Raw genomic sequence first — 120,366 nt, forward strand, 5'->3', positions numbered from 1 at the left:
CCCTAAAGTGTAGATATAGTGTATCGACAGAGGCAAGTAAATTTAAGTCAAGGCCTTGTTGACCTCTGATGTCCTCTTCTTTCATGCTCTTTTGAAACAGAGTCTAGAAAGTCTATTGACACCAGTACCACCTACAACTCAAAGTTAAGATGCTAACTTGCAACAACATGACTTGTTGGTAGGGCATATATCAGATAACTGCCTTTTAATGAGGAGAGGTCATTTGGAAGAACTGGACATAATTTTCTAAGAAACAAAATTCAATTAATTTATTTTGCCTCAGTGGAGTTGGGGAAGAAGCAGGTTGCAGATATAAGAGACTGAAAGACAAAATGATAGGGAAGGTAGTCAAGAAGCATGGATGTAAAGAATAGACTAAACATCCAGTAAAGCAGGCGGATTGGTGATTACAGGTCTTCCTTACTGAACTTAGGCATATGCTTCATCTCTTGTGCTACAGAATTTGCCAACAGATTTCCTTCAGGAGTATTTAAGTCAGCATCATTTAAGTCAGCATCATAAAGTCTGCAAAGAGGTTTAGTGATATAAACAATAATTCCATTTAAATATATAAAGTCTTAGAGGCAGGTAATACATACTTGATCTGCATAAAACATCATTTCTTTGATGATGGCTGTTTGCAAAACTGTCCTTATCGCTACGCTTTAACTGACCAATAAAGCAGCTGTAAATAATGTATTCACACCACTGAGGTCAGTTATGATTTACACATTTAAGATGCATTTTGGGAAAGGAATTTGAATTCATGTTACAATGAAAAGAAAAGAAAAATTACCCTTAAAACATAATTTTTGCAGAACTCGCACGCTTGTGCTAAGTCTATATGCACATTTAACGTGGCAAGGCCAGAAAAAAATCTGCTGTTTCAGAAAGATTTGGATTTGAAGGAGGTACAAGCTGTATAACAGAAGTGTTCTAGTTATGCATATATAATCACACATAAATGATATCAGTAGTCAGGTTCTTCAAGGGCCTGTTTGCAGAAAACACCCATGATGGCCAAACTGTTAAATGAGAACACAGGACAGTTTGGAAAATCTCTGTATTTTTGTTCAACAAAGTGTTTCGTCCAATACCAGCTATATAGTCGAGGGTTTTTATCTAGTGCAGTTCAGTAAATTTACACTATGAGCAAAACAGGTACATGTACAGTCCTGCATGCACTCAAAGCAATGACTCATAAGAAAAGTGTTCAAAGCAAATCCAAAAGCACATAAAAAAGCCTCTGCTCAGAACGAAAGACATGTCGGTCAAAGAGTCATTACTTCGAGAGCTGGGGTGACTCATTTCTAAGTGATTCATCAGACTTTTGCGGTCACCCAAATACGACCGCCAGCCAAAAAGAACTTCCATGAATTTGCTGGATAAGGAGTGGGGCAAGTCCAGACAGAGGCACAATCACGTAAATGCAGTGCTGTTGTCAGCCAGCAAGCATGCCTTGAAGCCAAATGCCTTTGATTACATCAATAGCTGCAAGTCTGAGAGGGACCCAAAGACCCAGCTAACCACCATTCATAACAGGGGCTTCCACAGACCGACCCGTCAGGCTCGTGTTACCTTCAGGCCTGAACGGTATTCTTGTGTTTTAGGATTACGGATCAGGCCTGAGGGTTCCAAAGGTTCCACTAGCATCCCCTCACTACACATCACTGCATGGACCTTCTTTTTTCTGTCATGAAAAAACGGCATGCTGTTTTTATTAGGTCTAACACTTAGACTTCCTAGATTATTCCTGTGTAGGCTCTGTGTGGTAAGGCTAGTACATTGTAAACATTTCCACTACCACTCCTGCGTTAATCTGCCACGGTTTCCTCCAATTTCCCCACTCAGCCCATTTCAGTCATCTGCCTGTCCTGAACAGATCGGGTCATTGGGTGCAGGAATGGCAATGTGTGTGTGTGTGTGTGTGTGTGTGTGTGTGTGTGTGTGTGTGTGTGTGTGTGTGTGTGTGTGTGTGTGTGTGTGTGTGTGTGTGTGTACTCTATAATTAATACTCTATAATTAAATTCTCTGTATGCATTGGGAGAATGAGCATATGGATGACTGTCAAAAATGCACACTGAGACACAAAGACGTGACGCTCATCTCCCAACACCCTTTAGACACAGGGCTGCTCCCACCTCCTGAAGGCCCCCGGCCCGGCTTTGAAGGCCCACGGCTTTGCATATAGGAGCTAAAAATCCTCATATGTCCTAAAGGTTTTTGCAAAGATTCATATGAATATGAATATCTTTACTAATCTGGGGGATTAGCTGCTGCATTGTCAAACAATGTCTTTAGACTCCCAAAATCACCCTTTGACAGACTTCTTTGCTTTTCAGTTGTCATTTAGCTCCTTATTTATGGGTGCCCTCATTTTCCTCTTCCACATTTGACGTTTAAATTATGAGTAATGCATGCTAAAACGTGATTTTCCTCCAAACCTAACAAGGTAGATGGAGTGGCTTTTAGTATGTGGGGTTTTTGTTTATTTGATTATTTATTTGACATTTTATGTTAATTTTATGATTTTTTTCTTTATTTAGTTCGAAAGCCCGCAAAAATATGTATTTCTTATCTAGGCATTGCAGCTTTGATCATCAGAAGGATGATTTCTTGACATATCCTTTAATTAAGACAGTCCATGTTTCATCTCTGACTGTTTCATTATTCTCTACATGTTAATTGCATGTTCAGTGTTCATGATCAGGGCTTACTTATTTACAAATTCTTGTTTATGAGTTATACTAGAAGAAAATTTATAAAATGAACTCACAGTCATGAATTATTATCACCACCTCCCTATTCATACTGTACAAAAGTATAATATCTCCCTGCCTTTTATCTGAACACCTTAAAAACTGCTGGCTTTTTTATTTTGATGTCAGGAACAGTACAATTTCAGATTGTTGGTTCAATGCTATTCTCTGAATGCCACTCAGTGGAATATCCAGTATCCAATATCCAAGTAAATTGGATATTGGATACATACAGCCCCACAAAGAAGGGGCTGTATGTTTTACAATGATAATTCATAATTATATGCAAACTCCCCAGGGGACATTTCTCCCGTTAGAAATTAAAACATCTCCAGTGAGTGTTTACTTGTCCAAAAAGGGTGCGAGTGCCTTCCAGGTATTTAAACTGAGCAGAGTTCTTCAGCTTACTCCCCTTTCACAACTTCGCTCAGCTCATAAAGCACCATTCATTTGCATTTCCGTTCGCGAGAAAAAACGAAGTGGTTTTTGCACTAATTACAGTCTCCAGGTTTGAGTGTGCACATTACAATATTAGAATATATTCCTTAAAGAGAAATATGAGCACTCATATTCACCACCATCAAGGCAAACTGGCAACAGCCCCACAGCCTGACGCTTTTTGGTTCCTAAGACCTCCTCTGTGTCAGATGTGAGGAGTTGATCGAATTTTTGTAATAAGTTGTGGCCCAACTGACAGTTGACTGCAGTTCAACAAAAGAGCAACTTGAATACATCTGAATTGTTTTTAAAGAACATATGAAATAATACTGTCAGCTGTTTGAGGAGAAAATAGAGATATTCTTTTGTCTTCTGTCCGTCCTATTGTACAATCTTTTTTTTAATGCCAATGTGTTACCAGGAAACTAACTATATTTAAAATATGAGACACGCAATGAAGTTTCAGAGCCACATGTTCGAAACAAACAGTAGCACTGAGAGTAAACTCAACTATAAAATAATTAACTGGAATTAAGATGTCTTTTTACCACTATGTTTGATCAATTCTAAAAGCAACAATTTTCTGCAGCATTAATCTTTTGTCTTATTTGTAACATCACTGCTTTTTACTGTTGTATGTTCTTTAGAGATTTCCAATCACCATTTTCTCATCGCTATCTGATAATGTCTCTGATTTGAGAAGGCTGCACTGATAAGGGTCATTTTGTGTGAAGAAGAATAAATGGCTCCTCCAAGGTGCTCAGGAACTTTTACTCGTGCACCATAGAGAGCATCCTGACGGGAAACATCTTAACCTGGTTCAGGAACAGCACCATGCAGGACAGACGAGCTCTACAGAGGGTTGTGCGGTCAGCTGAGCGCACCATCCGCTCCGAGCTCCCTGACCTGCACTCAATCTACAGCAGGCGGTGCTGGACCAAAGCCAGGAAGATCGTGAAGGACCTCAGCCATCCCAACAACAGACTGTTCTCTCTGTTGAGGTCAGGAAAGCGATTCCGCTCCCTGAAGACCAACACAGAGAGACTGAGGAGGAGCTTCTTCCCGCAGGCGATACGGTCTCTCAATCACACCACCACACAGTACTGACCCACACATATGGTTCTGGTCACTATATTCTTCATTTCCAGTTAATACTTGTACAGCTGCTGTTATTGTGTGTGTGTGTGTGTATATATATATATATATATATATTTCTTCATACATTCTTATATAGTTCTATACTGTGTATTGTGTTTTTTGTTGTACAGTTATTTCATTTTTAACCTTAATTTTTTATATTTTATTCCTTCCTAGTTAAATTTACCCTTTTTAATTTTTCATATTTATTTCCTATCTTATTCATAGCCTTTCCCTTTTTTTTCTTTAGGTCACGAGCAATTGTCTAAACATTTCACTGCATATCGTACTGTGTATGACTGTGTACGTGACAAATAAAATTTGAATTTGAAAATGGTTAATAGACTGGTCCGCATATACTGCTTTTCTACTCTAGCATTCAAAGTGCTTTTCATTCACCCAATTTTTTCTATGTCAAAGTGTTTTCTCTCGCAGATTCAAACTCCAGGAGCATCAGGAGCAACTCGGGGTTCATTATCTTGCCTAAGGACACTTTGGGTTAGTCAGGGATCAAACCAATAACTTTACAACTACTAGATGCCCTGCTTCACATGCTGAGCCAAACCTCCTTTGAGTAGGATGGAAAGTTAATAACTTTCTCTTAATTGCTGTGATACCTGTTATCTCCAACTGGAGTTTTAGGTTTTTTCAAGCCAGCTAATGCAAAGAAAGCTTGGCATAGTTGAACTTCATTTGCACAATATCCCTTAGATGCTTACATCTATTTGTTTATTTATTTATTTAGTAGCTAAGTTATTTAGTAGAGACCCACTTTACACTGCACACAAAACATGTGCGTTATAAACATTAATTAAAATGATCACAGAATAAAAACACTGAATTTCTTAGGTGACAAATTTTTCATTAGTTTTTCATGATTTCATTTTTGTTTTTTAAGAACTTACACTAGCCAGAGTGCTACAGTACTGTCAAACTGTTGTCATGACAGGACATGGAATATAACTTTTAATAAAGTTTAAACACTTTATTGAAGTAAAGTTTTAGTGTAGTGCTATTTTACTGTATTTCTGTGATATGATAACATTGCACAGTTGTTGCAAATTTGTTGGCGACACTTTTAAGATGTGAATGTCCTGTTCCATTACATCCCAAATGTCTGTTTGTTCTGACTGTGGTCATAAATGGATGGCTATAGTCGGAAAGAACACTCGGATATGCTGTGGCAACTAAACAATGCTTACTGGGTACTAAAGGCAATGGAAATAGCCAAAAAATATCAACCATGCCATGCCAAAAGACCATCACCAGCACTGAATATTGCAGTACAATTTAAGACTCGTCATGGCAGGCAGCATTTTTTTCCAATCTTCTGTTAACCAATTTTAGCGAGTCCTTATGAACTGTTGCCTCACTTTTTGTTCTCAGCTGGCATGTGTGGCACCTGGTGTATTCTTCTGCTGCCGTAGCCCATCTGCTTCAAGGTTTACTGTTGTGTGTGTTCAGAGATACTCTTCTGCATAACAAGTGGTTATTTGAGTTGTCTGACAATTCTCCTCTGATGTCTGACATTAAAAGTGGCATTTTTGCTCAAAGAACTGCTTTCTCATTGAATATCTGCTATTTCTTCACACTGTTCAATAGTTGCGCAGGAAATTCACAGCAGATCAGCACTTTCTGAAATACTAAGAGTAGGCTCCTTCAACCATATCAGCTTTAGCGTCACTTAAATCACCATTCCGGTCCATTCTAATGGTCAATTTTAACCTCAACAGGTCATCTTGATCATATCTACACATCTAAATGCATTCAGTGGCTGCCATGTAATTGGCTGATTAGATATTTACTTTAACAAACAGTAGAACAAGTATCTAATGAAGTGGCCAGTGAGCTTTGTGTTACACAACATTTATTTTCTAAGATTATTCTTACTTATTATTATCCACATTTAAAAATATCAGTCTTCTTAATATAAGTTATAAGAGATAAATGTCTTTGCCAACTGTTGTTGTTGTTGGGCACTGTACAGATAAATTCTAAATGAATTAAAAGTTATCCCATGTACAAGTAATTTAATAACATTATAGCTATAAGTAAATAAATAAATAAATAATTTATAAATAAATAATATGTGATTCTGAAAAGGCTGAATCTGCCTAATGATTATTTTTACTTTGGGTACTTTTAAGTATATTTTCTGATACACTGGCGTTTGTGTTGTTAATTACGTGGAAGTTGGGAGCTGAAACTATTAATTATTCTTTTTGCAAATGTGTGTCAGGTAATGAGTTCAGTAAAACACATTAATAAATAGAAATGGTAGAGGAGCGTGTGAATAATAAAAACATTAAAGAAAATAGTTCCCACACTTGAAAAGAAAATAGATAGGTTTCAGTGTTCCCTTATCAGGCTTTTAATGCGATCGGAAAATAAGTCAGCTAAACATCCCCTTTAATTGTTCTCACATGCGAAAAAAATGCCTTGTGTCATCATTAATCGTAATTTTCCCGCTGCATTCACGAGAGGGGGGAGGGAGGACCAGGAGAAAGCATGGTGTGCAAGGGAGGGAGGGAGGGAGTCCAGAAAGCCGAGGGGGAGGGATTTGAGCTAGAAAGTCAGAATTGTGCGATTCTCCAAGCTCCGTTGCGCACTTTCGAAGGACTACGCACCCGCTTCCCGCCGGCTTCAACGCAACGCCGCGTCGCACTAACGATGTTGTGAATGAGAGGATGAGTGACGTCAGCGGGCGAATGTCAACAATGTAGCGACTGAGAGTAGGCGTTCCAGTCGAGTGTAACAAACAGCAGAGAAGGAGCGGCACGCCGTGCAGGATCAACACGCACACACGCGCGCGCGCACACGTACACAACAAATCGTAAAATCACAGACACTGTAGCGTGTGTGTCTGTCTGTGTGTGTGTTTTAAATAAACATTCTTGTAAGTGACAAAGAACCGAGTTGCGGCAGCGAGAGAAGTCATCCATCTGCAATCAGGAGGGTTTGAGGAAACGGCAAACCGAGTCATCATGTGAAAGAACTTGTGGGAAACGGACAAAAGGGCTGGAGTACGAGCAGAATAGGACGGAAAAGGTGAGCTGGCGTGCACGTCTTTTTCCTCTCTGACCACTCTCTCTCTCTCTCTCTCTCCCGCTCGCTCTCTCTCTATCCTTTTCTCGCTCTCTAGCTGTTCTTTTTGTTAGCTTTCAATCTCGGTCTATTGTTGATGCTCTCATAACCGAGACGCAAACTTGCATAAGTGACGCAGTGGTAGTGGGCTACTACCAACAGAGCCCCCTGCTGAGATGCATAAAAAAATCGACTTTATAGGGGAAAAAAGCAGAACCGCACGCATGAATCTTGAAAGCCTGGCGCGTGGTACGAATATTGAAGCCTGTAATGTGATGGGGTGTGAACGCGGGTTCAGGAGTGAAACACAACTCTGTACCGCATCCTGTTATGCTTTGAGTCACCGCTCTCTGTGTGCTCCTCTGTACTGTTGTTTTTTTGTTTTTGTTTTTTTATCCAATATGGTAAAGTAGTCGGTGGTGATCCGTCAGGATGAGCTGCCACATGCAGAGTCATTAAACACCTTCCTCGTTCAATACGTGTGCATCTAGTTCATGTGGAGCTCATTAGAACTGTTACTACCGCTATTCCAGTTTATTTCACTCTGTGTGAAATCATTGTATTACTGTAGGGTCTTTACCTTAAAATATAAAGCCCATTGGGCGTTGTGATTTGGCGCTATATAAATAAAATAAACTGAACTGAAATAAGCACACCTTATCATTAATCCACATTATAACAGTCAATCCCTCGTTTGACGTTAAACCCATATTTCATTATTACACATATATATTTCTTAGTCTGCCATCATATTCGAGAATATAAAATAGGCATTTTTAAATCAAACTGCACCCTTGTGCGCGGAGCTGCATTGTCATGTGAGGAGATGCTGCAATCGCGTCTTATTCAATCTTGAGTCAGTAATGTGCTGAGATGCACCTCAGTCGATAAAAAGGGGCATTTTTAAGGTGACTCTTAAAAAAAATTGTGATCGTGGATAATATATATATAAACAGTGTAGTCTCACGTGCTGCCATGCATTACGACCTTTAAAAGATTTATGAGAATGTGCTTCGTTTGTGTTTACAGTAAGATTAGTTGGCTTCATATCGGTGGCTGCAGGCACTCGCGTTTGCATTGTTTCCCTCTGTCGTTAAAGAGACGCGTGTGTGCAGGCAGGCAGGGCTTTTTCTTAATAGTGTTTGTTTCGTCATGACTATTGTTTGATGGCCATGTGTTTGCCTCGGCAGCGGAGGAGCCTGGAATCATAAGGGAGCGGAGTGATGCTGCTATAAATGCGGTGATGCAGCATTTCGAGGAAGCATACCATCCTCTTTGTCTGATAGTGCTGATGCAAAGCAAACGGCGGAACGATCGCAGCATCATGGATGGATCCTCCATCATCATGATCAAGAACCTTTGTCATGATGCGTCGCGCATTCTTTTGAAACGCCCGAAACGCCTTGACTCCACGCAGCCGCCACAGGGATGGGTTTAAGCTGTGCCGAGAGCAGGTGCATAGGTAATAGGAGCTAATAGGATCTCACTGGTGGTGTAAAGGCAGCTGACGTGAACTCACATTTTCACAGACAACGCGCTGCTTTGGCGACGCGTGCACGGCAGTGGCACTCATGCGCAGTTTTACGCACGGAACCCTTTGTTCTCTACAGTAGCCCCCTGCCTTTCTTTTCCCAGGCATGGCAGTCCTCTGTGTACTGTGAGGAGGAGAGGGGGTGGAGTCCATACTGTAAACCTCATAGTGACTTTGTCAGCTTACGTCAAGCTTTGGTTTCTTTGCTCATTAGTATAAACAAGACACGCGAATCGCATAAAAATAATACTTTCATAATTGCGTGTCACATTTTATTGTAAGCACGATCAGTTTAATAGATCACCACTGAGAAATCTCTTTATTACATCACTCAACAATCATTAACAGCAAGAAGATTTTCAGTTCCAGCTGGTCTGTTCTCTGACCAGCGTTTAGTCTCGTGTTCTTACCATGTGGAATGATATGTGTAAACCAGTGACTGTGCATTCAGAAAAAACTACAGACTTTATAAGAACCAAAGAATTCAAGATCCTTGAATGAAATCTAGAGGAAAATTTCACAACAGCAGAGATGGTGAAATAGCTTTTTAAAACCTTATGATGGGGCAGTGTTTGCAAAGTTTTAAAGCCATTATTATTATTATTATTATTATTATTATTATTATTATTATTATTATTATTATTATTATTATATTCAGCTTGTGATTCTATATTTGTAGTTTTTATGTCCCAAAAACAACTTACATTTAAGTAATGATTCATAGTAACTGCCCAGACGAGTTTTACCACAGCTAATAAGTTGCACTGCATAAGCATCAATTTATTTGTAATATATACAAATATACTTACACTAGGTGTCCGTAACAGATCAGAGCAGTAGTACAGTCACAATAGACCTGGAAGATTACAATAATGCTTATCAATTATCTGCAGCCTTACAAAACCCAGCAATAATGACTGCGATGAAAAACTACCATATCTTGTTTGTTTCTTTATTAAACTCTCTTCTAATTTTGGCAGCATCACTACACAAAATTAGAATTGTCTTGTCACACTGTAATTCCCACAGACAACAGTAAAACAGGAATATTGAATTGTTGCACAGTTATTGCATCACGTTTTGAATTTCTCTCTCCCTTCTGCCTCCTTAATTACCCCAAAAACCTGCAGCTTGAAAGTCAAACCAGTGCACAGGCTGTAGCTTGTAACCGCAAGCCTTGTTTCTACCTATTTTAATGTGCAAGTAATATATAAAATCCACCCATCTTCTTCTGTTTATTCAGGGTTGCTATTATATGATATAATACATCTGTAATAGGAACAAAAAGTACAAACTAGTCATATGTTCAGTAATATGTTTTCTGTAATGCGATGAGATGTAATTTATGATCAATTGTTACTTGTTTTATTGTAATCCTTGTTTCCATCAAATTTTGTATTCAATCCAAAAGGACTGAAAAGAGTCTGTAGAATAAATAGTGGTTAGATGGGGCTAATGTCATCACAATGCAGTACTTCTTAATTGTTCAGAGTGTGATTAAGAGCTGAAAGAACATTGTGAGGACAATGACATCACTGATGATACCTAAACCTAAACCTAATTCTGTGTTTGAGCCCAAAAAAGGAGACACACTTGTGTACAGCCTCTTTAAAAAGTCAACAGCATGCAGCCTCATGTTGATAATGCTACATGACATGTAGGTAGATTTCTGACTGACTGAAAAGTTGTGTTTCAGGTATTTCCCACTACTGACAGTGCACAACTACAGCACAGTGTATAGATGTGGGTTAGTAAAAGCTCTGCATATTACCTATGGACAGTCAGCTCACTACAATGGCAGGTGCTTTGGGGTTAGGATTAGGAATATTCAGATGTCAAAGGGTAAATAGTTTATTTTTATATTAAGATCCCTTCCTTTCCATGGCACTAAATAGGAAATAGGAAATAAATAATAACAAAAACAAAGCAAACAGAAGGACATTGGTATCATGATGTTAAACCATTGTAAATGTTTAATTGAATAGTTGAATTAGTTTGCCATAACCCCCAAATGGCTAGATTTTTGAATTTTTGTGCTTTGCTTAAAGCTTCCAGATTTATTTTGGACTTTTAAATACTTTCTATTTTTTTTTTTATCTCTATGTGCATCCAAATGAAAAATGAAGAAGGCCCTTCTGAAATCTGTTTAAAAATACATAGGACCATCTCACTGGTATTATATCAGAACATCTCATTGTGAACAGTGCTGTTCTGGGGATCTGCTCGAGTCCCTCAGGATTGTCTTCGACAGCTAAAATTCCGAATAACAACAAGTTCCTGTCATGTGACCATGAAGGGATCCTGAAGACTAAAACAGTCTAAAACATCCAGGGCTAGCTCCTCATTGTTTCTGCTGAGCCACATGTAATCATCCTGCTATTCAGCTAATTAAAAAATGACTGGAAATAAATGACTGGAGAAGGTGCTTGTGTTCCAAATGAACCAAGTACTGGTGGGTTATTGATTCATGAAATTTCAGCTGGAGTAGGACAACATGAAGTGATCAAATTCACAATATCAGCAGCCTTTTAAGGTCTATTATTTCTGATTTATGTGAAGAAAAAAGCAGATAGTGTATGCAGCAGGTCCCATCTCTCCTCTCTTTGCATCTTTAAAGTCTTCTTTGCATCACTAAGGGTATCTGAGTACCCCTGACCGGCTCAGTTGAATATCCCAAGTCACTGCCTTGGCTAGGGAAAAAAAAAGATGTTGCTATTGCACTCTCAAAGGCAGGTGATTGGGCATCTGCCAGTGATGGCATAGCTGGAGAAGCACTGCTTGGAGAAATCTCAGATTCTGTACATTACAGCAAAAGCTATTGTTTCCTTCTCCTTTTCTCCCTGTTGTGATCCCTTCTTTCCCCGTGTCATGTCATGGCTGCTCATTCTTCTTCTCTTTTCCCACTTTTCTCAGTAGTGATGTGCACTGGTGTTCTCATCACTTGTGTGAAATCAGATTGCATTATACACCCAGCCCCAGCTGCCATCAGTCTGCGGCTGCAGAGTCAGGGCCTGTCTGTGTGTGTTTGACTCTTGCCAAGAAGCTAGCAAAACTAAACCACCACAGTCAATTTTCTGATTGTTTTGGTTTGTGTTTGTGCCTTTGTGTGCCTGTTAGAAACGATGGAGTAAATGACCCACCTATTTGATGACCTCTTCCCTGAGTGGAGGACTTCACCTTCTGAGCTGTGAATGAAAACTCAATTCAGTGAAGGGAAAGGAGGGAGGTTTGGTGTTTAGAAGAATGTAAAGTAGCATTCAGTAAACAAAAAGAAATCATTTAGCGTAACCTGTTTATATTAGATTATTGCAGCACTGTTACTGTTGGCACAGTTGACTCATCAGAACGAGGCTGAAAGCTGCTTTAGAGAAAACCTTGAAGTGCTCTGAACAAGGGAGGAAACTTAGCCTCAGTGTAGTAAAATGGTTGTAATATAGTAAAGTTTTCTGATTTCTGTTAAAAGACATTTCCCAACAGAGAAGTCCAAGTATATTTATAATTCATCCGTTAAACAGTACCAGTCAGAAGTTTGGACACAGTCATGCACTCATATCAATGAATGAGTCTTCAGACATTTAACTAGTACTGTATGTGTTATCTGCATTTGTAAGAACTGATTAAAGTGGCATGAGTTCAAATTATAATCATATTTAAAGTTTAATTTTCACGTTAACCTAATTCTGGAAATCTTAAATCTCAGAAACCAATCTGAGAAAATAAATAAATAAAAAACCTAGATTTAAACCCATTAACCTTTCCTTAAAAGTCTGATTTCACCATTGATCAGTTAAAGAGTTTTGTAAAACTGTAAATTGGAAATTGTTCAATCTTATTTTCTTGTCACAATTTGACTTTTTCAGCTCTCTCACGTACATGTGTTCCATTATCTGTCACAAGTTTAAACATAAATTGAGAATATGAGACAAAATTTACAGTTACGCCCCAGACGCCCATTTACATTACGACTCAGCTCAGAAGCAACAAGAAACTGACATTAGAGTTTTAAGAAGTGTAGTTTTATTCTAAATGACATCATAACTTAGCTAAAACAACTGGTACCCCAAAAAGACAAAACTGGTGTGTGTCTCTGTAGAGTGACCCTCAGTCTTGCCTTTATCCACACCTTACCAAATATGGTTAATTAGCAGTGAAGCCCAGGCAACCTTAAGAGAATACGGGTTGCAGAGGGACGTAACACTTACATAAACTTAGCTTCATTCACATCTTGATTCCTAAAATAACTTAGCAGTTGTTTCAAATATCAAATAGTTTCATAAAACCATTCAAAACCACAAGGATGTGTAGCAAATTCTGGGGGGAGGGAAACAGACATTTTAGTTGCAGGTTTCTTTCAGCTTTTTCCTTTTATATTTAATGGCAATTCTCAAATTTTCTTTGTAGATTTTATTAAATAATATTCCTTTTTTCCTTTTCTTGTGGAAAAGAAGTCTCATTTTGTTGCTCTCATGTAGAGACTTCACTTACGAGTGCGCCTATAGTTTGATAAAAATAGCTATGTGTTACAGTTGACGCATTCTCATTTATGCACATGTGAAACACACGCCTCCACATTTAAACAAGCTCTTTGATGAAGCGTTTGCACGCTGTTTTTCAATTCCACTGACTTGTGTGTGGTCTTTGTTTTATTTTTTCCAAGCATCACTAAATGTGAATGACATGTGCGCTACAGTGTTTCTTCCCCTGGGCCAACTGGCAAAATGGCGGCTAGAGAGCCTCATCCAGTGCTTTTGCAGCGTCTGGATATTCACCACGGTGACGATAACAGAGCCTATATGGATGCGTCCAGCTTAAACAGCTCCTCCATATAAGAATGCTGGATTTTCTCAGCATTGCTTGGGTTATTCTTAGTAAGGACTGTTGTCTGTGTGGTCCCCAGAGCCCATCCCCCTGCTGCCACCATAGAAATGCTATGCATACCATATCACATTAGAGCACTTTGTGGTGAAAATGAGGCAACGTAGACAGAGAATTTCTCTGGGGTTAGGCCCCCTCGTAGTCCTCCCGGGGAACACTGAAGCACAGAAGTAGTCTTCTGGTTGCTCTCTGGAGCTGCTGAGTCACATGTGAAGTGTATATATTCAGTATATATATACGTTGTCTTTGCTGTTTTCTTTTGACTCATCAGGATGTTCTTCATGGCAGATCTGATGATTACACTTTCGCTGTCCCAGCCTATATTTCTGGTTGACAAAACTATTTTACCTAATTTCTGTTTTGTTCCCCTGATGTTTATTAGCATACGGATTTTGTTTTTTGATTTGGCAATAAGCTTTAAAATTACCTTTTTAAACCACAAAAGGTCCATAATTTATTTACAATGTGGAGTAAAGATCCAGAATGGCTCTATAAGTACAGAATCAACCAAATAAACTTTTCTTAACATTTCTTACTAATTATTATATCTTGTAAATTCATAAAAATATACTTTTTCAACAGATATTAATGATTCACACAATGAAAACACGTCAAATGGGAGCTTCGTTATAAATATATCAGGGAAAGGAAAGCTTTAAATCTTACAAAGGCTCACTTAATTAAGCCTGAAACTATGAAATTTATCATCAGTAAATATTCCACCAAATTAAGATATTGAGCTGAACTGCTAAATAGTTAACATAGCGGCTAACAGAAAAAAACTAGTTAATTATAATTAATTATACTTATTTTATCAATCCAGTAAAATGACCTTGCTTTGCTTTTATGTATAGTAGAAAAGAATCAGTCTGCACAATGAGAGTTAACTCATTCTTTTTCCAGCTATAAAGGTTCTTCTACACTCCTGAATTTGATATTGGCTGTTGACCACAAACATTTGTGGTTAGAAATATAAGGATGTCTCAATGAGACGTGTTGGTTTTGGCTGGTTATTCGTGCTCCCGCGTTAGAAGAAGAACGCTGCTGTGTGCTTTTTTCTCTGAAGCCTGAGGTCATTTAGTTCTGTGTAGCACCCTTTTATTCCACATGCTGACATCACAGGTTACACATTGAAAAGCTCGCCAGTGCTGCTGCAACACTGCCTTCCTCCTTCTGCCCAGTTATTGGTGTAACATTAAACTAGTTCCTGATAAATACTCAGGACTGCAACATTAATATGTTATTAAAACATATCTAACAGCCATTTGTTAGATGATAAACCAACCAATAGGACCTTAGGCTATATTCAAGCATGTAAATGATTCCCGTGTTGGCAATATAGTTCAATTCAGTTCAATAATTAATATATATCTTCACGAATAATATTAATTTGGCACAAAGCACAATATAAAATAACTGTCATTTCACCTAAATGCAACGATGTAACAACACAGAAAATATCGTTGAAGATTTCTGCCAATATAATGGATATATGGTTAAATGATTATGTATAGTTTAAGGATTCTGTGTGTATTAGTCTAATACTTTATTATAGTGGTCTTGACCTTACAATATAAAGCGACTCAACGCAACTGTTTTTGTGATTTGGTCCTGTATGAATAAAAGTGAACTGAATTATATCAAAATGTAAATTTAAGAGGTGGCAGCACGGTGGTTAGCACTGTTGCCGCACAGCAAGAGGGTCCTGAGTTCAATTCCACCATCAGGCCGGGGTCTTTCTGTGTGGAGTTTGCATGTTCTCCCCGTGTTTGCGTGGGTTCCCTCCGGGTACTCTGGCTTCCTCCCACCGTCCAAAGACATGCAGCTTGTGGGGATAGGTTAATTGGATAATCTATATTGCCAAAATTATTTTATTCAGCTACTCACAGAATAGAATACTGACATATCAAAAGAAATATAGCAAAAAATATCTTTCCCGAAATTATGATCCCAATATGATGGGTAATCCCCGTACACTGAATTTCTTTTGTACAAAAAATATTGTTGATGAACATGGGTATCTTTGAAGCAGACGTCTGTATAGAAAATTCTAGAAGAAGATGAGTTTGGGAGGAGCCCAATCTTTTAACGAGTGCTCGCTTGCACTTGGAGACAGTTTACAGTAAACCAAATCTTCACTGATGTTGTTGAAGCAGTGGAGTGTAAAACAACAGAGCACATTCAGTATGTGGTTTGGCAAAGACGTGCAGCTGTAAAGGAGTTTGTGTTGCGGAGGAAAGAAGGCTTTAGGGGTGAGGGGGGTTCATCCTGTGAGACCAGCACAGGTGGTTAGGAGGGGGGTTGGTGTAATGGAGGGAGGGAATAGGGCTGCTGTGGGCGTGGAAGTGCAGTAATGTGCCCACTTCCTGCATCAAACCCCTGCGCAGCACTGTAAAAACCATGAGGTTACAACAAGATCAGCACAATTTGCTGCTCTTGGCCTTTTTTTTTCCAGTTAACAGCAGGCAGTCATGGCTGACTTTTTTTCTAATCATAAAAGGGAGGCGAAAAAAGAGAAAGATGAAATTATACAGCGAGAGAAACCTGAGAATTGACACGATGAAACTGAAAACGTGATGTTCACCCTATGGACGCTGCTTCCACTAATAATAAAGTAATTGAGTTCTTTTACTCCAGTTTATTTATTTATATTTATAGCACCAGAGACGCACCAACAATCAGATGACCCCCTACGAGCAAGTGCTTGGCGAGAGTGAGAAGGAAGAATTCCCATTTAACAGGAAATTCCCTCAGAACAGAACCAGGTTCAGGAAAGGGTAGCCATCTGCCGCAGCCGTTTGGGGTCAAGGGAAGGAAGACAGGACAAAAGACACACCATGGAAGAGAGCTAGAAATTACAGTAATAACAACAACAAGTAGAAGATGTAGGTAGTTTTTCATTTTTATGTATTATGCAGACTAATATTTCTCTCACTTTTTTTTTACAATATAGTATTTGTCTGACAGCTTTGAGTTACTCGTAGCTTTACAAGTCGAAATGTGTTGATTTTTACCTTTTTCCGATAACCAGAAAGATTAAATGTTTTTGTTATGGGTTCATTTTAGAGATGTGCTCATTTCACAGGGCAGCCAGGCTACAACACATACAAACTTATGATGTTAGTAAGGTTAGGTTTGATTTAGGTTAAACTGGATAGTTTTTCTTCTTGTTCCTTTCCTAGTGTATTGTCATATACATTCTGTTATAATACTGATTGTTCATCTTAAAAGGGCCAACGTTTAAAAATATGGTAAATAAGTCAAAAACTCAGTTTTCAATATTCTTTACCAAGTTTTTAACACGTGTGATGTCATAGAGCACCGACATCCCAAAAATGAATCATCTCAGGCACAGCAGCCCCACCCACCTGCTGTTCTGACTTTCTCTTTATGAGTCTCTACAAGCTAGTCTGAAGAACGTTTCAACCCAAATTTCTTTGGCTTGAAAGGTTAATTACATTAATATCAGAGGTGGTAAAATAATTTGTTTTAGACTGGGGATGAACTGCAGGGCTGCACCAAAGCCCAGTGTAAGATAAAGGATGATTTACAACTATGAATCATGCAAAGCAAACCTGGTGGAGTCTGAGAAAATAAGAAAACATGCTAAAATTTCTTTTGTTTACTAACTGTTCTGATTTTGTAATAAAAAAAAAAACAATGCAAAAATCATTATCACTCCCTACTTGTGACACAATATAATCCAGGGTAACTAGAGGAAATGACCTCAACGTAAGCGGATGTCGACATCTGATAGTCTGCCGTTCCTCGTTGTTGAAAAGTTTAAAAAAAAAAAAGTCTAAAAAATAGTCTATGCGACATCCAGAAAAGTTAAATAATGGCAAAAAAAAATTTTTCCACACGAGTATAAGCTCTGGTTAGTCTGTTCTCCAAGCCTCAGCATCAATGACCCAAATTAATTGTAAACCAGCAAGGGAAACCAGAAGTGGGTATGATTTGAGTTCACGGTCCAGGTGTCAGTGGTTGTCCACTTGTGTCTCCCCATGGTCTACAGTGAGTAAGCAGGCACCAGCTGTATACCTGCAGCAGTCACATGCTCCTGCCTGCAGTCCACCAGCCAGACTCTGTCATTAAGGACAGATGGCAAAAGGTCAGCCAGGCAGAGCTGTTCCACGGTTGAGTCACAACACAACATCATCTTGTCATCATCATCATCATCAACACAGTTCATCAGCATGTCAACACAACACAACACACATTAAATGCTTCCCCACAGATTAAAAAAATGGATATTATTCTTAATAAGAATATGTTCCTCTGTTACTGGAAAGAGTTCATTTCGATGGTCAGACGTCACATAAATTTGTCTTGACTGGTTTCTTGCAGTCATGCAGTTTTGAAGCAACCATACCAGCTTGATTGTGTGCGATATACGTGTGAGTGTCTACATGCCTAGGGCTTTTTGGTGTAAAAAAAATTCACTGTAATTCCTTTTACAGGTAATATCGATGTATATAGCAATATGAATCAAATGACTGTTTCTGCGCAGCGCAAAGGTTCCTTTTTACTCCTGACAGGTGAAAATATGAGTTCAGTATGAGTTTGTTAATAAGGATTTTTAAATTTTTTAGTTTTTAATTTATATATTTTTTAACATTAATTTGTTGAGCATATCAACAGTATATGCTGTTCTCTTTCTATTTTTATTAAATTACTGTAAATGATGATTTTTAAAAACTTTTTTAATTGAGTTGGTCAACACTTTGTGCCATCTTCTAGCTGCACACATTTATGTGAAATGCTGCGTGTTCGTGTGTTACTTAAATTTTTAGTCTAATTTAATATTGACATATTTTCTTTGGTGCTCCTGTGTCTTCTCCTGACTAATCCTGGTCAGATGTTCAGTCCTTTTGTCTTTATTGAATATCATTATTTTACGCAATGACTAGAGAATAATAATATAAATTAAACGACATCCTGGCGGCTTTTCAGTTCTGCAGATGTTTCTTTCCAGCTTTTCAGAGGTTAAGTGAGAGGCAAAACTCAGGGGAGCCCTAATGGAGACGGTGCTGCACGTTTTTAAAGTTACATAGATTTTCCCATGAAAAGCAGAGAAGATGTCTGAGAAACAAAAGTAGAGGACAGAGTAACTGTGGGATAGTGAGAGCAGCTGAATGAAAGGCTGTAAAGCAGTTAGCAATTTAGATGGATTATAGTAACAAATTGGCTAATCTCTCGTTCTCTGCTCTGTGCACAATCATTATCATATTTATGTGACAAACACACTTGGCCATGCTAAGAAAAAAAGTTTTCTCAATTGATGTGAACGTGAAAGTGAAAAATTTTACAGGCACGGTGCCTTTAACTCTTACAGCCAGGACATTACCATTTAACACAGCCAGTGGGTTTTAGCAGCTGTGTGATGGCAGCAATGTGACTCTGGTTAGTTTGTAATGTGACATTATCAAAGAGTCAGAAATCCTCTTCTTCCCATCAGTTGGCCAGGGTTTGCTCGATTTGGCACGTTATTCGAAGATCTCAGAACTATTATATGTGATTGCAGCTAATGAGTAGTTTTACTATCAGTACAGTTGTATTATTTTATTAAAATTAAAAAGCAATAGGAATTAGTGTTTGTTAAATGAAATTATATAATATGAAGTGTTTAATAGTAAAACCAGATAAAATAATGAAATAATGAAGGATGCAATATAAAATTGCTGTGCTGGTGACATAAAACCACTGCAGTATAAAAACAAACGTACTGTTTTAATGATGTGAAGCAAAACAGAAAATTCTGAATCAAGATTTTTTTTAAATTTTAAACATTGTAAAACATGTATTGTGGAAATGGGGGTGAACCAATTTTTGCAGTATTTGTCATGCAGATTATTATCTACCTGTTGGCAAAAGGGGTGAAATTTTGCAATTTTACTGAATTTGCGCAGCATGATGAAGAGCTGAAAGACTCTTCTTAAAGATGTTTTTTTTCCTGGCACAAATGAAAGCACGGCAAGAGCAGAACAAACATAAAACCTGGAGTGATTATTAAATAGCCAAACCAAAGGCTGAAAATCCATATACTTTAATTAATTATTAAATATTTGAGGAAACTGCTTACTTTAAAAAAAAAAAAAAATCTGTGAGCTGCTATTATTTTCTCAGCATTAGTAAAATAGGGATTTCATGTAGTTTACATAACCGAGGTTTTACATCAGTCAGGCAAAAAAAAAAAGTAATATATGATTTGTTTGTGTACTTTGCCCTGTGAGACCCAACCCATCAAAAAATAGCCAGAAAATTCAGATTTTGGGGAACTTAGATTTTGTTAACCCTTATAACAAAATCCACAAAATTTTTGCTATATCATGTTGTGTATGATATATTTTTGTTATATATTTATTATATGTTTTTTGTATCGCTTTTGATACATTGGATGTTTTAGCAACTTTTTGTTAACAACAATGTTAATTTTAGACAAAAAAAAAAAGTTTTGTCCATAACATTTTTGGAATTATGGCAAGTATTTATCACGCTGATGAGATAGAGGTCTCAGAAATTCATGTATCAAATATGATACAAAGGGGATTATAGGGTTAAGCGCTTTGCCCAAATAGTAATGAAAGGAAAAATCAAAAGTTCATTTGTTGATCATCTAAAGTTTTCCTGTTTGTGGTTTAATTTGTAAGAGTACGCTTTCTTTTACTTTGATTTTTGCAATAAATTTTGTTTATTATTATAAATCCTGAAAAACTAAACTTGTGCTTAATTAACAGATTTCTTGACTTCTCTTGAATTTTCTCGTATTAAAACAGTTTTTTTTTGCAACATTCTAAAAAAAGCTTTCTTGTAAATGTGCCATTGTGTCCAACATTTTGTGAATAGTCTCTGTTTCTGTAATCTTTGTATCCGAAGTGTGTGTGACGTGACAATGGTGCACATGTTTGCGTAGAAAGAAAAAATGAGTAATTGTGGATGATAGGAGGGTCTGTCTTCATGCTGCAGGGACGCCCTCCCCACGCTCCACCAACCTGCCAATCATCTCTCTGACCTCGCACCTTTCTAACTGATAGTGATGTAGATGTGTCCGTCTGCTGCTCGTGGATAAATGATCACTAATCAGCCAAAGAAGATGAAGGACAATTTTGTAAGTAGAACTGTTACCATACACGCTCACCTTTTGGTTTTATATGTCAAAACATGATTTTCTGCTGGCAGGAAGGCTGTTTTTTCCTGTTGTGGTTAAGCTGCTGAAGCCGAGGCAAACATTTGTCATAGTGATACACACAAAAACAAAACTTCAGGCGGAGCTGTTTTGTAGTTGTTTATGTTTACTTCCTACCTTTTTTATATTCAATAGATCATTTAGAGTCTCAAAAGCAAAAAGAAACACAACAAAAACATACGTCTAGCCCTTGAACACAGAGTTTTTGGACTCAAAAACCGAAAACCTTGCTTTAAATCAGACCATTCAGAAAGGCTTACGAACTGCCTTGACGTTCTCAAACAAGAAAACCACACGGTTCAAAACTAATAAATTCTTTACAATGTTCATATTTCCATTTATAACAAACTATTGCAAAGGAAATGCAGCTTCCTTCTCTGACTTCCTTTGCAGGTGGTAGAGTAGCAGCTGTAGAAGATTTAATATTCAGTGATAATTAATCCAACTTTTTCTCCTGTGCTGGAGTCGGTCTTTCAACGATCGTTATGATCACTCCGGTTATAAAATAAGTCAAAGAAACCTCTACTTTAACCTTGTTCTCGCAAATTTGATTTATGTCCAATTTCCCTCTCAATACATGCTTGTTAGAAGGGAAACGGTAACTCTGAAGTGACATGTTGCAGCTCTCACGTGCTTTGCGTATGAACATAAAGACGGAACAATTATGCCAGTTTGTCTTCACAATCTTCAAGCAAATGCAAATGTGTTCTTTGAGTGTCATTGGTTAGTGTAAATGGTGGCATTAAAGCTGCTATAGTAATAGTACAGACTGTCAGAGGGCTCAGCCCAGACCACGTGGAGCTCTGGCATCTGTTTCACACCCTGAGAATACTTTTACTTTTGGCAGCAGTGACATGCTTCCCTGGCCTGGACCTCCTGCTGTAAATCATTTGACGATGAAAATCTAGCTAAAATAAGTGTACTCTGTATCCTTAGTACTGCTTCCTTATGTTTCTATAGCGCAACATACCTAACCCCAAACTACGTCCTATATCGACATACCGCCAAATTGGGTGGTAGTTCACAGCCATCACTCTGTATGACTGGGTGAATGAGGCAATGCTGGATAAATCTTTTTTTTTTTTTTACAAATTCCAGCCACTGAGGCATTATTACCTGCAAGATATGTGCTGTCCTTTGCAGAAAAACACAAGCCACGCCAGGTTTGAACCTTGTTCAAACTCCAGCTTGGGTTGCAGTTCAAAGATATGCATGTCATTCAGTAATTCTAAACTGGCCATGGATGTGAGGTACGCAAAGTACTAGTAAAAACTGAGTGGCTCAAAAGAATAGAAAAGTGCTATACCCTAACCCTCTACTAATGTCATTCTGTACTCTAATGGCTGAAGTCTTAGCATTCAGAAAAGAGAAAGTAAAGATAACTGACAGACGTGAAAAACATATTTTCTTAGGATTTTTTCTTTTCTTTTGTTGTGTGTGTGTGTGACTTTATTTCAGACAGCTTAAGTTATCGTTAGTGATTTTTAAAAGATGGCTGTATATTGTGGTTTTGTTAGTGTGTTTTCCCCACGGTAGCCTGATATATACCAATTGGAAGGTCAGTGGATCGATCATATTCTTGGGTCAGATACTGAACCCCGAGTCTCTTGCGAGATCCATCCATAAGAGTTTGAGTTTCTATGTGAATATTAGAAAACACTTAGGCATGGATAAATGCACTTTATGTAACTAGCTGAATGAGACGTGCACTATAAAGCAATTCTCAACTGTAAAAGTACCATATATACTTTTGAACCTTACGCTACTCTGTAACAAACAGTGCCGAGGTCACATCTGGATCTAACACAATTAGATTAGCTTACCCCTCTACAATGCACTTCTGACTCAGCAGATGTTTCACAGCAGGCATTTTGACTTGTCACAGCAGTTCAAGGCGCAGTTGTGCATTTACTACTACGCTACATTAAAACTAAAGGCGCTCCTTTCAGCTGGATTTGTTCCAAAGTCCTAAATGTGTGACACCATTTTCCCTGTAGGTCCAAATGTCTAGCACGCAAAAAGGAGGAAGACTAATACAAACAGAACTGCACAATCTTTGCAAAGGTCAAGTGTCATAAAATGAGCTACAGCTGAAACAGCTTCAAGGATACATCAGTGCTATTTCACAGGGTTTTAACCTAATGTAAAATTGGGATGGTGCTTTTTTCCTCAACTGCAGCAACACGGTTCCAACCCTAACTCTAAACCTGACCGTGTTACCCCAACCAGAGACCCTTCCAACACTATTTGGAAAATCCATGCACTAAAGCTAAAATGCAGTTCATCCTTAATACAGGAAAGCATGTCATAACAATTGATATTTTAGCTGCCATAGCCAGTTCTAATCCAGATACAAAGTTTTGTCATGCATGTGTTTTAGAAAGCAGGACTAATCCCAGCATGTAATTCACACACGACCCATGTCTGGGCTTTAAGTGCCACAACTTGCTGCCTGGGTTTGTGTGAGGCCCCTCTGAAGTATCTGCACTCAACTGTACAGCCCTGTCTGCTTCCAGTGATGCACCTCCCCATCCCCAGCCTGGCACTACGAGTGAAAGAGGCTATTGTTCCTAACACTCTGAGGCATGTAGCATGCACTTATGACACCAAGTGGGAGAAATTGTTCCCATTATACCCCTGGAATGTCTTTGAATCAATCAAGTTTGTATGAATACATGCTGCTCTTTAGCAGTTACAAAGAAATGGTGCCTATTAAATGGTGAAATTAACAAAAGGCAACTTTTTCTGTGCAAAAACTATTATAAAGAAAACAGTAGTGCAACTTTTGAATCAAAAGCAAAACGCCGTTTAATCTCCCTCTTCATGGACCATTTTTCATCCATACCCTGACCTGGAGCAGAGACCACATTCAGATATTTTGAATTAAGATGACTGGTAACATTGTACAAGAAAACAATTGATATTTGGGCATTCTTTCTCCTGAGTTCCCTCCTTTTCTTACTGAGCTTTAGTGATGTGTATCAAAGCACAGCTGGGAAAATTGTCTGCTCCGCTCATGGATATTTCTGTGAAGATGTAATTGTTTCTTTTTTTTTAGTAGTATGGCTGTGCAGTGGAATTCAAAACAGAAAGTAGAGTTCTCAGTTTTCTCAGGCAGATCATTTATTCTTCACATACCATAAGGCTCTGAGTCCTCAAAACAGAGCATTCTTGGCTTTGACCTGCGTGAAAACGTTTGATTCTGCTAGTGGTGCAAAAAACAATAAGAACAGCAAAACCGTTTCAAAAAAATCTTAGGACACTTCACTACAGTTATTGCATTGGAGTCACACTGGGTTAAATATGTACACTTGGGTTTTAAGGGGTATTTATTATTTTCTTCTTTTTTTTTGGGTTGTATGGAAGCCCCAAACGCAATTTCATTGTTCTTGACAATGACAATAAATAAATAAATACTAAAATACTAAAGGCTACGTTCACACTGCAGGCGAAAGCGGATCAAATCCAACTTTTTTGACCCGATCCGATATTTTCAAATCCGACCCAGGTCACTTTCGTGTGTGGTACTGAATCCAATACATATCTGACGCTTTAGAAAGCGACTGCTGTTTGAATGGTCATGTCGCATTAAATCCGTCTTTTACGTCACTGACACAAGACAGACCCCAATTATCAGTGCCGGAGAAGCGCCCGAGAAGACATCGTGAACGCTTCCTGGCCACCCAGCGTAACTGTTGGGAAGACAACGTTGGAGAAACATGAACATTTTATTTGTACTGTATAATCTGCAGATTCTGACAGAAATCTGCAACTATCCTTTGAAGCACCGCCCCTCTCTAAAACAGCAATAAGGATCATTATTATGCCATATGTAAATAACAAAATAATTTTATAACTTAAAGCAAAATTGGGAAACGTAAAGTCTGAAACAAGTCTTTATATTAAGGGCCGTCAGTCAAACAATACTGTTTGGTCTGGGTCTAAACAGAGCGCGTTGTATGTGACGTCTTCTGTTGCGCATGCGGGCCGCTTTGAGGGTTCACACTAGAGCACGTTTGCTGTCACATTTTATTTGTAGTGTGAACGAGCAGACAAAAAAATCGGATTTGATCAAAAAATCGGAATTGAGCATTAAGACCTGCAGTGTGAACGTAGCCAAAGTGTAAACCAAGAGCACTATGCAGGGGTCATGAAATACAGCTCTATTTCCGTCAGCAGGCTATTTTTAACCCTGCTGTATCATGTATCCCTTCTTGCCATTTTGTTCCTTTGTTGAGTTGGGAGGGATAGCATGGCAGGCTAGGTAAGGTAGAACCTCTGTTAGTGTGTGTGTGAGGGAGAGATGTGATCTGTTGCACGGGTTGAAAATGTTCTGTCACTAACTCATTAGCCCGATCTGCCTATGTTGGTACTTACTGCTTTCACTGCATCTGCATTTGTGGTCTTTGATAGGATCCAGATGTCTGTCTGGAACACAATACAGTCCTTGTACAAGCTTTACACACGGCCATACATATAGCAAATAGAAGAAATACTGAAGAGCAACCCATATAATGTGTCAGTTTAATTCATTTATAAATGCTTCAAAAGTTACCAACTCACTCATGTGTAATGCTGAGTGCATTATTGGTGGCAGTCTAGGCCTATTGTATTGGTAACTTTAAATTCAGCTCTGAATTTAAAAGAGAGCCAATGAAGAGAAGCTAATATGGGAGAAATATCATCTCTCATAGGGTTCACTGTCAGAGACCCTAAGAAAATCATCCGTAACCTTCTCTAGTGCTGTTTCTGAATGGTGATAAATTCTGAATCCTGACTAAAACTCTTGAAATAAACCATTTGCAGATCATTTAGCTGTTTTATAACTACTCTTTCAAGAAGGAGGAGGAAGGAAGGTTAAAGATTGGCATATAATTAGCTAAGAAATCCAGTCAGAACTGAGATTATCTGCTTGTTTGTCCTCTAATTAAGGCTTGTCAGATCTAATATAATGATGGTTGTTAATTGTAAACCCACTACAGAGCAAACAGGAACTCCTTGTTGTATCCAACTCTTAATACTCTATTTTTTAATGTTTTCTCTTGATAAAAACAGTCTACAGCACACTGGCAGCATTTGTGAATAGCTGTTCTGTAAATGGTGACATTGCATTGCTGTACAGGCAAAGCACTGAGACAAATAAAAACTGAAAAATGTTGTTAAAGGGTTGATAAAAAAAAAAAAGTAGTAGTAGTAAGTGATCAGGGCTTCTCCCTGAGTTAAAAGCCTGCAGGCTTGCCTGCTTTGGTTTCAGTTATGATCCTTCTATCTTCTCCTTTTTGCTCTGATTTTTCTGCTGTTAAGAATGTGGCAGGGGAATGTGCGTGGGATGGGGTAACAGAGGGGAGCTCAGGAATTCCCACTGACTTGGTTCATCTTGTATTAGCTATGCTTCTTGGGCTGTTGTGTTTGTTTTGTTTGTGACATCCAGCGCTCTCGCCACCATGCAAACGTTCCTTGTTTTTTAAGCACCACGGACCTGGAGATGTTGCATGATGTGGCTTCTTGGTTAACAGTGCTGCACTACTGAGTTCATTCATCTCGAGGGCCCCTTTCTTTCTTTTATTTTTAGCCAAAATCCATCAGGCCTGACAAGTTGAGGGCAGCACTCCAGGTCTCTTCCACAAACTAAGTCTTCTCCTCCCCTCTTAGGAAAAATGCTCTGGACAGCCCTGCTCCAAGGTTGGGCTTTTGTTGAGTCATGTGAGATCGTGTACACAGAAACACACAAGAGGTGGGGCTGAACATGGAGGGGGGCTTTGGAGAGTTGAAGCCAGGGGCAGCAGGAGAAGCTAAAATCTGATCACAGGCCACCAGACAGCAGAATATGCTGGAGCTAGCTTTGTATAAGGTAATGTCTAGCGAGTGTGTTGGGGTGGGACAAGTGCACAGATTTATTTTAATACACAGCTGGCCCTGCCAGCGGGGGGAGGGGTGTTGAGTCTGCCAGCTTATCCCAGGACCACTGTCACACTTTGGACAAGACAGGACATTTTAGTAGGCAAACCCACTACTGGCAACAAAAACACAGTGAAAAGAGGCAAGTTTGAGGCAGAGTTTGACCTTTTAATCTGCATGATCAGACTGGATTGCTTTTACCATGTGCCGAATGCTCTTTGCACTTGTTCTTCTCATGCTGTCTTCGCACAGCTAGAATAGCCCCTGTATCAGATGTCATTGTGTTCACTGCACTACAGGAAGGTCTGGATTTGGTGCTAATGTCATTACTGATTATGCGTATAGTTCAAATTGCTTATCATTTCCCTTTGTCAATTTTCCTGATCATTTTTTGCATGAAAAAAAGTATGTAGGGTTTATATAAAAGATAAACACATCCATGTCACCCATTTGTTTCTGGAACCTGCATAGTGAAACCATAGTGTTATGTTTTTGGAAACACCTTGTTGGTCTGTTGGAGCTAGAAGTTACCATATTTTGACAGGGTAGTGAGCTGGATTAAAAAACTGTACTGCAATGCGCACATATACAGTGGGGGAAATAATCATTGATCCCCTTTTTTTGCTCACTTACACAGAAATAAGCACTCTTTAATTTTTATGTTAAAGAGGAGAGACAGAATATGAAAACAGAAATCCAGAAAAAAAGCACATTACATAAAAGGTATACATTAATTTGCATATCATGAAGTGAAATAATATTTGATCTCTACAACCCAGCTAGAATTCCATTCCCACAATTTAGCCATGGACGCACAGATTACAATCAATCAATCAAGCACAGCTCTCAAAGGACATCATGCACAATATTATAGACTGCAATCGGCTACAAGAAGCAAGAAGCTTGGTACGAATTATAACATGACTATCAATCATCCTCAGTTTAGAGGTCGAGCCGAGATCTTCTGTTTCGCTGTGTTAATTTCTTTGTTCAGCAGGAGATCAAAAAAAATTATTTCCTTTTCTACAATTCGTGCAAAGGAACAGTCACCAAAACTGAAGCACCACGTTCTTGGGTGCTCTGTACCTCAGAGCATGTGATCTGAGTAATAGTGTTCTAGCAAAGCATTAGCAGCTAGTTCCTAAAGTTCCTTTGTTTTTGATCAGAAACCTACAACACAAATGGGATTCCCATTTCCTAACAGCCTCAGCTTTAAAAAAGGGGTATCGGGGATAAGAATTTAAAGCACCACTGTGTCTCAGAGCTTGCAGAGGTGCTACTGTTGCTCCGGTGTTTTAAACAAGTCAAAAGAACAGGCGTACCTATTATGCAGCAATATTGCATCTAAGGTAATTTTGAAGTTGAATTGTCACTGGATGCTTCTATCAGGTTGACTTAATGTTTGGTAGCTGGGACAGTACATTTATAGATTAACTTCCTTCCTGTGCACTATTACCTTAACAGGAAGAGGCCGTGGCTTTTTACTTAGTAGGTATTATCTGATGTGGATGGATTTAAAGTGTTTAGAAGACATTCGGTGGGTTAATAAAAATCTGCATTGCTCTCACTGGATATAAATCAGCACAGTCTGTCTTTGGAAGGATGTCAGAAACACGGCTGCAATTCATTCCAGCCCACCTTGAGCAACAAAGGTCACTCAAGAGGAGAGTTAATGAGCAAACTCACAGTGCAACTTTAAGGAGTCCTGAGCAAGATTTTTATTTAAATTCAATTGCTGACTGTCGTATCCTTAAGTTGTCATATGGTGTTTTTTGTGTGTTTTTTTTGTTGGGGTTTTTTTGCCTTTGAAAACCCGAGCAAGTTACAAGTGGAGCATTTAGAAACTTGGTGGGCTGTCAATAATTGTTGAATCATTAATATGACTCTGAGGCATAAGCTGCAATTAATGATTAATTTCATAGCTGAATAATTAGTTGTTGTTTTTTAATAGCAAAACCTAACATTTAAGAAGGTGTAATACATTTATACCTAATAAACTGCATAAACACTTATTTAGATTTGAAAATTATAATGGTATGTGGTAGATGATTACATAGTTAGGTATGTACCCACTCATGTCTCTAGAATGGTTTAGTCCCAAAATTTATGGTACGTCACAGTAACAAGTGCAGCAGAGAACAGTAGAGAACTTTAAAAATTTACGAAAATACGAAAAAGGTTTTTCGTATTTTATAGTGCACCCCTGTGTCTGTGATGTCAACCCACACTGTCAATTCTGTTCATAGAAAATATAAACAAAGAAGGCATGACACTAACCCCAACATCAGCGCATGTTCATGCTGATAGGCCACCAGCTATGGAGCTTTTCTCTTCAGTGTGATTATTTCATTTGCTTTTTCCTCTTTCTGCTGTAGATTGCTCAGCTATGTGAACAAATATCTTTATCAAAGTTCACTGATGAAATTTGTTCATAATAAGTTTATATTGCACTATAGGGAAGATAAGGCACTGCGTCAAATCAACATTGTAAAATTCCCAGTTATCTAAAATGGAAATTGACTCTCTGAAGGGAAATGGTTCTTCAGAGTTGGGGAAAGAATGTTGTTTTCTTCTAAACTATTGATGCATACAAATCCCAAATTCCAACTGTGTTGTCAAGACTATAGGCTGAGAGGATGGCTCTGGAAGCTTTAGCATGTGTTTGTGCTTTGACCATGGAAATAATGGGAACAACAGAGATGGAAAAAAAGCAGAATTTATTTTCTGTAAAGTAAAGTTTACTTACCTTCTGACACAGAATGGAAAACGAGCCCTCTGAAAAATAGTCTGTAACGTGGTGAAAGTTGGGGTCATTGTTCTGTCAGTTCATTTCTGTACTGCAGGCCTAGCTCTGAGGACCTATCACCATGGAAACCATTATGTGGGACAACTGGCAGCAGAGCACTTTACAGATCTCCTTGGAATATATTACTAGATGCAAAGGCCCAACTCTTCTCACCTTCAGCCTGTTGTTATTGTCTCTGAGCTAGTTTACTTCAGGCAGTTTTCTCAGGATTTCAGCCCTTGAACTCAAGAATATTCAACCTTTAGACCTTCTCCACACAGAGATACCAAAACAATAACTAAGATGCTCAGGCTGGAAATCTCAGATAAACAGACGTGATAATGGTAAGGTTCCAGTGCCCCTGAATTTTCTATTTTAATATAGGAAAAACTTAATTACAATGAGTCATTTTGTTGACTCGTTCAAACCTTAGCTGTGTTCAGACAAACCATTTGCACCATGGAGCTACAGTTTAGATACAGTCCTCATGGACATGAATGTCATGGTAATCCTGGGCTTTTTGTTTTGTGATTTCTTTTAACTGGGGGGTTTTTCAGGGCGGAATAACCATACAACGCGTATTACTTTAAACAGCAAGAATTGGGTGCACAAGTTTGAATTTATTTTGGATTTTCTCAAATCCAACCAGGGTCAAAGCCCCCAAATGATCCTGATATTCATGCCCATGATGAGTGTATGTAAACAACCCGAACCATATACTGTTCTTTTAGTTATGTGGCAGAAAAACAAATGAGTTCACATGGAACAGTTATGCTGACACTCATTCATTAGGAAACTGAGGCTCATTCACAATGCAGTATCTCCTTCTTTTTCTTCAAACGCATTCCCATTTAGTGTTTTAATGGTAGCATAGGTTTCTCCAAATGGTTTAGCATAATTGTATTCTGTCATTTGGGATCACTGACCATGATACTGCTTTTTCTGTTTATAGTTTTTTGTTGTTGTTTTTTTAAAGGAGTGCAGATTTGTGTCTTACTTGAATGGGAAAACAACTTTAACTCATCTGGATGAGATGATGAGTAAAAGCTGAGGCAGATGCTTCCATAGTCAGAATCTGAATTGCTTCGGGGGCATATTAATCTGTACACTTGTAGTCAGAGGTTTACGTACACCCTGACATGTATTTATTGGTTTTACCCATTTCTTTGAACTGTTCTCTCTCCAGGATGGAATGATTATAGAGCGTACATCTTTAATGGCAGCAAGAATCGGGAGGACAGATTTGAATTGATATTTTTCATTTTATATTTTTTTAACAGTTCAAAGAAATCATTAAAAGCCTCAAATCACCATAACATTCATGTCCATGATGAGTGTACGTAAACTTCTAATCACAACTGACAGCCACGTCTACCTACCAGAGCTGTGGTACACAATCAAATACAAGCTTAAAAGCCAGTCAGCAGCAGCACTACAAGAGCTTTCTGAGAGAACAACCTCGTATGACTGGGGCTGTTAAAATGCTTCTGTTAGGGGACAAGAGTTGTGTACCTTCGCTTCTTCATCTGTAAACACCAGAGGTGGAAAGAGTACTCAAAATTTGTACTCAAGTACAAGTACTGTTACACTGGTTAAATTGTACTCAATTACAAGTAAAAGTACTGGTGTTAAAAAAATACTTGAGTAAAAGTACAAAGTACTGTTCTCAAAAACTACTCAGAGTATTAATTACTTTTTAACAGACTGATGTTTTATTCTGTTGTCAATAGCAGGCATTCAACTCAATTCACCAGTATAAATATTTATGTTCAAAGCACATTTTTCAGATGAACAAGGCATAGAAAGGTAACTTGTTTTGTAAATAAATGTAGATATAAAAGGAGGAATTTTGTTTGTTAAAACAATGACAAAAATGTTTCTGAACATGCGTAGAACCATTTAAACTTTTCCCCATACACTGAACAACAGGCAGGTAAGTGTCTTAAACTCTTAGCATTTCTTTCACACTTTACTTTCTGAACCTTTTGTTCAGTTTCAGCAAGAGCTGGTTTTCTAAATTAACAGAGGCAATCCGACTTCGTTTGGCAGTGAAGAGTAGACCAGCACAGCTAAAAAGTCGTTCACACGCAGCAGAAGCAGGCAGAGCTGTGTTCAGTTTAAGAGAGAGGTTTTTGATGGCTGAGAAGGAGTGCAGCAGCTCCATGGTGTCTGTGGCACAAGCAAGATAACCATGAAGCTCAACTGCACTTTGCAGCCTTCTGGAGATTGGTCTGGAGAAGAATTCATCTTCATCAGATGACTCTCTTTGCTGATCCTCACTCTCATGCTCTGTCGTTTCAAGATGTTGTTTGATGTATGTCAAGGCTGTAATTGCAAGTAGGTAACACAATTTTGTTATTTAAATTTCAGTGATTATTCCTGAACACAAATTTAAAATCGGCAAATTCTCAAAAAGGATTGTTTAGTATTCAGGACAGACCATCAATAACTTACAATGTATTAGGTGAAATACTCACTTAAGCATGTGTTCAAATGTAAAAATACACAAAAATGGGATCACATGAATCCTTACCAGCCTCTATTACATCTGCTCTGTCAGTCCAGGAAGTCTTGAACTTGGGTAAGAGGACTGCAGCTGCAGCCAACTCTGGATCCTCCATCATCGCTCCAAAATGCTTTTGAAGGCCATTTTGCAGGGCTCTGATGAGTGGCACGCATGTCTTGCTTGATGTCTCCAGCCTGCTAAGTTTGGACAGTAGTTGTTGGATTACTGGCAGGAGCCATCCCATAAAGGAAGTGGACTCAGACTGAAGGATGTTTGAAGCTTTCACCAGTGGCTTCATGGTGGTACAGTACTCCCTTAGGAATGCAACTTCTGCAGGACTCAACCTGTAAGACACAACAACAAAACCCACCATGACTATAATAGGGATCTTCTGATTTAATATTAAGAGTCTGCTCACGTTTTTAACCATCCATTAAGGAAAATTCACAAAATTTGCAACCATATTGGTAGGTGTCCAATTTTACTCACATTTTCACCTTGAACTCCTCACAAATGCTCCTGGTGGCATCTTCCCCCTTCTCATCAATGGCAAGGTAGGTTGAATTCCATCGTGTTGCATTGGGACGAATGATCTGTAGCTCACACTTGTCCTCTACCACTTCATTAGCCAAATGAGATCAGCCAGTTTTGTTCCAAATGGCCTGGCATTTTGCAAAGGTTGCACGGGAGAGCCTCTTGTAGGTGTCATTCATGCTCTCTGCTAGGGCAGCATCAGATGTTGCCACAAGGTTTAGCAGGTGACATGCACATCGCTGATGAGGCGGAAGTTGATACTCCAAACCAGAGTCTTCATCAAGAATTGCACTTGCCTCATGGTAGTCAATATGGTCAGTCAGGTCAAGAGTTTCTGGGTCTGCTTCATCTTCAGCTTCATCTGCATCATTTTGTGCCCCAAACATGTGGAAGGCCTTGACAAAGTTGGATCCACTATCAGTTGTGGTTCTTACAACTTTGCCTCTAATCTTGTATTGGCAATGGATATCATCAAGCGCGCCAGCAAGCATGTCAAATGTGTGAGACCCTCTCAATCTTTTGCATGCTAGTGCTGCAGATCTTCTTTCCAGGGACTCTTCCTCTATCCAATGGCATGTGACTCCAAGGTAACTTTTCTGATGAGCTGACCAACAATCAGTAGTGGTAGCAACAAATTTGACTTTATCCAATGCTGCAACCAAAGTCATCTTCATGTGATCAGCAGCTTCACAGATTCTGGCACGGACAGTGGGTCTGGAGATGACTTTGGCTTGAGGTTGTAATGTGGTAACCAATTCTTTGAAAGATGGCTGTTCTACCACTGCAAATGGCTGTAGACCCTCACATATGAAATTGATGACAAGCTTGTCAACAGTTGCTTGTGGAACATGTTTGTTTGCAGCTCTCAACATCAGGTCTGGTAACTTGGCTTGTGTATTTGCTGAGAGCTTGTTTGGTGTGGCTGTGGTCTTTCGCTGTCGAGATGTTGATGCCACAGTGATATTGTACTGCTCAATCTTCGATGGATGTTTCCTCTGTAGAGATAAATATTATCATACGTCAGGTTCATACATTACTTCATAACATCACTGTGATTAACACTAAAGGAAAACACATTTTTAAAACATTATTCAACTAGACTTGAGCTAATCTTTGATTGTTGAGCATAGTATAAAAGAGTGGTGAATTGGTCAAATTTTGCAGATATATTGCTGTATTTATTTACAAGTGTAAACCAATTTTGAACGATCATTGCAAAAAACATGAATTTCTGTATACATTCTAAGTTCTGTAATATGTATACTATCTGTAAAAAGAGTATCGACCAATGTATCAGTATCTAAATTTTTAACTCCTTTTTATCAGTATCACCCTAAAGTTTTCAGTATTAGTCAGGTCCTAAAAATACTAAGAGAGCAAAATATGTGTATATAGCAAATCTAATTTAAGAAAAGGGATCACATACACAAAAATGCTGCCCATACAGCTAACAAATAAAAACAATCCACATTATGTTCTTTAAAAAAATATATCATATTGGGAAACATATAACCCTACTGATTAAGAGCCACGTCACTATGATAGACCTATATCAGGCCAATGATACTGATCAACTGATCCATCAATCGGGCTCTGGTACATGTCAGCTGAGAGCTGGAAGATTAATTTGAGATGCAGCTCAGCACTGTGTTCAAGTTTGTTTGTTTTTTTGTTTTTTTAAATAGGCCAGCTGATTGTAGGCCTGTGAGTTTTAAATGACTACAAGTTTAATTTATTGTAATGACGGTGGTTATCCAAATAATAAGCTAAAACATTCCTACGAATTGTAGCTCAATTATGCATGCACACACAAGCACATTAGCTAGCTCCGTCTTATTTTAATATCAGGCTAACCAATGGCGGTGACAATATCTTAGCCAAACTAGTAACCTTAAAACACATGAAAAATAAGAAAGCAATATCATACACGTATAGTTGTAAAACCTCTTACCTCAATGTGTTTTTTTAGATTAGATGCTGAAGTCTTGTAAGCTGAAATGACTGTAGAGGTCAAACAAAGTTTGCACTGCATCTGGACGCTGTCTCCTTTTCTCCCTCTGTACACGAAAAATTCCTCCAGGTATGGCCACGGGCACGCGTCCGCCGTCTTTTCTACGTCGTTTTCATGGTTGACAGTGTTATCCTCTGTCTCCATTTTGGCTTCTTTGTCTCCAAATCTTCCGTCTATAAAGTAGTTTATACTCCACCATTTAGCACCTCCAGACACCTGTGCCTGCTGCTGCAGCGGAGTTTATTCTTTGCTTACGTCTTAAATTGGCACGGTCTCGATTGACCGCGCCAATTTAAGACGTAAGCAAAGACGTAAGCGTTATTGGCTGCAAAAATGCAGACGAAAGGTTTGAATATTAATTCAAATTGTGGGCGTACTCAGTAGTGACTTTTGATTTTATAAGTAGCGAAGTAGATTACATGGTGTAAGTTGTACTCAAGTATGAGTAAAATTACAAACTTGAAAAATTACTCGTAAAAGTACAAGTACCCAAAAAAATGTACTTAATTACAGTAACGTGAGTATTTGTAATTCGTTACTTCCACCCCTGGTAAACACACAAAAAGTGAATGAGCTACGCAGCAGCTGCCCCACCCCCTTTCCCTGCTGGCAGCAGGGTCTGGAAATGTTGACATACAGAGCAGCCCCAGAAACCCCAGGAATCCCCCCGAGAAGACGCTGGGAAGGAGGGTGAGGTGGAGCCTTGGAATGCAGTTGGAAGAGTCAGTCACTTATTTACTAGCTGAACTCGGTGAACCCTGCCTGAGTCAGCCACTTCCACCCTGGCCAGTCTGTCCCACCTCTCCCTCCTACTTTCTTCTCTGTTTTGTTTGTTAACCTAATGCTCCTGATTTTCCCACCCCCCAACAACAACACGCCCCTTAATGACAAATGCTTTTGGCTCCTCACTGGGAGTCCTATTTGGAGGTGCTTCAAGCAGCCTAATCATGCCCTCACCTGACCCCTGTCACCCTGTTGCTCTCCCTCAGGCTGCAGAGGTTCAGGTCACAATCCCATGATGAGTAATAAAACTAATGTCAGCAGGAGTGTGAGTCAAGCAGTAGTGCGTGGACTACAGCCAGGGTACAGGAAGTACCACTCGCACTTGAGCTCCATGAAAAATATTATTTAGCTTTCAGGGAATCTGACCTCACCCCTTCCTCCAAGTGTTTTCAAACAGGTTCATGTGCACAATAGACTTTTTGGCTAAAAGTCCATATATGTATATATGAATTTTTTTTTTTTAAATAAAATGAAGTAATCCTTGTCTTTAGACACAGAGAAGCATCACATCATAGGAGGAGATGTTATGATTTATTGTTGACCACTGATCTAGTGAGAGAACAATAATTAACAGTATTACAGACAGGATCTTCTTGTAAAATGTAAATTTCTGCAGGAATTCCTGTTTATTATTCCTACTGACAGATAAAATCCCCTTTTAAGTAAGTTTATTTATATAGCGCTTTTCACTTTTCGGTGCTTTTCAGACATACAGTCACAAATTGCTGAACAAAAAAGCATGTTTAAAAACAGAATAAAAAAACATAACTATAACACACACACACAGAGAGATACACAGGCCCACACAACTTTAGTAATTCATTAAATTAAAAAAAAAAAAAAACAAGTACGATAGTGGGCACAAAACAAATTTCTCTTTTTAACTGTTTACATAAGATGTAAAAGGCACAGTAAAGATGGTCTATAAAGATAATCAAAGTTAACAGCAATGTAAAGTGAACTTTGCTGGTGTGAAACTTGGGGGCACTCAAACATTAGGAGTTATATTAGAACAAAGGAAAAATGCTGATTGAATACATAATGCATATGCAATAAATGAGGGACCCATACTATCTCAGAGACTCGTAACTGACCAGCAAATCTTCCACCTGCTGTATAAAACAAATGTTTAGGATTTTTTGAAGTTAGTATTAAAACAGTAAGTGGCTTTAGAAGTTCTCCCACAAAAGTTGTCCACTTGAGAAGATTATGTTGGTTTGGACGTCTCAACTTGAAAATATAATATATTAGCTGAGTGTCTGGTCATGGGAAAAAGTGACATTACTAGCCTTTATATTAATGCTAACATTGTTGTTCTAACATGAAAACAGAAATATTTCTGGGAGTTATGTCAGGAGGTTAATTTCTGAAGCAATCCATGCTAGGAACTCTGCTGTGTCATTTTTCACAACATCATCTTCATTTTTTTCCATAGTGTGCTTTTTCTGTCTGTCTGGAAGTAGAAGAGTACGAGGAATTCTGAAAAACAAAAAGTGTTCAGATTTGATAGACAGATAGATCGGTAGATTGGCCTCTGGCCTCACCGGGCCCAGGTGTGTCTGAGCCCAGATGTTTACCACCCCAGAGAAATGGGCTTTAAGCTTGTCCAGCTGTTATCAGTCAGAAAAAGCTTGTGGAGCTGAGCTGATGGGAAAGATATGCACACATGGAATACACTATCCACACAAATGCTATCAAAGTTTACCCATAGGACCTTCTCCCTAATTCTCAGATAAATGTCATGAGCTGAGGGAATATCTAGATTTCAATCAAGCTGTTTGCTGAGACTTTAGCAGAGCAGTTGATTTTGCGTTATATCAAATTTAGCAAGCTAGTTCATTATCTAACACTAGCTTGGATTACAAACAAAGTATGCTGAATATTGTACGGCAGAAAAACTTTTTACTTCTATAACTTATTCCAAGATGTGATGTTGTATTACTGTACACCAGGTTTTTCTTCTGCTTATGATATCGTGCTGATTTTTGTGGCTACTCAGTACTACGTGTTTCCCCTAAATCATTATTAAACGCTGTGATTTTACACTGTGGCACAGAGGAGCTAGAAAAGACGCTACCTAAAATGATCAGTCCAAATCATCCTGCAAGCAAGTGAGCCTTTTGTTTCTCTTACTTTTTTGTTTTGACTTTCCACATCCCAGCAGAAAGTAGGTCACAGACGGTCCGAGGTGAAGTATGAGGCAGCAGTTTGCAGGCCGGCGCCTGTCGAGGCAGATCAGGAAGCTTGTTGCAGAGGAGACGTTAAACACACAAGTTCCTGTTTGACATCTGTTTCCATCAAACCTTGTAGACCAGTATTTAAACCCCAACCCCTCTTTCAGAGGCCTCTTTTACCTAGCCCCTTCTCCCAAGTAGGTTTGTCAGTTGAACTGCTCTGTGAGCCCTTTCCTACCCTCCCTTCCTCTAAAACCAAAAAGGATTGTGATGACGTGTCTGATGTTGATTCTGTGCCCAGAAAAACGAATTCTTGAGCGATAAAATCATGAAAGACTGGTTCTTACGCAGGCACCCCTACTAGACTGCAGACCACCTTCGGGGATGTAAATAGTGAGCCAGGTGTATATGGTATTTGAGGAGACGAGACAACACATTCTGACGTTTCAAAATTAAAATTGCTCAAAAAGTGCAGTTTAAATGGAAACTTGATCTGGAAGAGAAAACTGCTTGAGGAATTCTCCAAACAAGCCAACGTCACAGTAGCAAAGTTTGGGGCTGGAGCTCAGAGATGGCTCCTGTTAGTTCTTACATCATGAAGAAACTCATTGTGAATTCTCATTGAAGGTCCATGATGAGTGTATTCAAACCTCCAGTCCTTTTCCATGAGTTCCTGCTGCAACACACCAGAATACAATTAGTAGGTCATTAGCAAGACTCCGTAGAACGTGGCTGCATGCTAGGGACGATCTGATATCCTCGTGTCTGTGTTTTTCCCTCGTCATCATATATAATGTTGTTCCAGGTTCAACATTGCAAGTGACCAATCACCTTCTCCTGACGTCATCCGCGACCTTGAAAAAAAACAAACGCCTACTTAACTTGCGAGAAGAGAAACCGCCTCTGTAAGGACAATATGTATAATGCTTACCGTTTATTAAAGGAAAGTATCCTGAAATGCAAAGTATTTAAGTTCCTGGATTGGCACAGAAGCGGTTTCTCTTCTCACAAGTGAAGTCGATTTTTTTAAGGGGGTATTTTTCAAAGGCAAAAAAGGGGGACGTCACAACAATGTGATTGGTCACTTGCAATGTTGAACCTGGAACAACATTTATTATGTTGATGTGGGAACAACACCGACACGAGGATATCAGATCATCCGCATGCTGAGGTGGCAATTCAGCCATTTGATTCATGATACAGCAGCACATTTATAAAGTGAATGAACAAGTACTTTTCCAAATACTTGCATTTCTTTAAATTGACTCGAGTAGGGTTAGGGTTGCCACCTCAGCATGCAGTCAGGTGTGTTGCAGCAGGGACACATGTTGTAAAAGTTTCAGGATGCTGGCCCTCGAGGACTGCAGTTCGACACCACCGCCCTAGATTGTCTTTGAGTGAGTGACAGAGTCCAGGCAGAGAGCCAGCTGAGTGGAGGAGCTGGGGAATAGTTACCCCATGTCACAGGTTCTAGAATCTAAGCTCCACAATCCAATGAACATGGCTCTTGATTTGACTTTATGTTACACTACAAAACATCTCTCATAAAATAACATTCCCTCTATTAAAACATGACATTTTGTTCTCCACTTTCTGGTTAAAATAAAATCCAGAAATTGCCACTAGAAGGACAATTTGCAGAAAACCTTGTTGTCTATCAATACATCCTTTCACCAAATACCATAGAGTTAGATGAAAGCATCATTCTGCCCACATCCCTCCTCAGCACAGACAGATATCCTGCAGTCAGGCATGTGATACAGACTGATTTTTTTTTAAATAGGTTAAACCCCTGTACATTTTCCTGTGTGGAAACAATGATTGGTAGTAGGCGCAGCCTACATTTCCACTGATTTTTTTAGGGGTTGAAGCATCACAGTGGGTGAATCACATTTTCCACTTACTGTAAATCTTCTGGCAACTCACTGTTCTCTGTGAGTAATTTGCAAGCCGTTAGAATGTTTTGCACAAACTTATATTTCTCAAGTCAACATCAAATCTGACAGAAGCAGTAACATGTCAATATTGTTATCAAGGGGTTTACTCTAAAATCCATGATGCAGACTGAGAGCAACTGCTTTCTGAGCTGCAAGTTGTGTCTCCTTAATGATTGCTTTGCAGCAAAACCAATTCAGCTAAGAGGGATGAAAAGCTTTTACTTACTCTTTGTGATTGCACACTTTAGAATCTCAGCTCTATCAGTGTGGTGCTGATCAATGTGGGGTGTGAGAAGGGAGGCTGGGTTACAGCATTTTTTGTTTTTTGCAGATTATGTGGGAGTCAGTGGGATGTCAATGGAAAAAAAGAAGAGAAAGAACTGTGTGTTTTGTTGCTTCCCAGCACTCCAGGCTGAGATCAGACTAATCAATAGCAGGGATAATGTTGAGATGAGTAGTATGACATCAATACTTGGTTCAGAGACCTATTGTGCTGCTCTGCAGCCCAGCCTGTGCTGAGTAAACAGTAGCTCCCTGGGGAGAAAGAAACTCATTGATAGGTCCCTTCAGCTGCATTGCCAGTGTGCATTGTTGAGCATCCCATACGAGTAATTTACTTCTTTCCCCTGAAACTCTATCATAAGGTTCAGGCTTTGGATTTTTGGTAAAATATCTAGAGGAAGATTTGACGGATTGTGGTTATTGGTGATGGATGGGATTAGATGAAGGGTGGAGCCGATACCCTGTTAACCCTTTGACATCTAAGTTTTCATCAGCCATGTCCCCAACATAGATACTGTAGATAAATTCACTCACTTTGAACCAATACTCTGAGTATCAGTGCTCAATTTGTTGATCCCTGTGTCTGTGAAAGACCTCTGTTTGACACTGTTTTGCAAATTATCTGCATTATAATAACTTAGGATTTGTCTCTTCTGCTAAGGGGCCAGTGTTTTGGCAGCAAACAGAATAGTTTGATCAAAGTTCTTACATCTTTGGAAACAAAACATAATTAATTGGTGCTAGAATAATAATAGCAAAATATGCCAGTCAGCAAATGAGACACCAACTATGAAAAAAATTCCTCTAGGTGTACCTTGTTAAAATGCAAAGCCAAGGGTCCCATTCAAGCAAATACATGTAACAACTTGAGACTTCAAGCTTTATATTATTGTTAGTATTTTAACACTGCCAATAACAAACATGTTAGCATGTTAACGTTAGCATTTCACTCAATTACAGCCACAAGTTGCTAGCATTGCTTCTCATTCTTATAACTTTTTAATGTTTTATATTCTTTAACATTGTTGTTATCATTACTCAAGAAGTAGCGTATTAAATAATACTCATTGCTTTCTTAAAAGTAATGCATTACTTAATTACTCACCAGAGACAGTTCCTTGGCAGTTCATTACGCATTACATTACATTACGTTCTCCTTGCAGTATAAGATGAGCTGAAGCGCATTGTCACATAATTACCAGGTAAAAATATAAACCTGAGGCTACAGTCCCACACGCCAACACAAATCCCTATCCTAATGAGGACTCACATACGAGCTTTGTTTTTGTTTTTATGCATGAACACAAAACTGACAACAATAAGAAAAGATTAAACATCAAGGCAGTTGCCATAGTGATCCTACCGGTAGAAACAGAGGCTACAAGTCTGACTTCTCATCGCTGCTTTTGTTACCTGTTGAAGATCAGGCTCTGGCTGCTGGGCCAGGGGTTGGCATGAACTCAGCTTTAAAATCACTCTGGGTTCTTGGCTAGCTTTCTGTTAACATGCTGTCTATGCAGATGATTGCAAAGAGCCTAAATTCTGGTAGCAGTATTGATTGATTGGTAATTTATTTCAACATGTGAACAATATACAAGTACATTTAGAAAAGAAATAAGAGAGAAAAAAAATACTATACAAATTACATACAAAAAACCATTCTGATTAATTTACATGTTGAAAGGGAGTGGGAAGAAGTATACACTTATTTAATCCCACCCCTTTGCCATAAATTATCAGTGAATATTTAGTCAGCTTCCTTACTGATATAATTTGTAATAAAAATAGTGAACAGATTTCTGATATACTATATACTATAATATCACATCATGAATATTTTGTTTGTTTGTTTGTTTTTAAATAGAGACATTCACTTAATTTAAATATTTTCCTTTTCTTTATAGATCGAGAAGATCATATTTTTATAACTCTTTTTGAACAGTTTTATGTTTGGACATTGCTTTAATTCCATATTCAGTTTGTTCCATAGTTTCACTCCATGAACAGAAACACAAAAGCCTTTTCTTGTAGTACGTACCTTCATTGTTTTGAAGTTACAAAAACCCCTTAAATTATAACTTCCTTCTTTCAAAAAAAACATACTCTGAATATTACCTGGCAGTTCTTTATTTTTTGCTTTGAATAGAATTTGTGCTGTTTGGAATTTCACTATATCGTCAATTTTCAATATTTCAGACTGCAAAAATAGTGAGTTTGTATGTTCCCTATAACCTGCATTGTGGATGATTCGAATTGCTTTTTTTTTGAAGAGTAAAAAGTGAATGTAATGTGGTTTTATAGTTATTGCCCCAGACCTCTGCACAATAGCTTAAGTATGGTGAAACCAGTGAACAGTAGAGAATATGAAGTGATGTTCTGTCGAATACCTGTTTTGCCTTGTTTAGTACTGCAATGCTTCGTGATACTTTGGAATGAATATATCTTACGTGAGCTCTCCAGTTAAGTTTTTCATCTATTATTACCCCCAGAAATTTATTTTCACTGACTCTTTCAATATCAACACCATTTATTTGAATCTTTGCATTTGTATTTAAACTACTATTTCCAAATAACATCAGTTTAGATTTATTCAAATTTAATGATAATTTGTTTTTATCAAGCCAGAACTTCACTTTACTTATTTCATTAGTCATATCCTCCAATAAATTCTGCAGATCATCACCAGAGCAAAAAATGTTTGTATCGTCAGCAAAGAGAACCATTTTTAATACTTTGGACACTTTACAGATGTCGTTAATGTACAAGTTGAAGAATTTTGGACCCAAAACTGACCCTTGGGGTACACCACAAGCAATGTCCATACATAAAGAGCAACCACCATTTATTTTCACAAACTGCTTTCTGTCACTTAAATAACTCCGGACCCAATCTAAAACTACCCCTCTGACACCATAACGTTCCAGTTTTCTTATTAATATATCATGATCTATAGTGTCAAATGCCTTTGTCAAGTCTATGAATAACCCAGCCACATATTGCTTTTTGTCTATGGAATTTGTGATGTATTCTATTGACTCTAATAGTGCCGATGATGTTGATCTGCTTGATCTGAATCCGTAGTGACTCTCAGTGAGTAGTTTATGTTTATCTATAAATTTTTCCAGTCTGTTTTTAAACAGTTTTTCAAGAACTTTTGAGAATTGAGGTAGTAAAGAGACAGGCCTGTAGTTTGTGAAATGGTGTTTGTTTCCAGATTTGTATAGAGATATAACTTTTGCTATTTTCATTCTGTCTGGAAATCGACCAGTTTGAAATGATAAATTACAGATGTATGTAAATGGTTTTATAATAGCCTCAATGACTCTTTTAACCACTATCATATCAATATCATTACAATCCAAAGATTTGTGATTTTTACATTTTTTGACAATTTCAAGAACTTCATTTTCATCAACGGCTGTGAGAAACATAGAATATGGATTTCTGTCAATCAGTGTATCGGGTTTTTCCTGTGCTTTCCCAGGATGAGTGATTGTTCTTGCTAAATTTGGTCCAGCAGTTACAAAGAATTCATTGAGACTATTTGCCACAACATCCATATTGTATTCTTCATGGTCATTACAAATGAAATACTTGGGATAGTTCTTTTGTCCAGTCCCACATTTTATAACACTGTTCAGGATTTCCCATAATCTTTTATTATTATTTCTATTTATATCTAATTGCTTCTTATAGTATTCCTTTTTACTAAATCTAAGTATATTAGTTAACCTATTTTTATATCTTTTGTATCTGATTTCAGCATCTTTAGTTCTCGTTCTTAAGAACTCTCTGTATAGAGCATTTTTCTTTATACATGCATTTTGCAGACCTTTTGTTATCCATGGACAGTCCATATATTTCTGTTTCCTACTATATTGCTTTATTGGACAGTTGGTATTGTACAGTAATGTAAATATTCTAAGGAATTTATTATAAGCACTATTAACGTCCTGTTCCTGATATACGTCACCCCAGTTTTCCTTCAATAAATCTTTTTTAAATGCATTCATTCTTTCTTCTGTTCTTACTCGTCTGTACTCTTTTTTACTGTCCATTTTATTGATCTTGTAATTCCTATCATAGATTGTAAAAATTGGAAGATGGTCACTTATGTCGTTAATCAGGAGTCCACTTACAGTCTTATTTTCAATGTCATTTGTAAAAATGTTGTCTATGAGAGTTGCACAATGTGATGTAATCCTGGTAGGTCTAGTAATTTTAGGGAATAGGTTCATACAGTGCATTGTGTTTATAAATTCCTCAGTGGTTTTATGTTTATTTGGGTTTAGTATAATCTGGTTGTTTCTGTCATCGATGCAGTTTCCAGTTTACCGTTGTGCTCTTGTCCATTTGTGCAAAAAAGTCATGTCCTTATCTCCGCTCCTGTACCACACCACCATTTTCGTCCTCTTGTACATGAACTGAAAGCGAGTGCCAAGCTTAGCTATAGACAACTTTTACCTTTGTGATGTAAGTAAGGACATAATTGTAACCATAATGTAATTACCAATCACGTTACTGTGATACTTAAAAGTGTAATGTCACTACAGTTATGCGCTACTTTGTGTTGCCCCCAACAATGCTCTTTAACAAAATTAACAAAACAAACAAAACACATTTTAAACTCGTTTATAAAGCAAAGTTTCTACCACATTTAGAGAATATACAAATCTATATCTGGTAAAGCTAATCTTTAAGTATAGAGACGAACAACAGCTCCTAGCTCTGAATTTTGCACTGCAATTCAGTTAAAATAGCAAAGGTGTAAGTGATTTTGAAATCTAATCAAACACAAAAGGAATTCTCAAGTGACGTGTCAGTAGGACAGACAGACATGAGTCAAAGCCTGCTTCCATCCCCCCTCAAAGCATGCCTCGCCCTCTCAGCGGAGTGAGGATACCGAATGTACTCGGTGGAGCTTTGAAGTGGGGCTGCTCTGCTAAGCCTCTCAATTCAGCACTTAGCACTTAACAATGCACATTTCTTTCATCTGCAAAGCCAATTAATTTATGGCATAGAGTAGAATTTCAAAGAGCGGTTGCGCACAGGGCCATATATATTTTGCAGATTTTTCACAAGAGAGTGATTTAGGATTAGCATCAGACAATGCATCTTCTTTGTATCTGCAGATTTGCTCAATTAAACTATAGATGGTTGTAAACTCTCCATTTTTCTATCCCACTGTACAACATGTCTAATTTGTATTTGTCTTTTGTTGCATTATGCAACATTCATTAGTGAAGAATGAAAATGACCAGTCAACAGATTGCAAGTTTTTGTCTCGTCACTGGAGTTATTTATTGTATCTAGAGACAAACAGTCCCTAACAATCATTCATGCAGTTCTGAGATGTACTATTAAGATTGTGGAACATTTTCTGACTCATTCCTGGCTTCCTCCTTCATATTGTGACTCAGAGGCACAGGGTGAAAAAAACATTTCAGACACTAGAGCATTCTTTGTGCGTGTGTGTGTGTGTCCGTGTGTTTGTGCGTGTGTGTGTGTGTGTGTGTGTTCCGCTATTTGTGTGCACTCTTTTCAGCATTCTGATCCTCGGAATTTCACAAGACATGTAATAGAGGATATAAAATCTGGTTAGTTTACAGAATAATCTAACTGGCTGAGGAATGCAGAGTTTCAGCAACTTCATTCTCCCCAAGATATATTTCTGAATGTACCTAATCCCCTTGCTGTAAGAACAACCATAGAGCTCACTTTATATTTAAATACAGCAAATGCATTTAAATCTATGTATGACTGAGGGAACATGTCAGCTGTCACCTAAAGAAAACGGGTGTAAAGCCATTCACATGGCTGGAAATCACCTCAGGTACATTTATAAAGTCATTTATACAATATTAAATATTTGATATAGTCTCCAAATACAGTAAATTGGCTTCAAGAGTTAATATGTCAATTTATGTACTGTAGTATTGATACTGTAAATACCACGATTTGGACATATCCAAATAAATATTTGTTAGTGCTAATGTTTAATGTTTAACACCTAATTAGGCGTTAAACATTAGCACCTAGTGTTAATTTACTATCATAAACACCCAATTAGGCGTTTATGATAGTAAATTGTTCAATGCCATGTAAAATGAAAAGAAACAAAAAGTGATTTGCAACATTATGATAAAAATCAGCTCTATCATATTTGTTTTTGTTATGACCTTCTCTTTTGAACTGCATGTGTGTTCCTTATTTGCGATAAACCAATTTTATTTTAGGAAATGTACATTTATTTCCCAAAGTTGTTGAACCCAGCTGATTTGCATTGGAAATGGACAAAAATTTGACTACACTTGTGTAAGTACAGTACAAGAATGACCTGGAAGGCTTTTTTTTCCAGTGACTAAGTTTAATTGATTTGTTAATTTTATCTCTTTCATGCAAACCTAGAGATTTGATTGCACTGGCTGCTCCTGCAGTGCAGTAGGGATGTCTTGCATGGGTGTAGAAATGTCTTCAAACTGCACTGTGCTATTTGTGTGGGAATGGGGAAGTGAAATAAAGTCCAAACGAACTAATCTTCCACTGCCACAGCTTCCACCTCCTTCAGAGCAGTGTGAATGTGTGTTTCTCTGTGTGTTAGAATGGTAGGCGATATATGTCATATGGCAACCCTGGTGCTTTGTGAGTTTTATGAGTCAACTTTAAGGCCCTCCCCTGCCTCCCAGCCCTACCACCTCGCAATAAAGTGTTTGTTGTGACTTGACACAAAGGACGTGAAAGACTTCAGAATAATCTGATGTAAAATGTATTAAAGTTATAGAGTGAGGGAAGGGGAGTTTGCTCAAGGAAACAGAAACAGAAATGGACATTTTGTAATTTTTATGATAGTTTTATTTTAAAATACAAAGACAAAATATTGACCAAAAGTACAGGGGAAAAAATATTGCGTAAAAGTTATAAATTGATTCACACGTCATTGACTGAAATAAGCATTTGATCCCCTGCAACCCACATGGGCTCTGTACCCATGTGGGTTGCAGATTACAATCAATCATTGAACCAACCTATGGGCTCAAAATGTGGTCATAAATATTTTGTACTGGTAAAAAAAGATTTGTATGTGTAAAAAAGATTTGTGTGTGCGTAAAAAAGATTTGTATGTGTAAAAAGAATTTGTGTGTGCGTAAAAAAGATTTGTATGTGTAAAAAAGATTTGTGTGTGGACTTAGAAAAAAGACCCCTGCAAGTTACAAGTACGGATTTTTGACCCTATTTTTCTTCCCTTCATCTGATAGGTCAATGTCATGTCAATCACAAATGTAACAATCCAATCAGAGAACAGATGGGTTTGGCTGTCGAGGGGTGCTTTTTTTGAACTGCAGGTCTTTGAAAGGAATAAATGCCCTTTTACATGCCAACCCAGCGTTTTCCTTCATCACCACGAAGAAAAACAGTCTGTGGTCGTCCGAGTTTGGTGATTTTTATGTCACAGGTCTACATGTTTAATACAGGGACTTCCACAGCCTTTTCAACAGCGCTGCGGACCGCGGGGTGGGGGCGGGCAGTGTTTTGGAAATGACAGTCTTCATTACAAAGCTTTCTTCGTTATGAATTAGCATACATGTTTTTATTGAACATTTGCAGAACTAGCAAAAAAAACAAAGTCTTGTAGAGGACATAAAGTCAGAGATAGAAAAGACATGGAGCAGGTGCATCTAGTACAGGTAGAGCTGCTGCAAAAACCCACAGAGCCCAGCAGCCAGCATAACAAATTCTGGATCCTTTGCTTTTAGTTAGCAGTTAGCATTAGCAGCACATCCTGCGTCCGATGTGAAAGGACTTTTATGCTGCGCACTGTGACTCACAGCAATGGTCCTGGGTCAGCCCTGACTTTGTGTTAAACTAATCCTAAAGTAATAATGTTATTTCTAACCACTGATATACCACAACTTTTTCCTTTCAACAGCTACTGAAAGTTAGGGGACCTAGCTACTATCGGATATTTATATAGCGATCCTCCAGCTTCAAACGGTATCACCCTTCAAGGACCTGCAGTTCAAAAAAGCGCCCCTCCGACAGCCAAACCCATCTGCTCTCTGATTGGATTGTTACATTTGTGATTGACATGACATTGACCAATCAGATGAAGGGAAGAAAAATAGGGTCAAAAATCCGTACTTGTAACTTGCAGGGGCTTTTTTTCTAACACAAATCTTTTTTACACATACAAATCTTTTTTACGCACACACAAATCTTTTTTACAAGTACAAAATATTTATGACCACATTTTGAGCCCATACCAACCAACCAGTCAGAAAAGTCACTCTACAACCAATGACAATTCTTTAATGGGATACAGCATATAGAATACCTTTTAACTTGGAATTCTTGCTAACAACAGTTAATAAAACATGTTTTAACTGTCATCCTAGACTGAGCAAAAAATACATTATCAGTGGATTGCCCTATCAAATAGAAGAAAATTCTAGAGTTTTCAGATTTCACTCCAACTATAATTGAGAAAATATGAGTTAAAAATGTTCATATTTTTTTTCCAAGACCTAATCTATCAGCCTTTTCAAGACACACGGTCCTGGAGTGTCTGATAATCCAGGTTAACATTCCAGTTAAAATATACTTTAAAGCATTAAAATGTAAATGTTTTCACACGTAAACATAATTATAGCAAAACTTAAAAATACAACAGAATATGTATTGTCTACATATATATATACACAGAGGTGGGACCAAGTCATTGTTTTGCAAGTCTCAAGTAAGTCTCAAGTCTTTATCCTCAAGTCTCAAGTCAAGTCTTAAGTAATGTCAGGCAAGTCAGAGTCGAGTCTCAAGTCACTGGTGTAAAAGTCCGAGTAAAGTCACAAGTCTGAAATTTTGAATTTCAAGTCCTTTCGAGTCTTTAAAAAAAAAACAAAAAAACCCCGAAAAAAGCATGTTGCAGTTATATGCTAAATGTAAATCTTAGACCATGTAATTTTTAAATCTGTGTTTTTCTCAACACATGACAAAATAGTGAACTTAGAAAATATACACAAATTGTGAAATTGCACCTCTTTAAAATGCAGCTCAATTAAACCTAGCTCCAAGAATAATTTTCACCGACAGTTCTGAGATAAGCTGCATGTTATTCTTGGATGCGGTTGTAGGACCGGCTTTAAAATCGCATGACAAAAATATCATACATATTAAAAAAAACTGCATCACCAACGTAGCCTGGACAACATTTGCTAGTTAGATGAAGTCAGCTATCTCATCTTAGCATATTTATATGCATATTTATAATTATACGGTTCTTGGAGTGAGTGCATACACTCATGAAGTTTAGTAACTTCAGGTCACTGCAACAAGCCCAGGTACAGTTTACCGCCGGATGGGTACAGGACCTTGAAATGCACCGTGTAGAACGAAAGACCATCGTACCTATCATAAGTTTACCAGTCTCACAAATTGTCTTCATAAATACACATTCGTTAACCGTTTATTAATAGGACCTTTGAGCTCAAGGGTAATTAATTAGTAGTGGAAATAATTTCTGGTACCCATCACAGAAATGTAGCAGTGACAATAATACTGTATGCTGTAATCGTACTGGGCAGTTAGTGATACAAAAAACCTGTTTTATCCTGTGAATAAAAGTATATGTTTTTGTCAATGTACCATAATAACAGAAGCGAAACGCAATATTGTGTCAGGACAATTCACTATTTATGCACAATAAATAAAGGAGCATAGCGCGACAATTTCTGTTCAGCGCCAGACTTCCTTGTAACCTATATCACCAATTATGTTATGAAAATGACGTATTAACTACTAAAAAACACTGACCTTCGTGTAAATGCTTGGAGCAGACTAACCTGTGAGCTGGAGTGTTCTGGGACGTTATATTTGATCTTTGAATGGCTGCAATCCAGGCCATCCATCGCCTGTTTGTCACTTCGGAAACATGGCTTGAACAATTTCTCTTCAACGACGTAATCCGATAACAACCGATCTCTTTACCCGTCGGCTTCCCGTGGCTGTCATGCGACCGGCTATTGCAGTTAATAATACAAAAGCTTCTTGACATTTTTGTGTTTCTTTTTATCGCTGTGTGACTGATTTCAATTGAAAGCCTGCGTGCGCTAGTACCTCTTGCCACGAGTTCCCAGAATCCTTTGCGGTTTATCCCTGAATGACGTCACATTTTCAATCTCTATATAATATGCATGTTAAATTTTATATTTGGGGTGAAATATCAAGTCTTTTCAAGTAAACCGGTTCAAGTCCAATTCAAGTCCCAAGTCATTGGTGTAAAAGTCCAAGTCAAGTCACAAGTCTTAGAACATTTTTTCAAGTCAAGTCTAAAGTCATAAAATTAATGACTCGAGTCTGACTCGAGTCCAAGTCATGTGACTCGAGTCCACACCTCTGTATATACATACATATACATATACATATATATATATATATATATATATATATATATATATATATATATATATATATATAGATAGATAGATAGATAGATAGATAGATACACACACACTAAGGAATTCCCTCAGCCAAGTATAAACATAATGCAGTGACTGCTATAGGTAGGTAAGCAGGAATCAGGCACAAGTTATCATATTTAATCCAGGAGTAGTCATGTTCATGTTGAATTTTTGTAGCATCATGACTTGCTCTCAAAGTGGGTGGAAGTAGCATTTTTTTAAGTATTTTATATATGAAGCTACAATTTCATGTGTCAAAACTTATAAATAATTTAACTTATGTAATATAACATTTTTTGACAAATCTGAGATTTTCAAGCAAAGCATGTTCTAAATATTTGATGATTTAAGATGGAATGTTCCAGCTATTGTTGAGGTCACATTAGCACTTCCCTCAAATAACCTGAAGTCAGTGGAGGTCTGTTGAATAGACTCTGAGTCACTCAGGGCTGTTACTCTGACAGGTATAGTCTGGAGGGGTGTGGAAAATTCCTCAAAAAGCAAGTGAGGAACTGCTAAACTATGTGAGCAGTAAACTTTGCTCACACATTCATCCTTGAAAAACAACAGTACAACACTCGTATCTTTGGAGTTTCATTGTAAGGAAATTTTAAATGGTTATGTCCTTTCAGACCATACCCAGCAGATTAATGTTCCTGACAGTGAATGATGACACTGACTAATTAGGGATAAAACTGGATGCTAATAAAAGTTTGTACAGTCTATATCTGATCATAGATAAATAGTTACAATTACAGAGGAGAAAATGTGCTTCATATAGTTTGTGCAAAGCAGGAGAGGCATTTCTACAAGTTGCACAAGCAAATTAATGACGCCATCAGACACTGGAAGAGTTGGAATCACCGACTGAGTGCAGAATCTCTTCAACAAACAGTTTGGTTTTGTAATTTTCAAGTGGCACCTTGCCGTAAAGTGTGCTGCACAAACCAATGAATGACCTCTTTCGAGTTCCAGTGAAACTTGAGCTGCCTTCTTTCTTCTGACCTGCTCATCCACCCAAAAAAGGGTAGATCATTAGTGTAGATGTCTGTTTTGGTAGTGGCCTGCAGATGCATTAAAGTACTTTTTGGTCTGGACTGGTGTAGGGACTCCTAGGCTGAAAAAGGTTAAAGGGAACACCGGCTATTAAGACATGTTTGCGCTAAAATATGTACTGTGCTTTCAATAACACATATGTGGTATTAAAATACGCCAAATGTTTTCCTTTTAAGCACATTTTATATAAAACCGATTTACCAGTAGGCCACCATTGTTATTTACTTCTCAATGCACTCTGGGTAGTGACGTCATACGGTTGCACCGCATCCAGTTCACAGTTAGCAGCGCACTGGAAATGGCTTCTGTTCAACCTTTCCAGTTTGAACCAGAGTAATCCGAGAGAGAGAATGAAAATAGTCAATCAGTACTTAGTTTAGATGAAGATGAAAACAATCCGTCACACGAGGATGCGAGAGTCAGGGAAAACTACTGGTATCTATGCGGCTACTGCTTGCCAATGGCAACGACGACTGAGAAGGTTTGTTGTAAAGCACCAAAACTTTTTGAAGCCGTATGTCTTAATCCAGATGTTCTTTGGGCAGCCCTTGTTAGCCTCCATGACCGGTATCCAGTCTTTAAGTGATAACATTATGAATCCTGCTTCTGGGCCCAAAGTGTTCTGCATTTAATAAGACTTTTGTGTTTTTAACATGTTTTAATGCTTTGTATCTTGTTCGATTTAATCTCAACAAGCCCCTAAAAACAGTCAGTGATCACTGTTGGCTTCTCATGGTTTTTATTACCGCGAATCATTTTAAAGCTCAGTTTTTAAACCCTTATGATGTAACTACAGCCATGCAGCAGTATATTAATGACTAACCTTGTATTGTGGATGGATTATCTCGGTGGTTCTCCTGACTGACGTTTGGTCCGTTTACAGCATCCTGCCATGCGATTGCATTTGCCCCTAATGTGGGGACGCTCACATTAACTTTTATCGAGTGGAAAAAGTCCTCCGTTCGTTAGCATTCGTCCTCCAGCTTTATTGTTTATGTTATGCTAGCATAGCTTGTCGCACTAGCGGTCACGTAGCGCATCATTATATACCAGCTAGCCCAACTTCAGTAACCCTACAAACGTTGCTGCTGTTTACTTTCCTGTCGTCATTTATGTTGGAAGTGATAGCAGAGCTGTACGTTTTAATTTGTTTAATAAATCTCTCAGTCAGAACATGGTATATTATATTTAGATGGAAGCAAATGAGGTAACTCCCTGCTAACTTCTAACTCAGTTAAATGTCAAAAATTCAGTTTTCATGGATGCCTGGATGTTAAACTTAATTGTTACACCTGGCAGAGCAGGCACACTGATCATTTTATTACAAATGAACACATTTAGACAGTTTTTCAACTCTCAGTAATGCTGCAGTGATCATTTGACTTTTGCAGCGGAGTTTGGGCCCAGACATGGCTAATAACGTCAAACTCAAAGACCGGATAGTGCTGGTCTACCAAGTCGTAACCAGGTCACTAATAGGCAAGTTAATTAATACGGTTGCTACACTATAAAAACAAAACCGGTTATCTGAACGAAAGCACCTATACTGCCGACAACCAAAACACGTCATCGTCCCAGAATGCATTGTGTGCGAAAAAACATGGCCACTCCCACGGCTCCAAAATAGTTTTAAACAACAAAGATTTAATGAATAACAAATAAAATTTGTAGTTATTCTCAAGTATGTAGTGGAGATCATTTGTAACATATTTAGAGTAACTTAGTAGTAGTCGGGGTTCCCTTTAAGAGTTGACTGATGACATCACTAGTTTACATTTCAATCATTGTGCCTCAAGGCATCAGTAGTCAGTAGTATTTAAGTTTTTTACTGGATGGTTTCGACTGCCTCCATCTATCACAAATACATTTAAAATGAGAGAAAATGAAACAGTTGTAAACCTTATACAGTCTGCACTCTCCATTACAAACACTGCTACTCTTCCCAGTTACTTATTGTTCAGAATCATGGTTTATATCCCAGAAATTATCTCGGGTTCCACAATAAGGCTGACATCTGGCAGTTCATAAGTAGGTCTATATGATGCAAAGGGTCTTTTTCTTGAATAAAAGCAGCAGTGCAAAAACGATGACAGGTCAGTTACAAACCCAGTCTACATATTTGTGTTTATTTTTGCTGTTTGGCCAAGCCTGAGTGATTATAAATCTATTGAAGGATTAGGCAGCTAAAAATAGCCTTTACTATAGGGGTCTTAGTGCACAGTTCAACCTATAAACAAATAAATGGCAATTTCTGCACAGCCCTGTCTGCCAGCTTTTTAGGGAGTAATTTGCGGTGTGGAGAGAGGCTGACCTCAGTCAGGAAACAGCAGCAGAATAAAGAAGGGCCATTTAGCCCCATTTGGAGCTTAAGAGTGGCCTTCTCACAGGCCATGGACACTGTGGCTACATGGACACTATGGCTACACAGCCACAGACAGGCTAAAACGATTAAGACGGTCGAGCAGAGATGTGCATCAATCATGCCTTCCAAGAACTGTGTGCCACTAGAAAAGCTAACCTCCTCCCGCAGACTGTGGTCCAACATGTCATTTTAGCCAGCGCTGTCTCTCATCCACAAATAGCAGCAGCTTGCGTCTGCATTTTCTTCCCCAGAGGTTCAACGGGGCTGATCTGGGAGGAAAGCTTTCCTACTCCATCAATCAGTGTAGTGTTTGCTCTGCACTTGACTTGAGGCTGAGTGGGAGTGGCAGCAGAAGGTGACCTTTAAGATGGAGGACAGTACGTTTCAGTATTTGTGAGTGACCACTGAGAAACAGAATAGTCTTAAGAGATTTAAGTGTAAAGCTGGTGGACTTAATGTGTAATGTGTGTCATTTAATGTGAATTTAAATCATGAATCATTTAACCCAGAACTGTCTCAGACTGAAAAAGCACCAATATAACACAATATTGCACAAATCAGCCACAGCACATCTGCACAGAAGCCACAAATGCCAGCTAGCTAGCTTTGTGGGTTTCATAATACTATAGGATGTTAGCTTAAAAGCTGCACATTCTAAAGGGGGAAACAACTCCTCCAGTACTGGACACTACATTGAACTGAATATGTTTAAGCCCTTATCTCTTAAAAGAAGACAACAAAAATATGTGAACACACTTGAAATCATCCTCACTATCATTTGTGGCAGCGCACACTGCAATACTTTAAACACCACAAACACCAGAATTCCTACCAGAGCTCTTTGGTGATGTTTTACAAACCTTATATATTTTGGAAAATAGCACCTCATACACTGGTTGAAAGCATACAAAGCAATGCAGTTCTATGTATTTTTAGCTAGAATAGTTAATAAGGACGACAAATCTCCCAGCAGATGGCCCCGCCCCTCCCTGAGCCTGGTTCTGCCGGAGGTTTCTTCCTATTAAAAGGGAGTTTTTCCTTCCCACTGTCACCAAAGTGCTTGCTCATAGGGGGTCATATAATTGTTGGGTTTTTCTCTGTATGTATTATCGTAGGGTCTACTTTACAATATAAAGCACTTCGAGGCGACTGTTGTTGTGATTTGGCGCTGTATAAATAAAACTGAATTGAATTGAAATTGAAATGATTGTTAAAGTTAATTGAAGCTAACTTTAGCTGGCTACCTATTTTAGAGCCATTGGTCATTAGTTTAGAAACACTATAGTCACCATTCCAACAATGCAAAATGCTATATAGTATGGCATTAATATTATATATACATTAATTATATTAATATCAAAGTGAAAGGAATATTTACAGCCAGAAAAGTAAGTGTTTTCTCGTATCAGGAGATATTTCTTTTATTATATAGTTTTGTGTTTGTTTTTATAGGGATGTGTTGACAGGTGGAGATGTGAACTCAAAGCTTGACATGATATTCATCAGTCAGCCTTGCTGCTCTCAGCTATAAAACTAACACTAACAAATGACATAGCACTGGCTTATTTACCCTCACAAGCTGCAGAGTCATTGGGGCTGTATGGGTGCATTATGTTATACTGGAGAACAAAAGTGCATCATATATAAAATTACAGCAGAAGATGATCAATGTGTGAAAACACACAGCTCTGCAGTTTCCTCTGGATGTGGTTCTTTCAACAAATTATTGGATTAGTAATTTCAAGCCATGATGGAAAAATCAATCACACTTATTGTGCAACCTATATGCCATCAGCCCCTGTGCTGTGGACAGAGCGTACACTGTTGTAGTGAACTCAAGTGCTGCCCAAGCGATATACCTGCCTGCTTTTGCAGCCTGTGATTCTTCTTGAACTTGTTACAAAGCCCTGTTTAATGAAACAGAAATTCATAGTTATAGAGATTAAAACAGATCTTTGCAGAGCAAAGACTATAACCAAGTTATCTAGCCTGCTGCTGCTTCTATAAGGCCACATACAGTGCATCCCAAAACTCACACATCACTTGTTCCAGGTTTTGTCATTTTACATCCTTATCCCAAAATGGATTAAAAAATTCTACACAATACCCCATAATGACAAAGTGAAATCCTTGCAAATTTAGTTTTTTAAAAACTAGAAAATATGACATGTATTTAAGTATTCGCAACCTTTGCCATGAAACTTAAAACTGAGGTCAGACGCTTCCTGTTTCCTTTGTTCATCTGTCAGATATTACAACAACTTGTTGTCCACCTGTGGAAAATTCAATGACTTGACACACATCTGTCTTTGTAAGGGCTCAAACAAAGCTTTCAATATGTCATTTCATATAAACAAAATTAGAAACAAAAACTGTGTCAGCTGAAATCACACAGTAGTCTGTTACTTTCTAATAATTTGTGTGGTTCATTAATTCATAATTAATTCATAATTATTTGTATAGATTGTTTCAGATAATAGATTGTGATTACGTTGACATTTTTTCAATGTCTTATCAAAGAGGCTTTTTTTTATTGAATGCTATGCGATTGTATGAAAAAGTGTACAGTAGCAGTCAGTTTTCTATACCCACACTGTGTACTAACATAATGTGAAAGTGCACAGCAAATATTAGCAGTCAGATTGCTACAGTTTGCTTGAACAGATTGCTCTAATGGCGCCATGACACAGCTGGACCACCTCTGTGCAGATAAATCACAGGTTTGGTACCAACACACTAATTGCTCTGGAACGGGTGTATGACTGAGGCCACTGCTTTACCTCCTGTTTGTTATGAAAGATCTGAAATGTGCAAATGTCTCTATCAAACAGACAACATCACAGGCACAACTGCACAAACACGGGCTATGTTTATTTCCATGATTTAGAGATATATCTATAACTCAGTGTTGCCAATATCTCCCTTTTTCATTTCATAACCAAATGATGAAAACCAAATAACACCTCAAACATCACACACACGCACAGTAGGCTGGAGATACAGTTCCTCCAGCCTATGACTATTTCCACTGTGACTTGTGGTGCTTGGTTGTGCAAAGGGGTCTAATCAATAAGCACTGCTTTCTCTTCTCAGTATGAGTCATCGATACTGCTGCCCAAAAGCCACTAAACCGCACTCTGTGTCACATCTGCGCACACTTCAAACCATAACCTTTCAGTCTGTGCCATAGCATTAGATGTGAGGGAATTGGGACTTGAGTTGGCGTATTTTGACAGTTCTGGCTGAACTATGTTACACCTCTGCACTTGCCTAAATGCATATATATATATATATATAGATGGATATACTGTATTGTTAGTGGTATCTACTAGTTTTTACTTGGTATGCACAGGCTAAAGTAGTACAGTGCTAGATTTTGAGTCATTCTGCAACAGCATCACTTTACAGTCATGTTTAGAGATGCCTTAGCTTAACTCGTTCAAATCAGCTGACTAATGATTGCTTTGTGTGAAACCTGCAATATCTTGCATATGTTTGAGACAGCCAAGCATCACTGATTGCTGTGAAATATGATCAGCGGTTACAGAAACCACAGATACATGCTGCATATGAAGACTGAGAAAAGTATACTTTCGCAGCACTATAGTGGCTGTGAGCGCTACAGTCTGATTGATACTATAATATATTACAATGCATTTGCACTCAGTGCAGTGGCATCAATATCACAGTATGTTTTCTGACAGACTACTATCAGCACATGGTGATTACTCAGGCGGAGTCGTGTTAACATTTAAAAGTGAAAACAAAAAGGAAAAGCACTAGTGAGTGCGTCAAGAGTTTCCCACAGAGGTATTTACACGTATTTTTTATCACAGCCAAGTATCCAGTTTTTTTCATTTTCATATAACACTGAAAAGATCCAGTGTAAAAAGTACATTTCCATACAACAAAGCATTATTTTATAAATTTTAGGGAAAAAATTTTTTTTCTTCTACTTTTTATACTACTCACAAATACATTTGTAATAAATCTTTTCTTTTAAGTTCTTGTTTTCCCACTGCAGCTGCTTTTCAGAGCACCAAGAATATGGGGGAGTTGCTATGCTAAACAATGATCGAATCCTAAACTTAATCAAGTAGTTTAGTGAATCCAGGATCTATCCAAAAGGTACCATTTCCTTTTGTTCAAGAAAATGAATTCCAATTCCATTTTTCATGACTCGTGTGATTAAAAAAATCTAAAATCAACATCAGAGATGGAAACGCAAAGGTAAAGGAAACGCAATATATCGGTCTGCACACAGCCCACTAAAGAAAATCAAAGAAGTCAACTTTCAGACGTGCGTCCAGGAACCTATTTATCACCATAAGTATTAGAAAAAGTAGCTAGTTTACTAACCAAGAGTGGTGGTTTGCTGTCCAAGTCAAAATGAACCTCTTGTGTAGACATACTGAGAAAAAAGGAATCTCCTCTAACAACAGAGAAGCTGTGTGTAAGCGGTATTGTGGTAATTTTATTTGTGTGTGTGCACATGAAGGTGCTTGTGCACATGAAGGTGCGTGTGCACACGTGTGTTTGTGCGCATATGTTTTCAGGATAACATCACCTCCCAAATTAGCTCTCCCACACAAAACTGCAGAGGTCATCTAACCTGGTATGGCCAATCGCCGGGTGGGTGTGTGAATGTTATGCAGCCTCCCCCCACACTGACTTTACTGCAGGCAGAGAAAACTGACAGCAGTGGTTGTTCAGCAGATTTGTAGGGATCACCCCAATAACATAGAAGTAGGCGTGTCAAAGGCGAAGAAGTAAGCACAAGATAATAAGAATCTCCAGACTATTGTTCTGTCTGAAATGTCACTTTGAATTGTGGAAAATGGTTAGAAGACAGTCTGGGGTGTAATGTCTTCATGTGACACAAATATGACTTTTTCCAAACATATGGAGGCTAGCTGTGTTGGACCTTTTATTGTTTATATAAGTCTTGCTGTGCAATGAACTTAGTTTTACTTTCAATTTGGGTTTTGACTTCTGACAATTTTGAAAAAGAAGAAAAAAAGACAAACAGTTATTACAAAACTCAAAATTGAGGGCTTCCTGATTGATGTGCACAAGTCCAAAATCTCTGCAGCCTCCTAATGTGGACAATTCAGACCAGTTAGTCTTAACACCTCAGTTACATCACTGCAGTAATGTGCATCATATTTCTGTTGGCATAAAAACTAGTGACACAAGATCAGATCACTGGAATAAGCAGAATTGTCTTATGGAGCTGCTGGACATCAGAGCAGAGATGCTAAAGGATGGCCTTCATTTTTATTACCTGCTTTAAAGATTGCTTTTGAAACACAGCAATTTATTTCTGCAAGACCCTAAATGGACTGGACTGAAAGAAGTCAGAATTCTAATGCGTTTAATTAATGCTCTGGACAAGAATTTGGATGAATACAAAACCTGCAAAATGCATGTGAAACGAATGAACTGAGTGAATGGATGATCAACAGTTGAGTGGGGCCTACTCCCACGCTTACCTGTGGTCTTTTCTGAGTACTCAGAAATTGCAAAAGCAAGATGATGACACAAAGTAGATAATCAAGGAAGAATATGGTGTCCAGCTCCTTTTTAGCAATGTCGGACATTTCTTTGTGCTCACTGAGCAGGATATTAGTGATCAGTCACATGATTAACATGGTGTCTTTCATTTCTTCACCCCTCAGATCTCAGCTGGATATTTGCATTGTACCACTATAGTTTTGCACATTTTTTCCCGTGCTTAACATTTATAAAACATCACTTATGTGTATTCTTAAAGCTCGAGATGTCACACATGCGAGAGCAATGTGTGAAAAAATGTTTTTTCTCTGCTATCTCAGCATGCTTGTGCCCTCTAGCCCACTCACACATGTACACACGCCCACATACACATCCACATGCATCCAGCCATGGCTTTTGAAGGTTTTGACGTGGGCGAAGCATCTGTGTCAACTCTTTCCTGTGGGGAGACTTTCCACTTGCTTTTATTTCCATGAGGGTTTTGCGCATGAGTCTTTGTGAACCTGACAGTTGAATTTTTTCTCTTTGTGCACGCATAGAATTTATTGTATCATGTAGCCCGTCCACTTCTGTTCACTCTATCTGTTCTTCTGGGCTTATTTAGTAATACAGAACACAGGCTGGTTCTGGGCAATCACTTTTCCTGACAATCACTGGCATAATTTGTGCATCTGTTCCTTCTCAAAATGTATGTTGGAAAGCTCTGCACATGCTCTAATCCAATCTCTCACAGGCTGCTTTTCTTTTCTGCACTTTTTGGGTGTTTTATTCCATCATCAGTTACTTGCAAGCAGTCTGCAAACTTGTTCCCTTGTTGTTTTTCTCAATTACACAGGAAGAGGTTAAGACAAGCAGATTTTTTGGGTGCGCAGGTGTACCTTGTCATCGTCATAAGATGCAATATTCTTTCTAGATTTAGTGCATATACATATACATGCTCTGTGGCAACTGTTGTGCTTGTTGTGCAGTCGTCAGATTTAAGGATAAAGCTGTGCCTCTGGAAACCAAAGTGGGTCAGAGTCACACCAAAATACTTGGCAATTGCTCAAAACTAGAATTCTGAAATGTTGACAATAAAAGAAAAGATTAGACTTGGGATTAGGTTTGAGACGCAGCAGCTCTGCTTCAGACATTTGAGGCAGTAAGCTGAGTCTATAGATAACCCCAGCGCTGCTATCACATGTGCAGTGTGTTACCATATAAGACAGCAATATGACTCACCCCACTCACTGACCTACTATGTGGGAAGTCATGATTCATGCAAGCTGCATTTAAGCAGGCAGAGTCCAAAAATATTCTAGCATGCCATCACACAAACACATACACAACTGTCACACGCACACACACTTACGCATAGCTCACTTGCTCAGTCATACTCACCTCCCACAAACATTGATAGGCTCAGATTCTGTTGGTAACACACAGTGAGAGACTTGACAAAGTTGTCAGAGCAAAGAGTGGAATAACAAGATGACTGGATGTATGCTGATGCCTTTCTGAGGTAATGCCAACTGGCACCACTTTATTGTTATGAATATTATCTGTTTTTCTGTCTTTGTGTTGAATGAAAAGATGACAGAAGAAGTAAGTAAACTCTTATGCAGGTGTTTGGTTCAGTGAAAGTTGCTGTATTTTGGTGAAATGCAGCCATAACTCTGGATAATATTCTCTGTTGCTTTACACGACTTTGTTCAGCAGATTTTTCGAGACCAATTGTAGTGGAATACAACTATAAATAGCTTCTTGATTCTTATGTGATATAAAACCAAAATGTCACAGAGTATTTGAAGAAGAGTCTAGAATATGGTTAGAAAACATGTGGCTAACACTGTTAACCATCAGTTTAGATGCCTTTATGCAGCAGACAAATGTTTCAAGCTTTCACTCATAATATTTTCTCGATGTCGGTGCACTTTCTATTTAGATGCTGACCTTCTTATCAGATTCTTCTCATTGTCTTTGATGATTTCCATTCAGCTCGGGCTCCACATTATTGGCCTTTTAAAGGTCTGTTTTTTTCAGTGATGTGGCTAAGGTCACTGTCAGGACCTTTCCAAAACTGAGAGATAAGAGTCATGGTGTTAGTGAGGCTGTTTGCAGACTGATGCAGGTTTATGGTCTGTAGTCTATAATCAGTTTCAACAGCAAGAACACTTCAAGAGGACGCAGAGCTTGGGTTGGGATGAAGAGCTGTTGAGGACGTTTAATGGAAGGATACAAAGTAGGTTCATCCTCAGCCCAGAAAATGAAATCAGTAGTCTAGCAGATGTAGTCTAGTTCAGTGACTGAGTCGTTTGGTGCCACGGCGCAAGAGTTGATGATCGGGTGTGAAATTTATGGTTTTCGGGGTATTTATCGTTAACTCGGTTTCCCTGGGTCTTTTCCTGTGTTGTAGTTGTGTGTCTTATTTTGAAAGACATATTTACGTGTTACCATAGCGACCAGAGAGCATTTAGGGCAGAGATGAGGATTTTAATCTCAATGTTGTTGGCACATTTCAGGAGGACACTGCTAATAAAGTTACACAATTACACATTATTATTATTTTTGCAAAATACCACAGTTTTTGTCTTGGTTGTATCAATTCATTTCACAAACAACTTTTTGAAACATCTGAGGTGTGAGGAAGCAGGGCAAAGTGTCTTTCTTTCTGATTACGCTTCCACATACCTCAGCATTTGTATGCATCAGCAGAATGTCTCAGACATGGATGTCTTGCATATATTATCTCAGGATCGATATCAGCAGCCTAGTGACCTTATAAAAAGCCGTTCGCTTTATCAGTACCATGGAGAATGAAAAGCCTCAGGCATGGATGTTTGTGAACTTTCTGTGGTAAGAGTGGAAAGCCCCCAAAAAACAGTTTGGCAAGAATCTCAATTCATAGTCTTAATAGAAGCAATTCACTTCTGGGATGATTTTATGTTGGTGTTCAAATGAAAAATGCAGAGGATGTTCTGTTTAAAATCATCCATCTTTCTTGAAGGTGTGAAGAAAAATTGGATTTGCATTTAAATGCTCAGTTCCTTCCTGTGTTGCAGTTTGCTTGCAAAGCTATCAACCTTGTGATTTAACAGTGTTGGCTGAATACTGAGAGTGCAATTAAAAATGTTTAGACACTACTGTGAGTACATAAGATAGCATGTTTTGTCTGTGACACTAACAGCTCAAAGACGGAATGAGTAATTATAAATTTGTATTTTTTCTTGAACTATTTCTGGAATTTAATGTGTGTGAATGTGTGTGTGAATGGGTGGATGACTGGATCTGTAAAGCGCTTTGGGGTCCTTAGGGACTAGTAAAGCGCTATACAAATACAGGCCATTTACCATTTAATGGCATTCAACGGGTTATGCAACAGGCTTATGAGCCATAGAGGTCAGAGAGTTTTATCAATTCATAGATTAGCCCTACTGAAGTTAGAACATAAGTAACACAGATCATTGTGATCAAGGGAGCATGTTGAATATGTGTTTTAACTACTACACAAATTGCAGCCTTCAAGTCCGAGTTTTTGGATGGACAAGCACATTGTGATGTCACATAGGGGGAAGCTATCTGTCAAAGCCAAAATAAATTGGCCTCATGTGGCTCATATTGGAACTATAGTCTTTACCTAATCGTTCAATCCCAGAGATTTGGAATTTGTATGAAAGAGCACGGAGTTTCCTTTCTGGTGCACTTCTTCTTATCTTATTCTTATTACTCACTTTAAATGTTTATTTCAGGCACTTCCACACAGAAGTCCAGTTGGTCAGATGCGGAGTCTTTTATTTTAGATGATCAATTGCTCTCTCTAACCTCATCATGCGTACTTTTTCATCTATTCATCCATGACCACTTATTTACTTTCATCGCAGGTACACCCTGGACATCGCAGGGCAGACCTGCAACATACTTTGTTGTAGTGAGATCCTAATTAAGCCCCTTTGCTTTCATAAAAAGATTTAAATTGGAGGAAAATCTCAGCATTTCTGTGGGTTGTGAACAGCGAGATTGTGGCTCGATTTTTTTAATACATATAAACACCATCTTTTGGGTCATATCCGATTTGGACCTTGGGACCTACTATGTCAGCCGCTTGGTTATAGAGTTCCATGCCCTGCCTGCTACCATCTTGCACCCTGTTGTTATGTGCTAGATTGTCTCAGTAGCAGCCTCAGTCCAGCTTTGTCCAGTCATTGGTACGATTTTTCAATATCAGCCACTTCATCTATCTTCTGGTCATACATGCCATGCAGGGGCCTGTCCTTCTACGATGGTTCCTCTTCTTGCTTCTATTCATCACCCGGTTTGTGCTGTGTGAAGTATTCACTAAGCACATGATTGGTTGTGGCCGTCTTCCTGATGTATTCATTGATCTTTTATGTTTCATTCTGGGTAGTGGTTCTGATACTCACCAGCCCTTGGCAAGGGTCTTGGACTTGAGATGAAACCCACCAGGTGAGGAACTTTCTTGTCTTGATGTCAGTGGCTTTTACCGCCCTATTATCCCAGCAAGGTATCTGATGACTAGCAGGGCATAGGTGTTGTTCTTCCCATTCAGCATTGAATGATCAGCAAAATTGATGTATTGTTCACTCCTGGCTTGATGTCATCCATGTAGAGGAGGCAGTATCCATAGCCAGTCATGCTAATGATCTGGCCAAGGGGGTTCAGTAGGAAAAGAGCACTCCTTGATAAATCCTGCACTCGATGGTAACTTGTGCAACTGGCTTGAAGTTGGCCTCTAGGGTTGTTCTCCTTATCCCCATTTAATTCCCAATGAAGGCTCTTAGGGTTCTGTTGAGCTTGTATAGTTCGAAGTATTTCAGGATCCATGTGTGAAGTGTTGAAGTGGTTCAAGTGGTGCGCAGGTTGACCACTCTGGAGCTTGAAAGAGACTAGCCATCGGCCTTGGCCTGAAACTGAGACCCAAACCTAGCTTGTAGTGTTATCCTAGATCCACTCTAACTGCACCTGGTTGGCACTCCATTAATGTGACACCAAAACTAAAACAGATTCTAAAAGCTATATAAAATCTTATATAAAATTTTCCAATGATGATAATAGGACAAAACAGGACAAAAGGTTGGAAACGTTAAACATCTACAGTTTCAGTCAGATAGATCACGTTTGAAATATAATGTGTGTACAGCCTCCCTGCCCTTTACTTCAATTAACTATGATATAGATAGAAATTGAAGTATTTAAAAATCAGATAGATGGATGTGCTCTTCTAAGACAGTGAAACTCTATTGCTATGAGGGTAAAGAGAAGTAAACTGTTTCATTTAAGGAAGTGAAGCCTTTCTTAAAATAATAACAATAATAATCAGCATGTTGTATTCAACGACATTATATGTGGATGAGTGTTGCGAGTTCCAGGAGAACTGAATGCAATTTTAATTTGTACTTTACTCAGTATGACTATCTAATGACATAGTCATACTCTGGATTAGAAGCTTCTACTTACCTCAACATCATCATCACACTTCTTGCTGACATTTGCCACCTTGAACAGTTCCAGGGGCATCCGTCGCTTTGCCTAATTTGATAATTCCAATTAAAACTGTGTTTATCCTCAGTGTGATTACAGTCATCTGTCTCGAGTGCTCCCCACTAATTGTGTACAATGATACAGCTTTCATGTTAGTTTCCCTCTGAGTGTACTGCCTCAGTAGATAATGCTGTTAGACTGTAGTAGCAGCAGTTGAGACTAATCTTATTTATTACAAGATGCCACAGTGTGCAGACTCACATGGATTCAGACACAGTCATGTTGTTTACATCCTTGGTCACAATTTTTTATAAAAAGAAAGAAAACAACAACTCAATGCCTATTAGACATGATCTTCCTACACTAAGCTGTAGGGAAAGCCTTTCTACTATGCCTCCTTTCAGACTTGTAGCAGGTGTTAATGAACATGCCTGTGGGGCTGATTCCATATTCTTGACAATTGTTATGATAACTTTAAAGGTAAATTCCAGAGAGGTTTAATACTATAAAAATTGCCCATGCCTTCCTTGTACAGTTTTGGCACCATTACTGACTGAATTTGACATGTTTTTTATTCAATTCAATTCATTATAGTTTTATTTATATAACACCACATCACAACAACAGTCACCTTTACACAGTCACAATAGTCTTAAGCCTTTTTTGGGAAGATAAAGACTCTACAATCATACAGAGGAAACCTCAACAATCCCATTTTAGCTAGCACTTAGCGACAGTGGGAAAGAAAAACTGCCTTTTAACGGGAAGTAACCACCAGCAGAGCCAAGTTTAGGGAGGTTGCATCTGCTACAACCGTTTGGGGTTGATGGGAGAAGACGGGATAAACTGTGGAGGTGATTAAATGCAGACTGGTGTATAAACACATAGTGAGTTAAGGAACTTAACTATGTGCTTTATCAAAAAAGGATAAAGCACATAGAGCTTATGGTTAGGGCACCCTGCCTACTTTCAAGCCTAATGTTGAAAGTAGACAGGGTGTCTATTTCCCAAATTTAAACTGGGAGCTGGTTGCACAGAAGAAGGGCCTCAAAACTCAAGGCTCAGTCTCCCTAAGAACCCTAAGAACTACTAAGAACTACAAGTAAGCCAGCAGTCTGAGAGCAAATGACTGAATTTGGGTGATGTGGTAGAATGAGGTGTTTAATTAAGATAAGATGGGGCCTGTGAGAACGTGTGCGGTTTTAGATAGAAAGAAGGCAACAAATCAGAGATGCTTGATTCCCTTGTATATATAACTAGTGATAACTAGTGATCCTGAACCATGCACTAGTTATGCCTCAATAGGCTTAGGCTTCTCACGATGCAGAGCATTTCTTCTTCACTTACCTCTTTTCACTCTCTGTCTAAATATAGTAGTGGAGCAATTAATAAACTGGCCCTTCCTCCTATAGTTTGCCTTTTGTCCCATCTCTCTCTGCTCTCTCCTCTTTTCCCTTACTCCTAACCAGTTGTAGCAGATTACTGCCCCTCCCTGATCCTGATTCTGCTTTCTCTGGAGCTGTCGTCCTGCTAAAATAGAGATCTTACAATATAAAGTCACCTAGGTGACTGTTGTGTTGTTATGAACTGGCATTATATAATGAAATGTAATTGAAATAGGACTGAATTGAATGTTTTAAAACTAGGACTTAATGGATGATATTTCCCCATCTCCTTCATGGTTTGAGACTCAGCTAAAGAGGAAAGAGGCTAGTTTCACATGAAATGCTGGAGTGCACTGATATCATAGTGTTCTCTGGAACAGTATGTTTTTTATTATAGGAAAAAACATGCATCTGCCACTAGGGCTCAGTCTAATCATAACTTAGTCCGTCTCCTTCCTTCCACCCACACTGCATGTTAGCTAGTCTGCTGAGACACTGAGAGAAAGGGGAACACTTTATAGAGCACATTATAGCACACTGTCACACATTACAATTCCACCTTCTTAAATCCCCCAAACCAAAACCTGTCATGTGATACAATCAAGCTGAAGCTGACTCACACATTCTGCTGTTTTTCCCTTTTCACTTCACTGATTTTCTATGCAAATGTGATTTTTCTCTTCAGGGGCTAAACGTTACTCAACTTAGCTGTGTTTCTCCATAACAATCATGAGACCTACTGAACAGATTACAATTGATGTGTGTGACGGAGGAAAGAATGATGCAGGAAGCCTTAAACAGGCCTTAAAAACCTTTTGGCTGGTAGTATATTAGCAGAATAATCATTTGCTAATGTTAGAGAAGAATGCAGTAATACCAGTAATATTATAAAATAGATGTGACTGACACATTTAAGCTAAGTAGAAGGGAAGAAATCTTTTACATCCATCTGTGCATCTAATCAAACTTCTGCCACAAACTGCTATTTTGTGGTGTGTGTGTGTGTGTGTGTGTGTGTGTGTGTGTGTGTGTGTGTGTGTGTGTGTGTGTGTGTGTGTGCGCGCAGACACGTGTGTTATGCTGCATCATTGTGTTGTGTTATCATTGCATTTTCCTCCGACTGCAAGTGAATTGAATTCTAGGGTGCAAACATCACGTTCACATGGCCTTGAACCTTGCAGCTACATCTGAAAACATTATTCTTGGAAGACAGATCATGATCCTGCAAAACTAACTGAGAAGTGTTTAGTGAAAGTATCATAACTATATATCATTTGGACCAGACTAGACTGACATACTTCAACAACAAGAACAGCTGTCACATCTTACTGTGTGCTTTGACCACCCCAGTCAAATCATTATTACAACTCAGTCACAACAAAGGCCACAAACAACCTTAATGCAACGATTTCTTGCAAAGGCAGCTCACAGTTTTCACTTCCCTTATTTGTGGTGTATGCTCAGTATGCATTTGTTTGTATCAGATATTTCTAATAGACTTTAAAAAAGTATAGAATAGGTGATTGACAAGTATTTTGTCCTCAGATGTCTTGCACAAAAGACCAGAACCCCAGGCTGTGATTTCTCATTTTCAAACATGGTTTAAAGCAAAATCAGTTTCTTCATAAACCAGAGGTCAAAAACGGGTCATGCAGTTGCTAACTCATTTGTATAATTGCAATACTTCCTCCCTTTTATTTATGTCTTTATTTATGTTGTCAAATTCAACTGGCCAATTTATTGTTGGCTAGTTGGAGAAAGAAGAGGATGAAGATTGTAGTCCCAACTACATATCTGCAGAGGTATGGAGAAGACGGAAGTGAGCGGGGGTTTTGGAACAGATTGTATAGCACACTCTTGGAGAGTGAGAGGATGTTTTAGAAATGGTACTGTGTACTCGTACCAGTTTTCAAGATCCAGGGTGATATGGAGAGTTGTAGTAACTACAAAACAATACATTCATGAGCCATACCATGAAGCTGTGGGAAAGAGTTATGAAGTGAGGTGATGATATAGGCATAGGTATCGCTGTAGCTCAGGAGGTAGAGTAGGTCTCTTCTATGAATGGGTGAATGAGGCATGTTAGTAAAGTAAAGTGCTTTGAGTGCTCTACCAGAGTAGAAGCGTGCTACATTAGAACCAGTCCATTTACCATTTACCTTTATTGGTTTCAGGCCAAGAAAGAGCAAGCGATAGATATGATGGCTGCTTTGAGAATGTTAATGGAGAAAATAAATAAGGTTAGAAGGAGTTGTTTGTGGAATTCCTCTTCCAGAGAGCGTTTTCATTCAAAAAAACTGTAAGTCAATTAGAGTTTTTGTTGGTTTATAGGTTATTTGGTATTTTATGAGTAAGTCATAAAAGTGCTTTCTTGCTAGGTCTAGTAAAATTAGCTACACCTGCCCACACCTTTCCCACTTTCCGTGAGATAACCCAAAGAATGGGAAGATCCAACAGGCTCAGAAAACTGATTTGTGATTGAAGACAAAATCATTGTGAAGGTGCTCATCAGCAGATTTTTAATGTTACAGGATGCTAGTTGTGTTTTCTCCACTAGCGCTTTTTCTCTGCCAGAAAATGTCTTCATATGTAAAACTGTAAGGCACTTAGAGTTTCCTTCTGTGTTTACATGATTATTTGGCCATTTTAACAGTAGGAGTTTGTGTGTTTTCCCATATTTTATACGTATATGTTTTAAAAAAGAAGCAAAAAGTCCACTGAGCACCCTTTTCTGTAAAAACAGCCCTGTGGCACATTATCTGTCAGTCAAAAGCATCTCAGTGTATACAGCGTCCAGCACCATGCATTACTCTTTAATTAGTACAATTCCACATAGAGGCGTAAAGGCATTTCTCTCTGTAATCAGATTTTTTAGACATTTGTCTGATAGCTTTTCACCTTTCCTGCTTTTGTGTGTGTGTGTGAAGGAAGATACCTCTAGGTCTGTCGTCACTGGGGCGAGTGACCAGAATGGAACGTTTGACATGAAAACGTTTCCACAGGGGCACGTGCTGCGTGTGCATGTTCCCAGAGTTCAACTTCTTGTGGTCTGAATAGGAAATTAGGCGGACTTACTGCCATGACAGTCAGGCACAAAACCTCAAAGGCCATGCCCATTTGATGCTATTTACTTTTACACACCTAAGAATGCAACTGCGATAGGATAGGCCAAAAGACCCATTGTGGAAGACTCTGATTCTCTCTAGCTCTCCTATAGAGCTTTCCTAGTAACTGTCTTCCCTTATAACTATTCCCGTAAATCCAAGCGTGGATTACCAACCAGGCTCAGTGGATGACTGTCCTGTCCACTTTGCCTCCAGGTTATCTTTGTGTGAATACATTAGTGGTAGTTTGATTAAAGGCAACTAAAACTGTAAGGGTCAGACAGTCAATCCTGTCTTACTGTGTATCCTTGTGTTATTGCATGAAATCAGGACTTATCTACCCAGTCTGAGCAATGAAGACTGAAAGCACTGGGAAAGAACCAGGATTTTTATTTGAACTGTGTTAAGGTTCACTGATTTGTTTGTTATAGCATTTTATACTAATTAAGAACAATATTCTGCTAATGTTTTAATTTATTTTTTCTCTCCAAGGCGTATAAATTAAGGTTTTTTAACAGGAGCACCACCAGTAGTGGTAAATAAGAACACTGGACTGGGGGACAACAGACCTGCCCCAATAATGAGTTAACCAACTTTTTTTACTGGGTCGACTTGACCTGATCATTAGCATTACACTCTCACAAGCGAAAAGGTTTGGGGTTCAAACCTCTTGGACAGCAAGGCTTTTCTGTGTGGAGCTCTTCGCTGTGACTGTGTTGGTTTTCCTCCCCCGGTTACTGTATAGAATAAAGCACTGTGTGAATGTGCCTTGTAGTTAAAAGTGTGCAGTCAGTTAAACTAGAAAAGTAGTATTTTGGTGCCAGGTTATTGTGTTAAATAATCTTTAAAAGCTGATAATAAAACTGTCCCCATTTGCCATAGGAGCAGTTTGGTCGTACAAATATTAGAGGAATGTCTGTTATTCTACTTTTCTCAAGTTTTCTTGGAGTCCACCTGAAAGATGTACACTTAGTTGTGCAGTGTAATTTAAGTCAGTGTCTTCATAAAAAATAGGTGTGCATGTGGATGTCCACAAGAAGGGTAATTTCAAACACTCATAGACCTCAAAAGTAAATGCATCAAAGTGTACAGTGTGGTTTTGTTTCCTGGTTATTGACTGGATATGATTTTAATGTGACATGACAAGCAGTAATGTAGGGAATACCTGTGAATTTCAGGTGTATATGCATATTTTGTATTGAAACGTGCACAACAACAATCACTGGCTTTTAAATGTTGAACTAGGAGTGAGCACGTGAAACAGCAGTCAGTCATGAGGCTGGCTACAGCAGACCACTGGGGCTGATGTCAGCCCTGCGGTATGTGCCTGCCGGGCTTGGCTGTAAGCTGACCCCCCCTCTATTTTGCTTCTATTTCCAGGGCGTGAGCGGAATGTCCGTGGATGAGAAGTCTGAAGCCCCCATGTATGTGTATGAGTCAACAGTTCATTGTACCAATATCCTCCTCTGCCTCAACGACCAGCGGAAGCAGGATATCCTGTGTGATGTGACTGTCCTGGTGGAAGGCAAGGAATTCCGAGGACATCGGGCTGTGCTGGCTGCGTGCAGCGAGTATTTCCTCCAGGCGTTGGTGGGCCAGGCAGAGAATGGCTTGGTTGTTAGCCTTCCTGAAGAGGTAAGTGTATCTATCGTATTGTTTCCCCTGACAGGTTTTGGTTGCAAGGGTGCAAAGGGTGCTACGTTTTAGACAATGCAACAATAAAAACTCCTTGCTGGTGCAAATACAAAAACAATAGCAATAGCTTTTGCACACTTGCAGACAATCTTTGACTATGCCTTCTATCTACTCCCACCTCAAGCTAAAACACACAGCTCTTAACAACTCATGTGTTTTTATCACGTAAAAATCAACAAGGAAGGTTGCTGGTTTAGCTCAGTGCGTTGAGCAGCTGGCCTGGGTTCAAGTCCCGTCTCTCTGTCTCCCTCTGCTTTCCTGTCATCTCTTCACTGTCTCTGTCAATAAAGCTGATAAAAGACAAAATCTTACATGAGTACTACTGTGATGATTTTCTATGGTTATTATTCAAATATGGCTTATGCCTGCACAATAGATCCAAACAAGGAACAAAATATACAACATGGCTCATTAGGAATACCACTGTGTTTCATAGAGGGAGGGGTCATTTATGGCCAGGTGTGATTCTGTTTTCGTTCAGTAAACCATTCTTTGATCTTGATGATGTTGTAGTGTGTATATAGTGGATAATTATGCTTATCTAGATCACTTAGAGCTGCTTTGGAGTTCCCTCAGAACATGAGGAGGAAGCTGAAAGCTAAATAAATATGCTAAATAAATTCAAACAGGACCCTAGGGTGGGGGCAGGTTATCTACGTGTTTAAAACATATTGTAATATGTCACAGCAGCTATGTAATACATTATATATCATTTTTTTTGTGAACACGAATCTGTCCCAGGACCTCCCCACCCTTCCACATACATACATGGAAAACATCTAAATACTTTCTGTCACTCCGATGAATACATCAGGAGCAATTGCCCAAGGACACTTTGGCATGCAGACTGGAGCACCTAATTGAACCACCTGCCTTCTGAATAGTTGATGACCTTCTCTACCTTCTGAGCCACAGCCACCCCAAAGTAAGACTCAGTATGACATATGGACGTGGCTTGCATCTGGACGTGGCTTGCAACGTGGCTTGCAGATGTGCAAATGTGCGCTTAAGTAGCACATACTTTGTGAGAGTTGTTACCTATTGAGGAATCAGCTGATGCAGGCTTGCATCAAGATCAGATGAGCTAATCTCATCTTTGTGGCTTGGCTCAGCTGTTGTGCTCAAGAAAAATGCAACTTATTAGGGTCAGGAAACTTAAAGACACTTGAGGTCTGTGACCTTAACGTCTGAATTCAGGTCATTTCAATTGCAACACAAAGTATATGTTTGAAGTATTTGATTATCACAATGCAACATTTGCTATCGCACGTCTAGCACAGCCACGCTACAACAGCTAGCTAATCATACTGTTTCAAGATTTATCAACAAATGCAAACACAACAAGAAAGTTTACTGAACAAAAGCAAAAAACTTTAGGAAAGCAAAAAGAAAAAAAGGACTGAAGAAATATTCACATGGAAACCTGGAAAGTAAAAAAAAGGACACGACTGTATTGATGCAGATAATTACTAAAGGAAGCAAAACAAATGGTCATGCACAAAGAAAGTCACTCCAAAAATAAAACAGGAAGAATTTGACATAGGCAAACATTATTAGACCACAGAGAGAGATTCACATGAGACACAGGGTAAAACACTAGGAAACACAATGAAAATACTTCAAACCTGACTCCATGACAGAAACATGTAAAGAAGCTGCACATGTGGACAAATAGCAAAGTAAGGAATATGGAGATCTCTAGTGCAGTTCCAGGAAAAATTGATATTACTCTTTAAGATGTTGCATCTGGGTTTAAATACAGGAAAAAAACAAAGCATTATTTTATGCCATTTAAAGAAGGAAGTTATTATGACAGAGCAGAGGTCTGGGGAAGGTTTCTTTTATGTTTTGAGATAAAATCAGAAGTAGTCACTTGATTTGGATTCATCTTGGTCCCTCTCTCTAGGGGCTTGGCCAGCCCTTCGGGTTTCACAGTGGTACTATCAAATATCCCAGAATTTCACCTGAAATCCATCTGCTTCTGTTTTAATAATTTATTACTTCTCGGCCACATGTACTGATTTTCTCTTCAAGTAATTTGTTTGTTTTGCTTGTTTTTTTACTGTGTTCTGTTGCTGTAGAACATAGGCAACATAGATATTACTGCGTATTTTTATTTGTTCTCAAAATAACGTCAAAAACATTATTAAACATTCGTTTAGCTTAAATCACTAGAGATTATTAGCTAATTGTAACCTTCTGCTAGGACATCGCTATTTGCCAGCCAAGGAACTGATGTACATTATTATTTTAGTTTGTTAAAAAAAAATTCTCTTCCTTTTCTGATCAAATTGGGCTTCAGCATTTGTTTACAGTACAGCTCCAGATCCAGGTGACAGCAAGTCAAAATGATGTTACCTATGTCCAGCAGCAGCCTGCATTCAGCTATAAATTGATATGGATCAGTTAATGTCTTTTATTCACTGTAACATTTAACTTTTGGGTGATGCCACAAAAAACGGAGAGAGCAAAAGAAACAGGCGAGAGTGGACACGTAGTCAAAATCACCAGAAATGATAAAGCTTTGGCTTCTGTTTTACCCACAACGATTGTGCAATCCCCGCTTGCGCTTATAATAATTATTGTAAGATTATATTTTTGATATTTTCTAGTTTCTAGTTGAGTGATGAGGATGGAGAAGAAAGGACAGATTATACATGAAATAGAGAAGTCGGGTGGAAAAACAAAAGTTATTTTTCACAAAGTCGTTTTTTATGTATTTCGCAGATGCTTTGTGTGTTTTCCGGTAGCACACTTAAAACATGCCACTGGCCATTCTGAAGAGAACACATTGATATGAATGGGAGCGTTTTACAGGATTGACTGCAAACATGGCTGCCACTACATTGCTGTGATGGACTACAAATCTATTCTTCACTTGTGAAATTAGGGTACACAATGCTCTGTGCTGAGTCTGAGTTTGCATGAATTCAAAAGCGTGTTGTGCATGTTTCTCATCTTGTTGGGTTTGCCGCAAATAGTTAATTAACCTCTTTAAAGACTGCGTCTTTGCCTCGCATTTGATAACTAAAGGCTGCACCCTCGAAAGGCTGGATTAGATTTAAATGTCTGCTTATTCACTCTGAATTATTATTCTTAGACACTTAGGGATGGGTATTGATAAGATTTTCACCATTCCATTTTCGATTCTGTTTAACAATTCGATTCTTTATCGATTCTTTTTTTTAAAAAAAGGAGAGCACTAAGGTCGATTAGCTTAGAACTTTGTTTTATATCTTCTCTTTGAACAAGATAGAAATTTAGGAGCAACATGGCCTTACAAACCCAACAGTGAGATCTTAAGAGATCCACAGCCTACGGCTCTTCAATGGGGTGTCACAGGGTCCCCAGGAAAAAAATTGTTAATTTTAAAACAATAAAATAAATATTCTTCTGTAGCAATAACAAAGTATAACAAATTATTCTGTAGCAATTACACAAGAATATCCAGTAATGTCCCTGCCTACAATTAAACACATTCACTTACTGAAAATCGGGGGCATCTGCTGTGGCAAATGGGTGCAAGCCTTTTACCACAAACTTAGTCTCTGCTTGGTGACATTGATCTATCCTGGCCTGAAAGGAGACGCTACCGGTAGACTGCAGCGAGAACTGCCAGCATCTGAGCCAGACTCTGTCTCTCTCATCATGGTCACCTAAATGCACAGTAATGGCAGGTTTTGTAATAAGGCAGATCGCGCTAACATAATATGCACTGTTAGTTGATTATTTACCTGCGGCATTAACGGGAGAGGACGTGCAAACGTTACCGCTGCTGCTGGGTTGAGATTCACGAGTCCAGAGCAGAATTAAAAACACGACATTCATTTAAGGTCATCGCATGTTTTGTGAGCAAATGCTTTTGCATATTCGTAGTGTTTCCTCCCTTAAATGAAGTATCTACTTTGCAAGTATTGCCCTGAGTCGCCATGTTTCCTGCCAGGTAAATGACGCTCCGCAACGTGGTGACTTCATTTGGGTGACTGGAATCGATAAGGGAATCGTTTGCAAAAATGGCAAACAATTCCAAGGAATTGAAACAGTGGGAACCGGTTCTCAACAAGAACCGGGTTTCGATACCCATCCCTGTAGACACTACAATAGGTCATCCAGCTAAATAGGTTTGGTTTTGAAGGTACCATTGTCATGTTGATGACATCTGCAAACAGCCTAAGACATTAATATTAATTACAAGGCACTGCATGCATGACATTATGATTGGGAGCAGAGCCCCCGTAAAAGTTTGAACCTAGAATCACCCCTGCTATAGGATAAAGATTCAGGGAAAGGTGTACAAAGTGCTGATATTGCCAATTATCACCTGGCAGCTGCTGCTGGCACTGATGCTAGAGGCATGTAGCACTTTGAGGTGAGATCAGTGCCACCTTGGGTTCTGTGCTCATCAGGTTCAGCAACACTTCTCACTCTTCCTCACCTCAGATCTCACACTGTCGCTTTAAACAGAGCTACTTCAGAGCTCTTCAGCCAAACACATGATAAAAGCACCTTGCTGATGTATTGGTGTCACACATTCATATTCCTATAGACATGCGGTGCTGTGAAAACTGGGGCGCATCCCACTTGTGCTGCAGCTCCTCACTGGTGCTAGCGTGCATTAATAAAGTAATGCCTGCCAAATGACTTTGTTCCTGCACTTACTGTTTTTTTTATCTGCTTAACTCAAAGAAAGACTGCAGAGAACAGCTCACATGTGTTCAAATCAGCATCCCTGTAATTAAATGATTGCATGCTTGAATGATGTACCAGCTGCTTTGTGTTTCAGGTGTGACACAGAGTGTAGAAAGTAATATCTTTCAAATGCAGTCTTAAATGTGCCACAAAGAGTGAGTCTCACTGGGAATTTGTTCCTTTTTATTTCATTTGATAACGCATCGTATATTATTCACATTTAATCAACATGGCAGGACAACACATGAATATGAATAATCTTATATATATGAACATTAATTTGTTCTGGAGAATCTATGAATAAGGATATAAACATCAGACAATGTTATAGAATAAAGGTGATCCCCTCGCTGTAGGGTTTCAGGTTTTTCTTTTATTTGTCAACTTGTGAACTTGTGTATTTATAGTATTTTTGATATAAGACACACATTTGTAATGTAGAATGGTATACAATAAAAGATCAAAATGTCACTTGTCAGGTTTTTTTTTTTTAGTCTTTTCATCTTTTTTTTATTTTAACAGCTTTCTGTGGTTCTTCTTTAATATATCTCTCCAACACTGCAGCCATGATGTTCCTGTAATGTAACATCAGGGGTTTTTTGACGTTACATTACTGTTGTTTTACTTTCAGTGACTGAAATCTGCTGAGGCACCTCTGCCTCTAGTTTAAATGCCACATTTTCTCTGTCGCTGGAGTTGCTAGCTCAACCCTCACTGTCTGTGTCAGCTGTAAGCAGCAGCCTTTAGCTTAGCTGCATATGTTCAACACTTAACTGACACTCAGGTGTATGCAGTCAGGTGTTTCTTCAGCTATAGAAGTCCACCGCCAATGATAGGTGGAGTAGCCAGGTCTCTCATCTATAAATAATGTGACTGTGGGCTTGCACGGGTGACTCTAGTTTATCATAGGGATAAAAAAGCAGAAGCATGGTGGGCCCATAACCCAGAGGTCGATTGATGGAAACCATCCTCTGCTAGAATGGTAGAATCATTTCCTCTGGGATTAATGCAGTATTATAATTCTGGGGGGGAAATAGGTATTATTCAATTGCACATTTCCACCTATAGAGCACTAGAAAACAGGGCAATGGAGCCTATCCCGGCTACCTTTGGACTGTGGGAGGAAGCCGGGGTACCTGGACGGCACATGCAAACTCCCAAAGAACCACTGGCTAAAATCACATTATGCCACTTGAAATTTAAAATAAAAATAATGTGCAGTACATCATTACATTTTCATTTTCAATACTTAAACCTAACCAGCAAGTCAAGGTAAAATAAGGGGAGAGTAAAAACAAAACAAGCAGTATACCAAGTACATTACTGGTTCTGTCATTTTTGAGCCATGAATGAAATGAATTAGCAGCGTCTGTTTGCTTATAAATGTAGAAATTATAAATTTGCGTAGTTTAAATTTGACTCTGTCTGTGGCTGAGAGAGTTTTGGACGCATCAAAATTCATAGAATATTTCATCCTCTACTGTAGCCTATGGCAAGATGGCATTATAATTATGCCCCAGTATATGATCAGCTAGAAAATTACATTAATGTTTTGTTGTTACAGTATTTTCCCACCTCTAAGATGACACTTGTTCACCTGGTCCTTAAAAGCAACTTCTTGCAGCAATGCCAATAACTGACTGTCTTGGTATGAAAGCAAAGACAGATGTTTGGTGAAATCAGTGTTGTGTGACTTCTGGAACAGAAAAGCATTATGTTCCACTGTGATTTTGCTTCTTATGAATAAGACTACAAATAGCTCTTCAGTCATCTTTTTCCAAGCTTTACCAAGTAGTTGTTGTTGCCTACAGTTTGTTTGTTTTTTTAAATCACTTACAAGGCAAAATGTCTTGAGGTACTCCATCCACCAACTCAGCTTGATCAAGGACTCCATCTGCAAAATGCATCTGAAGGTGCCTCACACAGTCTGACCCCATACCAAGCACCGGCGCTGAACAATCACATATATAGCTTGTTAGACAGATGGTGGTAGTAAGAGCCCAGAGACAGACCCCTGCCTTCCTTAAAGATGGGGATTAGGAGATGAAGAGGCGGCTTTACGGGAATGAGCTTCAGTGGGAGTAGTGCTCACCCAACCCCCTCGATACAGCAGGGAGCCTCTATTTGGGCCCCGTTGTATTCAAATGCCACCAGAGGCATCAACACCCAGACAAATCAATCTAAGCTCGCCATTGTGCCACAGGTAGCCACTGCAGTATTGCCCTCGACAAGAAGTGTCACCATTCACAAATGTTCATCTTTTCAAACTGCTGCAACATCTCACTCTGTTTAATCTGTGAATCTCTGAGCTTTGGTAAATGGTAAAATGGCCTGTATTTGTATAGCGCTTTACTAGTCCCTAAGGACCCCAATGCGCTTTACACATTCAGTCATCCACCGATTCACACACACATTCACACACTGGTGATGGCAGCCACATTGTAGCCACCTGGGGCGCACTGACAGAGGCGAGGCTGCCGGACACTGGCTGCCCTCTGACCACCACCAGTAGGCAACGGGTGAAGTGTCTTGCCCAAGGACACAACGACCAAGACTGTCCTAGCCAGGGCTCGAACTGGCAACCTTCCCATTACAAGATGAACTGCCAACTCTTGAGCCACGATCGCAATTGGTATTGACATATCATTAAAATGCTGGTAAAAATCAACATGTATTCAACCCAGCTACGATAGCAGCAGGACAATGTGTCAAGTTAAAAAAATCAAGAGGTGCACAACCGGCAGAAGTAGTCAATATGCCAACAGCTTTTTCCTTTGTCCTTTGCCAGGCAGTACGGGACAAAGTGCTAGTGGTAGCAAAGAGTGATGACACCTATTGTTCAGGAGAATACTGCCTAACTGCATCGCAACACGCGCAAAGGGACTAAAGCTACACTGGCACTTTGGGCAATTTCTCTGCCAGGACGAGAAATGATATAGCAAAGACGTATCATTCCTAAGATGCTGTTTTGAGTGTGCCAGGGAGAGTAGAGGAGTATAATCCCCACGTTTATGGTCTTTGTTTTTAACCTCCATAACCAGGCATTCCATCAGTTTGGGCTAAGCAAGTATTCTATAGAAGCATAGTGAATAAACAACATTTGCTGAATGTCATGTTCCTAGCATTTTATTTCGGTTTTCTACATTTTTTTAGAAAACAACACTATAATCACAATCTTGCTGTGTCTTAAACAGTGGAGGTGAGGTCATGTCCTCCCAGTGTCTGGCCTGTACTGTAAGCTGTACTGGCAGCAGATTAGACATACACTATCTGATTTAATCCAGTGTCAGGGGAGGTATACTTCCCCACAGCTCAGCACCAGGAACGTCTGAGCTTCTGTTGCCACTGAGGATGACACTTTCCTTATGCTACCAGTTGTCTCAGAATTACAGAGATGCTGTACTCAGTATCTCTGAGCAGACTATCAGGGGAAGTGGGAAAACAAGACACAGCTGAACTAAATCTCATAATGTGACAAGGGGTAGTGAAACTAAAAGCAAGGTACAAGCATAGTTTTATTGTATTCGTTTATGCTGCAGCTTTGTGCTCCATCTCCATCTCAATTTCCCACTTCTCAGATTTATCTTATGTCATCTCAGCGTACAGTAAAGGGCCTGTTTCATTTCCATTAGGGCTTCTTACTGTTTGTTTGAGCACACAGAGAATAATGCCAGGTTCCTTCAAAAGCTACTGTCACCAATAGAGATGGAGTGTTTTTCTCTTTTGCAGGGGAAACACTCATTGTGATGCTATGCCATGTCCTCATTAACATGCATGACATGCAGGAATTCACTGGAGGACATTTGAATAAATTATAGGAAAGTAAGAGCAAGTGCAGGGTGAGGGCAGAAGGAGAGAGAGCCGGTGTACTATTGTTAGTTTATGAAAGGATATTTGGCAGGTTTCCTAAAGGTGCCATGTGAATTGTCCGTGTGTGTATGATTTGTCACTGCTTGTAATTTTCTGCCCTGTAATGTATGATCTATCCACTTCTGATGCAAAGCAGGGCTGTTACCCTAAAATGGGCCCAGTCTGTTGCACTGATTAATTTGTTTCTTTGTGTTAAGTTGTACACTTACCATGACTTTCAGCTGCTAGCAGCACCAGTGAGAAGGAAGCTCTCTTCCCTCCCCTACTGTTCTCCCTTTAACAGCTAGTTACCAATAGTAACAGTCTCTCTTTATCTCATTTCTTCTGTGCTAGTTCTATATACCTTCAGTATCTATTCCCTCCCTCCATCCATCCTTTGTTGCTCCTTTTACACATTCCTTCATTAAGTGGCTGTGCTGGTTGTAACAGTGGAGTAATCACATATGGTGCAGGGCACACATAAAGATGTGCTCCTGCAGGCAGCAGCTGCTGATACTAGCTGAAAATAGATTCCTAGTTCACTCAGCACTTTTCCTCCAGCAACTTTGCTGTTAATGCAGCAGGCCGGCCACTCAGCCTCACTTAGGCTGCCACTATCACAGCAGATGTGCAGAGTGTAAAGGTGCAGGACACAAGAGGCAGATTGTTCCAACAAAAAACTGGCCTTTTATTTGGCCAAAAGTGAAATCAATCCTGCCACATCCAGAGCAGACAGCAAGCACAAAAGTGGAGGTACACCAACATTTTAACAATACATCTATATAGCACTTTATTTTACTTTTTGAGGTTTGAGTAGGGTTCATGGTTTGTTTTTGTTGCCTTGAAGTTTTTACAAGTGTAATTATCTCACTGCAATGGCAGATAAGTTCTTATCCTACAGAATTGTGACTTTATGATAATAAATCTGTAAAGTAGCCTTATAATGCAGAAATTAACATACTGTCATCAAGATGATTTAAGATGCAACAAGAACGGAAGCAGTGTAAAAGACACACAGTCTGTCATTATTGAAGTTCATTATTGGATAAATACAGAAGTATGTTGTTTATTAATTGTGCTGTGCTTATTAGCAGATAGTCTAGTCAAAGCCCCTCCCTCCACCCCAATCTGTCACAGTTGAACGCACTCACACTTACTCTAGCAGAGGCACACTCACCATCACAGATACAGCATCAGCAGTTTGCTTTTAACAATGACTGATGTCAGTGATTGTGCTCAGAAGTCTGTTGAGCAGGAACCCACTTTAAGGCGCATTGCAGCAGAGGCATCTGGAGACTGGATAAACAGGGATAGCTTCCAGACGCAGTTGCATTGTACCCTGCAGGTACAGGATATATTCTTAAACTAAGGGTATATCCTGACTAATGTGTTCTTGTTTCTTAAAACTATTAAAACTATTACTACATCTACACCAACTGTTTACATTAATCCAGTGTTGAGGACCCTTGAAAGTTCTGTGACAACTCTGGGACTGTGCTGAAGTTTTGATAAGCAGACACCTTTTTTTTGAAAAGGATAAACCATCATCCATTACCTGTCTTAGAAGTCACCAGATAAACTAAAATATTATAGAATTCACACATCTTTTGTATATGTATCTTTCTTTTGATTGTACTTGTGCTTGTTCTCAGTACAGGCTTCCTCAGGTGGATGGAAAATACTCCAGGTGCTGCTTTAATGTGTTACTATACTGACTTTGTGACAGCTGGTCATGTATCTTTAAGAGCTGCAGAGCTGCCAAGTTAAATGATTGGTCCTAATTTTTACCATTGGGGCAGTGTTTTTTTTCTGCAAACTGTGATAATGTGCACATTTAAAAAAAAAAAAAAACTTTAAAAATAAATTATTGGTGTAACCTAAGTAATGGGTATTCATATTCTAAACACTTATATCTATCGATCATAAACAAGACTATTTGTAATCATGTCACAGCAACAGAGAAACTCAGTTAAACTAATTATGCAAGTCAAACTTGCAAAAGGCAGCTGAAAATTCTGGAGAAGAATGTTGAGCTTTTACAGTGTGAAGTCATTTAGTCGTAAGAGAGACTTGTTTTAATTAAGGAAGAGTGATCCATGAAAGATGAAATGTTATTGTTATAATAGTCAAAATGTAACTTCCATAAAATCCCAAATAAGGATTATCTTTTGGAAACCTGTAATAAACTTTAATTGAAAACATACACTGCATTAATATATTTAGTGATGAAATAAACATTTTACACTGTATTTCATTTCATTACAATCTTTTTTTAAATATAAAATTTAGTTATCAATCGCAAACCAGTAACAAGCAGTGCAGTATCTGGCTGCTCCAGTCTGCATGCTAAAGTATACTTGGGCAAGGTACTGAACCCCGAGTTGCTCCCCAATGGTTTTATCAGAGTATAAATGTAGATAGAAAGCAAATAGGTGTAGAAAAAAGCGCTTGTATAAATTGGTATGAATGGATTAATTGGGCATGTGGTCTGGTTAATGTGGTCTCAAGTAGAGTAGAGAAGTATGAGTATAAGAACCCATACATTTACCATAAACACAATGCAAAAATGACAAATGGCACCAAAATACAACAGGAAGCAAGAAGCAATAATGAAACAGGAGAACGCAGACGCAAAACTAATCTTAGCATAGAGGAATGACGTAGAAGGAAACGTCAGGAACACTGAGTAAATAAAATAAACACACTGAGACTAAATAAACAAAATTGAAAACACGGAGGGAATACACCAACTTGACCATCTAAGTAATAAGCACAGAAAAGAATCAAACATTCAATACTAAGTCCAGCAAAACATTTGATTTTTTTATTTAGTATGGTTTCTATATTTTCTACAGGTTTGATTACATTTGATTACAAGTTTGTATAGCCCACTAATAAAAAAAATACATACTTGTGCTGTAATTCATGAGGTAGACTTACCTTTTCCAGTCTATATGCTAAAGTGTCCTTAGTTAAGAACCTGACACCTAAAATAGTTACTGATTTATCACTGATGTGTGCCAAAGATATCACTAATTTTAATTTAAACTATGTGGATGTGAGCAGTGGAAAATTCTAGAAAACTCTAGGAAGTTCTTAAATTGTAAATATGTTGGTCTGTAGTATAACAAGAAATAATCCAAAGCAAGAGTAAGACTCTCTCTGACATTTGTTCTGCTAGCTCGTACTTGTTGGACTGATAAAAACCCCGATACATGGCAGTTTGTATCTTCTTCATTCCATACAACAAATGAGCTCAAGATATATGTACATGTACATACTACACTGCTCCTACTTGGACTTCTTTCTGCAGAGTAGCTAACTGAGTAATGGACATAATGAACAACTAAAGTTAAATATTTTTGTTTTATGTGTCTTTTTTCTTTTAGTCTGAAATACACTCAGTTGAGTGGCATTATTTGCTGGTATATTATATTTATTGTATTATATTATCTATCTATCTAGTTTATATTACAAGTACATTGTCAATTTGATATTCTTACAGTTGTTTGAACTACTTTTTATGAACAGCTTTAGTTGCTTTAGGTTCTTAGGTGATTTAAAGTGCTCTGAAAATGTAAAGTGGATCCACTGAAACACTGAAGCTTACTGTCCCACAGCCTGATAAAAGAGACATGGAAATCACCTCGGTTTGTCGCACATCAAAGTGAAATGAATGTGACTGATTAGGAGGGTTAGGTATTGCTGTATTGTTGTTGCCAGGAGTATGAAAGAGGTAAGTAGAATTCAGTAGAACACAGCATTAATATACCACATTTAGTGCACTTTGTGGTTTTGGTAAAGTGCAACAACGTATTTTTATACTGTTATTTTTTTTTAAAGAATCATAGAAAATTTGGTTCTTTCAGCTGATTTTAAATCCAAATTCTGAACATGACCGGCTCCGGACAGTTTTAGTTTTTATTTTCTTCTTCATTCATTTGCAGACTATGTGCTGTTTTAGGGTTTGAGAGTAAAGACTAAATATAAAGTTCCAAATTAGTACAAATTTGATGTGAGATCAGCAAGTACAGTAGTCATTTTTTTGGATCATAACGAACAATAAAATTATTATAAATTTGTTCGCCGCCAACAGAAGAAAAAAGAAAACAAAGAATAAAAATCCATGGGGATCTACCCTTGTAAGAAGTGAACCACATTTGTAGTGCAGAAAACCCAGGGTGAAGTTACCTGGGTAAGCCAAAATCCGGAGGGTTGGTGGTTCAAACCTTGGCTGCTCCACTCTACTAATAAATATCCTTAGATGCTGGATACTGACTCCAAGTTGCTCTCTGATGCTTCCATCGGAGTGTGAATGTGTGTGAATATTAGAAAGCATTTAAGCTAAAAAAAGAAAAAAAAAGGTTCTTGTGTTAAAGGCGTGAATTAGGTGTCTTGTATAAAGCCCTTTGAATGCTAGGAAGAGTAGAAAAGTGCCATATAAAAACCAGTCCAGTGTAAAGTGTTAAGCCACTGGTAGTCAAAGCAGTTTCCCCAACAGTCCTTATAAAAAACAGATTGTTGCTGCTGCTCTCTGGGGTGTCTGACAGTGACTGCAGCACCTTTGGAAGCTACTGCTATTCGAGCACACCGAATACCATGGGTAATTTAGCTTCTTGCTTCCCCCAGCAAAGACAGCTAAACAACTAAACACTGGGCTTATTAAACCCATATTATGTTACTCATGCTTTTCATCTACAAGCATCTGCTAAAGACTTTACATTAATGGACACTCAAAAGTAGCTTCTATCACATTCCCTTCACTGTGTTTGTCACCAGTGAAGTAACCTAACCTGCATGTACCTAACCTAACCTGGGATAAACCTGCAGGAATTGGTTGGTAGAGCCAGAGTAAAGAGCTGAACACAACCTAGTGTGAATCTAATGCTGATCTCCATAAAGTATACAAACATGGAATGGAAAGCTTCCCTCTATTAGCCAATGCCACATAGTGACAATGGGAATAGGCGGAAATCATACAAAATGTGAAAGGAAAAGTGTTTTTATGTATTATTATCCAAAAAGTATTAATTTATTATCAATATTGAAACTTTCGCTATGATCTACTGTTCAGTTTGTGAAGATCATTGCTAATTATTTTAAAAATTACTATCATATAGCTTTGAAGTACAGCTATCTCTTTGTTTTATAGTTCTCATGTCAAGGGTAAAAATAGGTAACTAAACATAAACCACTGCATGTGTTTATACATCTCAATGCAAATAAGAATTTTGCAAATACAGCAGTAGCAGGACTGTAGGCAAAGCCAACTCTGTATGACTGTGGAGCAGACGTGTTGATGCTGGAATGTCCCACAGATTGGTATTATGAGCACAAAGATGGACACAACGTACCTACGTCCAGTATAGCACCAGATCTTCTTTTACTTCTGTATAGAATGCTCAGTGCTGGCCCAATAAAAAGATTAACCAGTACTTTGCAGTGTTTTTGTATGTCATTGGAGCTGTCAGTTTGTCTCACCACACTCCAAGTGCTCTGAACAATAGCTGCGCTGATAGTAATGCTGGCAATTTCCCTGTTTTTTGCAGGTCACTGCCAGAGGATTCGCCCCATTGTTGCAGTTTGCCTACACTGCTAAGCTGTTACTCAGCAGAGAAAACATTCAGGAGGTCATCCGCTGTGCTGAATTCCTGCGCATGCACAACCTCGAGGACTCATGCTTTCGCTTCCTGGAAGCTCAGCTGCGCAGTGAGGAGGACGGCTTGCTGCTTTGCCACAAGGTGGCAGGAGAAGCAAATAACTTGGAGGATGAGAACATGCAATCAGAAGCAGAAAGGCCCACCTCCCCCATGGCCCGACATTGTGCAGATGCCCTTACTTCGTGTCGAGACCCCGACAACGATCGGCTAACGATGGCTATGCCTGGTAACTTCACAGATAGCCGGCCAGATTTCGATCGCCATGGAGCATCGGATCTGCCGCGATGCCCCAAGTACCGGAAATACCAGTGGGCTTGCAACAAGCACAATAATGACTCCTCCTCACATACCAGTACCTCAGGTTTTCCAAGCACATTAAAGGAGACCACCATTAGTGGGGCAGTGGCAAATCAGGGCACACTGCCTTTGGCACAGATCAAAGTGGAACCACAGGCAGAGGAAGAGGCCATTCCTTTGTGCCTGTCAGGGGATGAGCAGGACGCCAGGGATACGGATGTCATAATAGCCATGGAGATGGATAACCCTATATCTGTAGAAAGAACCAAGAGACCCAAGTCCCCTTCCTGCCTGCGAGCCTTCTTCAAGAAAGGAGTTGACATCTCCAGTCTGCCCAACACGTCACAGCAGCTATTCGCCAACAGACTTATCTGCCCACAGGACAAAGGAAACTCTCAGGGAGATCATACAAAAGACTTAGGCCCTTTCACTGGGGAGGTGGCTCTATCTGTTGCATCCCCAAAAGAGGTGGATGGTTTTCCTGCTAGTTTGTCCCACAAATCAACTTCCTGCGATGGGGTTTGCAAACAGGAAGTTGAAATCGACCGCCGCAGTGTCATATTTTCCTCAGGGGCTTGCAATCGCCTGGGAAACCCAGCGCATTCCTACCCTGTTGGGAACTCTTTGGAGATTGAGCTCTCTGAGCACATGACAAAGGGGCTGTGGGCTGGAGCTAGCCATTCCCTACCCACCTCCCAGTCCTATTGTCCCAGCACCACTTCTTCTGAGCCCCAAGTCCTGTGCCGCCCTAGGCCCAACACCAGCTGCCCAGTGCCAATCAAAGTATGCCCGCGCTCACCGCCTTGTGAGACTCGCACCAGAACTTCCAGCTCCTGCTCCTCATACTCCTACGCAGAGGATGGCAGCGGAGGGTCTCCCTGCAGCCTGCCCCAGTTTGAGTTTTCTTCTTCGCCATGCTCTAATGTGGCTCGCTGTCTCAATGTGGACCAGCAGGAGCAAAGTGTAGGAGGGGAGGTTGTTTTTAACCAGGTGAGGCCCAAGATCAAATGTGAGCAGTCCTATGGCACCAACTCTAGTGACGAGTCGGGCTCCTTTTCAGAGGGAGACAGCGAGTCCTGCCACGTGCAGGAGCAAGGATCAGAGGTGAGTATAAAACATTGTTTTTCACATCTAACACAGAGTGTAACTATTATACTCAAGTCCACCAACACTAATTATATTGCATTTACCTGCTCTCCATTAGCGGTCATTAAATCATTGTGTAGTAAAAGGAATGTTGCAAGCAAGATTTACAGCAGCACAAACTGTCACGGTAGTGGGTCTGTGACCCAGTGTTTTGTGTGTTTTAGTTGTATTTTTTGATTATTGTTATTCACGGATTTTGGTTCTGCTTGTGTTATATTTCTGTTCCTTTGCCTTTCTCGTGTTCCTCGTCTTGTCACTCTTGTCTCCATGTTCCTTCTGTCTTCCCAGTCAGTCGGGTCTCTGTCTCAGTGTCTAGTCTGCATCTTTGTCCTTGTCTTGTGTTTCCTATTTTACTTTGAAATTCTGTGCCCTATGTCAGTGTATCTAGTTTTGCTTCCCCTTGTCTCGTTATGTCTGATTAGTCTCAGCTGTGTTTCCCTTCTGTTTCCCATTCCCTCTTTACTCCCTTGTATATTTAAGCCTTGTGTTTTCCCTTGCCCTTTGTTGCATTGTACCTTCACCATGCTGTGTTTTTCCTCCGTGCTTCTGGTTCTCTGTTTCCCAGTTTTCTAGTTTGAGCTTCTTGTTTTGAGTTCCTAGTTTAGTTTTCTTGTATTTTATGTTCGAATGTTCTCCAGCAATAAAGCTGCCGCCTTTAGTTAATCATTCGGTCTCTGACCTAGACGTGCTTTGATATTATAGATGCATTTTATGCATTTTCAGAGATGTGTGTCATGAGTCTAACATTTAGAGCTGTCATTGGAGTGACATCTTTTATAAGTCATTTTTGGACATCCAATTTTGGTCCACTGAAGAGGTTGTTTTGTAACACCAGGCAAGGTCTTTTTTTCGTTCAACATCTCTTGAAGGTCTAGTGTTGTCGTCTGTACGAATCAGAATCAGAATCAGAATCAGAATCAGAATGGGGTTTATTGCCAAATGTTGAGCAGGTTTACAACATTAGGAAATTGCTGCGGTGCTTCAGTGCAAACATGGTGTCATAAATAGCACTTAAATAGATATGAAAAAAAATAAAAGTAGGGATAAGAATTAAAAGTGCTACGTAGAAAGATATGTGCATGAGATATACATGGGATATATACATGAGAATAAGAATTAAGAGTGCTACGTAGAAAGATATATACATGAGTGCAGGTGGTGATCAGTGCCAAACATGGAATGATGCAGTGAACACAGCGTAGGGTCATGTGTTAGTGGCGGGAACAGTCATATGGTTATTGTTCATGTGTCCAACAGCAGAGGGGAAGAAACTGTTCTTATGGCGAGAGGTTCTGGTGCGAATGGACCGGAGCCTCCTGCCTGAGGGGAGCAGGTCAAACAGACTGTGTCCAGGGTGAGAAGGGTCAGCTGAGATCCGAGCTGCACGCCGCAATGTCCTGGAGGTGTACAGGTCCTGCAAAGATGGGAGTCTGCAGCCAATCACCTTCTCAGCAGAGCGCACAACACGCTGCAGTCTCTGTTTGTCCCTGATAGTGGCTCCAGCGTACCACACGGTGATGGAGGAGGTGAGGATGGACTCGATGATTGCAGTGTAGAACTGCATCATCGTCCGTGTTGGCAGGTTGAATTTCTTCAGCTGCCTCAGGAAGTACATCCTCTGCTGGGCTTTCTTGATGACGGAGGTGATGGTGGGCTCCCACTTCAGGTCCTGGGTGATGGTGGTACCCAGGAAGCGGAATGAGTCCACAGAGGTGATGGGGGTGTCAGTCAGGATGATGGGGGGGAGTGGGGCTGTGTGCTTCCTGAAGTCCACAATAATCTCCACTGTCTTCTGGGCATTCAGCACCAGGTTGTTGTGGCTGCACCAGGACACCAGACGTTCAACCTCCCTCCTGTAGGCAGACTCATCCCCGTCAGAGATGAGCCCAATAACGGTGGTGTCATCTGCGAACTTGATTAGCTTGACAGACTGGTGGGTGGAGGTGCAGCAGTTGGTGTACAGGGAGAAGAGCAGAGGAGAAAGAACACAGCCCTGAGGGGAGCCGGTGCTGATGGTCCGGGAGTCCGAGACATTCTTTCCCAGCCTCACATGCTGCTTCCTGTCCGTCAGGAAGTCAGTGATCCACCGGCAGATGGGATCAGGCACATTCATCTGGGAAAGCTTGTCTCGGAGATGGTCTGGAAGGATGGTGTTGAAGGCAGAGCTGAAGTCCACAAACAGGATCCTGGCGTAGGTTCCTGGGGAGTCCAGATGCTGCAGGATGAAGTGTAGGGCCATGTTGATGGCGTCGTCTACAGACCTGTTGGCTCTATATGCAAACTGCAGGGGGTCCAGGAGGGGGGCCGTGAGGGTCCTGAGATGGGAGAGAACTAGGCGCTCAAAAGACTTCATGACCACAGATGTCAGAGCCACGGGTCTGTAGTCATTTAGTCCAGTGATCCTAGGTTTCTTGGGGACAGGGATTATGGTGGAGGACTTGAAGCAGGCAGGCACATGACATGCCTGCAGTGAGGAGTTGAAAATGCCAGAAAACACTGGGGCCAGCTCGTTTGCACAGTGTCTGAGGGTGGCAGGAGACACGCCGTCTGGGCCGGGAGCTTTCCGAGCATTCAGGTTCTTAAACTGCTTCCTCACATCTGCTTCATGAATATGAAGAGTTGTGGTGGGAGGAGGTGGTGTGAAATCCTCTTTTGTGTGGGGTGAGGAGGGGGGTGTTGTAGGTGAACAGTTTGAAGGTGGTGATGGCTCTATGGAGGGGGGAGAGGTGGGGGAATTAGTGTCCAAAGTGCCTCTATTGTACGACCTCTGTGTACAGGCTAAAGTGTGGCTGTGGACGTCTTTTCAAAGTCAAACAGACTCATTCTAGACGTCATTTTTGTACTGCTTCTATAGGCTCTGTAGTGCCATGTTTCCAGAGGGTGGAGGGCATGTTTTCTGTAAAGAAACAGTTATGTGTAAAGGTGTGATCAGCGGACATCTCCAAGATACGGCAGGCACCTGAGCTAAAAACAAAAGTGAGCAGTTCCACAGTGGGTTTCAAATAGAAATCTCCTCAGCCTCTCACAGGCAGCTTGAAAAATGTGTGTATCAACAAGACTGTTGAGCAGATAGTCCAGTTCATACTGGACTATTAATTAAAATAAACCAGTTAAAGACAAACAGGAAAATGTAAAATAACAACAACAAAGAAACATGGGTACTGAATAATTTAGCAGGCTAACACATAATAAATTGTGTTTGTTTACAAATAATCCATATTCATATGTATCATGTTGATAACAACATTGTTAATATTTGTAAATTAAAAAATATTATATTTACTAATCATGTAAATTCCCTGCATCTATCATGGATGTCCAGATGATGTCCAAAAAAATGGCCTGGTATAAAGTTCAAATGGTTAACGTTATACTGACGTCAAAGTTGGGCCATGGTTGGACGTCCAAATTGTGGACCTGGTTTGGATGTTGTACAGATGTCCAGAATTGGTCGTAGTCCAACAGAACCAATATATAGACAAGTCCGCACATCTAGCCGACGTCCAATGTCTAGTGAGTAACCACCAGTGGTACTAACACTGAGGCAGATTTGAGGGAGTCCATATTCAAAACTAAAGATATTTTGTTTTGCATCTGCTATTAACAAGCACAAGAGCTTCTAAAAGTGCCTGAAAAGCCTTCAGTTGATCCAAAATGCTAGAGTGAGGGTACTGACAGGGACTTGAAAGAGAGAGCTTGTTTCTCCCATACTCTCTGCATTTGCTCCCTGTTTAATCCAGATGAAATTTAAAAGTGCTTGCTCTCAGGGAGGTCTTCCCATTGTGCATCCCCAAAGGCTAAAACTGAATTGTTATTTTGTTGTAGTTTCATTTACGTAAGGACAGAATAGTTTTTTTATAGATCTGTCTGATCTGTAATTTTACCCACTTATATGATATGGTACTGATATGATAACGATAGCGGACAGTAAAGGTTTAGTGAGAGACCCTCACCTGGCCCCCTTTGGCCACACTTCTACCAAGCTTTGCATATTGCAAAGTAATTTCAACCACTACTTTACAATGTCCTGTGTCAGTAAATTTTTAATTGTCTGGGGTTGCAGTGAGTTGGAAGTGAGTAGGTGTGACATTCATGATGGAGCCGTAACACAGCTCAACAGTGCTGACAAGCATAACAGCAAATCCTCTAATCACCCCACCCCATCCCTTCACATCCTCCTCCCTCAGTCTACCAGACTCCTAAATGTAGACAACTGTTGTTTACCCGGTAAAGATCATTCATAGACTCTTTAATTCTCAGAAAAAGTCCAGTCTTGGTGTAATAACATGGAGGAGATTTCCCATCTGAGAGAAAGATAATAAAATCAGTTCTCAGAGAAAAACTTTATGGCCTAAAAATGCTGTTTTTTACAAGCAAAATTTCGATTTTCGCTTTGAATCTTAGATCCACGGTGTGGTCAGGGCCTTTTCCATGTTCTCCTCGTGTTAGCGTGGCTCTGGGTACAGTCCAAAGCCATGCATGTTACGAGTTGGGTTAATTGGTAATTCCAAATTGCTGTTTGGTGTGAATTTGAGTGCAAATGATTGTCTGTCTGTGTTAGGTGAAAACATTGCATCTCCAAAGTGTCTCTTTCTAAATATTCTGTTGTATTGTATTGTATTTTATTTTATTTTTTACCTTTGATTAGTAGCTGTTAATAGCACTAAATTGTATATATCTCAAATAAGCTGTGACACACTCCCCAGACAGCTGGATTGTACAGTCTTTTTGCTCCAGTGTTTGAACTTATGACCTTTTGGCTCCAGGAGGCTCCAAAAGAGCACATGTCTTATGATATGACATTCACTGATATTTGCTTGAAGTGTAGGCAGAATTGGTTTTGTTGAACTTGAGAGCAAAAAGAGAGAGAGCGAGATAGTGGAGTGTTGCCATGGTGATTCATTTCACAGAGCGAGATAGTGCGTTGCAAGGTTTGGAGCTACATGACAGGATTGTGCTTTACTGTGGAAAGAATTTTGTTCTGCTGCACAAACAGAGCTGCGAGATAAAGCAGCTTGGCAGTTATGAGTAGTTAATCACATTCACTGCACGATGCATACCAGCCTCTACCATCAGATTTATGGGCCTTTGAAGGGCCTGCTAAATATGCCACTGTAACATGGGATTAATTTATAGCACTGAGCTATAAAACCAGAAGAACAGCCTAAAAATTACATTTCAATTCCAAATGGTAAATTGGAACATACAGCGTACGGCGTTGTTTAAGTCGCACTACACAACTAGCCACACACCAGTGGCGCTCTGTCACCATCAGAGTAACCAAAGCAAGCAGTTATTATCTAGTGAAATAAAAAAAATCAACATCAATTAAAAATGGCAAAAGTATGAAAAATATCTTGGTTGACCAAATATACAAAGTTTAACCAGCAGTTTCACTACTACTCTGCCTTTTTTTTTTCATTAATAATGTGTCCAGTGTAATAACCACATCACACAGGGCACAATCCATTTATTTCAACTGTGATGTTTGAAATAAATGATCAAGATTATTTTTTAATGTATTTTTAAATACTTTTGAAATCAAGATGTAGGCTTGTCTTTCTGAGCTGATGTCCACATATAACAGCCGCTACAAGCATATCATTTAAGAGATATAATGCATTTCTGTAGACTAAACAGAATACAAACTGTTTAAAGTGAGCTCGATCTTAAACATCTATGACAAAAGTGTCCCAGCTGCCACAGGGCGAGAGGCAGGGTGCACCCCTGACAGTGTTGCCAGCCTCTCACAGGACCACTCACTTTTTCCAGGATCTGGAGAAAAGCCATACAAACACAGGGAGAACATAGCCAGATTCGTAGCATATTTAATAAATGAAATTGTGTCACTGATTGTTGCATTTATTGGCAGCGATCACATTAGTGGTCTTGATTTGAGCTCTTTTGCTGTATGCGTGCCAGAACCACGCGACTAGTCACTAGTTGAGTTAATAAAGAGACCTGAGAATTTCGATCACTCAAATCTATAGCTAATGCTGTGTTGGTTGCCACAGTCCTACTTGCTTATGACAGTGCAGGCAAATCTCCACTAGCAGCACTATCTAAGCTGAGCATGTATCATGCATCTGGCGCAAGCAGCATTAGTACCCCAGTTTGTCTCCTTGTAGCTGTCAGACCTCCAGCTCTGGCTGTGGTGTGGGCGTAAAGCTCATTCTCGCGTATAGTCTGGCCACAGCAGTGCAAATATTGATCTCAGAGCTAGTGGGAGGAATAAGGAAGTAGTCCTGATACATCAGCACATTGATATTTTTTTTTCCTGTCAGGCAACACATAAAATAGGACAGGAAATGCACAGACCTTAATATCAGTTCCGCTCCTCTTGCAAAATGCCAAAGAAACTTTACTCTAGTCTAGATATGATGTGGCTGTGGTCTAAATAAAGATTTGCCATTCATAATGTTATCTTTGGAGCTGTTTTTTAGGCGCATGCAATAGTGATACCAGTACATGAATAAGATGCCACATTAAATTTTTGTAACTGGTGCCTTTGTTACCTTACCATCTCCAGGCAATTGTAGGCAGTACATTAGCATCAACTGGAAATAAAGTACTCTTTGGAATTATAGTTTAATGTTGTAATGGAATCAGAAATATGATGGTAAGAACATCTACGTAGGCAAAAATGGGAGAGCCTTGTTTCAACTAGGAGGATGTTTGTTTATTGCTTTCCATGCTTCATACGGGCAATACATCTAAAAACACAGGGCTGTCTGGGACACAGAAATGACTCCAGTGACTCTCGTCTTTGAGGCTTTGCATAGGTCCTGGAAGCACAGAGACATTTAGCATCCAATGGTAAACTGCAGAATTCTTGCAATGTTGACTTGTTAGCCACTGGCAAACCAGTGTTGTGATGTTTTGTACCCACATTCCCAGTAATAGTGTCAAGTACTACAAGGTTTGTTTTTGGATTTTCTGTGATGAAGTTTGACACACTTTTCTTATTTGCCAACCCATTTCTTTATATCTGTTTCCTCTGCAACTCATTATTTTGACAGTTAAATGTCTGATATTGTTTTTAATTTGCAGTGGCACTGCAGAGTGCTCAGAGTGGGGCAGAACAGTTACCAGTGAATGTCTCAACATTATCATGATCTTCATTAAATGCTGACTAATGGCATGCATGGGAAATTCTACTCTACAATCTAATTTATAAGCATGTGAGATGGGATTAATTAAACGCATGCAGAATTATAAACTGCACATTCCAGTATAAAATCCAATTTTAATTTGGATTACATGAGAGGCAAATATTACACGGACTTATGCCAGAGGTATCAACTAGAGACAATTTTAGGAAATTGCTTTATCTTTTAAAGAAACTTCCAGAGCAAATACATTTGTGTAGGAGTAAAGTGAGGGTTGTGGTGGATTCTGCAGGTGGAACGCAGACCACAGTGAACTGTCCCACTGGGGATCATCCATCGAGGTGTCCCACTCAAGCTTGGCTGGCAGGTCTCCTCATGGTACCTGCGTGTTGCTGAAACTAAAGAAATCAAATCAACTTTATCCTATACCATTTTTTTAACTCCCTACACACACACACACACACACACACACACACACACACACACACACACACACACACACACGTTGGGGACATTTTTTTGTTGTATAGTATCTTGCCCATTCACATTTTGACCTGCAAAGTGTAACTGAACAAAGCAGGGACCAAACCACTGAGCTCTCGATAAAATCTAACAAATTGCTCTTCCTCCTGAGCCCCAGTCGTGCCCATGTATTTAATACAGATATTATTATTTCAGTCCAGATCACTACAGCCAAAGAGATTTCTGGAAAAATTAACAACTCACACCAATGAAGAATTCTAATTTTACCTACTGATTGCATTTTAGCGTGTGTAATGTTTCACGTTCACCTGTTAAAAGGGATTTTTTTTCTTCTTACTGTGGTCATTTACTTCATTATAGGAGGTCATCTGAATGTTGGGATTTTCCCACTGATGTTGTTTGGTCTTTACCCGAAAATATAAAGAACCTCGAGGTGGCAGTTGTAATTTGGCACTGTATGAATGAAATTGCATCGAATTGAATCAAATAGCTTAATTGGCAACATCTGTAGTTAGTGGAGACAAAAGGAAATGCAGTTTAATATTACAGGCCAGACAGTAATTGTCTTCTTCTATCATTCTGGCATTGGCACAGAGCTGGTTAACTCTCTAAGAAGTTGGAGGTGTTTATTCAAATGAAGAGCTTCAACATTGCAACATTAAAAAAGTAAATTACCACATCCTGCTTTACACTGAAGGCACTGGCATGAGACTGATACTGATCTGTAGCAAATGTAAAAAACAAAACAAAAAAACAACAGCAATTGTATGGCAGTATTGTTAGGCTGACATGAGTACCCACCTGCTCATTGTTATTTTATTAAATTTTTTTTATCTGCCTCATTTCACATCATTAAAAAGACATTGAGTCATGTTCATCTTGCTGTTTTCATGTTCTGGATTGTTCATATTCAGAGAAGCAGACAGATAGGGTGATGTTGCACTGAAGACAACAGTATAAGCAGTCAGACAAATTTTAGTGCATGGTGTGCAGACGCTCCAAATTTGTGAGAGAACTTGTCTCTTCTCTAGTCGAAAGCATCACATAAGTAATATTTGTATCCTGAATTTGAGACTGGAACATCAATTATTGTTTAACAGCACACGTCGCCCATGCCTGGCACCGCACCGCTGCTGATAACAGATGAGCCCTACTTTTCACTCTGTACCCCATTTCCAGCATAATGACCCAGAGAAGTAGACTAAGGGTGGGGAGGAGAGCTGCAAAGAAATGTAAATCCAGAGCAGTTGGCTGTGAATTTATGACCATGGCTGAAGCGTACTCTGTCATCCCGGCTGTGCTGCTGAACTCGTTAGTGCGGTGGAGTGGTTATATTTATCCATCCCCTGTGTACTAGTGAGTAGTCGAGAAAGAAAGTATTACAAGGTCATGGCATCCCCTTCCCTCTTGTTCTTCTTCGCCTGTTTTGGCCAAAGATCCTAGAGTAATCAGCACACGGTCCAAAGACATGAATGTCAGGTTAATTATTGAGTCTACATACAAAGAACATAGAAAAATTCACTAAATCGTTAAATTAGGCTTGTAGTTTAAATAGCTTGTGTGCCACATAGAAATATCAGTCCGTTCCACATTATGGTACATAATCCTTCTAATCATAGACGAGGAGTCATCTTGCCCTTGGCTTTGTGTGAACCTGGCTGCTCCTGATGTTTCATAGGTCTGTCTGTTTTTGTCTTTGAGGCGTTGTCGTGCCCTGGAGGAGCACACAGAGCTGAGTGTGGCCTTGAAAGCTTGCGTTATTATTTATTCATGTGTCTGCATGCAGATGTCGAGTCGAGATGAGGGTCCCTGGCAGCTCAGAGGGCTGTACCTCTAATGAGGAAACTCAAACCTTTTTCCTCTCCTAGAGACAGACTGAGATCTAAATTTGCTCTTCAGTGAGAAGTCATTTTGATTCTGTCATGGGTAGGCACAGTGCTTTATCCCCCTGAGTGCAGCACTTGCACCAGGTGATGCCTCAGCCACCGCTGTACACAATCTGGTGGAGAAACAGAGGTGAGCTGCCTCTGCCGTACCTCTGTCTGTAGTCATCTAAGTGTCCAAAGGTCTCAAGGGAGCATCTGCCGAGCCCCATCGGCCAAGTATAGTAGAAGCATGGAGCTGCATCTCTATCTAGTCTCTTCCTCCTTTGTTTGACTTTGTTCTTCCTGTGCTCCACTGAGGAAGCCACAGAGAGAGAAAGGGAAGGGGAGAGGAGAAAGGGAGAGCTGCAACTCCTCTCATCCCTGCCAAGCTCTCTGGCTGTCTTCCTCTGGCTCTTTGTTATGCCTCTTCTCTTTCCCTCACTGCCTAAAGCTACAGCTCTCTGGTGCAGACAGATACCACTGGGGTGGATCTGCCTGTGATATGCTTATTGTAAGGTCTGCCATCACCTAAGAGAGAGAGGCTGCCTTATTGTTGCTCTCCAGACTGAGAGAAAGAGAATAAACAGATACAACCTTGATTTCTTGTCATATCAGCGACCAAGCTTCTGGTGGCTTTCTGGATTTGATTCTCCTGGCCTATTTAAAGATCTATTTAGCACATTAATTCTTTTGTTCAGCAGCATAAGAGGACTGCTGCTAAGTAGTGCAGATACTCATGCACCCACAGTTCACCTGATACTGATTTAGATCAGGTTGACAAGTCACTGCCCCTCTCAATCTGTCAAACTGGCACACTTCCAGGTACTAGGGGACAGATGGAGGGGGACTCTTTTCTTGGATCACCTTTGCCCCATCTGCTGAGGATGTGCTGTGTGTTAAATATGAGGCACAGAGAGCTGAAATCTCACCAAGTCGCTTATTCTCAGGCGTGTGGAGTGGGGCTTTTTTGCCATCTTGTGGTCAGATTTAGAAACTGTCTGACAGCAAGCAAACCCAGAGAGAGAATCGTTTACCTGGTAGATTAATTTCAAAATTACCAGTAAATTAAAATGTAATCCTTCATTAATCTCGTGATGTGTAACAAAAGCCAAGTTTTAAGATATTAATAAAGATTTTATTGTTAACTGTTGTGGGGTTTAAATTACGTTCAATTTTAAAATTTTGAAACTGTTTTTTTTTTAAATCATTAAAGAAAATAAACAGTGCAAAGTTAGGAACTACACGATATATATTATTTTGTAGTTCTAACATACGTAAACATTAAAGGCATTCTTCCGCATTTTTGTATTGTTTTTTTACTTTATTTTTATAAACTTTTTCAAAGAGAAAGTAAACGTCAGTCACATCAGTCAAATAACTATACAGAAGGTTTACGGTTCATTTGTGTCCACCTTTGGTTTATTTATTTATTGTTCATTCGTTTTTTGTTTGTTTGTTTTTGATATTCAGAGGGTTCTCATAAGTCATATCAAAAGACAAGTCTCTCAAGAGGGAAAGGCAATATTCTTATCCAGAAACTCATTGCCAGCCCCTAAGTAGAACAAGATGGTGATAGTATTCATAATGAACAAACAAGCGGAAGTTAGTTTTTTAAGTATTCTGTCCCAGACTGGTATGATATCCAAGTACTTTCACGTACTTGCAGTCTTAAGTCTCCTGAGGAAACAGTCCGGTGTTCCATGTTAACCGTAAACTATGTAATACTATACATTTAGGTGAAGAAATACCCATCTATGCATTTTTACTGGTAAACTGTGTCAAATGCCACCCAGTGGAATTATCATGCTTTTCTTTCAGCTTTTAAGTTATTGGATTCTTTCTACTAGATGCCTGAAGATGTTGCAGTGGAGATAGATAAGTTCTTGGAAGCTTTTATTTCCAGTCCCAATAAAGACTGGAAAGGTATATTTATTTATCTTTGATCTAAATACTGTCACGGTCTGCGGAGGCAGACCGTGCGGGAATGTGTATGGTGGACCCAGGTGCGAACACAAGCGAGGATGCAGGAGTGGATTTAAACAAAAGCGAGCCTTTTATTATGGCTGATGAAAGGAACAAAACAGAGTGAAGGCAGCATATGAGTAGTAGCTCAACAGAAACCTAAACTGGACAAACTATGGAAAGGCTATGGCTGGAAATACGGAACACAGGGGGTGGGAACACAGACGACGCGACCCAGACTGTATGAAACACAGAGACTAAATACACATGAGGGATGATCAGGGGAAGTGGATGCACACGGGGAACACAGGTGACACTGATAATCATAACAAGACACGGCAGGAGTGAACGTAACACTGATGGGAGATGGGCAAAGTAAAACAGGAAGTACACAGAGGTTCAAACAGGAGGAGAGAGAGCACGGGGAGAACGCAGACATAACGGGCTGGGGAAAACATAGAATAAAACACAAAGAGAGACGAGGGCTCATAAATACACAGAGGGGCACACAGGGGGTAAGAGTCACGAAGGGAAAACACATAAGGAACAACGTAACAGATCAACCCAGGAAGCATGGCCTAAATAAAGAACAAAATACAAAAATACATGAAAACTAAGAATACTGGGCCCACATGGCCCAGGACCATGACAAATACTTCACAATTAGGGTTACACCAGTGAGTCAAAATGCACAGCTGTGCTTCTCTGTGCTAATCCTCCATGCAAAGCACAGACATCCCCCCTGTATCCGTATGTAGCCCTAATGCCTGAAATTTAATCCTTGATTCTTGCTCTCCCCAAATGAAAACAGCAGTCGCCTCAAGATGCTTAATATTCAAGGTAAAGACCCTACAATAACAGAAAGGACGCAATTGTCATTTCTCCTTTAATTATTGCTGATAAGCGGTTTATTAGCTAATCATGATTTAAAAAAGAAATATTAGTGTAGGCAATGTATTCATTTTTACCTCACAGCCATAAAAGGCTAATGAGTTATTGTTGTCACCCTGCTGGGTGGACAGCGTGGGCACCTAATTCTGTGAATGCAATGACCTGAGAACAACGTAACATCATCTATTATAGGTGCATCTACAAAAAAATCTTACACAAGTTCAAAACTAAATAAATAAGAGTCAAAGGTCAGAGGTCAAGTTTTTTGAAAATCTTATGATTGTAATAACTCAACTTCAAATTGATACCATAGTTGCATTTACTAAAACTCCTGGACACGTTCAAATCTCAGTGATCTTGACCTCAAGGTCAGGGTAAGTTTTCCGAAAACCTTGTGAGTGTGATAACTTGAGAACAAGGCGACATAGAATTCTGAAATTAATACCATAGATATGGCTAATAGGAGGCTGAGGAGTAGCACTGACAGTGTCTAGTATGGTCTATGAAACCATGGGAAGTACAGCAGAAAATGTTGGCTATTCTCGTTCTTTCTTTGTGATCATGTTCTTTGACATTACATTACAATCGTCGAACCTTCTTGATTGGTGTGTCAGTTAGACACAGGGAACACTCACTTAGTGTCTTTGTTTCTTTGAAATCCCCGTAACTTCTACTTGATGTGGCTCTATCAGCACTGGCGTGATGTCAAATCTTCTGTTTCCCAGGAGTGATATCTCAGTTTCCCCGTAGTTGTAGTTTTTACGTTGCTCTTAACGCCTAGACAATCTGAAGGTACTCCCCTCTTTTTCATTTTTTCCTCCATTGGCTCAGGTGTGCCAATGTAAATGAAAAAACACTCTGAGCCCTAGCATCTGGGAACGGAATCCGTTTTCTTTAAGTGGTTTTTTTTATGCTGGTATGAGTCTTTCTTTTCATGAGATTTGGTCAGGTACTCTTGATCCACAAACTTTCTTCTCCCATTTTGTAGAGTCTTGGCTTTTTTGCTATTCTTTGGTTTTATATTCCAGGAAATAGGCACAGACAGACACTGGTTTGGAGCCTTAGGGTGGTTTGGGTCCCAGTGACTGGCATCAGGACTGAACACCAAGTATCATGACTTCTAGTCTATCCAGTAAATCCAGGTCCAGCTTTTATTACACCTACACATTTTTGTTTACCCAGCCTTATATTATCGCATCAAGCTACAGTAAGATCCACCATAGCACAGATACTGATCTTAGTATATCACAAGAAAACATAACATGCAAATACAACTGATTTCTTTTTTTTTCCCCTTTTTTGAACATGTATTATATGTGTATGTGTTGCTTTCAGTGATTTATAGATCAAGGACTTATTTACTTGTATTACATATCTTGTTAGGGCTTGATGTGATCGGGTCCAGGTAGACAAGCATTGCGGGAGCTCCTGTACCCAGATATGCGCTCCAGCATGTAGTTTTGTGGTTTCAGTACAACAAAGATTTGGTATCTTTGTTGTACTGAAACCTCTGGCATCATTGGCATGCCGCTTTCTTTGCTTGCAATTTGTTCTAGGGGTCACTCTTGGATTGTAGGTATTTCACTGGTCTTTGTTGTCCTCTCTGGGTTTTGTGCATATCCAATTTGTAGTTTAAACTGTCTTTTTAGCTGAAGCATTGGTCTGGGGGCTTTGAGGACTTGCTGTGACATGCTGAAAATCCAATGATTCTGCAAACTTCTCATGAGCTGTAGCGTGCCCTGTTGTCACTTCAAACTGTTTTTGGGAGGTCATGTCTGCCAAATACTCCCTTTATTTTGGGGACGAGAGCAGCTCCGGCGATGTCATCTTTGGATTTTTCGACACCCAGCATCCAGAAAAATATTATAAACAACTAAAGCTCACTGCTGCACATTGAGGATTCTGATTGTTTCTTTGGTTAAAGAAGCAATTGTTATTGCAACTAGATGAGGTCATGACCAAGAATGACCAAGCTAAGAGAAGGAAACACTGCTGATGGCTAACTAACTGGACATAGTGATAGTGGACAAGCAGAGGACCAGTGACAGATCTAACTATACCAAGTGATAGAAACATCAAGTTGCTCTAGTTTGGATCCCATCTGAGATCTCTTTAACATTGTCAGGGAAATGTGGATGTACTAATTAGGTGATTAAGGAAACAGAAAATCTGTTGGAAAGTCCCTTTTACACTGCCGAAGCTGCGGCTCCTCAAATCCAGAAGACAGCAAGAACACTTTGATCTGGGACAATCAAGCAAGCAATTTCCACAGCTACATTAATAGGCTAGGACACATCAACGTTAAATGTTTCAATGGATCCATTTTAAAGTTTCAGAGCTTTAAGTCATATTTCTAAGCCATCACCTTAGAAACAAACAGCATCACAGAGGGCGCCCTTATTATTGATATAATTAACTAGAAATAAAATGTTATTGTAAGACCCTACAATATTACATACAGAGAAAAATCCAACAATCATATGACCCCCTATGAGTGAGCACTTTGGCAACAGCAGGAAGGAAAAACTCCCTTTTAACAGGAAGAAATCTCCAGCAGAACCAGGCTCAGGGAGGGGCGGGGCCATCTGCTGCGAACAGTTGGGGTGAGAGAAGGAAGACAGGATTAAAGACTGTGGAAGAGAGACAGAGATTAATAACAAGTATGATTCAGTGATTCAGAGGTCTGTTAACACATAGTGAGTGAGAACTATATTCTTTAGCAAAAAGGAAGCAAAAAGTTTTAAACCTAATCTTAAAAGTAGAGATAGTGTCTGTCTCCCGAATCCAAACTGGAAGCTGGATTCACAGAAGAGGGGCCTGAAAACTGAAGACTCTCCCTCCCATTCTACTTTTAAATACTCTATGAACAACATGTAAGCCTGCAGTGCAAGAGCGAAGTGCTCTAATGGAGTGATGTGGTACTACAAGGTCATTAAGATAAGATGGGGCCTGATTATTTATGACCTTGTATGTGAGGAGCAGGGTTTGAATTCAATTCTGGATTTAACAGGGAGCCAATGAAGGGAAGCCGAGGCAGGAGAAATATCCTCTCTCTTTCTAGTCCCTGTCAGGACTCTTGCTGCGGCCTTTTGGATTAACTGAAGGCTTTTCAAGGAGTTTTTAGTACATCCTAATAATAATGCTCAGGTGGACGATAGGTTTTTGAGTTTTCCAGCTGGGGTGGACAAAGCTAAGCATCAGGCTTTCCAGTGAATTAAAAGTCTGTTTTGGTCTTTGGTTGATTAATTAGCTGGTGTGGAAAATTGCTGCCACACCGCCACCTCGACCTGTGCTTCGAGGTTTCTGATAGTTGGTATGACTCGGGGGTGTTGATTCTAATTCTAATAATCACCCTGCTGTAACCAGGTTTCTGTAAGGCAGAATAAATTGATTTGTTGATCAATTGTTAAGTCATGTACTAACAGAGACTTGGAAGAGAGAGACCTAGTGTTTAATAATCCACATTTCACTGTTTTACTCTGTGGTGCAGATGTGGATACTGTATTGTTCTTTCTTTGTGATTTTTATTAATCTTTAAATCATTTGTTGTTGTTGTTTTGTTTGTTTGTTTTTTGTCTGTTTGGGAGCTGACACAGTCTTTAAGGGGATGGGGTTTGGGGGGATAACAGGAGGAGAGAAGCTGCAGAGAGGCGTGTAAGACTGCAACTCTGCATCCTGGTCCCAACTCTGGATAGTCACGTTTTGGGGGTTTAATAAATTTGGCCAGATTTCTAGAAATAAGAGCTGCTCCATCCAAAGTGATGGATGAATGCAGTCTCTCCTAACAAGACCAGGTTTCCTCCAGAAAGTTTCACAATTATCTATAAAGCCCACATCGCTTTTTGGACACCACTCAGACAGACAGCGATTTGCTAGAGCATTCATTTCTTCTCCTTTTTACCACAGTGGTGCATGTTTCTGTAACACTTTTTATGTTGTTTATATATAATGTCTCTGTAGTAGATGGCACTCATTAGGTTGGCTGCATAATATTCTTTCACAATTCATTTGTTTCAAACTAACATTGCCCATATCCATTCATTTTAGTCTTTAATCTTAGTTATTTGTTTAATTGTGTAGTCATTAACATGTTTGCTTAGCAAGCAAAGGTTGCTGATTTGATTCCAGCCAGCGAGATAAATCCCCTTTGGAGTTTTATCAGTAATGGCATCCGGTGTAAAAACTCTCAAATCAAACATCTGTCGCAATGAAGCAGCTGAAAGTAGCTTTTTTGTGCCTTTTCTTCTATTTTGGTTATTTGTTTAAAATGAGTTAATTAAAGTCATAAAGTATTCAGTCAGTTTATACTAGTTTAAAATAAAACTGAATGTAGAACTAATGTTAAATAATTAATTTGGTACATATCAGACTCCATACAACAGTTGGAAAGTCTTTGGTCTTAAAGCTGAAAAAATGCTTATCCTTTACGCAGTGTTTTTATTTTCCTTATTTTGCCAGGTCAAGCTTCCTTTTCCTGTAGATCAAATCACAAATCTTCCAAGGAATGACTTCCAAATGCTGGTGAAAATGCACAAACTGACTTCAGAGCAACTTGAGTTTATTCATGACATCAGGCGGCGGAGTAAGAACCGCATCGCAGCACAGCGTTGTCGCAAGAGGAAGCTCGACTGCATCCTCAACTTGGAGTGCGAGATAAGAAAGCTGGTGAGTGGATTGATTGTTCTAACACACTGTCATTAGCCGTCACCCAGTGAGAAGCTGCTCTCTTCTTTGGACACGGACTCACCTTAGTTATAACCATTTCATTATAATCAGTAACATTTTATTCTCCTCAGCACTTTCAAACCATTGCTCTCCAATGACTGTTCACTGGAGCCCTAACCCTGCTGTACTCTCTCTGTGCAGTCAGATTGCGGTGGTCCCCCGTCTTCTTTCTGTTTATTTATTCTGATGCTTAAACTGAGCTGATCCTGTTCTTCTGCAAGGGATCCCTCTTCTACAGAAGCCATCCTTCTGGGTGTCACTTCTAACGACAATGTTTGTTGTGTTGACTTACTAACTATACAACCCCCCCCCCCCCCCCCCCCCACCCCCCACCCCTATAAAAGAGGGTTCCTAGGCACCCTCTTTTATACTTTTTTGTCCATTTGTCTCCCTTTCTCTTTCCTCCTCTCTGGACATGCAATCACACTGTTTACATATAATCACCTGATGTCCAGCCACACCTTATCAGCTTCTCCATCTCCAACCTTTCACCCACTTTTAACTAGGGCAAAGGTTACTTCATGAAAACCACTTTATCATATTTTTATCTTTTCTATGTTATTCTCAAATTTATAGATTCCGTTACATATGAGCATTCAGTCACATATCAATATAGTTCATTTTTCATGCAGTTTATGCAATCTTACTTAGATTTCATTAGCTAATTCTTACATTGATTTTTAAATATTCTCTTTTGATTCAAATACATTGTTCTCTTCAAAACTCCTTGTTTGCTGTTCACAATGTATTCAGTGCAATTTCTTTTATTAAATCATACATTTAGGTCAGACATTCTTTTGGATCAGTGGCTCTTTGGTGTCGCTCACTGCCATCCTACAGACACCCCAGATCAGTATTACGGAATGAAGTATAATTAACTATCAGCAAAATCACAGATGAATTATGGTTCTGTGTTCATCTATTACAACACATAATACCATTTCTTGTGTTCAAAATCATGTAATGTAGCCGCACACAAACAGATAGGATATCTATCTCCTGACATTGGACTCGTCTCTGTGCTTGTCCTGCTACACCTCAGTGCAGCCTTCGATGCTATTGACCATAATATCCTATTAGAGTGATTAGAGCATGCTGGTATTAAAGGTACCAGACTGCAATGTTTTAAATCATACTTATCTAACAGACTTATATTTTTTCATAGAAATAGAGTGTTATCTTTACATACTAAAATTAATGATAGACTTCCGTTAATGCTTCTCTTAAACTCTATCAATAGAAGGCATAGCATACATTTTCTCTGCTGTGCAGAGTATCTATCAACAAAGCCAGATAACACACATAATGACCTTTAATTTCCTGCATCTAAATTCAGATAAAACTGAGGTTATTGTACCTAAATATCTAACCAGGCTTACTCTGGATGGCAGTACCTTGGCCTCCAGGAACACCGTGAGGAATCTTGGATTTGTTTGAGGATCAAAATAAAGAAACACAAAAAGAAGACTTTGAGGGGACCATATGGATATGTCCGTCAGTGTGCATATTAAACAAATATGTAGGACTGCTTTCTTCTATTTTGGCAATATCTCTAGAATTAGAAACATCCTGTCTCAGAGTGTGTATTTGTTCTTCACTCATTCTGTGTTAGTACACTAATCTGCGTTAAATCAGTGTTAACATTCCCAAGCCTGACTGGAGCAGCCCAAAAGCCATGGTGAGTTGGGGTTGACTTAAGACACAGTCTTTCATTGCTGTAGTTGTAGGTTTAAGTGACTGACTTTGGCTGAGATTGTCATCTATTTGCCTTACTGAAACAGAAATCCTAAGAGGAGTGCTGGGCAAAAATGCACAGAAGAGAAAAAAGTAGTTTGTAAAAAGCACGAGAATGAATGGAAAGTTCAACAGGCAATGAGTGGAAAGCTTTTTTGTAGTGCTGTACTCTTGTGCACAGACTTATCGATTGCATCTTGAAATGAGTCATAACCTATGTATGTGTGTCTGTGTGTAGGTGTGTGAGAAGGAGAAGTTGCTGACTGAGAGGAACCAGCTAAAGGCATGTATGGGTGAGTTGTGGGAGAACTTCTCCTGCCTGTCACAGGAGGTGTGCAGGGATGTTCAGCTCAGCCCCGAGCAGGTCCAGTCGTTACACCACTACTGTCCCATGCTGCGCCCCGCCATCTCCACTGCCAGCAACAACACTGCCCACGAGCCCAAGGCCTCCCTCAGCACCAACACCACCACCAGCATTGACCTTACCACCCACTCGGGCTCAGCCACACCAGAACCAACCTTTCACGGTTCACCCGGGCCCTCGGAGAGCGACCCTGACGTGGCTGTCAGAAACAGGGCAGACAAAGATACAAACGGCCAAGACGCCACCAGCTTGTATACAAAGTCAGGGCCACCGGTGGAAAAATCCAACCAGACGGTAACGGTGGATTTTTGCCAGGAAATGACTGACAAATGTACAACTGACGAGCAGCCGAGGAAGGACTGTACTCAGTAGTGGTCGTTCTCTGTTTTGTTTTCTTTTTCATTATTTAATTTTGCTCTTCTGACAAACCCTCTCTCAGGGTTGTTGAGACAGTCAGCATCTGCCAGTGTTCAGTGAAAAACAAGCTTTGTTTGTATTTATATCTTTTTTGACGGTCGACACTAAAGTTGTCTTAACAACAGCAATACTGTTCTCCAGGAATTCTCCTATTACCGTGACAGAGTGGAACTTCTCACCAAACCCTTACGATGGTGCTATACTTGCCCCGGCAGCAACCTCTACAGTGGAGACTTTGTTCTTCATGTGTCACACATCACAACTCAAAGTCAAACCTCATTGGACCTAAACTGCAGCTCGCTTTGTCTCTCTGCATACCAGCAGTATGTCAGTTCCTGCCTTTGTCTTTTCCTCTTCTCTCCTTGCCACTCTGTCTCTCTCAATCTCTTCTACCTCTTTCTGTCTCACTCTGCATCTCTCTCTCTGTCTGTTTCTTCTTTCACTATATCTGAGTGACACTTTTGGTCACAGCAATTCAAACTCAGGAAGAAAAAAATCCTCTGAATGTTCAACCTAATTCATGAAAAATGAGAAAACGGCTTCTGTACACACGGAAGTTGCAAACTGTAAAATGTTCATATGCAAAAATGTCTTCAAACGTCTCTCATTTGTATTGCTGTACAGAAGAAATTTGTACAGATTGTAACCGAAAACATTCCTCCTATGCCTTCCACGTGGAATTGAAAGGAGAAAAAAAAGGCTTTTGCAGGCAGTTAAATGGCTATTTTTATTCCCCACTCATCAGCAATACCATTGTATTTGGATGTTGTACTGGTGACTTTCAAGTGCTTGTTTGGCAGAAGTGTATATAGCATGATGACTGTAACAGTGATTTTGTACAGCTAGACGCCTAGATGTTTCTTTTTCACCGGGGTTATAACAAGGGAAAAATTGTTGCTTTGCTGTTTCCTGTCCTGCCTAACGAACGAGGGGAGCGTTCTTATACTCAGGAGATCAGCTCGATACACATTTAGACACAGTACACACAGGCACGCACACATCGACACACACATTTTGAGCCCCTTGCATGTATAATTGAAGATGTGTTTTCGAGAGCGTGGCTCAGGCTGGCTCTTCTAAATCTTCGACACCTCTTTAAATGTGAAAAAAAAATCCTTGTGTTTTCTTTTTGTTTTTTAAGGAAACGTATTTGTTCCCAGAACTTTAATATATCCTATTTGTTTATACACAATGTTGTCATTTGATGATAGGAGACAGCAAAAAGCCTCTCTGATTTTTTTTTTTTTTTTTCAAATTTATGTTGATTACGATAAAATTGACTAATGAAAAAATGAAAAAGCATACAAACATAAATCACGCACTTTTTTCCTGGCCCCAAGTAAGGGTCTTTACTTCAGACTGCTTAAAAGTCAGAGACTGGAGCACTTAAATTGGCAAAAAATATCTATGAAGAATATGAAAATATGCCGAAGGAAGCTAATATTTCATCTTACATTTTTATTTCTTTAGAAATTGAATAAGCTAATTCAGTTCCTTTGACGTGAAAGCAGTGTGTGTGTTGTTCAGATGATTGAGTAGCAATCATATAAGATAGTAAAGTGTTTAACCTACTTGTGCATTTGTTTTAAACACCCTACTTTGTAATGTGCATGCATGCTACCTAATAGCTATAAACCTAGTTAGTTGGTTTAGCTTTTTTTTATTTTTTTTGCTTTGTGCATTCTCTCTGGAACATTCTGCTATAAAAATGCATTTTCACATTTCTATATATAAAGAATCTGAAATATGTCAACCCTTGCTAGAGGCAGAAGTAGCAGAGCTCCACACTCCAGTGCAAAGGTTGAATGAAAATGTTCATTGCACTTTAAAGCTCCAATCCAAATTGGCACTCCCTATTAGCCTAACAGGGCTGAAGTTCATGTTTTTACTGTAGTTTCTTTCAAATGTTTCCTATAAAAAAGCTATGCTTATGTTAAAACAGATGAGTATCTAATACAGTACTTTGAAAATGAAATTCCTTAAAAGCTAAACCTTAATGTTAAACTCATTTATTAGCATAGTTGAAAAGCTGCTCTGTTGTCACAAGGGGTCACCATAGCAGGTAGCGCCGCACACAACCTCAAAGAGGATCCGTGTCTCCGGCCAGCGACCTTTCACGCAAATGTACAATCAGTAACATTATGGAGACACACAAGCTTATTTGCATTTAATAGCTTACTTGAACAAAATATACTTGTTTGAAATTTTTATGAGCCACTGATGTTCTCACGTTTTCAAGTTTTCTCTGTTGTCTAAACAGTATTGCCCTATTTTACTGCTTCCAGGCTAGCTGAAAGCCATTCAGCTGGCTTTGTCATACTAGAAACCTAATTTCCCCATGCATGTGTGAAAATGCAATAGTTATGTAAGAAGTAAATTAAGTCATTTTAAAACTTTACTTTAAAGCTTTACATTTTTATTAATAAAACGTGTTTCTGTTTTGTTTTTGTTTGTTTTTTTCAAATAACCTGTAATACAAGATGCTAAAGAAATAGATTATAATTTTACTTAATAAAAATATGTTCCAGGTTTTAAGAATCTATAGCTAATTTGCCATCCGTAAACATTTCCTTATTAGGTTATCAAAAATTAAATAAATATTAGTGTCCATTTTATATGATCATTTGAACCTATTTAAGTGGGCCAGTAGCTTTTGATAGTGCTGTAAAAGGTATATGAAATGTATTTTATCAGGTTATACAGTGGTGCCCTCTTCCTGATTTCCTTTTTATATATGTTTGTCACAATTACACGTTTCAGCTCATCAAACAAATTTAAATATTAGACAAAGATAACACAAGATGAGAGTCTCTTTCTTCTTATTGAATCATGAACATGTGATGGACATGTTTAATGTTGTTCTGGGTTCTTCTGTTACCTCCTGGATGAGTGCTGGGAGGTCACAGATCTGCTCTTGGAGTCATACTGGTAGGCCTGTCACTCCAGTTAATTACTGTTCCATGTTTTCTCTATTTGTGTATGATGGCTTTCACCGTAGTTACAAAGGCTTCAAAATAGCTTTGTAACCCTTAACAGACTGACAGACGTCAGTTACTTTGTTTTTCACCATTTTCTTTAGATCTTGACAGTCTTTTAGCCAGCTTCACCTTGTCAGACAGGTCTGTCAGTAATCAGGCCTGAGTGTGTTTAATGAAACTGAATTCAGCTTTTCAAAAAATGTGGTAAATCACTTTTAATTCATGATTTAAAAAGAGGGGCAATTATTTTGGATAACTTTTCTACCTCTATCAATGAAATCATCATTCAGCTTACTCAGGTTATCTTTATCTAATATTAAAATTTGTTTGATGATCTGAAACAAGTGTGACAAATATGTAAAACACTAGAAAATCAGGAAGGCTTCGACATGTTTCTAACGATTTGTTTCAATTGTTCTCCCCGTGGCTCCGTATGTTTTCTTGAGGTATTCTAGATTCCTCCTCAGTTAAAATGTGGGCATGAACTGTGAAAGCCCTTAAAGACTGGTGACCTTTTCAGGGTGTACATCACACTCACCCTCTGACAGCTAAGATGGGCTCCAGCCCTGCTGCAACAATGAATGGGCTAACCAGTTGAGAGAATGGATAGATATTCCAGTTAACAATATAAAATAAAAACACAGAAAGGGGAAGAGTAAACTGTAATAATATATCATTTGACATCAAGAAAAGTAAATAATATTAATAATTGAATTGACTAAAACATGTCATTTAAATTTGTACAACTAAAGTGATTTATTCATTTTCTTAACCTTTTTCTTTTTTCAATTTTAGAGGTGACAGGAAATTCATTCATTTATTCATTTAATCGCAAAAGTCATTTCTAATGTCACTTTAATTTACTTTAGTGAACAGAATTTTAGCATGACATTTGGGGGATGTTAATATACCAAGCATAGCAATTAGCCATACTAGCCTTTTTGCTGATTTTGAGGGTTTTTTTATTGTTTTCTACCCAAATGTTTCGAGGATTGGGGCTTTAAAGATTGCATGACATTTTTCGGAGTTCTCCCCATGACCTTTACTGATGTAAATCCTAGATGTAGTTTGAATGATGACCTTGTTTGTAAGATAATTTCTGTTTCACAGCCAGACAGAGAAAGTGTAACTGTAGTTTAAAAACCTGTTTAAAATTGTTCAATCGTCCCTGTTTTGTACAAAGACCCACACATGCACACATATGATCACATACACGTACACGTATTGGCACAGAATGAGTGTGGAGCAATAGTGACTCCTCTACAACTGAGCTTGTTTCTTGTTTGTTGAACAGTTTATTTCTAATTTGTTCTTTTATTTGCGTGCACATATTTACTAAAGCAGAGCAGTATTTTCCCATGTTAGCATTCTGTCACATTCAAACAAGAGAACTAAAGCGAAATAATCGACATTTTGACATTTTCTACAAACATTATGCAACTCTTTTTCTAATTCTTTTGATTTGTTTAGAAACTGAGGAAACCTCTTTATATTGCTGTTTGCACACAATGAATTCAAACAGCTGTCTCATGGGAGACGATTAATTCCAATATTATCACAGAATTTCTCTGTGTTATTAATTTAACTTGACATTCCCATAGAGGGAAAATGAACGATGACACAACACTCCCCGTGCATGGTCCAAATTATGGGCATCCTCAGCAAAAATGGTGAGATAATTTAAACATCTTTATTTAACATCAACGCAGCACAGTTTGTACCATTGCTATCGCTAACACTGCTGTTTAAAATGCCACAACAACAAAAAAAAATGCTGTCTTGCCTCTACTGGTATCAACCCACACAGATGGTTTTGGTTTAATTTTGTCCAGATTTTAGTGCATGTGCTTTTCCCTGCACTCAACTATAATGGAAACAAAATTTCAGTCATTCATTGCATGATAATAATGCGATGATAAACTCTCAAACACTGACATGTCAAACCAAAGCTATCTGTAGAATTGGGAAATGTTTTATTGTTATTTGGGTGAACCATCCCTTTAATATCTCAGGGTGCCAAGCATTTACACCTGCTCTCTGCATTGTACTGAAGCAGACTTTTTTTTTTCTTTGTTTGTTTTTACCTGCTTTGTTTGTGCATCAAACCAAAATTTCCTTCAAGCGGTTTTGATATCATTTAACCTTCAGTGCTAATTGAAACCCACACCACTCTGCCCCGCCACCTCCACAATTTAAAAACTCACACACACTTACACACACACATAGCCACTCTCTTTGATGCTCCATTGTCCAGCTAGTGGCCAACGGTCTATTTCAGCCCTCTGTGGCTAATAGCACACAATGAATTAAACTATGCAGAACAAAGGCAGATGCACAGTCGATCATTCTCTGCATGTTCACAAAAAATATGAATTAGTGCAGCTTTAAAGTGATTGAACACAAGTAAAATGAATTATGAATTTGATATTTTGCTAAATGAACTTTTCCTGTATATTTTTTACAGTCAAACAATGTGTTTATTGCCATTACATCAGTTTTTAATTATGTGCACAATTTTGCTGTTGTTGTAGCTCTTTTTGGTTGTTTTTTAATTTTGGATTTGTTTTGTTTTGGGGGTTTGTTGTCATTGCTTCTCTGAAACAAACACTGGCTTTTTAACTCCAAAGGTTGTTCTATTGAAGAATACGAACAAAAACATGCCTTTCTCACAGATTGTTCAACTTTCTTGAAAAAAAAAAAAAGGAAAAAAATTCTGGTTTCCTGGTCGAGTGCACAGGTTGAGATCACTGAGTAGAGTATAAATATAGAATATGTTTACAAATAGGTGTCATGTCACATTTGATCAATTTTTGCCATGTAAAACTTGCTCGGTTCAGTTGAACCGATTCTTGGTGTTGTGGAAGAGACAGAATGAGTTTCCTCACCTTGTCTTTAATCCAACTATTGGGATGGGTCAGCATTACATGGATACAAGTGCACCTCCAATATTTGCCTTAGAACTTGCAGAGGCCATAGTTCACATTTAAGTGAAGCGAGTGTATGCAAGGGCCTGAGCCCCCATCCCTTAGTCACCAGTGCGGACTTTCTCACACTTATCTACCTGTGAAATCCTTCATACCTCTCATAACTGGTCAATGACTGTATCAGCAAACTGCATCAGGTGTTTTTTCTACATGCTTTTTACACAGATTATATGGATTATTGTATTAGTAGGTGCATCATTTTTAATGTAATAGCTCTTAAGCTTGTAGGTGTTGTTTTTTCTCTCATTTTTCTAAATGACTGTTTTGTGTTAATATTGTCAATTTGAAATTACTGTCATTTGCTTATTCTCTACTAAGAGTTCTTACCTAATTTTAAATGCTACATGACCCTAATTAATTAAATGACTTAATAACCATTGTAAATACGGTATTGTGAGAACCCCATTTTCATTCATTTCTATTGCTAGTGTTATATAAATGATTTTTTTTTTGTCTAGACACCATTTCTCTTTAAGAAATAAAGAAACATGCATATCATGTGTTGTGCTTTGTTTTTCTCTGTTTTTGGTCAACATTTGAGGTAAATGTCTCCTTACCTTTAATTATTCCACTCAACAATCTTTGTGTTTAAGCCTTTTCACTTAAAAAACACATTTAAATTACTTTAGCTGATAGTATGCATACATCTACTGCTAACATTTTTATATGCTACTTTAACACCAGCAGATTTGGGCACTGATCAAAAAAAAAAAAAAAGGTAAATCTGCATGCTGTGGCGACTGTAACTTAACTTTAAATTCAGTTTTAGCTAAACAGTGCCTGTGTGTGTGTGTGTGTGCGCGTGTGCGTGCGTGCGTGTGCGTGTGTGTGTGTGTGTGTGTGTGTGTGTGTGTGTGTGTAAATTCCCCACTCGTCCTGTGGGCAGTCTTCATCCTTCAAGCTCAGGTCCTCTGTTGTGCAGATCTCAGATATCATTTGTGGGATCTGCTGTAGCTGCTCACCCAGTTTGGGGCTTAAAGCCCTGACTGCAATCATTACCATGGGGACTATTGTTGCCTTCGACTTCCACACCTTATTTAGCACTTTTCTCTGGCCTTTGTATTTTGCTATTGTCTTGTGGTACTTTGTTCTAATGTTGCTATCACTTGTTATAGCTACATCTGTCACTGTGCCCATATCCCTCTGCTTGTCCACCACTACTATGTCCAGTTGGTTAGCCATCACCAGTTTGTCTGTCTGTATCTGGAGGTCCCACAGGATCTTAGCTCCATCATTCTCAACCACCCTAGAGAGCGTATCTTATTTTGACCTTGGGACTTCCAGGCACAGATGTTCCTGTATACTATGATAGACAGCTTTTATGGTGCTCCATGTATGCCCTGCCTGCTAGCATTGCACTTGCACTCAGCTGTTATATGCTTGATTGTCGCAGAAGCATCTTTATACATCCAGTACTGCCATGATTGGTGTCACAATGATCTTTCTTGTTTCATCCTGGATAGTCGTTCTGACACTCACTAGTACTGTACTGTAAGCCTCCTTCTTTCCGCTTACAGTACAGTCTCAGGATACTGGTATAGGAGTGAAACCCTCCATAGTAAGGAGCTTCCTTCTCTTGATGTCAGTGGTTTCTATCTCCTCCTTTTGCCATCCCAGCAGGGTATCTGATTATTATTAATCAGATTCAATTATTAGGCCCCTCTACTATGGAACTAGATGGGAGGTGTATACAAGAGTATGTAAAAACAATAATCAAAATACACATTCCATGGTTTCAAAAAATGATATGTAGCCAGCTAGCTAACTAGACAACTAGTAGTTTATTATAACATTTTTAAAATGTGTGGTATGCATTCACAAGGAGATATGGGAACCTAAACAACACAAAGTTCAAAGAATGTATTTTTCTCTCGCAGATGGTAGTGGTACCACGTGATACTATATCTTCAACAGTGACAGGCAATATTTTTTAGCTTCACTTTTGCTTTGTACACAATTATATAATACTAATAATAAGCCATAAACACCAATTCCAAGAATTCTTTCTCTTTTTTGCAGTTTCAGATTTCCCTATTTCCTGTTTATTCTGACAAATATCTTCGAAGACTTTTAAACTGATTTGATAAATACGTGCTTTGACACAAATAGCATTTGAATTCATGCCTGACTTCTCCAAATTCTCCAAAACTACCCACAAAGTAGCTCACAATTTATAGACAGAGCAGATAAAATAAGTACTGAATATGTCATTAATTTTCTAAGTAATTGTATCTCTAAAGGTACTATTGATATGAAATTCCTACTAGATGGCAGTAACAACCCATCAATTCCACACATACAAAGAACTCAGACCACGTGTTGATAAATTAGTGGTAATAATGAGAAATGATGCTGTGAAAATGTATTGAACACGCGGCTGAAATGAATTTAATACCTCTTACAAAAGCTGTTGGTGGTGATGACAGCTTCAAAATGCCTCCTGTATGGAGCAACTAGTTGCATGTATTGCTCAGGTGTGATTCTGGTCCATTTGTCCACACAGTCTTCAAATCCTAAACCAGACCGTTTGAAATAATGATACCTGCTGTTTCAAGTAGTCCTTGGACAACTTTTTTGATCATTCTTTTCATTCTTCTAGTAAATGGATTGGCACTTTTTCTACACTATCTGAGAACTCAAAGGGCTTTACACAACTTGCTTAATTCACGCATTCACACCAGCACTTTTTTCTTTGCTCTTTTTGTCTAACATGCACACGCATTCATGCTCCGATGCATCAGAGAACAACTTGGGGTTAGTATCTTGCATTTTTCCCAAGGATATTTGGCATGCAAACTGGAGGGATCAAACCACTAATCATCTGTTTAGCAGATTACACAGCAGATGGCCGCCCCTCCCTGAGCCTGGTTCTGCCGGAGGTTTCTTCCTGTTAAAAAGGAGTTTTTCCTTCCCACTGTCGCCAAAGTGCTTGCTCATAGGGGGTCACGTGATTGATGGGTTTTTCCCTGTATGTACAATTGTAGGACCTACCTTACAATATAAAGCGCCTTGAGGCAACTGTTGTGATTTGGCACTGTATAAATAAAACTGAATTTAATTGAGTTCAGATGACTTGGTTTACTGCCTGAGCTACATTCACCTTCTGTCTCAAATCTTGAGGGAAGCACTTGGTAGCGGCCGGTTTGTGGTGACATTTGTTCTTTCCTCTTTCAAACTATGCCCCCAACAGTGCTCACTGGAACCTTCAGTAATTTAGTAGTTTCTTTAGTAATTTCTTCTGTAACCAGTGTCATCAGTATCATCAGTTACCCATCATGAGATGCTTCTTGTGTGACATCTTGGTAATGAGACACCTTTTTTTAGGCCATTAGTTGGAACTGAAGTGGCAGGATTGCTTTCAGCTGGTGCCATGACTCTCCATGCCTTTTTGCTTTCTTCATGCATTCAGTACTTTCTCCCAATGCCATTTTTTCATTTTCACACATAGCTTAATTTCTGGACATCTATGATTTGATTTCTCGCATGAGTGGATTGGATGGGTAGTTACCGACATCTGGTGATGTCAACAAACCTTTTGAAATAGATTTATTTAGAAACGTCAGTATTGACGTTTTCAATACTTCTTTTATCTGGTGTAAACTTATAATCAAACAGTTGATAGGAATAGCAATTACACATTACATAAAGCAAATTAAGTGTCTCTTGGATGTGGAAAATAACTAAATTATTCATGCAGAAAACATACTGTATAAGCACACTGTGGACATATAATGTTGCTGCAGAGAAACAGGATGAGACTCTGTTTGAAATCAGGCTCCTTTGGCTAATTTAGAACTCCCATTGGCACTCGTTTGGTCCCAGAACTGTACTTTATAGTTTACTTTTTCATGATTGAAGACAGCTCCAGAATCATGCTCTGAAAAGGGAAAAAAATAGGTACAATGTATAGTTATTATTCTTGTCATAGTCATGATGACACGTTTATGTTTTGTTTTCTAACCTCAAGTAGTATATAGTAAATAGTAATGTTTGACTTTCTGCTAATATCTCAAGACTATCTTGTCTTGAACAGTATTAGAAAAATATATGATAGTGAGAAAATGTCTGTAAACAAGCTTGACCTTTGTTGTGGTTGAAACTGACAGGTTACTTATTTATTTTATTTTATATTACTCAATTCATAATGATCACTGGAATTAATGAAATAAAAAGGGTTTTCAACTGAGTTTATTCAAGTAAAGTTGATTGCTATCACTGACAACAGATTTCACCAAGGAAGGGAGGAACTGAGAATGATGTTGATTATTAAGCAGCAGGAAATGTAAAGTAGTTGTGGGCCAGCTAATGAGATTTTCCAACTGGATATGTAAAAGGGTATGAACTGGACTGGCACTGAGATCATCTGATCAGCTGAGCTTTACATTGTAGATGTAGCTGCATTTGATTTTCAATATTTATGTTTACTTTTTGACAGAATGAAATTAAAAAAATATATCTATGTGACTGGGTGTGGTTTGTGGCTCAGCTGCAGGAGAGGGGTGGAGCGATGGGTTTGGGATGTGGTGTCATGGGAGGCTGACCCACACAGCCTCCCCGGGTTGCCGTGACCTGACGGGTGTGTGTGGTGTGAAGCAACAAAGGTAGCTGGAAGGCTGCTCTAATAAAAGCAATGGAAAACACCGCTTGACTTGCAACGCTGTGTACTTCAGGAACTTCTCATTACAATCTATGGTAAATTTTTTCTTTGGTCATAACTCCATCTTACAACATCATTCGGACTAATTACACTTGAATTGACAAAAAAAGTGGAGTTGGAGGGAATTTAAGGTAGCTTGACTTGATCAGACAACAAACAAACAGTGTATCTATAACCAAATCTTTCAACAAACAAGTACACGCTAAATCACACATATGAGACTAAAAGCCTTTATTAATAGCCAAAAAGAGACATTAGCTTACCATGGACATCCTCCTCCCTCCAGCTGGAGGTGGTGGAGACACCACTGGACTCTCCCCCTCGCTAAGATGCTGGGATGCATTGTCCGTTCCACTCTGACAGTCTCCACTGTCAGACGGACTGGCCAGCTTGCCCTCCGACAGTCCTCTGGACATAAAACTGCATTTTCTGGCTGTGGGATAGTGTTCACTCTCCGGAGAATCACTCATATCGCTGAGCTCCTTACATACACTCACTCTGCTCTGCTTCCTCTGTGGGTTTCTAAGGGCTGCTGGGATTTCCATGTGGCCGGCCGTCAGTGTAGGTCGAGGCCCCACATAGTGTGGTTTACCAGAACCATGGGGTCCATTTGAGTCATCGCTGCTGCATGACGGTTTGCGATTTTCCAGAGTGTAACGTCGTTCCATGACACCCAGCTGGTGCAGACCTTGGATTTCAGCTTGGCTGGGGCGGCAGGAGATGCTGTGACCTTCGATACTCTGAGGGGCCACTAAGGCCAAATTCAAAGGCTGACTCTCTCCGTGAGTTTCAGGCACAGCAGAGCAGGTCATCTGCGTGAGCTGGATTAATCTCTGTGGTGAGGAATTTGAGAGCACACAGATCTGCTGCACCATGGAGTTCTTCTTTGACCTGCACATACTCTCATCATCCCCATATTTATATCCATACAAGATTTGTTTAATCCTCTTCACCCCCAAATGGGAAATCTCTAGGAGATTGAGGAATAAAGAAACTCCGGCAATAACCAGCATGAAAACCATGAAAATGTTCTTCTCTGTCGGTCGTGACACAAAACAATCAACGCTGTTAGGGCAAGGCATCCTTTCACATTTGTAGAGTGCAGACAGTCCAATCCCATACAGAGCAAACTGTCCTATAATGAAACCCACCTCCACTACAGATCTGGTCAAAATATGGAAAACATATGTACGCAGCAAAGAGCCCCTGAGAGGAGCTTTCCTTACTTTCTTCTGTTCATCTAATTTCCTGAGCTCTTTCTCAATTCTTTTATGGTCATCCAGGACGGGATCTGTACCTTCCAGCTCAGCTTTCAGACACGCTTTCTTCCTGTGTCTCTCCTTCTCAAGGGTCCTCAAATGATACAAGGCGTGACCCATGTAGACCAGAGAGGGTGAGGATACAAAGATAATTTGCAGGACCCAGTAGCGGATGAGAGAGATGGGAAAAGCTTGGTCGTAACAGACAGTCTTGCAGCCAGGTTGCTCTGTGTTACAAACAAACTCGCTCTGTTCATCATCCCAGACATCCTCAGCTGCGACGCCGAGCACAAGCATCCGGAAAATGAAGAGGATTGTGAGCCATATCTTCCCAACGATGGTGGAATGAATGTGGACCTCTTCTAAAATACTCCCTAATAGATTCCAGTCCCCCATCTTCTGTCATATTAATATTACCTGTGAACAAAAGAAAACTTTGTAGTTTGCAGGTCTTTCTACAAATTTAAATCATGCAGCAAAATGTACTTTACTTACATATTTTCTAGAGTCCTCGTCCCTGTGTGTTTTGGCATAAGGCCATTAATCAAATTGTAGATTCGAGTGTGGTGTAAGTGTGATATTTTAATCCCTTGGAGACAGACAACACCCTACTGTGCAGTCTGACTGACACTATTTTAAAGCTGGAAAGTAGGTCGGTTTGAAGCTATTGATCCATCAGTACCATGACCTTATAATGCCCTGAGGTTAGGTTCATCCTGCCACTTTTGTCAGGACACTAAACTAGAAATAGCACCAACTCAGATGCCAATACACAGCTCTGGACAATGTTTTCAGACTCATTACTTCTAATCTTCATGCAACCTTTTTCTAAATCTTGAACTCTAGGTTTTTGATAGTTTCAGGTTTTATGCAGTGAATGAAATGTGCCAGCATGCATGTCTTCAATAATCTTTCATCTTTGTTGTAACTGTTTTTATACTGTTTGTATAGTGTGCTAGCTAAGGAGCTAGCACACTGTCAGTTACACTATCACACCTTTTCACACAGGGCTCTGCGGGTTCCATAATAAACACTCTCATTTAGAAGCTGCATTTTTTGTGTTGTATTATCTTTCTCTAACATTTAGATTTGTTTGATGATCTGAAACATTTCCGCGTGACAAACATACAAAAAAATAGGAAATGAGGAAAGGCGAAAACACTTTTTCACACCACTGTAACGCGATGTGGAATTTTATTATTACTTAAAAGGACAAGATTGCAGTGGTAAAGTGGACAGAACAGAAATAACATAGTGCTAACAGAACTATCATCTGCATAGATAACATGTTAACGCAAACCTAGACTACAATCCAGAAGAGTCTTTGTTTGTATTCAGAAGGATAGGGATTTGTGTTGGTATGTGCCCAACGTTTATATTGTTAACTGGTAATTATGGGAGAGTGCGCCATTTTAGGAGTAACGAGAAAGTAAGTAGCAGTAACACAAATTACTTTCTCTTGCGAGTAATTTAAGTAATATATTGCATTACTTTACTGAAGTGGAGCTCGTCAATACTGAGAGGTTGCTGTTGTTGAGAGTTCATATTATTCCATAGGCCTGTGCAACCAGTGACATGAAAACGTTGAATGTGTAAATGAGTCTTACCTGATACAGAAATGGTAATTAAATATTTTGGAGTTCAGCGTGTCAAAATCAATGAATTATTAAATATTTTATGATTACATTTTAAACTTTGCTTTCTGTTTTTCTCATAAATTCTCCCCAATAGAACAAAACTGATGTCTTGAGTTGAGCTGGTCAAATTCCTTTAGAAACATCATATTTTACTGGGGAAATGCAAAAAAAGTTTGTCTGGCAGCACAAATGAACCAGCTGCTAACAGATGAGACAGTCTCAGGATCAGTTAGCTATTACAGGTTACTCTCATGACTGAAACGTTTCTTCCACTGAAAACGCTACCCCCAGATGAACAGAATCAACCTGGTTGATTAAGCATGCACCATGACATCTGCATTCAGTTTTCCCCAAAGTCACCTAACACAAGGGTACAATGGTGATGAACATTTGTTTGTCTGCAGCGATGGAGAGCCATCACACATTTGGGGAAAAACACACATTTCTCACCAAACGGGGTATCCAACGTCCAAAAGCAGAGAGGACACCCAGTGCTCAAAATGCAGCATCCTCAACAGTCTCTAGGATGATAGTGATTACTGAGGCCAACAGCCCACTCAAGTGCAAACAAGCTCTAAATGTGACTGTTTACCTTGGGGAACAGAGCTAGTACTAGTGAAATTTTTCCAATTTTGTGACAGAAAAACCAAAAGTTTATTATAACCCAAATATTCTATTCCGTGAGTGAGAGACAG

At 39.2% G+C, this 120,366-nt stretch overlaps 3 protein-coding genes across 5 annotated transcripts; 1 reads left to right on the forward strand and 2 right to left on the reverse strand.

The window, feature by feature from the left end:
* Positions 1-7,069: 7,069 nt before the first annotated feature.
* On the forward strand, positions 7,070-112,616 carry bach2b (BACH transcriptional regulator 2b). Of its 3 annotated transcripts, XM_004564708.5 has the most exons (6): positions 7,070-7,382; positions 20,791-20,932; positions 70,651-70,905; positions 85,053-86,564; positions 103,375-103,581; positions 105,614-112,616. In XM_004564708.5, the coding sequence occupies exons 2-6, from the start codon at positions 20,894-20,896 to the stop codon at positions 106,109-106,111; spliced, it is 2,511 nt and encodes an 836-aa protein (XP_004564765.1). In that variant the 5' UTR covers positions 7,070-7,382; positions 20,791-20,893; the 3' UTR covers positions 106,112-112,616. The 3 variants fall into 3 exon arrangements, with proteins under 3 accessions (XP_004564765.1, XP_004564766.1, XP_004564767.1); XM_004564709.5 differs by lacking the exon at positions 20,791-20,932; XM_004564710.5 differs by lacking the exons at positions 7,070-7,382; positions 20,791-20,932 and adding an exon at positions 60,462-60,804.
* On the reverse strand, positions 30,935-32,828 carry LOC106675218 (uncharacterized). The gene is made up of 3 exons (XM_014409322.4): positions 32,689-32,828; positions 32,227-32,543; positions 30,935-32,018 (listed from the first exon to the last, which is right to left on the reverse strand). Coding segments are annotated over exons 1-3 (675 nt in total). The 5' UTR covers positions 32,691-32,828; the 3' UTR covers positions 30,935-31,662.
* A 1,287-nt stretch (positions 112,617-113,903) lies between the features above and the next one.
* gja10b (gap junction protein alpha 10 b) lies at positions 113,904-118,967 on the reverse strand. Its single transcript, XM_004564711.5, has 3 exons — positions 118,530-118,967; positions 117,039-118,451; positions 113,904-115,995 (listed from the first exon to the last, which is right to left on the reverse strand). Exons 2-3 carry the CDS (start codon positions 118,428-118,430, stop codon positions 115,957-115,959), a joined length of 1,431 nt encoding a protein of 476 aa, XP_004564768.1. The 5' UTR covers positions 118,431-118,451; positions 118,530-118,967; the 3' UTR covers positions 113,904-115,956.
* Between the last annotated feature and the right edge of the window lie 1,399 nt (positions 118,968-120,366).

This window comes from Maylandia zebra, linkage group LG15, assembly GCF_041146795.1.
Source record: "Maylandia zebra isolate NMK-2024a linkage group LG15, Mzebra_GT3a, whole genome shotgun sequence".
Taxonomy (NCBI): domain Eukaryota; kingdom Metazoa; phylum Chordata; class Actinopteri; order Cichliformes; family Cichlidae; genus Maylandia; species Maylandia zebra.

What these genes read in the sequence shown, in the direction of transcription:
- bach2b (XM_004564708.5), top strand. Translation starts at nt 20,894, where the DNA reads ATGATCACTAATCAGCCAAAGAAGATGAAGGACAATTTT. An exon ending in AGAAGATGAAGGACAATTTT is followed by an intron (nt 20,933 to 70,650) that starts GTAAGTAGAACT and finishes TTCTATTTCCAG; the next exon opens with GGCGTGAGCGGAATGTCCGT. An exon ending in AGTGCGAGATAAGAAAGCTG is followed by an intron (nt 103,582 to 105,613) that starts GTGAGTGGATTG and finishes GTCTGTGTGTAG; the next exon opens with GTGTGTGAGAAGGAGAAGTT.
- LOC106675218 (XM_014409322.4), bottom strand. An exon ending in AGCAGATGTAATAGAGGCTG is followed by an intron (nt 32,019 to 32,226) that starts GTAAGGATTCAT and finishes TTGCAATTACAG; the next exon opens with CCTTGACATACATCAAACAA.
- gja10b (XM_004564711.5), bottom strand. Translation starts at nt 118,430, where the DNA reads ATGGGGGACTGGAATCTATTAGGGAGTATTTTAGAAGAGGTCCACATT. An exon ending in GAGGGAGGAGGATGTCCATG is followed by an intron (nt 115,996 to 117,038) that starts GTAAGCTAATGT and finishes TTCCCTTTTCAG; the next exon opens with AGCATGATTCTGGAGCTGTC.